At 33.0% G+C, this 144,179-nt stretch overlaps 4 protein-coding genes and 3 pseudogenes across 4 annotated transcripts; 5 read left to right on the top strand and 2 right to left on the bottom strand.

Moving 5' to 3' along the window:
- Nucleotides 1-274: 274 nt before the first annotated feature.
- LOC133202418 (beta-1,3-galactosyltransferase 5-like) lies at nucleotides 275-1,352 on the bottom strand. The gene has a single exon (XM_061338235.1). It carries the CDS (start codon nucleotides 1,326-1,328, stop codon nucleotides 348-350), a length of 981 nt encoding a protein of 326 aa, XP_061194219.1. The 5' UTR covers nucleotides 1,329-1,352; the 3' UTR covers nucleotides 275-347.
- Nucleotides 1,353-29,763: 28,411 nt separating this feature from the next.
- Nucleotides 29,764-80,594, top strand: LOC133202961 (tenascin-like; annotated as a pseudogene).
- A 2,296-nt stretch (nucleotides 80,595-82,890) lies between these two features.
- On the top strand, nucleotides 82,891-84,834 carry LOC133202960 (uncharacterized). Its single transcript, XM_061338813.1, has 3 exons — nucleotides 82,891-83,068; nucleotides 83,477-84,252; nucleotides 84,355-84,834. Exons 1-3 carry the CDS (start codon nucleotides 82,891-82,893, stop codon nucleotides 84,832-84,834), a joined length of 1,434 nt encoding a protein of 477 aa, XP_061194797.1.
- Nucleotides 84,835-85,561: 727 nt separating this feature from the next.
- Nucleotides 85,562-88,283, bottom strand: LOC133202959 (uncharacterized). The gene is made up of 3 exons (XM_061338812.1): nucleotides 87,865-88,283; nucleotides 87,208-87,334; nucleotides 85,562-86,938 (listed from the first exon to the last, which is right to left on the bottom strand). The coding sequence occupies exons 1-3, from the start codon at nucleotides 88,281-88,283 to the stop codon at nucleotides 85,724-85,726; spliced, it is 1,761 nt and encodes a 586-aa protein (XP_061194796.1). The 3' UTR covers nucleotides 85,562-85,723.
- A 2,954-nt stretch (nucleotides 88,284-91,237) lies between these two features.
- Nucleotides 91,238-93,414, top strand: LOC133202958 (ficolin-2-like; annotated as a pseudogene).
- A 3,021-nt stretch (nucleotides 93,415-96,435) lies between these two features.
- LOC133202957 (uncharacterized) lies at nucleotides 96,436-97,873 on the top strand. Its single transcript, XM_061338810.1, has one exon. The coding sequence runs from the start codon at nucleotides 96,446-96,448 to the stop codon at nucleotides 97,871-97,873; it is 1,428 nt and encodes a 475-aa protein (XP_061194794.1). The 5' UTR covers nucleotides 96,436-96,445.
- Nucleotides 97,874-107,249: 9,376 nt separating this feature from the next.
- LOC133202956 (ficolin-1-like) lies at nucleotides 107,250-119,577 on the top strand (annotated as a pseudogene).
- Nucleotides 119,578-144,179: the final 24,602 nt, after the last annotated feature.

The raw sequence follows: 144,179 nt of genomic DNA, 5'->3' as shown, positions 1-144,179 counted from the left end.
CGACATCGGATTTTAAGAAATGTACACCGGTGTTTCTTTACAAGCGAGTAAACTGTTTTGTAAGATAATTAGGCTGTAAATGCCGAATTAAAGAAAAATGCGTTACCTTTAGAGTACTTATTTATGGAACATGGCAAATTTTGTAATAAGTTTTTGTAATGCTATGCCGAAAATCATTTAAAATATCTATAATTTTCTAAAATACCAAATTTAATGTGAAATTCTTCTCTCAATTCACATAATGTTTAGAAATCAATTAAACGATAGTTTCATTCAAATAAAAAATTTAAAGTTCAAATAAAAACGCGCATTTTATCATATTTTCCTCCTCTGAAAGTCCATAAAGTTTATTGATCATTTTTGGATGATCTAGGCGTAGCTTTCATAAGTTCATTCCACATCAGTTTAATATCGTTTGGAGAAAAATGATGCCCAGTTATCCTATCCTGAAAGTTTGCTCCATTTATTTTCCCGCTACTCCTACCTGAATCAAACCCGGAGACGTGAACAGCTTTAGCACCGACTGCTTCTCTACAAATCCCCGTTATATAAACATCCTCTATAAATAATGATGGCAGGTACTTTGTCGTGTTAAATAATGCTGACATGATATCACCTGTGATAATGTATGCGGTGCCACTAATATAAGACGGATACTTGTCTTTTGGATATTGTTTCTTGGAGACGTACCACTTTGACCCTGGGTCTCGGAATGGCACAGAATACGAATTCTTGACTCCCAGTATGGAGTTTTTCGGTTTCGTTCTTCGTAACAAATTGACTAAATTTTGAATATTTATGAACATGTCGTCATCTGTTTTTAAGACGTATTTAGCAGCTGGACAATTTAAGTTTGCCCATTTAAGCAATGCCACGGACTTGTTGGTTAAATTGTCATAAGTTTCCTGGAAGTTTTCTTGCACCAAATCTTTATGAAGTCTTCCTTCTTTATCCAGCTTTCTTTTAATTGTGTCATTAAGAGTCCTTCCCGTCAGAAACACCAGCTTCATCTTGGCATCAGTACTGTTTATATTTCCCCACGTTGTCCTAACAGCATCTCTTTGCTCAAAATTCCAAGCTGAACTCGGAATCAATATGAGTAATTCTACTTCTTCTTCACACTTGTCTGGAATAACTTGCCTCTTTTCTAAGTAAGATGAAAAAAATTTGATACCTGTCATATCCCGTGCGTTTATAACTGAGTTGGAGAGAGTTTCTATCAAATTTGGCCGCCGAGAGTAGAACGCAGAATATAGAAGTAATGTGAAGAAAATAAAAGTGTTTGTCGTCACTAAAAATAAACCAAATTTACGATGTCTCTTAAACATGTCTTCTGTCGCATAATCCACCACCACTTTGTTGTCACTTTTGCCTGCTTTCTTTCAATTTAGCCTGTAAATATGACTGCAGTTTAAGTCAATATCAGTTTTTTTTTTAACAAAACGGAAGTTCATTCAAAAGCGCATGTATGTCATAGCAGTGTGCATCACCGCAAGGAAAACCATACTGAACGTTAATAAATTATCTGTGAAATATCTTGTAAAAATATTTTTGGAATAGTTTATTTACGTTCTATTTCTACAAAATGTTAACGGAGGAAAACTGTAACATATTCTCTGCCATAAAGCTTTAAAAAGAACAAGTTAACATTTGAATGAGTTCGGAACAATGAAAAATTAGTTATCATCAAACACCTGTTATTGTATGCGTTTAAAACTAGTATTGATTTTAAGTGATAGCATACGTAATTTAAATAATAAAAAAAAGGTCTCGATTTTTAAAAAAAAAAATTAAATTCTCATTTTTTTTTATTGTTGTATCATATCGCTGAAAAAATGATTGTTTTATCTATACATCTTATTAGATATTGGTCATTTTCTAGAGCTCCAACAGCATAGTATGACGACAGAGTACGGTAAAACACGCTTATAGCGAACATGTTTATAATGAATTGACGCTTACAACAGTGATTTTCATTCTCCTTGACTAAATATATTGTAAACTTAACGGATACAACGAATTACGCTTATAATGAAGCAAAATTATCGGTCCCTGGCACTTCGTTATAATCGTGTTTTACTGTATTATAATAAAAGATAGAGGACATTTTAACAGTGTCATTGAGATTCTATTTTGTCCTTGGGGTTCTTTCCTACATACTCACTTTGGAAAAGGGGTCCTACTCAAAATTTAGGCATAAGGGAAAATAATTATAAAAAAAACTTTTAACTGGCAAACAAATATACAGATAAATGAAATCATATTATGCATATTTTGTGGTCCCAAATTTCGTCTGTATGCGAATTATCCCGCGTTTCCAATTATCGTTGATGTCCTGGCATACCCAACAAACTAGACAGTGATTTCTTAATGAAATGTAAAGATAGCAAACAGTAATCAAGCTCAAAAGTCCATTGAAACAATATAATACAAATTTGGAGCTGAGCAAATATGAACTTCTAAACACATCAGAGGTCGGATCAGGTGCCATAGAGGAGTTAGCATCCCCTGTCGACCGGTCGCCCCACCGGGTGCTCCTTGTCATGATCGGGAAAACAGAAAAAATCGTAGACAATCCGAAATATAATGACCTAACAATTTATTTGAAAAACGTCAGCCAATATTCGACTTAAGGATTATTTTGTTGCGAAGTTATCTCTCTTCTTAGAGGGTCGTTACACCTTAAAATGCATCTGCATAAAAAGAAAAGATTTGCTCTCTTGTCTTCAAATTGTTTGAAACATTTTAAAAAAGTGAAATAGAAAAAAAGAAATCAAAAAAAAAATAGTTGTAATCTATTACTTCCTTGTGACCAGTGTGTATGTTGTAAATCAAAATCGATGTGTATCCTGGTTTCAACCTGGCTTCTTTAAAAATTTATCATAACAATCTATTCATAAATTTTATCTTATTGATTTTTTCTTATGCCTGATAAGGGCCCACATTTGGCTCTTACTGTACAATTTTCCTTGAATTTTTAATCTCCCAAATATGATAACGATAGTTTTTGTCAATCGCAACTTCTCGGGCTTTTCCGGCATGCGGAAAAACCTCGAATGTTTCGAAGGCATCCATAACAACCCCCTTTTCATAAACATTGAAATAAATGTGGGGCGACCCTCATATGTAGAAACTTGAGCAAAAGTTCATTGAATGCAACGATATCACATGAAATATACCTCCTAGGGGACAATCAACTCTGTATTAGCCATACGTAAATTAATAGAAAGTGACTCCATTTTGTATGAAATTTTAACATCCGGTGATGTAAATACATTCGAGGTATTTTTCCGAGCTTGTCGGAAAGGCCCGAGAAGATGCGATTGCAGTTTGTGTAAAACAATAACAGAATTCGAGCGTCATCATGGTAGTCACTAGTGCAAAGATATATTTAGAATCAAAAGCTGCAAGTTACAGTGTTGATCATATATATATTTCCTTCAAACGAACGATATTAACGTCCTTGATTGGCCCGCTATGTCGCTAGACTTAATGAGGTTCGCTCCTGAGCTTTTGAGCAGATTCATATCTTAACCTATAATTCAAAAATAAAGTTTTAATTCTTACAATAAATTTCGATTCTACAATGCTAATTAAACTATATTCAGTTAAAACCTCATGATTAAATTCCATACCAAAAGCATTAATTAAGGAACTATATTTTGTGGTGGAAGGTTTTTTTTAGAAGAAAATGATCATTTTTTCTCTTTTGAAGTATTTTAGGTATGTTAAGTTTGGATTCCTATTTCTACACGCAGTCTGCACACAGACTTATTTTGTGCAGTAAACTGTTTCATACTGGTCCTAAATTATATATCAAATAGACTTTCATGAATTCCATCATCATATTTGATAAATATAGCAAATATACTGTGAAAATCAAGAAAAAATATCCCTATTTTAAGCTTAAAATTAGCACTATTTTAGTAATATCTAAAAATTAACATCACAAACCCCCACTTTTTATTTTCTTTTCTGAATATATCAGATACTTTTAACCATTATTCTTAAATTTAGTAATATGGCATTACTTTCAATTGATTTTTTTTGCTTCTTAAAGTTTTCATGCCAGAAAAATGAAATTGTTTGAGTGCAAAAAGGTCAATTAATTGAACATGCGGAGTAATTTGAAAAATTTTTCGTTGTCAGAAATTTTAATGTCTCTATTCAAGATGAAATAGGACTGTGTTTGTTCCCATAATTTATTTGAATAAAAAATATTGGAGGAAAACCTTTAAAAATTGATTTATGTGCAAGACGTATTTACAGTGCAAAAAGGTCAAACTAAATGCTCTGTAGCGCCAAAAGAAGCGCATTGACCCCCATTTTTTGTTTTGATTTTTAGTTAAGCTATGTGTATTAATTCTAAAAATATACTTGATAAAAAATTCTCATTACTTTTGATGGCAGGATCCAACCTCCTTAAATCCAATCGAGCATTTGTGGGACGAGGTGGGAAGACGTGTGCGCAGCCGCCAGCCTCAGCCCCAGAACCCGGAGGAACTTGGGAGAGCCTTGTTGGCAGAGTGTGTCTGCCAGTCAATGACACGTCACCTTCGCGCCGTTATCAGGGCCAATGGAGGCCACACTCGGTATTCGAGACCAAAACCACAATTTTGACCCACCCCTCTTTGACATTCTTTTCAAATGTAGCCTTTTTGTGAATAAAATGATGTTAAAAATCAAAGAACATTTGGGATTTAACATGGTAGATTATATACCAGAAATAATTTATTTGTTAAATCTATGAATAAATTTACAATGCAGAAAATTATCAAGCATTGCGTTTCTAAAGCCCGTCAGTAAAAAAAAAAAAAAAAAAAAAAAAAAAAAAAAAAAAAAAAAAAAAAAAATATATATATATATATATATATATATATATATATATATATATATATATATATATATATATATATTTTTTTTTCCCGGAGGTCGTAATACCCCCCCTCCCCAAGGAAAAACGCTGTACGGCCGGACCTGATATGGGATATTCATGGGTGATGTATGGGATTATAGCCAGCATTCACCAAATACGATATAAGAGCAAACACAACTACTGAGATAAGCTAAATAATGTTTTAGCTAAATAAATTACAATCATAATGCGTAATACTAGCAATGCTTTTATGCCTGTACTAAGAAATGTAGCAAAAGACCCATGACCACAACGCTCACCCTCATAAGCTTGGCCGGGTGTTTTGAAGAATATTTTTATAGGATGTTCCTATTTATTCCTATAGTCAAACTTTGATGTCCTATTGCATAGTCGTTGGAAGCAAATTGAGAAGAGGTGGGGGGGGGGGGGGGCTAAACCAACAACAACAAAAAAAAATGTTTGGGAGGCCAAGCCCTAATTTTCAATGTCTATCTTTGCAAAAAAGTGGAGGGGGGGGCTAAACCCCCTTAGCCCCCCCCCCCCCCGGTTTCGACGCTTATGTATTGTGACTGCATAACTTACTCCTGCATGGTGCAATGACTTATACGCTTTTGAGGGGATTGTATAAATGATGATTGTATAAATGTGGTCCTGCTGTTCATCATCAGAATTTTAAAGAATTTCGATATACATATGTATATCCCTATTCGACTCCAAATGTGAAGCCACCCTAGCACCAGAAGATTTTTACCTGTATAGTTTTACCCCTTCGTGTGGCCTCATCCTATTTTCCCGCTGCATTTCATTTCCGGAATTTTGCATAGCATTTCCGATATTTTTTTAAATTTCATTTCTGACAATTTTTATTTTCATTTCCGACATTTATTTTTTTTTTCATTTCCGGAATTTTTGCAGGGTACCAAAGTTAACCAAGTTGGTGGAAATGGAATTCTAAAAGACTTTATTTCGAACCACATTTTCAAAATATGCCTTATGATTTCCATCCAAACATATCTGATTTCAAACTTAAACTGAACATTTGAAAAGGAGATGAGCGAAATTCCACAATACTTACAAGTGCCTAAGGGAAAGAAAATAATCTTTTATTTTCGCTTCGTTGATAGGTAGGCAAAACTCTTTATTTAGATTTCAAAGATTTATTTATGATTTATTCTTTAAATTTTTATAAGTGAAGTCTTCAATCTTGCTTTCATTGCCTAAAAGTACCACCTGAAAAATGTCGGAGATGAAAAGTTGAAAATGTCGGAAATGAAAACTTTAAAATGTCGAAAATGAAATATTGAAAATTTAAAAAAAAAAAATCCGGATATGAAATGCAGCCTATTTTCCCTATTCCTAAAAATACCCCCTTCACATCTGCCTAGGCCCTTCATTTCATTTGGACAGACTCTCAAGAACGCCTCGTGCCAAGTTTGGTTGAAAAATGGCCCACTGATCGATCTTACGGTACTTTTGAGACGCTGTGAAAAGTAGACTGAAATTGATTATCAAGCAAGACATTAATTTTAAGTCAGTGTCAAATTATATAAATAATAAAAATGCAGAAACTATGCATAACAGCATCAATGTCAATATGACAACTATTGCAGGACAAATACTTACAGAACTGTGTTCGATGTTTGGTATTATTAAACATGTATAAAAAAGTCTATGCCAAAACGCTATAAAATGTCGTTTTCATGTAACGAATGCGTAGTTTGATGTTCGTCTTACATAGAATAAATAGCTATTATGACGATATACAATTTTTGCTTTATTCAGTTTAAAAAAATATTCACAACAAAAGTATCGTTGTTTATTAAAATCACGTGTGTAGGCTACGATTCAATCTCGGGCCTTTCCGACTAGCGGAAAAACAACCTCGAATGTATTACGTAGACGCCATGACAACCCCCCTTTTCACAAACTTTGAAATAAATGTGGGAAGACCTCTTATCTGTGGAGTATAGAGTTTAACTTTATTGAATGTAAAGATATTACCTAAAATATATTATAGAAGAGACTTTTAACTCCGTCTATCCTATATTTAAATAAATAGGAAGTTGTATAAAATTTTAACATCCGGTGATGTTAATACATTCGAGGTTGTTTTCCGACCTCTTACGGAAAGACCCGAGATGATGCGATTGGGCTACGATTAGCACTTGAAATGAAAATCATTACATCCGGTAAGACTAATTTTAAAACCTGTCAACCAACCCGGAAAATTCCGGATTCTTGAAAACTCGAACTAAGTTTCTCTCGATCCTGCAGACTTCGACCGTTACTGTGAAACCACCTTAGCACCAGAAGATTTTTTACCTATATAGTTTACCCCTTATTATTGTCCCCTCCTATTTTCTCTATTCCTAAAATGTCCTCTTGACATCTGCCTAGGCCCTTTATTTCATTTGAATACTTAGCCTTTATGCCAAGTTCTGTTGAAAATGGCCTTCTGGTTCGGGAAATGTCAGCAGTTAGCAGACAACAAACTACATATTGACGACGGGAAAACTTTGAAAGAAAAGCTCATTTGCGGTTTTTCTTATTTAATTATAAGTTAATAAAAACTTTCGCATCATTTTTCTCAGTAGATATTTTATAATAAACATTTACGTATGTACTTTTTTTTTTTACATGTTTGATACTCAATACAGGAAATTTGTCATTAAAACATATAATTATGCATTTCCTTTATATAGGACAAAACTTGTACACATTCATTACTGCGAGCTGAAAGTTTGCCAAAAAGAAGGAAGAAAATAATAAAGCAGTTAACCATGAAAAAATAAAAGAACGAGGAAGACATAACATTCTGTATTATCATTATGAGTACGTACACCGCGATCACAATGATTCAAGCCAGAGTAACTCCAGTAGGGGTATACCACTACCGAGATATACCAGTGACTATTTTTTTGTGGGGATCTAGCACTGCTTACAATCAATTTCAATACAATTTAAAATGTAAATATATTTATTAAGAAATTCGTTTAAAAAATCTGGTATTTATTTGAAAAAAAAGTAGCGTATAAGGGAAATATGAAAAAGAAACTTATAACGTTTAGTGTTATGAGCATATTTTTCATTGTCAAAGATTTAAACTGTATCACTATTAACCAATCAGATAAAGCGAGACGGATGTGCAAACTCCAAAACCTCCTTCAATGCTGTCAATGGAGAAAACTTTATGTGTCGATTAATAAATCGTCCGATTACGACATATAAAACACTATTGATGGGGTTTAGGTTCAAGAGACTAGTAGAGGAACATCTCCCTGACAGAGTGCTTGCAAAATTATGATAGGTAACACTGTTATTACCTTGGAAATATGTCTCGAAGCAGGGAACCCCCCGTTTGTTTACAAATTTTGTTTCTTACCTTGTGTATTTTTATTATACCATACAAGGCCATTCTCTAAACGTAAGAAAAGGTACAATCTGCTTGCATAGAACGACATATTGATGTGATTGATGGGGAAATTTTATATTTTTGAGAAATTATAAGCTCTTACATTTTTTTAATTAAAAATGGGGGGGGGGGGAGAGGCTATCGATCCACAGTTCATCAAACCCTTGGAGAAAGTAGCGGATCAGAAACAATTGGCTAAAGAAGTTGTTAAACAATATGCTCTTTCACTCTCAATAAAGATCTTTCTAGGTATTAATGAACACATTCATTTACTCACCACAAGGAGGGAAAAAAATGAATTTAAAACTTCACAACATGTCAATTCTTAAGTATTCCGCATTTCACCGGAAACGAGTCCAATACAAGTTGATACTTTAATAGTGGGTATACCGGTGCAAAGGTAATTTAGAGAACTTCATGCATAATATTACCTTCCTTGAAAAGAAATGTTTCCCTATGTACCTAAGAGAAAGCGATTCGCCTACAGATTTCAATTTAACAAACTATTTTTATATGCAAAGTAAAACCAAAAAAAAAAAAAAAAAAAAAGAAAAAAAGAAAAAGAAAAAAAGGCTGGTAAAAGGTTCGGTTTAGGTTATAGAATAAGACGAAAGTAGATATAACGATTTAGCGTATTTATATTTAAAAACAAGAGGATGTAAATTAATTCATTATATATGACATGTTTAAATACTGACACACAGTATTGACATAAATTACATCAGCAATTGTAGATGATTATTAATGTAATGCATAGATAATAATCTTACTCTTCTTATAATGAAACTCAGATAAGTAACTATGCAGCAAAACAAACAACAAATTCAATGATCGGCAGGTAGGCTGGTGGACGGGTAAACTTCTTTATCAAAATTTTCCCGAACTTTTTCGTATTCCTCTGGCTTTTCCCTCACTCGGAACTCGAGAGTTAGCCGCTAGGTGTCGTTTCTGCATCACTTCCGTAATTTCTACTTTCTTGTAGCATTTTTCACGTGCACGTTTGCCGATGAATACTCGTATAATTGCAGAATGCATGGGCAATTAAATAGCTCGATTAACGAGAAAAATAACTATCGAAACAAGATATCATGACATATTTGGGTGGCATAAAGTAGATAAATGATATTTTAGGCCTGATAACCAAGAGGGGTCCAATGTTAACAAATGGAAGTAACTTACCTTCTCTATTTTAAAAAACCGCGGGTATAATTTTTCAATAAAACGTTAATTCTACGTTATTATTTTTTTTTATTCTTCCTATGGAAGACATTGTACATGTGTGCTAGAAAATTCATTTATAAAAGAAGACAAATAAAAAAAATAAAATAAAAATAGTCTTTGACCCAGGGTGTATATTCGGAAGGGGGGGGGGGGTCCTGTCCACAAGCACCTGTGATTATATGGTAATAAAAAACCTTTATCATTATTTTTTCTAGCAAGATAAGTATGTTAAACATTTATGTACTTTTCTTTTTCCATGTTTGATACTCGATACAGAAAGTTTGTCATTTAAACATATTTGCACTTGCTTTATATAGGACAAAACTAATGCGAGCTGAAACTTTGCCAAAAGGAAGGAAGAAATAATAAAAAAAAAGTTAACCACGAACAAAATAAAAGAACGAGGTAGATATATCATTCTGTATTATTATTATGAGTACGTACACCGCGATCAAAATGATTTTCAAGCCAGAGTAACACCTGTAGGGGTATACGACTATCCGAGAACGTCTAGATAAATTAGTGACTATTTTTTGTTGGGATCTAGCACTGCTTACAATAATTTCACTACAATTTGAAATATAATTTTTTTTTATTAAGAAATTCATTCAAAAAATCTGGTATTTATTTGAAAACTGTAGCGTATGAGGGAAATTTGAAAAAAAAACTTAGATGTTTAATGTTATAAGCATATTTTGTTTGCTATCGTACTACCGTATTCAAATATATGAATAGGGATGATAGGCAAAAGAAAACCAAACACAAGATGAACAAAAACTATGTACTCCCTAACTTAAAAGTAGTGAAAGTAATGGAAACTATCATGGGCGGATCTGGAGAGGGTGGGGGTTTGGGGGTAAGGAACCACTGGAATTTTCAGATTTATTAAATTTAATTAGTAAAATAGCTTAAAAAATGACCTTGAATCCGCCGAAGAAAACTTAGACCTCTGTAAAATGTTAAGAAAAGTCATATATAAGTAGAAATGTGAATTGTCCCTCCCTCCCCCTTTCTCGAAAGGTTTTACGGGTTTGGAGAAGTTATTTAGGTTTTCTTTTGTTTTGTATTTTCTTTGCTTCTTACAAACCCTTGGAGAAGAGTAGCGGATAAGAAACCCTTGGCTAGCGGAGTTGTAAACATTATGCTCTTTCAATCTCAAAAAAGATCTTTCTAGGTGTTAATAAAGACATTCATTTACTCACCACAAGAGGGAAAATATGACTTCAAAACTCCACAGGCAACATGTTCCGCGTTTCTCTCGGAAGTTTAAAAAAAAGCATGCTGGTAAAAGGATCGGCTCAGTTATAGAATAAGACGAAAGTAGTTCTAACAATTTAGCGTATTTATATTTAAAAACAAAAGGCCCATGGGCCACAACGCTCACTTGAGTCAATATGGCCCTGTTGTTCTTCGTCAGCAGATTTTTTCTCCTATATATTCATATGTAAAGCTTTGATTGCCTGTCATGATTTAAACAAACTTGAATCTACACTATCTGAGGATGTTCCACATCAATATGACTCATCATGGCTTTGTTGTTTTTGAGAAGAAGATTTTTAAAGATATTTCCTATATATGTTCTTTTGTAAAGCTTTGATCCCCCATTATGGCCCCACCCTACTATTGGAGGATGCTTTGAAGAGACTTGAATCTACAATACCTGGGAATGCTTCCATATCAATATGACTAATTATGGCTTTCCTGTTCTTGAAAAGATTTTTAAAGATTTTTTCTATATATTCCTATGTTAAACTTTGATCCCCCATAGTGGCCCCACCCTACCCCCGGGGGTCATGATTTGTACAAACTTGAATCTAAACTACACTGTAGCTGAGAATGATTCCACATCAATATGACTAATCGTGGCTCTGTTGTTCTTGAGAAGAAGATTTTTAAAGATTTCTTTCTATGTATTCCTATGTAAAACTTTGATCTCCCATTGTGGCACCATCCTACCCCAGGGGGTCATGATTTGGACAAATTTGAATCTACACTACCTGAGGATGATTCCATATCAATATGACTAATTGTAGCTTTGCTGTTCTTGAGAAGAAGAGTTTTAAAGATTTTTCCTATATATTCCTATGTAAAACTTTGATCCCCCATTGTGGCCCCACCCTGCACCCGGGGATCACGATTTGAACAAATTTGAATCTACACTATGTAATGAAGGTTTCACATAAGTTTCAACTTTTCTGGCCCAATGGTTCTTGAGAAGAAGATTTTTAAAAGAAGCAAAATGGAAAAGAAATATCTATAAAAAAGATTCTTTTAGAAAAAGAACAGGTTATTTTTCTTTATATTGCCTTTTTTCCCCATTTATCATCTAATATTTATGTTTGATGACTTGATGACGATTGAGATCTAGGTAAAACAAGAAATATGGCACTATGTTGACATGTAAATACATGTACTTTCATAAAATTCCATTCTGGTAATTTAACCCGATGAATTACAAATTCTATTAAATTTGGGTTTCAATAAGCTACATGTATTAAAAAAAGAAATACTGTGTATTCATATGTTTGAGGACACCCTGCTCAAGGCACCGATTTCAGCACAGAGAAACATACCCAATCACAGAGAAACATAACCCAGTCACAGAGAAACATAACCCAGTCATTGAACAACATAACCCAGTCACAGAGAAACGTTAGATGAGATCTAGATGTGATGTCGTAGAACAATCCTGTGAAATTTCGAAGAGCTGTAATTAACACTTTTCACCCATAACTAATATTTATGAGATATTAACGATGCGTGAAATATGGAGATAACGAAGAGTAATCAAGCTAAAAGTCCATTAAAACAAAATAAATCAGGAGCGTAGGAAACACGGACCTCCTAAAGCAACAGAGGTGGGATCAGGTACCATGAAGGATTGATTGATTGATTGTATGCTGTTTTACGTCCCATTCGAGAATTTTTCACTTATATAGAAACGTCACCATATACCGGTGAATGGCTTCAAATTTAGACCTTTACTCGGCTTTTAGGGTGTTTGGGCAGTGAGGGATCTTTATCGTGCCAACACCTGCCGTGACACGAGGCCTCGGTATTGGAGGAGTAAGCATCCCTCTTCAACCGGTCACATCCGCCGTGTGTTCCGTGGCAAACGGAAAAAATCTGTAGACAATTCAGTATGTAAAAAATGGCTTAACAATTAGAATGAAAAAAGTCAGTCAGCATTCGACTTAAGGACGTACAACACACCCACCACCAAAAAATTCCTGTCGTTGAATTTTCGCTATTTTTGTATATTTTATACATGACTATATATTCAATGCGTATGCACATTTTGGACAAAATCGTTCGTATCGTATTTGGACAGGAAGTTCCAAAAGTTACACCCCTTCGATTGTTCACGCTGAGAATAAATTTTCAATCGGCTAGCTATAAAATCCTTGATTTTCAAAAAAGTCCAGCTAGTCTGTCTGTCAAATTTCATTGACTCATTCATTCATTCATTTAACCATTAACCACATAAATAAAGTATTTTTGTAGAAGTACACATCGCAAAAATATTTTTGAAGAACTTAATCTGAAAAACTATGGTTCATTTAAGCCTTGAAAAATGCGTATCTTTCAATTTTAATATTTTTTACGAAAAAACCCATCGTTTAAATTTGGAAAAAATTTATTTATTCATATAACTGGTTACAAAAGTAATCTTGATAATTTTTTGTAATTTTTTTTACACGAGCCGTTTTGAATTTATAGCGAAAAATCACCTTTTCTCCTTAAGTCACGTTTCTCAATCGTCTTTCAGACGTGGGACGAAAACATTGTTAGATCTAAATACACATGAAAAATTCCAAGCTAGAAAATATCTTTTGCTTTAAAAAAATTATTTATATTATATATCAGTGTTCTTAAAACTTTTCAGTTCATTGACATGCAGATGTAAAGGCAATTTTTGACGACCCCCCCCCCCTTTTTTTTGGACGCAGTCATTAGAGCTTGATGAAACATAGGTTACCCTCGAGATATATATTTAATCTTTTAAATCCCTAAAGTACCAATTAATTAATTCATTCATGCAGATTTAAATTCTGACAACTAGAATAAGAGTTAAACTATCAACTACTAGAATAAAAGTAAAACTTATTCTTAAAGGATTTTATGTCCACGTGTCCAATATGTGGTCCATACACATGGCTGACATGCCTTTAATTTTATACCTGCGTATGAATTCAGCTTACATTGAATTTTAATCCTAATTTTCATTAAAAGTGAACGCACAATGTTGAAAATTCAACTCTTCTATTATGTAAACAGGCTGGTAAATGGAATATATTGTTTCTTATTTATTTCAAACAAGAGAGGGGTCTAAACTAAAAGTGCCCCCCCCCCCCCCCCGTTGTATGCATCCTTCTGTTGCTTCTATAGATAAAATGGAAATTTCGTATTCGTCTACATTAACTTCAGTCTATCAAACTGTAAATTCTCCATCTATGTTTAAATTATTCATGTGTCAAAATATTCATGTACAGTGATACATGTATAAAACGTTTTTTTTTTTGGTTTTTGGTTTTGTTTTGTTTTTTGATTCGAGGAAATGCGCACTGAAATTGTTGACAGTGGTATATCTAGATGGTCGGATAGGGCCAGTTTGTCGCATATAAGATATTCGTGAATTCGAACCATTTCAGTAAACAATTCTGTTACATTTTCGGTACTTACATAGTATATATTATAGTTTTCAGTTCCTGAGTTCATCAGAATTCATTATGTCTTCATAACTGTTCTACAAACAGGAGGAAATAAATCAACTAGGGGAGGGAGAAAATCTCCCACATCTTTACAGTTGTTTCCTCTTTGATCAGTGAACTTTTGGAGACGGGTTGTAAAGCATTTGTTTTTCTTAAAAGGAGAACAAAACAGTATTTATATGGCTAATTCTTAATTTGAAGATAGGCCCGTGATCTAATAATGCGAATGTTACATAGCCAACTGTAACAAAAGAAAGCAAAGTATCATAAAAAAATAAAGAATGTTGTTGTGCTAATATTGATCACGGATACGAGTTTCATATAAAATTAAAGAAATTTAAGACATAATCTTTCTTTTCTTCCCTTTTTATGGACGAGGGGCGGGTTTTAAATCAAAAGCGCAAATAATCAAGGATACGATTTGGTATTTCTAAAGAAACCACATCAAGCCCCTTAGGCCATCATTAAAAATATCTTTGTTTCCCCTAACCCGACCCTAAAATCTCAAGTCGGGTAGGTAGGTAGGTAAATTATTTTTTTTATGACAGCAGTTTTGAAAATTCATTTTGAAAAATTAAATAATATCTTTATAAATAAGAAAGAACAAAAAAAAAAAAAACGATTCTTAAACCGAATATCATACAAATGAAGAAACATGTATGGCCAATTTACAAATATTATTCATTTGAACTTGTGAAATATCTCAGGCCAGCGTAATTTTTGGAAATCGAATATTTACAAAAAGACAAGATTCGCAAATACTCAACCATCGGACATCCGAGTATATTTATCAAACTTACTATCATCTTAGAGTACTTACACAGACAAAATGTCAATAGCCTTGCGTGGCGCAGTGATTCTAGAGTTTCGTTTTGAAGTCACGACGTAATTCAGGAGCATACTCTAAGTCACAGGTTCCGACGAGGGACATGGAGACTGGTCAATCGAATGAGACCGTAAAAAACGCAGGTCCAGTGTCGCAGTATACATGTAGATGTTAGCACGAAAAAGATCCCTTACTGATGCTTAATGATCAGTAGCCATAAGTGCCGAGTAAAAGTCTAAATTAGGAGCCCTTGTGACGGTACATATTGTCGTTTTGTACATATTGTCGTCGGCGACAAAATGTACCTACCCTCACTGCACATATTGTCGTCCATCGGTACATATTGTCGTCGGCGACAAAATGTACCTACCCTCACTGCACATATTGTCGTCCATCGGTACATATTGTCGCCGGCGACAAAATGTACCGAGACGAGCTTTATTTTCCTCCTGCATAATGGACGACAAAATGTGCAGTCAAGCACCAGCACATATTGTCGTCGGCGACAATATGTACAGTCAAGGTCGGCATATATTGTCGTCGATATATTGTTTCGACGAATATTTACTTGAGAAAAGAAAGAGAGATTGACAAACACACACAAGCACGGAGGGACACAGACAGTATCACTTGCAATTCTGTATTGAGAATACTTTTCGGTCAGTAAATTGTGTCCAGGATTGATGTACATTACTCTGTATTCCGAAATATCTGACGTTTTCCAGGCTTTTTTTTTTAACGATATTGATATTTTACGTACCAGGAAAACGTAAAAATATCAAAAAAAAAAGAAAAAAAAAAAAAAAAAAAAGAAAAAAAAAAACCAAACAAAAAAACAAAAAAACTAATCACTATGATATGTCAAGATACCGTTATTCTTGAGATATCTGATAAATCAGCCATTTCTTTTTTTCTTGTAATATATACTTTGAGATTAAATACATGTATAAGATTGTTTTTTTTTTTTGTTCAGGAGAAATGATTATTTGGAAATTATTTTTTGCGTTATTTTTATATACAATCATGTGCCGATAAAATTGGTTTTGGGGTTGACATTTTCAGATCAACTTAACTGGAAGTTGAAGTGAGTTTTTCTGATCACATTTTGTCTGTAAACTTTTCACAATTTCAGCTTCTTCTCAAGAAAATTTTCTCAGGAACCACTGTGTCAGAAAAGTTGAAACTTATGTGAAAGCTAGCTTTATTATGAAGTGTAGATTCAGTTTTATTCAGATCATGTCCTTTGGGGGAAAGGTGTGGCTACAATATGTGATCAAAGTTTTCAAAGAATATTTAGAAAAATTCTTTCATTTTTTTTTTCAAGAACTGCTGGGTCAGAAGAAATGATACTTATACAAAAGCTTCATTACATAGCAGCGTTTAATTTTGAGGTGCTGGCACAAAAAAAATCCCTCACTGCTCAATGGGCCTGAGTCTAAATGTGTAGCCCTGCGTCGGGAACTTGTGACATCTACATACGATTGAAAAATTCTCGAGAAGAACATTATAACAACAAACAAACAAACAAAAACAAAATCGATTTTGTTCAAATCATGACCCCAGGGGTAGAGCGGGGCCATAATGGGTAATCAAAGTTTTACATAGGAATGTATACAGAAAATCTTCAAAAAATCTCAAAAACCAGATTAGATGTGGCATCGGCGGAACCCTCCCCCCGGCTTTTTTTTTTTTTTTTTTGCTTTGGTAAATTCTGTTTGTTTAATTTGTATATACTCACAATTTATTCCACAGATAAAATTTCATAATAAAATAATTTACTTAAAATACAACTTTACATACAAATAACTTTTTTTTGTTTGTCAAAAAAATTCTGAACAGCATCCCTCCCCTCCTCCGTTCTGAAATTTCTAGATCCACCCAGGCCCGTAGGAGGCAATTCCAGTTGGGGAGGGGGGGGCACGGCTACACATCTTCAGTTGGGGGCACTATCAACTACCTATTCTTTGACAAGCAAAAAAAAAAAAAAAAAAAAAAAGGTCATCAGACGTTTTTATTGAGGAGGCACAAGCATACAGTAGCTATGTGTTCTATAGTAATTTATATATCGGCAAAATTTTTGGGGGGCACGGCCCCCCGTGCCCCCCCCCCGTTCCTACGGCCATGCCACCACAGAGGAACAGCAGAACTGTAGGCCCATCAGTAATGATGTTTATATGGAAGCATCCTCAGGTAGCGCAGATTTCAGTGTTTTTTTTTAATCAAACCGGGCCTAGAATGGAGCCACAATGGGCGATCAAAGTTTTACATAGAAATATGTCGGAAAATTCTTTAAAAATTATCTTCTCAGAAATAGCAAAGCAATGATTAGTCATATTTATATGGAGCATTGCCGTTCATTGCCATACAACATATTCTGATGGACGACAATATACGCAGTCAGGGTATGTACACATTGTCGCCGGCGACAATACGAACAGGACGACAAAATGTACCATCACAATCACACTGCATGAAATAGCACATGAGACACGTCAGTGTGATTCACACACCAATTACATTTACAAAACTACCAAACACAACGAAAGAAATCTTTAAGCAACAATATCTGTGGGGCGACAATATGTACCGTGAGGGTGAGGCACATAATGTCGCCAGCGACAATATGTACATGTGTAACTTTTCAGCCGGCGACAATATGTACCGATGGACGACAATATGTGCAGTGAGGGTAGGTACATATTGTCGCCGACGACAATATGTACAAAACGACAATATGTACCGTCACAGCCCTCCACCGGCCCAACAATTTTTAAAGGTATTTTAAAGCAAAGAAACAATCTATTTCAAGGGCCTAACTAAAGAAAAATGCACTGGGAGTCTCAGGAAGCCGTACCATAAGCCAATTTTAAAGATTTCAACACTATTAGGAAAGAGCGTACATGTATAAACAATACTCAATTAAATTAAACCATATCTAAAATTATGAAAGTTTCATATATCTATTGTTATAGTCACGAAGTTAATACCCCATAGATAAAAGGAATGAAGAAAAGACATCTGAATTATATTTATCAAGATGAAATAATTATTCAAAGACAAATTTACAACCATGGTCCTATATAGTAAAATTAGGATCATACAATAACATGAACTGTTTATTAGATCGAAACAAAAGCTGCTGTTCTGATAAAAAAAGGAATTCGATAAAATTGTATTTTATAAAGTTGATAAACAATAAAAGAAATTTAAATAATCTTATTAAAAAACTTTTCAGTCGGCACGATTTAAGTGGGTGGGTCGCGTTAGGGGAAACAAAGGTATTTTTTTATTTTGGTCTAATCCTATTTTCTTATAGATTCGGTCGTCATTTTGACGCTTTATTATAAACGTCAAATTTGACGTCAAGTTAAACGTTTAATTGAAATCGCAAGAGTTATCTCCCCCAGTGTGTTGTACGTCTTTAATGATAGATTGCATTTTGTAACTACTACTAGAAATGTTGACTTCAAACGAGACTGTTGATATCCTTGTTTCATCAACTTGTTTGTCAAAAGCTTGCCTTGATTTAGAAATTGTTCGTACGTAGAGCATGCTCTTGCGTATCGAATCAACTGGTAGACATAAAAGACATAAACTCTATATGCAGCTGAAAGGGGTACATGTATATTGCTACATAAATAAGGGAAGTTGACGATAGAAAAATTGAAGTCACCACGTTTATCAAAAAGTTTTGTTGTTAGGTGACCAATAACGTCATTTTCTAGTGAAATATCCAAATATGAAATAGATGTGTCGGACTCTTTAGTACCTTTAATTTCAAGATCACTGGGATATATCAAGTTGACAAATGAATGTAAGTAACTAGTGTTAATTGATAATGCGTCGTCGATATATCTAAATGTCGAGTGTTTTCTTCTTCTCATGTAGAAGTTTTTGAATAAATTCTGCTTCATATGAATATAAAAATAGGTCTGCTAATAAAGGGGCGCAATTATTACCCATGGGAATTCCGACAAATTGTTGGAGGACTTGATCTCCAAATGTTACATAGATATTGTCGATCAGAACCTCAAGCATCTTTATAATATCAACTTGGTAGTATTCGTGTGTGCAATCAGAATGTTTTTAACAAAATAATTTTGCACATTAACAATGACAAAGTAGGTACATTTACGAGTTCCATTTTTATTGAAAAAGCAGCTATTTTTGACGTAAAAAAGCCTGGACTTAAATTTAATATTTATCATTGTGATTGGTTATATAAAGTAGTGAACAGTCGTACGTTTTGATGTGTTTGACTTTGGTAAAATTTTTTGATTTCAAATTTTCTGAAAGGTCCTTGGCGTTTTTAATTATCCACATCTGATTTGCACCACTTCTTGAATATATCATACAGTACTCCTGAAGTTTCTCCTTCACTGCTGTTAACATTTTAGTGTGGAGTCAGGAAAGAGGCTTGGTGGAACATTTACTGGAACCTGCTTTTACCTGTCATTTTCCACACTTCATACGTCCGGGCTTTTCTCAAAGCCCTTTGCCAGCGTATGAATATACGCACTCCTTGGACTACTTTTTAAAAGTTCTTCTAAATGTAAACAAATGTATTTTGACGGTGCTTATTGACATGTCAATCGAAATCTTAACAAATTATGAAGAATAAATCTTCGTTTTGTTTTCTGTTTTGTTTTTGTTTCTTTTTATTTCTTACATGTCTGCAAATGTAATGTATTTTTCAATGCTATGGCAAGTCCTCTGCCTCAGAGTTAGAGCAAGCAACAGTTTGGTCACTCTGATTTAGTAGTAGAAATGGAATTTGATGATTTCCTTTTTGAGTATGAAGACAATTTCAATTTCGAGACGATTCAGATTGATTTTGAACATTTAGATATATTATGCAGTAGTAAACTTGAAAATATGTCAGAAAACCTTACCATACCTGCTTTCACTGACCTTGCTAAACCCTCTCGACACTAGCAGATTCAAAGAAACTACAGACGAAGAAATGAACAAGTTGTCTGAGGCTCGCCAAACCCCAGGAACCAAGAAAAACACTTGTCAAACTGTGGATGTAAAATGTTTCAAGTTAAATATAAGTTAAATATGAGATAAATACTGACAACTACAAAAAGCAATTAATGCAAAAAAGTGTAAACACATAAAAACATATATCATAAAAGAGAGAGAGAGAGAGAGAGAGAGAGAGAGGACTCATGGTCCCGGATATAAAAGTAATTTTCATTGGCTGACTTAACATTGCCATACCACCTACGCTTAGTCCGTAGGACTGTCCGTTGAACCCCAGCATGGCACCACCCTCCAATCCAGGTATACCTTCATTAATAATATTTATGGACTCAGTCCCCATCTCTGCACCACAGGAGTTCTAGCCCTAGGCTCTTTCACTTATCTGCCTCAAAGTTCCCTATTTTATTACTCTTGGTCAAGAATCTTACATGTAATAGTAACTTTACATTTCCGTTCAAATTTCATTACTTAGTATCGATGGGCTTGATTGGTCTATTCTGATCAATTCCATTATAAATGAGTTTACAAAATTATAGTTCATTGTATCAATTAAAACATCCAGTTTGATCTAACAATATAATTATAGTTCATGCTGTTAAAGTCTCTTTTCCAATTATAAAATCACTGCATGTGGTACACAAATAATGTATATCGCCGTTTAAAAAACTTTTATTTTATTTTACTGTCACTATTAATAACTAGAATGATTAGGTTATGAATATAGTCCTGGTTTAAAATGTTCAGATAAAATGTCCATTCTAAACCCTATAGGTTTATAATAGCCTAGTAATTTGTTTTCCGTTGATGGGATAAAACATCTTGTATTATTGATGTACATGTAAGGTATAGTAATAATCTTTTGTTGTTTAAACTTTAAAGCTTTTAGGCTGCGTGATTTTACCCCTATGTGTTTGCCTAACAAGAATATTCCTACCACCAGTTTTTTGCATAAAAGAAATACAAGGGGTCATTATTCTACGGGGGCATTTTTCTACAACCCACACGGAGAAAAATGACCCCCAGGCCATATTTTCTACAAAAAAATGGGTCATTTTTCTACGTAGAATATTGACCCCCGGTCAATATTCTACGGGGGTCACTTTTCGTCGTTACACCGGCAAGTGGTGGCGTCTCCATATGAGTGAAAAATTCTCGAGAGGGACGTTAAACAACAAACAAACAAACAGAGATGCTGTGGGATTGTAGCCCTCTCCATAAAATATCAGATTAAAAAAAATAGGAGAGGGCTACTTTATTGCAGCTAAGTTATGAGCAGCTCTCGCTTCTAGGTTTCTACTTGCCTAACGTCATTGCAATTATGCATGTAAATGGAAAATTCAAGTGCCAACCCTTATTTGCTAAATTTCAAATTTAAACGACTTAGCCATAATTCTTAGTATCAATAAAGTATCAATAAATATGTAAAATAAAAGTGTGCATATAGTTGTTACTTGGCATTTTTAAAATGACATATGAAACTTTATTTCGCAAAAGTAATTATGAACTACTTAAATTCAGAAGGAGGAGGCTCAAGCGTTTTTTTACTTTTAAATTCCTTATACAAATATTTCTTGTCATCGTAAAAGTGAAAAATAAATCACAGAAAAATATCATAATCATATATTACTATAATTATACTTCGTATAATTAAGAAATTTTCGTGTGATGATATCTTTCACGGTTTTCAAATCGGGATCGAGATCATTCCGATTCAGATTCGTTTCAAATTCATTTTCAGCTTCTAATCCGATTCATATTCAGAAACACTTCTATTAACATGTACACTGTATTTTAAAAATAAACTTATGTTTAATGATTTTGAACTTAGATGAAAATTCTAAATATATCATGATAACGGTATTCAATACGAAAAACCTGTGCACAGTGTGTCAGTGCTCATTATTTTTTTTAAAGTAGTCCTCTCCGATTTTAGAGCTGTTTAATGCACATCTGCCATTGTTCTGCCCATGCGCGAATCACGTGATCCAGGCGGTCACGTGACATGCTTTGTAGCGGTCTGTTCACAGAAACTAAGAGATTTTTCCGAGTCTTATATTTCTTACCATGCAAGTATTTTTTTTTTATAACAAGAACAAACCTTCTGTCAGAAAATGGCCAAATCTCGGCAATAGGATGGGTGGATAAGGATATCCCTTCCCAGAATTAGCACATGGTGACCATCACAAACCTCTCCTCTAGCTGTCTCGGGAGATTGTTGAAAAATTATGGGCGCCTTCTTTTTTTCACATCTCATATGTTTAAAGTCTAAAGTAAACGATATTTTAGGGATTTATTAATTATATTATTGCTCAGATATTCAACTATTTTTTTCACTGTAACTTGGCGATCTTTTAAAACAAATTGCTCAACTAAGGACACATCTTTTCCCCGGCTTGCTTTCGCTGGGAACAGAACAAACATCATTTTTAACCATCTCCCTGCCTTCACTAAAACATTCAATCCAATTAATGATTAAATTTCTGGTAAGTCTTTTGTCTTCATGTGAATAAACCTTGTACAAATTATCATATTCTACAGCAAAGAAATTTCCGAGATATAAGTTAAACTTTACAGCCGTTCGTTGCTCGAGTACGACTGACTCAACCATTTTTTGTCACAAGTGTCCTACATACTGACGTAATTTTCAGACTGTGACGTCACAAACACGGAGCAAAACATTATTTAACATCTGCTATTTATAGAACATGTGTATGGCTAAATTTCATTCTGATCTGAATTGTGTTTTTTTTTTTTAAATAAAGAGATAGTTCGCGAACTTTTTGATCACCCCTCGTACGTTTTACGGGGTGTATTCAATTTGCTGGAACTTTACACATCACTGAACACAAACAGATAACACTGGTATACTGGTTTTGCTTTCTTATGTTTCTATTCTGATTTTTGTTGATTATACTATTAGCATTCTTTATTGACATATCACACACTTATTAATCAAGAATAAATTTTTAGAACATGAAAGTGCACGAATGAATGACAATCATATCATAAAATCAAAAATATGATAATTTTATTTTTAATTAATGTTCAAATACTATAGTAAAAGAATTTCTGAACTTGTTTTTATAATTTCATGTATCAGACTGTAACGCTATGGGAAAATGTGAGTCATGAAATTTACCCCATGGGATATGAAATTCAATACCATTTTTATGCCCCTTTGTTTGTCTTTCCAGTTTTGTCAAAAGTTCAACTTCACATACTTGTGATTAGCAGATAATATTTTTACGTTTCTTAAAATAATCAATATATACAAAAGTCCAATAAGTCCAAATAGCAAAATATTTCTTAAACCTATAAAAAGAAAGAAAGGAAGAAACGAAAAAATAACGAACTACATGTAGTATTAATTTCTTTTTCCATCTTCCCTAGATATAATTCTTAGGAATCTATAAGAGCTAGCTCTGTGTATAAATCGCAAGGAATAAGGGGGAAAATGGTGGACGAGTTTTACGACCAAATTTAGACTATACATGTAACTATACATATGCTGGAAAAATTTTAAAATTTGATGAATTTTTTACGCATGAAAAATATCGCTGATATTCCTCTCTTTTATGTGCAACACCGAGAGCTAAAAATTTCTAGAGATAAATTTTAATAATAAATTCATTCCGTGCTCACGAGTGTGGAACAGAGTATAATTCGTATTTCAAATTCATGATTGGCTGTTGGTGACCGTGATTTTATTTGTTATCGACCGCAGGAGCGGCCGATCTATTGTGGTATCAGCAATAAAGAAGTTAAGGGTAAGAGCAAAATAAAAGCATGAAAGTTATAAGCACAAGTGGAAAGTATCCTAGGGATGTTAAGTTGTTTGTGTAGTAAATCTGAAGAAGATTGAGACACCTGGTTCTTATCTTTCAATAGGAACCTAGGGGAGAAACACGGTGCAAGTAGTACCTTATATACCCAATCCCCGTTCTAGATAAGAGAAAAACTTTAGTACTGTGTGATTTACCCTCAGACAGTGCGGTCTTAATAATCATTCCAATCATTAACTCAGACAGAGTAAAAGGAAAACCTTATATCCCTTGTGAGAACCTGATCATACACGTTACATAGGAATTATCTTTAAAAATCTTCTCAAGAACAACTAAGTCATTATTAGTCATATTTATACAGAAGCAATAGGTATTGTAGAATCAAGTTTGTTCAAATTATAACCCTCAGGGGATGGGGGCACAACAGAGGGTCAAAGTTTTGCATAAGAATGTATAGGAATCATATGGAAAAAAAATTCTGCTCAAGAACAGCAAAGCATGATTAGTCATAGTATTTTTAAGCGTCCTCATGTAGGGTAGATTAAAATTTAGGGTGGGTAGGGTAAGGCCACAATGAGCGATCAGTTTTACCTAGGAATACATAAGAGCAAAGCCATTATTAGTAACATTGATATGGAAGCATCCTGAGGTAGTGTAAATTTAAGCCCCCCCCCCCCCTTCCCGTTCAATACTGAACTGATATCTGCTTCTTCCTAGCCAGTGTGCTCAGGTGAGCGATGTGGCCCTTGCGCCTCTTGTTTGTTTTTTCCCCCGCCATCTCTGGGGCACTCCACATACAAAGCACTATATTTGTCATCAGTATTTCCAATAAATTAGTTTTTCCCTCTGAGTGGATTGGTTGAAAACACAGCCACTACGTGCCGTACCTACAGCCAAAATCACGAATTATTTTCATCATCTTTTTTAAAATCCATATTACAAGTATAGATTACAACACAAGTATAGACTGTCCATTAATGCGTTTCAATCTGTTATCATTGAAACTGAGATGCGAAATCGATATCATTGATAGCTCTCTGCATGATGCAAGGGTGATAACAGAAACTAAGTCTTTTTTGTCGTTACATTGTCTGAAATAAGGGTCCAGTGGAGGATATATTAGTTAATTAGGATATAAAAAATATAGAGCGTAAGTAAATAAATATTTAAACAAAATTTTCTACTGAATAATTTAATTCCCATTTGAGTTTCAAATACTCATTAATCCCATCCGAGTTTTAAATACGTACTCGTACATGTACTTATTAAATCACTCTATTGCATTACGTTTAATGAAACGTTTTAAAGGTATTTGTATCAGTAAAGATGGTTATTTAATTCTTCGGATTATCACTGAATTGTTTGCTATTTGTTACACAATTGATGTGTGCCGACAAATGATTAATCTATATCTTAAAAATTGACATCTATTATTAGAACTGTGAGTTACTCCGACTTACAATAAAACAGCCGAAAGAGAGTCGGGAATTTCCAGTTGCATATTTTTCGAAGACTCAGAAAAGTTATCTAAATTGCTGAGTGGCGCTGGATCGCGGACGGAAGTAATTGTACACTGCCTCTAGGAGCATAGCTTAAAAAATCATCAAGTTGGTTTTGGAATTGTGGAAATGAACACTTATATATGCTACTGATGCAGATACATGCCCTGTAAATATGCTTCAATTACTCATTGATAAAAAAAAAGATGTATCAACCTCCTCTCTATTCAATAGGCACAGATCGGAGTCCGTTTCTCTACCAAGCAGCACTTCAAATTTGTAGGTGGATGCCTACACCTTCCAAACGAACATTTTCATACTTTATGAAGTTTAAAGACATCAGCAAGGCAGCTGGCCTTTCTCGTATAATATATACAGGACATTGTCTCAGGTTTACTGCCATTCAACAGTCACATGTCGGATCATAATTGTAAAATGAAGTTTTCTTAAGGTCTTACAATAGAAAGATTTCACGACACAGAAAAAAATCTTAGCTGCAATTTGTCAAAAATAATGAACCCCAAAATAAATAAACAAATCGGTACCTCAGAATTCGAATTTCCTCAGCCTTATGATCAGTAACGGACGGAGCTATAGTACCTGCTTCCACAACTGCTATCCCGGAACCCTCATCTCAGTCTTTAAAAACCCGCAGCTCTAAAGTTGTCCAGAATTCGTCCTGTGAGATTCATTTCCGCTACCATCACGCTGTACAGGAGCCAAACCACATAAGCTGAAAAAACACTCCGCGACCCATGGAGCAAATTAAAACGTTGCAAAAAAACTTTTGAATGAACTCTTAAAATTTTGTTCAAAACTGTTTATTAAATCGTGTTTACAATCAAAATATGATGACGTACTTTATTCTTTGAGCTTTAATTTCGTGGCCTTTTTGATGACCGTTTTAGTTTAATGACGTCCAAATTCCATATATGGAAGTCATCTTCAATGGGCTCTTTCATAGTTGAAACTTACAACATAAGAAATGCATAATGCTATATTTCATATATGTTACAGCCAGATATAAATATAAAAAACAAAATGTCTTTGTAAGTTCGGTAATTAACGTTCGCAGCTATTGCAGAGAAAATTTACACAATTTACACAATCCGCTTTCGCGGATTATATATATTTTTTAATGTATTTTTTAGCTTCGACCGTGAATTCCCGAACTAACAAAGAAAGAAAGCATTTTATTGTGTAAATGACCCAGCTGAAAGATCGGGGTACCATAAATGTTCGCCCTTTTAAAAAAAGGTGAATTAAGGCCCTCATATTAATTATATTTGCATATATTATTTATACATGTATGTTGCATTCAAAATTAGTCAAATCACATATCTATTCCTTTTGAACATACATAAAACTATTTAAAAGTCTCGGAATTTGATTTCTACGGAAGTCCATTTAGGACCTATTAAAAATATTTTTGACTCTGATATAACGAGTTACCAAATGTGTTAAAACGAATTTAATTCGCTATAACAATCTTTAAATTCGTTATAACGAATTAAATTTGTTATAACAGATTTGTTGAATTCGTTATAACGATTTTTTATAACGAATTAAATTCGTTTAATCGAATTCTAAAATGTGTTATATCGAAATTACATTCATTTAAACGAACTCGACAATTCGTTATATAAAATAAAGTTTGTTTAAACCAATTCGATAAATTGAATTTTTCTATAGACCCTAAATGACGAATTTAAATAATTTAATCTGTTATGATTTTTTTTTTTGAATTTATTATAACAAACAGATTAAATTCGCTATAACAAATGAAAAAAATGCGATAACAGATTAAATTTGTTTAAATAAATTTTTAAATTTGTTATAACGAATTCAAAAATATTTTTTTGATATTTCCTAAATGGGTTTCCGTAGATTTCAATGTGATGTCTATTTAAACCATATATGTAAAAATGGGTACTGATTCACAGTGAAGGAAAATCAAAAAGGATTTGGGAACAAATTACAAAACTTTAACTAATCCGTGTACTTAATATTTAATTGAATACGTATATACTCATACCCAGGGTGGAGGTGGGGTGTATAAAAATAAGGACAAAACTGATAATGTTAATCTTTTGTTAGCTATTATACATGTATACATTGTATTTCTAGACAAATTTAAAAATTGCAATATGTTCTGCTCATGGAAGATTAAGATTCAGAGTTGAGGTTTGTCGAAGTGTAAGCATAATTTATTTTGTGTTTTTATGTCGCCGAATCGAAGATTCGGGGATATATAGTTTTTGCCCTGTCCGTCCGTCTGTCTGTCTAGCTGTTTGTCTGTTTGTCCGTGAAAACTTTTACATTGTCCATAACTTTTGACTGGTTGGAGCTATGGCTTTCATAATTCACATGTGTGTTTCTTGTGACAAGACCTTTCTTTGGGTATCACCATATTTGACCTTTTGACCTTGACCTTGGAGTTTGACCCAATTTTGCAAAATTTTACCCAACTTTAACCTTGGCTTTAACTTTCGAACAGTTGGAGTTAGGGCTTTCATACTTCACATGTGTATTCCTTGTGACAAGACCTTGCTTTGGATACCAACAACTTTGTCCTTTGACCTTGACCTTGGAGTTTAACCTTCTTTCGAAAAACTTTAACATTGCCCATAACTTTTGAACAGTTGGTGCTAAGGCTTTCATACTTCTTATATGTAATCCTTGGGGCAAGACCTTCCTTTGGATAACAAAAACTTTGTCCCTTTGACCTTGGAGTTTGACCTACTTTCGAAAAACTTTAACCTTGGCAATAACTTTTGAACCGTTCGAGCTAGGGCTTTCATACTTCACATGTGTAATCCTTGTGTCAAGTCCTTCCTTTGGATACCAACAACTTTGACCCTTTGAACTTGACCTTGGAGTTTGACCTACATTTGAAAAACTTTAACCTTGGCCATAACTTTTTAATCGTTGGTGCTAGGGCTTTCATACTTCACATATGTAATCCTTGTGACAAGACCTTCCTTTGGATACCAACAACTTTGACCCTTTTAACCTTGGAGTTTGACCTACTTTTGGAAAAATTAACCTTGGTCATAATTTTTGAACGGTTGGTGCCAGGGCTTTCATACTTCACATGTGTAATCCTTGTGACAAGAACGTCCTTTGGATACCAACAGTTGTAATCCATTGATCTTGACCTTGGAGTTTGACCTACTTTTGAAAAACTTTAACCTTGGTCAATGGTCATAACTTTTGAACGATTGGTGCTAAGGCTTTCATATTTCACCTGTGTATTTCTTGCGAAAAGGCCTTTCCTTAGGCACCATTAATTTAGACCATTTGACCTTGACTTTGATGTTTGACTTACTTTTGAAAAACTTTAACCTTTTCCATATCTTATTAATGTTTGCTGATAGGGCTTTCATATTTCACAGGTATATTTCTCTAGACAAGACCTTACTTTGGGTAACAACATTTTTTATTTGCATTTATTTTATGACCTTTGCTATAAGTTGCCATACGGGGGCATCAGTGTTTCACAAACACATCTTGTTTTTCTCAACAATGCCATTGTCATCTGCTTAGGTGGAAGACAGGTTTTGAAGATGTCAAGAAGGTCTAACCGCTTTCCAAACTATATATCCAAAGTATTTCATTACATGTGTTCCATTTCGACTTTATTTAGAAATGCTATTTAGAGAAATGCGATGTTGATAAATTGCCTGTCTTTTAGATGTAACACAAAACTATTAATAAAAGAAACAGAAACTCTTTGGACAACCTTCAAACTACCCATGGATATCATTGGTGGATCAAAAAATTAACTGAAAAAACTCGCTGTGTGTTTGAGGGTCATTTCAAATCTCAGACAAGCAGACTGAGTAAGGAATTAAATAAAATAAATATGCTGAAACGGGAAATATAGCAAAAATTTAAAATACTATAAAACGTAAGCTAATCATGCGATTTGACAGGTTTGTTAAACATTAATAGAAGGAACTTAAAAGACACTTTCATTTAATCAATGAAACTTAAATAATATAGTATAGTTACCAATAAATACCAACTACAACCTTCAATCATACCTATTCGTAGCATAGATTGAAAACAATATTTTCTCTGATGTATATGCTGTTATAAGAAAGTGATTATTTTCTTTTTGAAAAGTAAAGGGGAATTCACAAATTTTTAAATTCAGTTAGAAATACATGTATAACAGCATTCAGATAAGAAAGAATTCTTTCTGCTATATTGATCGAAGTCTTTTTCTGTTGTGTATTTAAGGGATTTTTTTTCTTATGTGGTATTCCTTACTAGAACACAGACTTTCAAATATTTGGCACCGCCTTTACCGTACTTTATATCTAAAACATGCAATTATTGACACATGTTGACACGAAACCAAAATATCGTGTTACATTTTAATTATAACAAAAAAGTATAAAGTTTTTCTCCTCATTAATCGTATATTCAGGCACAGACAAAAATATGGTTCTTATTAAAAATATTTTCGTGGTATTGTGTTTCTTTTTGCATTTAACAACCATTGATTGTATTGCTCCGCATTCTCAACTGAAAGGTATTTCAAAATTGGTGTAATTATAATTATCTTTTTTTCTTTTCTTTTTTTATTCATGTAAGTGAAATGGATTGAACAGCAGGTATAAATGCCTATGATCGATCTCTCCGTTATCTTTTTTAAGTGATAAACTTGAGTGCAAAGTTCAAAAATTTCAAAATTTACCAAAATGTAAAACATTACTTTTCTACATAGAAAAATTATACATTATTGTTTTATATCATTATCATTTTAGGAAATATTGAGGCTTTGCTGAAGTTAACTCCCTGGACATGGAACCACGTGAACACATCACTCAAAGTGGACACTCCACTATCTGTAGACATTTCTCTTCTATCCCATTACAGACTTATTGGGAAACATTTTAACAAGTATCAGGGTTAGTATACAAAGTTTCAGCATTGTACAGGGGGTCAGAAAATAAACTTTTATTCGGTGAATTGCTTATAGAAACCTGTAAACAATAACCAGATACCGATAATGTCATGTAATACGTCTACAAATGCTTAACTGAAATAAATGAACTTAATTATATAAAGTGGATGTTTTATTCATAGAATACAAAAAAAATGATTCTGCATGTGATATTTAAACAGAAATTCCAATGCAAAGGGACTGCTCATCAATTCTAAAATTCATACCCGACACAAAAGGGAAAGATGGGGTCTACACTATTTACCCTGATATGAAAACAAAGAAGCTTGTGTTCTGTGACATGACTACGGATGGAGGAGGCTGGACGGTAGGAAGTTTCATGATTTTAACTAGACTTGTGATCAAATTTTATTCATTTATTTTTTTTTTTTTTACTTTTTACATGTTCTCCGGGGGTAAGATAGTTTTTGCTGTAAATACACAGTAAATAACGATTATATCAATTTTGAATAGAGATTTTTTTTGTGTACAGATTTCTAGTTACTCTAATAATTTTAGTATGCTTATTGAAACCCTTTTTCAATATAGGTTATTCAGAGGAGGATTAACGGATCGGTAGATTTTTATAGATCTTGGGATTCGTACAAGAAAGGATTTGGGAATGTGGAGGGGGAATACTATTTAGGTAAGATTGAAAAAGTGTGATTTATATATTGAATAAAATTTATAAATATGTCATAGTGTGAAAGGATATAAAAGTGATATTCTGTCACAGTGTGAAAGGATATAAAAGTAAGTAAAAAATAATTCCTTGCCTGTCATAAGATAAGGATAGTAACTAAACCATCTTGATAGAGATTAAAACTGCCAACTTCTTCCCATTTATGTTGCTAAAATCCAAGTAACAATGTTTTCAATCTCAATTGCTAAGCTATGACGTCTCAACCGCTCAACTATGACGTCAGAGCCTATGACACTGTTTGAATGAAAGGCAGAGGCAAAGGGAATTCAATGAAAATGTATTAAACAGAAAATTCAATGTTTTGTAGTTTGATTTGAAATTTTTTTAACTTGTCAGACAGGATTGCTTTGCACTAATGAAAATGTCAAAAAAAACCTGTCCCACTCGTGAAATAAACTCAATATCTAACAAAACATTGATTATCCTCAATATACTTCAAATGAATTAAGTAGATATCCCAATAAATAAAGTTTAGATAAATTTGATTGTCTCCTATTAGATCCTTTAGTTACATGTATTCCAATATTGAGCCACCACAAAACGGGCATCGAGAAGTATTTACATGTATACTGAACTCAAACTCAGATAAATGTTGTGGCCCATGGACATCAATGGAAATCAAAATGTTCTAGATTATTATTCAGGCAATTGTTAATTTAATTTCCTAAAAAAGCTATGGTTTACTATAGTTAACTATAGTATCAAACATAAGACCATATTATATTATAGTGAATCAAGTTTTTTTAATATAGTAAATCAAATAATTTTTATTATTTCAAATAATCAGCTGGCATACATCACTAAATATCTACGTTTTCCGATGTAGATTCACAGTCCGATTCTTTCATTCCTTACTCCATGGTATCCTTTTTTATGGCATCGACGGACAACTATGTGCATTTTCAGTGACCTTTTATATGCCGTTAAACTTTTTTTCACAGTTTAAGAAAATAAAGAAAAATCCTTTCCTTAATTATTAGTATTGATAAATTCATCTTAAATTTCCCTGCTGTTATTTTTCACCAGTCTTGAAAGTTGGTCTTAGTTGCGCATGGTAAACTCAGTTTTTCTTCGAAACCTATTGTCTACGTTGTCAAAATCTTCAATTTTATTCATATTACTGTTTTTAATTGTCCTTGATATTCCAATCAATTTACCAAATTTTTATTTATTCATTTCGGTTTTATAAACTTCTTTTCTGTTGTTAAAAATGGCAACCAGAATTTCCTCCGTTTTCCATCGTTGCCATTTTGTCTATCTTACTGATCAAATTGTAGAAAAAAAACCACACGAAATTGTACACACCGACGTCACCAAAAAATTGTGACGTTTAAATTCTATCCAAAAAACATGACTAATAATGGCTTAGTTGTTTTAGAGAAGAAGATTTTAAAGATATTTCCTATGTAACGTGTTTGATTAGGTTCTTATAAGGGATATATAGGTTTTTCTTTTACTCTGTCTGAGTTAATGATTGGAATGATTATTAAGACAGCTCTGTCTGAGGGTATATCACACAATACTTAAATTTTCTCTTATCTAGGAACGGGGACTAGGAAAGGTACGACTTGTTCCGTGTTTCTCCCCTAGGTTCCCGTTGATAGATAAGAATCGGGTGTCTCAATATCCTTCAGATTTACTACACCCAGAACTTAACATTAATTCTCTACGATACTTGCCACTGGTGTTTATAACTTTTATACTATTATTTTGCTCATACCCTTTAAGTTTCCATCCCTCATAGGACCAAATTCTCTATCCTTTAATGTCCATCACGTACATAATACTCTGATATTAATTTAAAGCATTTTACAGTAGAGAAGGATTTACCAAGAGAAAGTTTGAAAAATGTAATTAACTAAGCAATAAATGATTAACAAAGATTGCATTGAAATATATCTAGCTTCTGAATGCCTGACTTTCCCAAAGCTTCACCTTACATATTCTTTGGCTAGTCCATTCCAAGGGTTGTCAGGTCATTCCACTACTTGAAGTCTTCAATGCGTTTTGCTCAAATGCCCCTTAACATTTTATCTATATGTTCCTATGTAAACCTTGACCGACTCTTGTGGCCCCACCCTAACCCCAGGTTTCATGATTTGAAAAAAAAACAAACTTGAATCTACACTACCTAAGGATACTTCTATATGAAGATGACTGATTATAGCCTAGTGTTCTTGAGAATTTTTTTAAAAAAGATATTTCCTAAATTGTCCTATGGTAAACTTTGAACCCCTGTTGTGACCCTGTCATATTCCCAGTGGTCATGAATGGAACAAATTTGAATCTACACTACCTGAGAATACTTCTATTATAATATGACTAATCATGGCTTTACTGTTTTTGAGAAAAAAGATTTTTGAAGACATTTCCTATACATTTCTATGTAAAATTTGGACACCCCTTGTGGCCCCGCTCTACCACCGGGGGTTATGATATGAACCTGAATCTAGAATATGTAATAAACTTTCACTTAAGTTTCATCTTTCCTTGCCCAGTGGTTCTTGAAAAATATTTAAAAAGATGTTACCGAATTTTCACGAATTCTTAATAATCTCCCCTTGAAAGAGGGTATGGCACTTCTTTATGAACGTATTTAAATTCCCTTCACCCAATGATGATTTGTGGCAAGTTTGGTTGAAATTGGCCATTGATTCTTGAGAAGAAGTCGAAAATGAGAAAAGTCTACATGCGACGGACGACAGACGGACGCCGGACACTCTTTGATCTGAAAAGCTCACTTGAGCCTTCGGCTCAGGTGAGGTAAAATTAATATTTCAACGAAAAGTTATAATTCTAAGCACATTCAACAGAAGGGATTCTTCCTCATAAATGTTAATGGACCGAAAAAGTGGAGTTCTCTTCAAATATTTTATTTATAGTGTTACTCTTTTCCCCCTCAATCAGACATTTTTTCTCTCTCCAAAACTTTATTTGATAGTTTTACTTTTTTCTCTTTCATTGAAACAATTTCTTTATTCAGATAAACATTAAACAATTTTTTCCATCTTGTTCCTGTATTGTCATTGTTTCACCACTATATGTATATGTACTCATCCGTGTGCCCATTTTTGTCATTTGTATCAAATAGTGCATTGAAGAATTTCTGCATTTAATGTATGGTTAAATTTTTTCTCGATATAATTGTTGAACTAAATCGATACTTTCAATTAGCATGGAGAATGTTTTTACTCGAAATTAATATTAAATTTTGATCTTTGAGAATTTTTTTTAAAATTTCTGAATTTGTGAACATTTTAAATCATATGACTGCGCCAAATAGACATTTAGCTGAGTTTTTGAATTGGATCGATCTCTACATATATTATTCCATAAAAGCTTAGTTTGTTATACTTTTATAAGAGTTATAAATGTAAAGTTTCTTGTTTAGGTAATGAACCTATTCATTTACTCACTAAAAGGAAAAATGAACTGAGAGTGGACCTTCAGAAATTTTCGGGCAAAAAGGGTTTTGCAAAGTACTCAACGTTTTCTGTCGGAAGCGATTCCCAAAAGTTCAAATTAACAGCCACTGGGTACAGTGGTACTGCAGGTGATTTATTAACAACAAAAAATCAATTTTCTTTCTTAATATGACAATGATTGTTTCACACTTCGAATTTTTATACACTTTAATATTCATATGAATAGATACGTTTGATAATGGAAACTACCACAAGAATAGTTAAATATCTAATAGGCCTGGGTAGAAGCAGATAAAACGTAAACATCATAATAATTATACCGTTAATGCAATTTTTGCTCGAAACATGTCAAAAGTTGTTTGGAAAGAATATATATATATATATATATATATATATATATATATATATATATATATATATATATATATATATATATATATATATATATATATATATATATATATATATATATTAAGGGAATAGTTTAGCATATCACAGTGGGAGACCTTTCTCCACGAAGGATGCTGACAATGACTCCTGGAAGAATTCCTGTGCTGCTGATAGAAGATCTGGATGGTGGTACGGAGCTTGCGATCATTGTGATCTGAACGGACAATATCACAAATCTGCAGTCGAAACGAATCGTAGTGTTAACTGGGAGCACTTTGGGAATGGAGCTATTTCTTTAAAGACTGCAAAAATGATGATCAGACCTAAAAATTAAAACAGATTGTAATTTAAAAGTATCAATAAAAGAAGACTAAGCATGTTCCTTTTTTGTGAATTTGAACAATTGTTTAACTTTAATCAATATTTTGACCTTCATTTTGTGCACATACAGAACAACGTTTGGTGCCATGATTCGAATAACCAGGGATATTTTATACATAGAAGATACCTGATGCTTTTAAAGTTAGATATGAATTTCTTTTGAGTGAGACACTCATAGGAATTTTAAATAAACAATAAAGTTGACTATATAAAAGGAATTTGATATATTTTGATCGAAAGTTCAAATTTACTAATTAAAATAATACGCATGAATTTTAAGATCTCATTGCCTTATGATCACCAGGTTTGAGATATCACAATCCCATTGAATCAAAATTAGGGCACACTTTTCATCTGAAGAAGAAAGTTCAAATCATTGCAACAAAGGTTCGAGAATTATTTTCTTATAGCCAAGTAACCTGGACAGTATTGGAGATGGGACTAAAAGTAGCAACATTACCCAAGTTTAAATCTATTGTAAGAAAAGATTTTGATTTTTTTTTTCAAGATAATGTATTTAAATTATCAGGCCATGAGGAACTACATACTTAAGGAAGAAAAAGATAATATTGCATAATTTCTTAAATGCTATTTTCCCTTTTTTGCAAATATTGTCTGTGGTATACTAGTAGCAGATTACTCCACTTATCAAGACAAAGGGATAACGGCAGATGTGACTGGTGGACAAGGAATGCCTACTCACTTGTGACACTTTATTCCACATCTGGATGAAATAAAATAAAAATAATGACCACCAAATTGAATTTTAATGAAAAAATTTAACTACCCGTAACATATTTTTCACTTAAATCATCATATTGTACATGCATTCTAGTTCATATTCCTGATATTGCAATAGAATAGACAATTGGGGAAAAAAGTTTCAGAATTTTTATTAGTAAAACTTTATTTGAAAAAAGAAAATATCACTTCATCCTAAAACTTGAGGCTAAAAGACTTTTTTAAGTACATAATCAAAGAAATTATAGTTTTTTATGCTTTAAAATGGTATTAGGGATATAAATGATTAGATTTAAACCTTGATTACATTTCTTCTCTTGGATATGTTGAAAAAATGGCTTTTTGATTGTTATTTTACATTATTTTTTTAAAACTCTGGTTTGAAAAGTTTTAATAAGAAAGAAATATGAAACAATAAAATTCCCCCCAAATCACTTTTTTGTTTACTTAATAAGACAATTCTTTAAATCTAAGCCAAAAAAGAATTTTGATATTCAAGTTTTCTTACAAAAAATACTAGATTTTGAAGTGACCCTATTTTACCTTACTATGTTGCACTCCTGCTATCTGATAGGTATTTTATTTAGCATTGGTTGAAGAATCATTACATACAATAACCCATTCTTAGTTTGTAAATCAGTTCGTCATTTTGATATTTTTTTTTATCATTTATGGCAGGTTTTGCATATTTTTAAGACTTGAAAACATGATTATTTGCAATGTGTAATATATATACATTGTATTTAAAAGAATGTGTTAAGTGATGAAAACTATTCTCTGAATAGACTGTAAAATGTCTATAATTAGTTGATAGATATAAAGTTTTGAACATCAAATAGTATCAAACATTTTTTCCTATTGTTTAGTAAAGATAGATTAAGATCATTGATAATTACGAGGGTTTTTTCGGAAAGTTCGCGGACCATGTTAATCATCGTTATACTATCTTCAAAAAATTAAAATGAGCACATTATTATATGCTAAAATATTTGTTTTATTGATGTGTGAAGTTTCATTCCATGTGATTTAATAGAAGTCATACATGTATTATTCAATTTTAATATCAACATGTTTGGTAACCACTGAGCGAACTCAACACGTTGTAACGTCAAAAACATAGCGTCATGAGGTTCTCAAAAATACTCTCCCTATATATTTCACACAGTATGGCCCAATACCAGTGCACTTACTAAAAATGTTTCTTTATCACTTGAAATTTATTTTGCTAACATTTGTTCCAGTAGCATAATTTTGTTTGTCAATGTTATATTTTTTTATTGCGTAACTGTGCTTGCACAAGATTAGCAAATGTGAAGCGCCTATCTCTCACCACGACCTTACTTAGTTTTTAAAGTTTTTGAACAGATTTTACAGATAATCCCTTTTCTCACATATCGTCCTCGTCTGATGCATAGTCTCTATTATTCAAATACCGCCTGTCCCATGTACACACACATGCATGGCTCGCTTTTGACATATTTCATACTTCCTGCATTTTCAGAGTTTTTTCCTGAAGTTTTCCAGAGTAAAACACAAAATTGTATCGTTAACTGCTGCTCCGTGACGTTCTACGACGTCATCTTTCTTTGCCTTTTTCAATGAGAACTGTCGATCTTCTGAAATTGATTTCTTTTCAACGAAGCAAAATATTAAGTCATAATTTGGAATATGAAACAAGGTAACAGTTCTTAATTTGAACGTCTTAAATTTTTCTGTTTTTGTGCCATTTTACAGAGGATATGACTACAGACATTATTTAGTGTACTGATTGTAAATTACGAAAATCTGACCTGCGCCGCAATCCGATTTTCGCATTTTTTAAAAAATCTGAATAAGTTTGAACCAAATCACGATATTTAAAATTTTTTTATACACGTCATTTGAAACTTTTGTTGAAACATTTCTAACAAATTTTGTCATAATTGACGTTAAGTAAAAAAAGTAATGACAGTAGTCTGCGAACTTTCCGAACAACCCTCGTATAAACAGTTTTGTTGCACTCCTGACTGCAGTAAATTAAAATTAAAATCATAGAACACAAAAATTCATAAAGTGTTGGCAATATCAATTGGTAACGAAATTGTGCAATATTTATAGTCCAATACTTCGTAATTAAAACACGTGAAAGTATTTAAACTTGGCTTTATATCTTGAGTTATTCACTATTTATGTCAAAAAATAGCTAAAATATATATTAAGAAGATAAAATATATTTTATAGTATATTTTCCTTCACAGGAAAAACACTGTAAAAACACTGTAAGCAACTGAGATCAACCAGAAACAATCTACTCATCAATTTTTTCTTTATATTTATTCATATTTGATCAGCAATAATTCTAACATACGAGGGCTGTTCGGAAATTATTGAGACAATGTGTGTATTCTTTTTTCTAATGAACGTCTTTCGGTGAAAATTCGCATATACGTTTGACAATAATAAATATTAATAAAAGCAAAAAATATTTTACAAATATTTCATTTCTTCTTCTCAGTGGTATATTTATGTGTCAATGGTAGGAGTACCCGGCGCAGTCACGAAATCAGATGTTGAAAATATGTTACACCAACGTTCAGACTCCCGGTGGACTCATAGTAAGAGCGAAAATAGTTCAATTTATGTATATAATTTTTCAATTTAATGTTGACTTCATTTTGTGCAAGTTTGTTAGAATTTCGATCAGAAATACGGAGATCATAAATAAATTTAAGCGCGGCATAGAAATCTGAGAACGACGATAAAATGGAATTTTACGTCAAGGCGGCGCAGCGAGCGTACCTTTAATTTTGTGTAGCGCTATGGAGAACTCTTTTCCAGACTAAACGACTGCTAAAACAATAAGAATGCAAAAAAAGTGTTTAAGGGTTTTATTTTTTCACTGGTATATATTTCATTCTTACAAAATATTCAACAAGAGTAAAAACAAGAGCTCCAGACGAACATCAATTATTACGGAATAAATAACGTTGACCCGCTGTGCAAAAATGATGCTAATTCGCCTGTATATGACAGTTCGTGTATTTTTTACACTGAGGTAGCAACAGCACACATTTTTTTAATTTTATTTTTCAAAGAATTGTTTAAAAAAAAGAGACAGTTTGATTTTTGGAATGTTATATCTGATAAGAGAGAAAGAAGAGTAAACACTTTCCCACCGTTTCACTTGCAAAAAATATCTCTGGCTGACGTGACGTAAAAATGACGTAGCGATGCTGCTCCAGGTCGATAGACATATGCATGTTTATAATTTCACCGGAACTTGTCTAATTATCCTATAAATTAGAAATTTTGCACATTTCTTTTATTCGTTATTTATAAAAAGTTGTCGAAGTTTCATGAATGTATCTCTGGCCTTATGGAGTAAAAGTAAATGTCTCAATAATTTCCGAACAGCCCTCGTATTTGTTGCATTCCTGACCAAGAGGATGAGGGTCTTTAAAAAAGAATTGTGAAGCAAAAATTACATCAGAACTAATTCTGTTGTTTCAGTCAAGTTGAGGTGGAATTACTTGAATTTTATAAATTTTGCAGTGTGTTTATTTTTTTTTTACATTCATAAAAAATCAAAGAAAAGATAAAAACATCTGAATTGATAAAATTGAAACAAGAGAAGAGAATGAAACTGTCAATAATTTAGTACTTCATTATTCGAATGCAGTAAAAGTCTTGGGGACCTTTGAATTTACTTCGCTATATCCATTTAACGAATTCGTAAATTTATATATAGCGAATTCGAAATACACATGTTTTCCTTTATGTATGACTGCTGAGTATGTTCAGGGAAATATTAAATACAAAAAATATCTTGGAGGACTAAAAATTTTAGATAAATTGAATTTCAAACATAAAAACTTATGCAAACTTATGGAAAATAATGTCAGTTCAATACTTTAAATTTTGTGATCTTAAAACTCGTTATAAAAGATGTATATTGCGTAATTTTTAATCTATACAGGATACAAAATCAATTCATTAATTCGTTATATCCGTGTTCGTTATAACCGTAAAATTTTACAAGGATGTGTTAAGCATTTGGCCTGGGGTCTCAAAAAACTTCGTTATATCCGTAAATTTGCTGTATCCGTGTTCGTTCTAAACGAGTTTAACTGTAGATTATTATTACTTAAAGAATATTTCTTAGCATGAGTAGAAATTTTTTCATCATATAACTTGAATCTTTAAAAAAATATGTTGCGCTTCTGACCATAGAAATATAAATCTGGAACACAGACAGACACTGTAATTGATAAATCTTTTTTGGTAAAAATGTTCTCCCTGTCTTTATTTTCCAAAATGGAAATCAGAGAATCATATACTGATAAAAATTTTTTCATGCTGGGGAGCAAAACATCAAATGTTGCACTCCTGACACTATTGGGTATGCACAGATACTTGACTCTCATTAATGCTGCTTGTGATTTATATAACATTTTTTAAGTTTTAATTTGTATATCAGTTATTGTTTTACACTTTGAAAATTCTTTTTTTTACTTTATTGTCTTTCAGATTTTTAAAATCGATGTTTTTTTTTGGGCTACACTACATATTTTCTGTTGCACTTTTGACATGGTATAACATATTTTTTCAACATCAGCCATGACCACAACTTGGTCAAACAAAAGTTGCTACAGTCTACATTTAAAGCTCAATACTTTGAATATTATCAGGAAAGTCTTTATTTCCAACATAAACCATCATTATTTATTTCACAGATCTTCAAAAAAAAAAAAAAAATATATATATATATAAAATTTTCAAAATGTCACAAAAAGGTGTTGCACTTCTGACATTTTTAGCATCATTTTTGGCATAACTTTTTATGCACTGAGATATCAATAAGCTATTTGGCAGGTATTTAAACACTATCTAAAGACATACAATATATGCCGAGATATAGTAATTTATTCCAATTGCCTGTATTTTTAGTGCAGGTAGATAAATATGTGTTTGGTCATTTTTTTTAAATTCACCCATCTAATGTTTTTATAGGTCCTCGTGCCCGATTTTCGACCTTTCAATTTCTTCACATTTCGTAAGAAGAAAACCGAACAGAAGTCTGAAGGGATAAGCTGAGAAATTGTTTTTTTTTTTTAATTATGGGGGGGGGGTATTTAGCATAAAAAAATGACGTGAAACAAATTTAATGAAATTAAATCGTGCTAATTCTTATTTCACAGTGCATTTTTCCAGATTATAGTATGATAACAACAAATTAAATAAAACAAAATAAATTGAAATATTGATAGAAATTTTCTATCCGAAAAACACAGACGGACAAACTTCCGGAACTCGAATACCTTCCAAAGAGGTTCCATTAAATTGATCTGTTATGATCGAATGCACACAGCCACAAAAAATATGTACATTAGAGTTTTAATAATTATGATATCTGTATAAAAAATTAATTAAAAATGTACACAAAATTCCGCAAGTATGATTTTATACACATGTACATACACATGTATATTCTAAATGTTTGGAATTCAATGTCTTTATGCTACAGCATTTCACGTTTAAAATATTGAGTCCACTTTAAATTTTCAATTTAATCCAAGTCATGGTGATATTTTGTCAGTTTAAAAAAATTGTGAAAAAGAAGGAAAAAAAATAGTTCTAATTTGTAAGTGTTCTAATCAGATAATATTTACATTTGTTTTAGTTTTTTTTTTTTAATTTCCTATGAAACCGATTGAGGTTTATGAATCGATTAACACAATGAACTTGTAAACTAGCTGTTTCTAAATGTTTTTTTCTTATAAAGCCTTTAATTGTGTGAAAGATTTCTTCAGTGTCAAAAATCAACTATTTCATTGCTCTTCCATCAATTCAATATACGTATTTTACGTAAATACATCCATTTTATACGAATAATTTATACAGATTAAAATATAATTCATAAACAGACCTTATAATAGCACTTTCTAAAGTTCGGGTAGATTGTTGTTATCCTGTTCCGTCCGTTTGTCACACTACATTACCAACCAGACCGAAGCTGAAAGAAAAAAGTCCCAGAGCAGTCTCAAAGCGGCCCCAGAGCAGTTCCATAGCGGTCCCAGCGGTCCCAGAAAGCAGTCCCAGCAGTCCCAGTAGGCAGGGTTAATAATTTAATGGGCGGAGCTTAGTCATAACTGAGATTACATACAACATACAATGTCAGTAATATAAAGGCAGTTGAAATTAATGATACATTTCTTTTGGAGGGAGAAAAAGTGTTAGACATTATACATGTACAGCATATTTACAATTCTAACGTAACAATTATTTCTGAATAATTAACAAAATTACATTATATATAAGAAAAAAAAAATAATAGAAGAAGAAGAAAAGAGACTTTCACACTAGACAATTACATCTGTACATGTAGTATATTAATTTGACACCAAATTAAACCAATTGTTTATTATATTTGATTTATTGATAATGGTTACCGTATTAATTTTTTTTATAGAAAATTAATCATGTGCTTAATAAAATGAATGGCTTACTTTTAGACTAGAATTTAATGATTTTGAAATAGAAGAATAGATCCATCAAAATTGGTACCGTATAAAATTTACATCCTACAATTATAGAGCAAGGCCGATTCCCATATTACTCCGTATACTTTTTTCATTGACGTTGAAGCCTGAGAAAATATATCATGAATCTGATGACAGTGAATTCTTTAGGCCAAAGTTTTTTTTTGTTTGGTTTACGATTCCGCCGACCCTAATTTTCACAAATCATAAAAATAAAAATAATGTCTTTTTCCGACATATTTTTCCGGATTTTTCTCAGCTGAACTGGTGGGTTTTAAATTTTAGAATGCATCTTAGTCAAATAAGTGCTTATAAATATATGAGACCTTTACAAACATTTAGGTGACCGTAGATAAACACATGTGCTAACCAAAAATGGCGGCTCTGTCATGTAACAAGGTAATTCCTCACTGAAAGCAATGACACACACTTAAATAACTTTTTCTGCATGGAAAAGTGAATAAAATCTTGGATAAATGATCCCTTTCTCCAATTGCAATGTCTCAAATGGCTAAATTCATACCGTAATATTGGAGAGTGTATGCCCAACCCTGATCGACCTAGCAGACACTGATACACCTTTAGATAATAAGGATTTATCAGTGCCTTCTCAAAGTTCGGCCCATTCCCGATTGAAAATGAGTTCAGTTTTTCCCAATTTGGCAGTATTTTTTCTCAATTGGTGAACAATGCTTTTATTTTTAATTATCTTGGAAAAACACTAAGTAAAATTGTCAGATTGTCTGTAATTTTTAACTAATTTAGCAAAGCTACAGTCATAACACATGTTTAAAAACACTGTAAAAACATCGCCAACTTTTAATCCGAATTTCCTCTGTTTTTCTAAAAATGATGATATTGTGTAATTATATAGATTTATTAAGTTATTTCCACTTACTCATTTGATCTGCGAGTTAATGGTAAGGACTTTAGGCATTATTTCAGATAGAAAAATATATTTTCAATGCATTAATACATATTAAAAGAGGACTTTTAGAAAATGTGTACTTAGTATAATTTTTTGCAGGAGGTTTATTATCTCCAGAAACAGATACTATAATGACCTAAATTGAAATCTCATACACTCATGTACATGTACTACCCTAAGTTGTATAAATGCTTTATACTCATTGAAGTCCATTTTACTTTTATTAGTCTATTATTCATAATTGATTTTGTACGAATAAGATGGATCATATTTAATTGTCATTTGGTTGCCCAAATTAGAGTTCGTGCTGAAATGTTAAATGAATTACCCCTGAGTACATGATTTAAGCAACATTTTAAAAAAAAATTGCAATTTCATCAAATAGCCGATAATTTTTTCCCAATTCCCCAAAAATGGTGTTTCCCAAAATAGGCTGATAAATCCATGGATAATAGTTAGGCCAATTTAGTGTTGAGAGATACATTTTAATTGAAGCAACGTTGACTGGTATTTCACTGGATAAATTCAAATGTGTATAAAACATCTGTTAGTTTATAGAAGTAAATTCAATATACAAATCTTTGCAAATTTCATACTCAATTGAGATTAAAGCCCTTTGAATTACTAATAAATAATGAGCATTGCCTACTGTGCAGGTACATAACAAACATTTAAAGAAGGACTTGATTGAGAAATTATTAGGCTTTTTTGCCGCAGGTTGAACATTAAATTTGATAGCTGCATGATCAAATTATTATAACTTTTATTTCAACGTCAATTACTTTTAATATTGTTAAACACTTAAATTGTATTTTTCTTCAATCTAAATCTAACTTGAATTTGAATCCTTATTTTTAGTTTGTGGGGATACCAAGGTTTATAACACATCACATATCACTGAAGAGCACAAAATGTTGAAAATCATGAACCAAGCACTGATTGACAAACAAAAATCGGAACTATATGTAAATGAAAATGACATTCAGTCTAAAGTTAGAAATGAATTAAAATTAAATAAAAAGAGTTATGTGATCTAGACAATAAAACTTAAAAGTACTATTGACGTGTATTACTTTTATTAAAATAAACATTGCTGTTATTTTAAAATGAAAAAAAAAATATTTTTATTTTTCGACCACCCAATGCATTTTTTTGAGACAGAAAATCGTAAACCAAAAAAAAAAAATAAAAACTTTGGCCTTATCAAATTTTGCCTACTGCTATCATTTTCATTGACTTGTCGATATAATTATTGTAAGAATCTTTACGCTTCCTCAAACATACACAAAAAGAAATAAGAAATAAAACACATATTTCGAAATTTTCAATTTAATTAAAAATATAATTTTATATATTTTGTAAAACTTATTCATAAGTTGAAAATTAATCCGGAAAAAAAATCAACGAATAATTGCTCACGTTGTTTGAATGACGGGAGAATGCCAGATGAATTTATTTTAATTTATTATTAGGTTTTATTTTGAAGCGATAAAAAACGTAAAGGCAATCAATGTTTTTTTCCTCATTTTTTTCCCTTAACAGTTTAAAAATAATCACTTTCCAGTGCAGCATAAGCTTTGAAAATTTTTCAAAACCTTAATGACGTGATTGTCACAGAATAATGTTAGCATTGAGTTCATAATTTAACAGCTTTAACTAATTAAATAAATTGTTTAGTTTCAATAAAACACCTGCATTTACGTTATACGGAAGTCCTTTGAGGCCAGTTCAGAGAAAGAAATATTTTTTATTGCGTTAAAACGCAATAATTATTGCGTTTAAGCGCAAAACATTGCGTTTAATCGCAATAATCATTGCGTTTAAACACAAAAGATTGCGTTTAATAGCAATGTATATTGCGTTTAAACGCAAAACACTTTGCGTTTAATCGCAAAAGATTGCGATTAATCGCAATCTTTTGCGTTTAAACGCAATAACTTTGCGATTAAACGCAATTGTTTTTGCGTTTAAACGCAATTTTTTTGCGTTTAAACGCAATAATATTTTTGCGATTAAACGCAATGATTTTTGCGATTAAACGCAATAATTTTTGCGTTTAAACGCAATAATATTGCGAAAAAAGCAATAATGTTGCGATTAAACGCAATACTTTTGCGATTAAACGCAATAATTGTGTCTTAATTAAGCTTATTATTCTCTACATTCTAAATGAAGTTTTGGTCAGTTGCTCTGTTAAAAAAAAACTGTCCCCTACGTTGCAGTCACAAGTTTAACCCATGTATAAAGGGATTTTTGGAAAGGACTGAGGAAATGTTCGAATTACGTACAACATGATGAAGTATTTAGACTTAAATGTACATTCATAGTCCTTCCTATGGTTTGCATACAGTAAACACAAGAACATACGTGATGGATTTATATGAGATCAAAATCAAAATCAAATGAAAACGGATTGATCGATATGTACTACACGTATCAGATTGACAAGTGCTATTAATACAACTGAAACATTCTCTAAGTTGTGATATACGTAAGCAATTGATCAGAGACTTCATTAAGAGTTTTGGGTTCTAATTCTTTAAGACATTTAGGTTGTTAGGATGACATTGTTTTACTACAATTTTCAAAAACTGGAAAATTTTGCAAAAAGACACAGAACAAATCGGATCTTCTTAAAGTTGAAGTGTCGGATCCTGGTACATGAACGTGTAATTATAAGCTTTGACTAATTCATGTTTGATTTTGAAACTACAGTATCATTGTGTTTAAATGCAAAACAAATCCTTATAAGGAAGGAATATTGCGTTAAATCGCAAATATTATTGCGTTTAAACGCAAAAAGTATTGCGTTTAATGGCAAAAGTATTGCGTTTAAACACAATGATTATTGCAATTAAACGCAATGTTTTGCGTTTAAACGCAATAAAAAATATTTCTTTCTCTGAACTGGCCTCAACGGGCTTCCGTAACGTTTAATACAAGGATTAAAAAAAAAAAAATCATTTTCTGACTTCTCAACTGGTAGAGCAACTTTTTCATTATTACCAACATTCAATTAATTTTTTTAATTGATTTTACACTGCAACGGTGCGAAATCAGCGGTTGAGTTATATTAATATCCCATTTTTCTTCAGTAACTAATCGTACTTGTTAAATTTTTACAACTTCTCTGTGAAAGTAAACAAAACTACTGTACAAATGAAACCTGCAAATTCGGAATACACAAGGGGCGGGGCTTTCTTGTCACTTAAAATCATTTTCGCCTGGGTGAACAAAGCAGTCTCAGAAAGCAGTCCCAGGGACTGCTGGGTTTGCTTTTTAGAGCAGTCCCGCAGCGGTCATAGAGCAGTATCACAGCGGTACCAGAGCACTCTCACAGCAGTCCGAGAGCAGTCCCGGGGACTGCTTTCTGGGACTACTTGGGTGTCAGATTGGGTCTGGTTGGCACTGTATTTTTTACTTCAAACTACTACATTTTAAGCAGAGCCAACTCATCTTTTGAAATTTGATTGTTGGTGCGTTGTGCAAAAAAGATTCTAAAATTTGCATTTCAACCTAGGGGCTAAATGGGGATAAAAATTAAAAACCGATGTTTTCCTACAAAAGCATGGTTACTTGAATACTTCTTACATGTTTTTGCTGCTTCCAATTTATATTTTGGAGTGGGAGTGTCCTGTATAGATGTGCAATAAGATTTGGGAATTTTCATTTTCACACTTAGGTTCGATTCAAGGCTAAAAAATACCTACTTTTTTTTCTACTTTATTTTTCTTTTTTATCTATTTTATTTTTCTCTTCTATTTTTCTACCAAAACCTGGTTGTCTGAACTCCTCTTACATTTTTCACAGTAGTATCCTTCGGATTACGATTGAGATTATTCTGTAGGTGTACAATAAGTTTGTGGAAATTCAAATTTCATCGGGGGGGGGGGGGGTTAATTGGGTGGCAAAAATCGACGTTTTTCTACAAAAATTCTGGTTGCCAAAAATAAACCTCTATTCTCAACACAAAATCTTTTTTTGGTAATCTCAATTTCAGGCCCATGATAACATATTAAACTATTGTAAATGTTTTATTATAAAGGATACCAGAGATCTCGATCTGTGCACATGTTTTCTTTGTGTGTGCAAATTAATACCTGTGCACTTTGTAACTTATCTGTCATGCATCCCGATTTATCAACAGGTGTGTCCCATATCTCGTCAAAACAGATTAAAAAGAATTAAAACCAGACATTATACTTTAATTGTAACATGAACGATGACAAAAAAATATTATACAGTTTGTATTGATATGGAAATAAGTTGGATTTCCATTTTCGAAAGATGTAGGACAAAATATTTCCTGATTTAACACAGACAAATTCAATTATTCTACCTGCATCAACGTTGGTTCTCTGTCGTGATAACTTCAAAATGATTATATACATGTAGCTCTTACCTGATCTGGTCTTGTCTGTAAACAGATAATTAAGGACAAACGCCAAAGAGAAAGCTGATTTTGAATAGGCTTTAAAGCTCACTATAAAAGAACCTAGAAAATACATAGCAGAAGCTAAATTGGAGGAAAACTATCTTCGAGAACAGAAATTGGAAAAAAAATCTGACAATGAAATTATCAATAACGCTTAGGACTGGAATGAGCTTGGGAGGGTTAGGTATCATAGGTGTTGTGAAGGCCTTGAATCTGAGAAAATCAAATAGTGAAAAAAGAGAGCAATGTTATCACTGGTACAGAAAAAGCTTTGGAGATAACCACTATGAAAATGGTAAAATTTTGAGAGCCGTGAATTGCTGGCAGGAAACTATTTGTTGTTTTACGGAGGCATTCCTTGGATTAAATCAATATGCTACAGTAAATGGGAATGACTACGGGGCTCAGAGAAGTTTGCTAAGATTAAAGGATGTTACTTCGTCAATCTGCTCATGGAAAGATGTCGGCAAATTACGGAAAATGATTTTGGAAAACAGAGGACAGGGATATTCAACAAGGAGAAAGGGGTGTTCAAAGAGGGGAAAGGGAGGTTCATCATCTTTATCCCCCCTCAAAAGTTCTAAAACATCTGACGTATCTCTAATAAGAGGAGGAGGAGGAGCGTCGATCGTTATTTTTCTTTTTGAAGCTTTAGTGCAAGAAATTGAAAACGCCTGGTTTAAAAGAAGAGGAGAGTTAAAAGGTGGAGGCGGAAGTAAAGATCTAGCTAGAAATGAAAGTGGAAGTGATGGTAAGACAGTATTAGTTTTAGAGGTAAAAATCAGATTAGCTGGAAATGTTAACAGGTAAAATGAACCTGAACATCTGTTTTCGAAAACTGTATTTTGCAACGGTGTGCTATTTTTCTATCAGAAAATTATTAAATGTTAACATTTGCGTAAATCAATTTGAAGCTCTTTTGCAATCCGACAGATGAAAAGTCAAAATAAGCAACGAAAACAATATTTAAATTTTTACCATTCGGTACGAAAAAAAATTGATTTTTAGGCGCTATTAATATGCACGTGCTTCATCAAACATATGTTGAATCCCTTTATCTATGTTGTACACAATTTCCAAGAAATTCTTTTGAAAATGATATAAATTGATAACCTGCATAAACCTTTATTCTTTTTCGATGACCATTTTTTGTATTCATAGATGGTCACGGAGACCCTTGGTACGAAAGATGGAAAAAAATGAAAAAGGAAGCACCAATGGTATTGCAATATAAAGGCAATTATTACTATCAATCTAAATGTGGGAATTACTGGTACGTCAGAGACAAAGCTGGTCATGGGGGAGCTATCCTAAAAAAGTACAAAGATACGCGGAGTTATCTGGAGTTCACAGTCTCGGTGGATAAAAAATTTAAAGAGATGATAGGAAAACATGAATCTAATACCGAACTGAGAATCCAGAAAAGTAAAATGAGAAGAATAAGATAATAAGTTAAGCTAAATTGAGAGTAGAACTTTGTTAAATCCATTCTCCGTTTGGTATAGAAAAGAATTAATTGTTCGTTAGTAAACTATACAGATAGATATGTATACAGTATTGCATGGTTAACATTTATTGTCAAAGAAGCATTGTTAAATCAATTTAAACAAGTCTGGCACGTAGAAAAACATTTAAATGTTTAAATTACAGGGCCGGGTTTCACAAAACTATCGTAAGATTTGCCTTAAGACAGATCTTAAGATCATCTTAAGATCTGACTTATGATAGTCATAAGATATACCACTGCCGTTTCACGAAACTATCTTAAATATAAGAAATCCTAAGACAAGTCGTAAGACAAATCTTATGCTTCGATATTTAAATTAAAAATCAAAAGCCTGAAAGGCTTCAATGACGTCGAAGAAGAAAAACAATTTCAAAAGATCATTTTGAATTTGAAGATAGCAATAAGTCAAGTGAGTGACTCAGGAGAAATAATAAAAAAAAATAGTTTTAAACAAAATATCACAATTACAGTCTGGGGCCTTATGTCATGGTCCGAATGGAGCAGGGTTCGAATTGACCAGACACCGTCGAACATGTTTCATGCTAAATTCTTTTCAGTCAGTTGAAGAACTATGAAGGATTTCATAAATTTATATAATATTTTTTCTAATTGCCAATGTCAAAGCGTTGTATTAGTGATTGCATCTAAACTACAACCAAGACTGTTCTGTTACAATTACGATCGAGTTACGATCGGGCGTGGTATACGGTATACTGGGAAATGGAGGAAATAGAGAAATACAGTAATACTGGTCAACATCATCGGTTTTTAGGATAAAGTTGGTCAGAAGATTGTAAAAGTAAAGCTAAGATTTACAAATTCAATCTTTTCAGTCTTATAGTATTCGTGTTTATGTAATTTTGTAAATTATTTTACCGCCTGTTGGGTTGTTTGTGTTCCAAGGTTATCGTTCCAAAATGTTATTCATGTCATTCGACGCACCTTTCTGTAGAAATTCATCCGCAACAACCATCACGTTTTTATTGTGTGAAAATAAAACATAATATCGTTGTTTTGTAAAAGAATTAATTGTAGATACAATTGATGCAATTTCATTTTCAAGCTATAATTATTCATTGTGAGCGTTTTAAAAGAAATTGGTTTATAGCTATTGCTATTTTCTATTGCGGATGCATCCACTGACACATTCGGTCGCGTACATCCCTTGGCGATTTCACTTGGCCGATCGCTAGATGACGTTCGAGCTCCAAGAGCTCGACGTCATAAAAACATGTTTGCTCAAAGTTTAGTGTTATTTCTTAAATTTCCTTTTAAATATTGAAATAATGGGTTGTCTCAAATATTTCTTCTGCAGTTACAGTAATACTTTCGGAAAAAGCAACATTTTACTGCATCATCAACTTCATTTTATTTGGGAGGGAGGGGACAGAATACCTTGATTTGAATGTAAATTTGAAGAAATTTCGGTACAACAGATTTATTGAATAAAATTTGCTGAAATGTCTTTTTGCTCAGAAAATAGTAGTTGCTAACAAAATGTATTTGATACTACTTTTAGTTACATCCATGCACTTTTGCATTTGTACCTATGCAAATAATGAATGATATTCCACTGAATTCATGCTCTGTTCACACGGAGAGTTTAGTTCGCAGTAAACTAATGCGAATGAAACTAATGCTAATTAAATTGCGTTTACAGGACAATTTAAGCGAAGTAAATTAATTCAAATTATGATTCTATTTCTAAAGTAGGGCTATTCAGTATAACTATTATGACGCCATTTGCAAATCAACAGACACTATGACAGTATGTCAAATGGATCTGCTCCACATGAGGTGACGTGATTTGATAATGACGTCATAATAGCCTTACTGAATAGCCTTATTGATGCCCTGTTCACACGGAGAGTTTAATTCGAATTAAACGTAAGTTACTGCCAATTAAATTTGGTCCGCGTTCAGACGGAGAATTTAATGCGAATTAGTTTAATTCGAATTAGTTTACTGCGCAATATTTACATTCAACATGTATTTTGCTTATAAAGTATGAGGAAAGCATTCAAAACACCATAACACGAACAGGGGGTCAATAGGTTAAAGTATGCATATTTTTTTTGACGTCACAAACGTTTAACGCCGCGGAAGTGCAACGTCATAAGCGAAAATCAAAATTCACGCTCACATTGAACAGAAGCTGTTGCAATGGCTCTTCCATTAAATGTAACTTACCCGAAGGATAATACAGGGATCTTGAAATAAAAAACACCTTTGCAGTCAAGGCAATGAGTTAAAAAATGTAAACGCGCGTTACTCAATTTGTTTGCACACACCGTTGCAGTTATGAGACTATATCTTTCAAAAAATAATAATTCAATGCTTAATTAAATTACTTCGCAGTAGCTTCGTGTGAACGCTAAGCGAAGATAATTCGAATTAAATTTCGACGCATGCGTAAGGGCAGAATTTAGTCAGAGACAACATGTCGATGGTCAAATATAGGTACTTGTGCTATTTTTGGGTGGAAAACAAAGGAAAATTATGTTAATCACTTAAACGTGCACAGACACTATGACATTTTGTCAAATGTGTATCTGCTCTGCACAATATGATGTGATTTGTAAATGACGTCATAATAGCCTCACTGAATAGCCTTGTTGTAGAAATAAAATTATAATTCGCATTAGTTTACTTCGCATTAGCTGTCGTGTGAACGCAATTTAATTCGCATTAGTTTACTTCGCATTAGTTGTCGTATGAACGCAATTTAATTCGCATTATTTTACTTCGCATTAATTTACTGCGAATTAAACTCTCCGTGTGAACAGGACATAACAGTTTCAGATAATATGAAGAAACATTTACCATCAAATATTACAGCAGTGTTTAATTTTGTAAGACTGAAAAACGTTTAGTTTCAAGAGGAAAAAAATGGCCACAGTGTAACAAAAACGTCAACATAAAACGTCTTAAAAATGTAGAGTGGCTACACTAAAACACCGAAGTTCGATTTGTTTTTACTTCTGTGGATGGGACTGGTCCAAACCATAAAAAAGTTCATATAGTTTTATTTTTATTTATTTAATATGTATTTATTTATCATACCAATAAATCAACTACGTGTGTCTCGAATTGTGTTAGCTATTTTCAAAACATCGTCGGATACCCACAGGTGATCTCGTCTTTTACTGAGTGAAAGACGAGATCACCGTGGATATCCGACGATGTTTTCAAAACTGCATAAGTTAGCATTGCTTGGTCATAGATAATATGTAATATATATGGAATTGAATTCAAAATTAGATAAATTTGATTAAATTTTAAATAATATTTGGATCTTGCACACATGTCCGTAAGAAGCACTTTCTGGGGGGGGGGGGATAATTTCAGTTGGGGGCACAACTAAACAAAAAATCACCGAAAAGAATAATCGGTCACAACCATAAAGTATAGCTATATCTTATGTTTTTCATTGTATAGTATTTCCTGGCAAAATTATTACATATAGATGGAGTGGGGGTTGGGGAGGGGGCATTGTTCCGATTGGCCTGATCTAGTCCAAAGGTGTCTATCTCTAAAAACTGTTCTCTTTAAAAAAAAAACCTTCGGTTTTTAGCCAAAATATATACTGTCGCATTCTTCACTCTAGTCTTAAGACAGGTATCTAGCTGTCTTAAGATAAAGAAAGATCTTTAGATTATCATAAGATATGAGAGTTCTGTGAAATATGGTGCAATCTTACAATAATTATCGGAATAAGACAGATCTTAGTCATAAGATTGTTTTGTGAGACGAACCCCCTACACTACAGGAACAGTTTTGACCGAGAAATGTACCTCAGAAAACTCCCAAAAGATTTAAGAATTGTGTTAACAAAATTCAGATTTTGTAACCAGAGACTTCCAATCAAAACTGGTAGATGAATTCATAAAGACAGACATAAGAACATCTCCATGTTAAAATATTTTGGTGAGGAATTCCACTATGTAATGGATGGTTCATTTCTATCTTCATTACTTAGGAGAAATATTTTTTTTTTTAGATTATTATGTTTACCACTAATGTTGTTTCATTTAAACACTTATTTGTCCTTATTTGTTAAGAAAATATTTGCCTGTTTTCATTAATATCCTATTCTATTGTTGTCATACTCTTTTTTACTAGATCTTGTATGATATTTTGTATATATGTAAAAATGTACATGTAACTCATATACAATTGTTTGAACTGGGAGTAATAAATAAACAACCCCTTACTTCTCTTAGTGAAAACAACAATTTACATAATTAATATTTTCATTTCAACATCTCATTTTAAAGAATTGTTGCAAGCATTTATCCATCTCAGAAACATAACTTTTTGTATGTTACTTGAATAAAACTTCTTATAAAAGATATCTAATATTAAATTAGAGAAATCAAGAAATCACATGCGGAGCTTCTAGACAAAATTCATTTCTGTAAGCAATAATTCCGCCATTACATTCAGCTACTAAATTGAAATGGGCGCATTAAATGAATTGATACGAAGATCGATTTAAAGGTGCTTAGACACAGATCTGAACTTAATTTTTTCTCAAATTCTCTGTATAATATCACGATTTATATATTGCAATAGCATTTCAAACGAAAATGTAGTTAAAAACTTATTTTATCAGGAAATTATTGGAACTACGAATTCCGGGACGCGTTTGATTAACACATCTTTGCACATACACATATTTTAACTTTATCCTTAATATTTAAGAAAAGAAGCGATTTTATTATGTATTAATGAAAAATATTACATCTATAATCCAGAAAATTCAGAGTAGAAATGTTCGAAAGCAAAACCAACTCACCAGTATTGTCAGACCGTGCTCTGTGATGTGTACAGAGTTTAACAAATTAAACACACCCGTGAAACGTTAACTGTTTTTGTAAACAGGGCACGAGCTCTGGTATTGTTAATGTTTACGATTCACCGGGTGTGTTCAATTGTTAAACTCTGCACACACCACTGAGCACGGACTTACAGTACTGTGAGTGGTTTTTGCTTTCGAACATTTCTATTCTGAATTATCTGGGTTATAGTTTTAATATTTTTCATTAATACACAACAAAATTGCCACTTTTCTTAAGTATTAAGAATAAAATCAAAATATGTGAAAGCGCAAGGATGTGTCAATCCAACGCGTCCAGAAATTCGAAGTTTTAATAACTTCGAGATGAAAATATATTTTTATTATATTTTAGTATGAAATGCTATAGCAACATATAAGTCATGAAAATATACAGAAAATTTGAGAAAATATTAACTTCAAATCTGTGTCCAAGCACCTTTAATTTAAAACCATTTATTGTGCGCAATAAGTGAACCGATGCGCAGACAGTGTACTTTTACTTCTAGTAATAAGGATGTGGTAATTTTGATCACAAATTTCCTCTAAGCTTTGAAATGTGTTAAATTTCTCTTAAGTAACATTTGTAGCAATTCATTTACATTACTTTTAGTAATAATGGTTTATCTTAACGAATGAAGAAATAATGAAATACCAAGAAATGATAAAAATATCTTCATAAGGATTGTTGTCAGATTTACTTCTAAGTAAACATCGAATCAAGTTGTATTCTTGAAAGTTCGATTTTCAGGTAAATTCTGATAATTGGGCAACGTAAATGTACAATTTAAATAAAAATATTAATGATATATTATTAGTTTCTAAACTCAAAACTGGACGAGTCGCCCGCGTGGAGCAGTGGTAAGAGCGTCTGCTCTAAAGTCTAAAGCGGAGTAGGTATTTGATCCTTACGTCGCGGCTTCGAATCCCACTGTGGGACGTGGAGACCGGTCCTTCGGATGAGACCATATAAACCGAGGTCCCGTGTCACAGTTGATGCTGGCACGAAAAAGATCCCTCACTGCTTATTGGCCGAGTGCCGAACCTAGGTCAAAATTTGAGACTCTCCACCGACAAGTGGTGGCGTCTCCATATGAGTGAAAAATTCTTGACAGAGACGTTAAACAACAAACAAAACAAAAATGGACGATTTTTTTTAATCAATGAGATGTTACATGTACGTTAGTAAGAAATGTTTTTGAAAACATTTCAGCTTTTACGTTGTATGTACACAGATACATATATATCTAATAGTTCTGATAATCTTTACGAAATCTAAGTATTTGAGAGATAGATTTTATGTTTTCAAATGTAAGAAATCATTTCGTAAAGCTACTGGAACCTCGTACAAATAAGTAAATAATATGTTCGCAAAATCAAAAAAACTTAAGCCAAACTTGGGGCATTAGCAGCGGAATGGATTTTCCTTTTACTCTGAACGGAACCTAACGAGCTCCATGCAGTACGCTACAACTACAAAGCATTATTCCGAAGAATTCACAGAACTCAGAAGCAGGGACGTAGTAATGAAATGTTGAGAAGATAAGCCTCACAAATTTTTAAGACAGGGGCCATTATGGAGAAAATGTAAATTTATCACCTAAAAACGGAGTTTTACTTCGGAACCCCCCCCCCCAAAAAAAAGGGAAGCGATTGTGTGTTGAGGTGTCATCTCAAATATCTCAGATCTTGGAACGAGATGAATTCTCTCTCTCTCTCTCTATATATATATATATATATTTATAGAGAGAGAGAGAGAGAGAGAGAGAGAGAGAGAGAGAGAGAGAGAGATAGAGGTGTACAATTTTTATATGTTTATTTTTTCATTGAAAGGATGTATGTGTGTGTGTGAAAGACTTAATAGCTTTTTATACATTATAGATTTAATGAAAATTATTCCCTTCCGAGATTCGGCTATAAACAATCTCCATTTATGTCAGCAAAAATTCTATTTGTATATGTAGCCTTTTTAATTCTGAAGTGATTTACGCAGCGCCGAATGGTAATAATTGTTGTATCTGTCTCTTAATACCCAAATTTATTTGTAGGAAGGTATTTGATAAAATTCTTAAATTATTTTTCTGCGGAAATTTAATTAGATCAAATATTTACATGTTAAAAATACTAACTCCGATAAACAGAGCTACATTTTGAATATTTCAGAAACACTTTTATGTAGCTATAAAGAAGAATGTATTTCTCTTTGAAAATTAAAAGGGAGTAGACTGTAGTTTTTTTTAATTAAGTTGGAAAAAATAATGCTAATAAGCATTTCCTAAACCGAAAACTCCGGGTTTTTTTTTCAAAAGGGGTAGGGGAGAAGTGTTCTGTTACAATAATTATTTCTTAGAGCCAAGGATGATTTGTAGTCAGTTACAAATGATTTTTTAAAATTTTCTTTTCTAGTATGGATAAGCGCATTCATAATTAACAACAAACATAAGCAAATGAAAACGCTGGAGATTCTTGAAAAATTCTGAATTATGTTTGAAAGAAATGCTTATGTCTAGACCCCGTGACATATTTTGCTTAAAACAATTTGAAAATTTCATATTAAAAACAAAATTAATATTTTGATCTAGAATATGCAAGTATTCATAAAAAATAAAGGCACTTATGGCATCAGACAATTTCATCTCTATTCAGAAAAGTTGCACTGTTTCAGTTACATTAAGATCAGTAATGTATATTCAGTGTAATGTACACTCTTTACTATTGTGTATTTGCGGGATGATTTCATGTGATTATCTTTACCAGAGCACAGACTATCAAATGTTTGGCGTCGCCCTTATCTGTCTTTATAAATGAAACATGCAATTATTGACAAAACTTGTTACGAAATCTGAATATCGCGTTTCATTTTAATTGTGACAAAATAAAGTATATCTAGTACATGTATTTCTTCTCAGAAAATGTACATTTATATATAAAAAAGTAACATGGTTCCTGTTCAGATTATTTTCTGTGTATAGTGTTTCTTTTTCCACATTAGAACCATTGTTTGTATTACACCACAGTCTGAAAGGTATTTTTAATATTGTTATTTTATTGTATTTTAAAAAGCAAATAACATTAAAATAATAAGAAAAAATCTTAAATTCTTTCGAAATTCAAAATCAACACACATGCAATAAATGATACTTTATTTGTGTAATTTTTATTATGTATTATTATTAGGTATTTTGAGTTTTATCCTCTCATTGTGTTGTAAATGAAATGAAATAAAACTAAACAATTTTTTAAAGATTCAAAATAAATGGCTATGCGATGTAATTGATTATTTTTTGGTATAAGATATCGTCTACCATTGTTTTGTGTAATATTTATTTCAGAAAATGTTGAGTCTCTACTGATGTTGACTCCCTGGAAATGGAAACACCTGAACACATCAGTCAAAGTGGATACTCCAGTCTCTGTGGACATTTCTCTTCTGTCCCACTATAGACTTACAGGGAAACACTTCAACAAGTATCAGAGTTAGCATATAAAATGCTGTATTTGAAATGCAGAGAAGGAGAGAAAAAAACTCTCTGGAGATTTTTTGTCATGTTTTAATTTTTTTTTTGAAAAACCTGTTTATAAGGCCTTCCTCGAATCTTTTCTTCGATTCTTGTATTATATGATACCAATACTTACATGTGATATATGTCTTCAAAAACATTGTGAAAACGTATGCTGTAAATTTGATTTCAGGTTAGAATAATTTATTCTTGTAATTCAATATAATTATGTTTGTAATATGTAACAGAGCTTCAAAAGCAAAGGGACTGTGCATCGATGTTACGATTCTTTCCCAACACAAAAGGGAAAGATGGCGTCTACACTATTTACCCTGATGTGAAGACAAAGAAAGTGGTGTACTGTGACATGACTTCAGACTGAGGAGGTTGGACTGTAGGACTTTTCTGAGTTTAATAATTACTTAACCTAGTTCAGGCCCGTAGGAAGCAATTTCACTTTGAGAGGGCACAGTCATACAATTTCAGTTGGGGGGTAGTATCAACTACCAAAATTTCTTGACAAGCAAAAAAAAAAAAAAAAAAAAAAAAAAAGAAGGTCATCAGACATTATTATTGTATTATCGAGGGGGCACAAGCATATAGCAGCTATGTTTTCTATAGTATTCTATATATCGGCAAAATTATTTGGGGGGATGCCCCCCCCCCCGGCCATGTACATTGTAGTTGTACTATTAGATTTGATGAAAATGTATGTAATTTATCTGAAGCCTTTTTATGTATTTTTCAGAAAATTATATTTTCATTATTTTTTTTATATGTAACTAAACCATGTCCGTAGGAACCGGGAGAAGGGGGGGGGGGGCGATATACAGATAACTATAGAAAAAATTCTTACTTTATCCTTGTGCCCCCTCAATAATAACATCTGATGATCCTTTTTTTTTTTTGCTTGTCAAGGGTGCCCCAACTGAAAATGTACGGTTGTGCCCCCTCAAAGTGAAATTGCTACCTACGGGCCTGAAATTAATGGATAATATTTTAGATGCATGCAGAATTAAATTGTTTTCCTTGATTTTGTGATCTAAAACTAACAAGCATTCTGAGAGTATTGCATTAGCAATACTAGTCCCCTACCGGCAAGTGTAATCTGGTTCCCGCTAAAAATTGAAAATGCCATAATTCCGTCAAAAATCAATGAAAGGCAACGAAATGCAAACTTAATCTATAACTCATCTAGGTTAAGTCACATGCCAAAAGTCAGCTCAATACCTGCAAGCGTTTAGAAAAAATGTGCGGAAAACCAAGTGGGACAGACTAACAGACAGACAGACGGACAGACAGACGGACGGACGGACAGACTCAGAGGAAACCTATAGTCCCCTCCGGTTTCACCGGTAGGGGACTAATTATCACAATATTAAAGTCTTTTGCTATTTATCCAGTCATTGTATTTGGTACACAAGTAATGCCCATCTTGGTTTAATGAACTTTCATTTTATTTTACTGTCACTAAGTTCACTATTTATAACTAAAATGATTATGATTTGAATAAAAATTTCAAGTTTAAAATGTTCAAATGAAATGTCCGTTCTAATCCCTAAGGGCTAACATCGATTAGATTACTCAGATCTAGGGGAGTTTCTTTCGTGTTCGTATTATCCATAATAATCCACAGTAGAAAATATGAATAGGGAAAAGTGTATTAATCCCATATTTAGAATGAAAACAAGATGTGTTTGTGAAACACCATGCCCCCGATGGTAACACAATTCTGGAGTGGGACGTAGACTACAGTGCAATAGGTATGGCCAATGTTAAAGTTTTTCAAATGTTGGTCAAAGGTCACAGTTGAGGTCACATGATCAAAAATTTCTGTACCAATGGAAAGGTCTTGTCATAATGAACACTCATGTCAAATATTAAAGCCTTACCCTTGACAGCGCAATAGTTATGGGCTAGGTTAAAGTTGACAACAGACAGACAGACAAACAGACAGACACATAGGCAGACAGGACAAAAACAGTATACCCCCGGGATCTTTCGATCCAGGGGCATAAAAATACAGAAAGAGGGGGGGGGGGGGCGCTATGCCTCTACGAATTACAGGTGAGCATTGACTTGCATTTACATTTAAATTTACACACGACAAATTCTGTAGGAAAGTTACAATTATTTAACAAATAATGATATATCAATTGACAAGCTTTAAAAATATGATTTACAATTTACAAATTAAAATGTTTTACATGAGTACAATTTAAGAATTATGAAATTGGAATTTTGATCTCGTTGGCTTTCCATCTGACTGAGAGGCAACATGAGTAAACTGAAAATTATCTTATTCATATCATTGTGAAACTATTCACTAATACACGTAAAGTAAAATAATGCACCAGATAGTGTTTTTAGCGTCAGTTTAATATATATTTTCTTTTTCTAAATAGAAAAATATTTAAAATGAACATCAATATTATGAATTAAAATACAAACACTATTTATCTGAAAAAAATTAGGTAAAACCATAGTTCATGATTTTTTTTTATCTGACAAGTATGTGTCAATATATTTTGTTGAAAGTGATTTATTTCTCTAAATCAAGTTAAAAATTTCTTTTAAAAACATTTCTTTTAATTTGATAGAGCCATAGAAGAAATGAATGCAATTTATTTTTAGCTGCTTTAATCGGTTCACCTTGCCATATTGATAAAAGATGATGAAAGTAACTTCTATCCTTTATCAGTAAGTTCATTTTAAATACTACTGAAGAGAATACAGAATAATTTGTTCAGTCAGATAGGAGAAAAACAAAAATCAGACTATATGTACCACCATGACTCGATTGCACCACAGTTCAGATATCGATATCTTTATTAATAAACATATTTACACACGAAAATATATTAAATATTGAATAAATTAATAATAATAAAACACACACACACCCCCTCCCCCCCCCTCCCCCCCACACACCCACACACCCTCTCACACACACACATATCAGGCCACATGCAAGACCACAAACTGAGAATAAACTTTGATTTTTAATATATTGAGTCAATTTAAAGTGTTTGCTTAAAAATGTGCAATTTTGTTTAACATTTAAATTTAAACACATGATGAAAATTTTGTATCATTATTAAAATTATTTCAAAAGTTATATTTGTTTGCTATTAATTAAAGGTCTAAGCATATCTAAGGCAGATCAAATGCATTGTTTAATGTCATTTTTCTGTATTGTGGAAAGTAACAATTTCCATTTATAATTAATTTATATTAATTAATATTACTGGATTTAAATGATTGGGAAAGAGGGGGGAAACTCCTACTTATCTTTTTTTTTTAATTTTTAAATGGATAGATCTGTCTGAAAGTAAATTGCTGGAAGAGGAAAAAAATATTCTTTTAAACATATTTTTAAACTATAGCTGGATGCTGTCAAAAGACAGTAATACCCGAACATAAGTGTTTGCCGCTAAACTCTCCCCTCTACCTGGGAACACAAAATAGTTATTCTATAACCTACATAAAATATATTTAGGCATTAAATTCAGCAAAAAATGCACAGGTGATCATGTAACCAATAGGCCTCTTGTGTTAGTATTTCATTTTATTATTAATTAATTCATTAAAATGTTCCAGTCTGAAAGAATGATTGCACTTAGTGTACAAAACGTGGCCCCCGGTAAATTGCGCAAAAATAAAGTATAGAAAATAGCCCCTTGAGATGAATAATGCGATTCTTCTATGTCTAAATCGCAACTTTGCGAAATTACGGAAATTAATTAAAAGTCCATAAAAACGAAGAACGAAACTGTGTTTTGTAAGAGGGGTCACTTCAATTAACGAATCTCCATTGATATTCAAAGTTATTCCGATTTTTAAAGCCGTAATACAAGGATGAGCGCATTGTTGCCCAAATTTCTCAAAAGGACAGAAGGTGTATAACTTTTGGAAATTCATCATATTTAAAGGAGAATTTTGGGCAAGCCTGCGCTCGGGGTAAACTTTTTGAAAAAAAGGTACAAAACACCGACCGTTTCCTTCACTATTCACGGGTATTTACATGTCATTGACCTCATTATGACCTGTTAAATATTCCAATTTATCACGTGATTTGTAGACTCGGGTAACTTTGTGAATACTAAAAAAAAATCTATAAATCACGTGGCTTTAGCTCCGTTTAGCAATTTTCAATTGAACAACATCGAATTATTTTTTTCTGCCCAGTATTTTTAGTAGTGCTAAATATTGCTAAAATATTCATTATTTTGTAAGTAAATTTAACAATTTTTGAAAATTTCCATACCGGTATATATATATTGTAATTTTGCTTATTTTTCTCTGTAATTTTGCTTACTAGTATTTTTTGAAAAAAAATTCACTCCCCACCCCTTCTTTTTTGGTACATTTTCTACAATTTTGACTTGTTTATTTTCTATCAATTACATATTTACGTTGATCTTGATGTAGGGAGAGGGCTAAAATAGGCTGATCCTTCTATTAAATTCTGTTTACTTTCCTTCACAAAATATTCTTTTAATTAAAACTTACATCTATTTTGATTTCAATAGAGTTCAATATGTACTTTTCAAAGGAGTTCTTAAGGTATGTATAAAATTCCTCTTTTGGTAAAACCCAGGCACGTAGAAAGCAATTTCAGTTTTTGGGGCACAGCCATACATTTTCAGTTGGGGACACGATCAACTACCAATATTCCTTGACAAGCAGAAAAAAAAAGAGTGGTGGGGGGGGGGGCAGACGTTATTAGTCCCCTACCGGTGAAACCGGAGGGGACTATAGGTTTTTATTGAAGGAGCGCAAGTGTATGGTTGCAATGTTTTCTATAGTGTTCTATATATATCGGCAAAATTGGGGGGGGGGGGGGCTCCGTGCCCCCCCCCCCCCCGGTTTCTACGGCCATGAAACCGATGATAATAGTGGCATACGATAAATATTAATATTGTTCAGGTATTAGGTCCACATTTGAAGACAGAAAAAATATAATGATGCTACCATTCATAAGAAATATTTGACTGATGAGGGTTATAGAATTTTAAATCGGGTAAAATGTAATGATATTTTAGTTTTAGTCGTTGGATTTAGGGGTTCGCTCGGGGGCTCAATGAGTTTCAAAGGCATAGTCTACATCTTAGCAATAGCATCATTCCTCAAAATGTGTTTGACTGTAAAAATATAGGTACACGGGGTAGAAGTACTTCTAGATTGTTTAACACTGTGAAGTGTGTGTTTACATGTACTAGTAGGCCTGGTTTATTTAGTGTTCATTTTCCATGTACACGCGCCAAGTACGTTTCTTGAATTGTGATCGCAACTTACCCTATTTAAAATAAGAAATATTTTCGAAACAAAAGTAACCTGTCATTCACCTGTTGTTTTTTAAGTATGCTGCTAGATTTTGTTTATTTACTATATGACTTCAAAGATCTACCAGAACCTACCAAAATTGGGAAAAAAATCTGGATTTAGGGAAGGAGTACATGTACATCTTCAAGATCCTCCCCCGCACCCCTCTTTCCAAAGAAAAAAAATGGCTTAATCCTTGAGAAGTTTAAACTTTTTTATTACATCATGCTGAGTCACTCGGCACACCTCGGCCGATTCGTACTTGATAAAGGTGACGGAATCAGCCGAGGTTTGTCGAATGCATGCCGAGGAGTTCCCAGAAGCCTTTATATAACTGGCTATTACAGGTTTTCAATCTATCGATGAAATTCCCCGCCTACTCCATGGCCGTAGGAACCGGGGGGGGGGGACACGGGGGAGGGCCGTGCCCCCCCCCCCCAATAATTTTGCCGATGTATAGAAAAGTTGGGTAATATATGCTTGTATCATAACAAAAATTGCATTAAAATAAGAATGTAACATATTTTGGTGTATTTGCACTATTCGGCTGAGAGAGATAACAGATGCGAAGCTCTAAAGATAAAAATAAACATAGATGCTGGCCACTAGGATTTGACCTTTTCACCTGGACGGTTTCAAGAAAATGATTCATTTGCAGGCGGTTGTTTACTTGTTTATCAAAAGATATATTTGGTTAGGAGGAAGGAGCAACCAATAATATTGAAGTGACCAGAGGTCAGTTGTTGGAATATATTAGCTACAACAATTAATATTTAAAGATTATGCAAAAGATAGGAAAGGATTTTTAAAGTGCATTAGGAAATTAAAGAGTGTTGAAGGGCAGAAAAATAGTAATTAAAATTCAAATTCAAATTCAAAAGTAGTTATTGCAAATTTCGAAGGATTAACAAATATGGGGATGTACGACTTCAGATATTAAAACAGGCGGCCGGGACAGACACGAATTCAGTGGAAAGCTGAATTGTGACTGTCTTGGTTGCATGTTATACAGGTTGGGTAACATCTCCACTCCCCAACACCTGTGAGCCGGTCTGGTCAGGAAAGGTCCTCATTTATGGAAGGTGGAATTTGACTAGCCAAGCGTCCTTTAGCAAATATTAAAAGTTGACTTGGGTCACACCGACCAAGCTCAAGGATATAAAGAGTTGTTATGTTTGATGTGTCCTCTCACTTGCATAGCAAAAGATCCCGGGTTATACAAACAAAATGCATGATCGGCCCAATGTCATTCGGGACTCTGCCTCCTCAAACTTCAATGGTTGAGGTATAGAAGGGTTATTGTAGGCTGGAGTCCGGAATGAAGTTGACCCGGTTATGATACTTGTGCCCCCTCAATAAAAACGTCTGATGACCTTTTTTTTTTCCCTTGTCAAAGAATTTTGGTAGTTAATAGTGCCCCCCCCCCAACTGAAAATTTTTGGCTGTGCCCCCCCCCCCAACTGAAATTGCTTCCTACGGGCCTGTACTCCGAATATTAATGAGACACAATTAAAACCCAGCTCGGACAAACGCAACATTCCGAAATTAACATCCACTAGTAGGCATTTTTGACTACCTTCAATAAAACTAAAGCGCCGTTTTCAATGTTAATTTTTGCAAGTAATGTACTACATAGATAGCAAAATATGGGTTAGGTGTAAAATAATTAAGATTTGAGTTAATTAGATGATGTTAGAGGGGTCCGAAAAAGGGGCCACGGCAATATGCTTAAGTGGAAACATTCTTTAATAAATTGAATCATTAAACACAAACCGTTGAGTAGTAGGTTGCACTTGATGAATAAGGATCATTCCACGTCGATCCATAAAGAATATAAACATGTGTTTCTTACACGATCTTGCACACTTTGCATTTTTAGGGGGTGGGATTCAGGTGTTTTCCACACAGAAGACTGTTTCTTTGATTCCGGATCGTAGTGGTAGAGCCATGTTTCATCCAATGTTACGATTCGATCTAGGAACATCTCGCCCTCACGTTCACAGTTTTACAAATTCTAAAGAACACTATACCCTCTTCTCCATTTCTGCCTTTGAAAGAAACCTGGGATTCCATCTCACATTTACTTTGTTCATAGTAAGATCATTTTTCAAAATACGTTCCGTTGTTCCATATGATGATCCGATTTCAGCGGCAATGTCACGCATGGTGAGTCGGTGGTCCACCTCCATTAACGCCCGCACTTTGTCCCCGAGGAAAAAACGACCTTCCACCGGGCGGCCAAACCTTTCATCATCTTCCATAGAAGTTCTACTCTCCTTAAATCTCTTATGCCACTTGAAAACTAGTTGTTCGCTAAACTTTCGTCCTGCCTGTATCATTAATTTATGCGTCTGAGTCGGAGTTTTCCCAAATTTTCACAGAACTGAATAACTGAACGAATTTCGACTTTGTCTAACGATATCATGATTAACAACAATTCATCAGTAGAATGGGTAAATATCCAGGAAAATCGATAAAACTTTCTCACTACGGTTTATAAGAGTTCAAGCAATATTAATTATGACGTCATTTTTGTTGCATATGACATTTAGCGCTTTTTTTCCGGTGAAAATTGAAATGATAATGAACAAATACATGTAATTGTCTCCCTAGATAGAATGTTCTATCGTTAAAATGATAAATGTCCTACGGACCCGGTTTAACGACAGAATGCGTTCCGTGTATTGTCTATGTAGCAAAGAAAATACGGGAGATAACTCTAACTCAGTGCATTTACTACGAAAAATCCCGAGAGTCAACATGGTGTGTAAATTTGAAAAGAGAAAAAAACGTTGGTGAAAAAGTGTTGAATTCTTCCATTATATGGATAAATTTTTAGATGAAAGGTATTTACAGTCTCAAAAAGGTTTGTTATGATTAATTTGACTGTTATTTTCAATGCAACTTCATCAATTTTCTCCAAAATCGTTTCGGAGCGATTCTGCAATTTTCTGGGTATATGGGAGGCATTTGAACTGTGGTGAGGGCCTGTCCCGAGACACAGTTAGATTATTCTAACTATTGTCTCCCCAGCATTTTCAAACATCCGTTTCTATGGCAACTACCAAAGTGTTATTTTCACTGTTTTTTGAAATATTTTTTATTAAGAAAATTCAAGTGTATATATTTTCACCTGAAATTTTCAATTACTTCCATTAAGAAATAAAATAAATATGAAGAAATTCCACGAACTTTTGGATCAACCCTCGTAAATATTATATGATATTTGTGATAAAGCGGAAATCTGCTGATGTATATGGATATACTGAGTGTTGTCTAGTTTCATCCCGGAGACTACATGCATGTATGCAAATTTTCAATAAAGTTTAAATAACAGATATCAATGTTTACGTATATTTATGTATATTTATTAGAAATTAGAAAAAAAATATGAAAATAAATTTTGAAATAGCCTCCACCCTCTTTAAACCGAGTAAATTTGAACAAAAAAGTCTTTTATGATTTATGATTTTTGAGTCCATAATAAAATGGCATCATCAAGAAATTTAATTAACGCAAATAAAATAAGATGGTAAATTATTAACTGACTTGTATGTCATCGTAGAATTAAAAATTAAAAACGTGGTTGCATTAAAAGAAAGTGAAGTTGTGCATTTTACACAGCGTGATTTCTGATATACTTTATGGATTCAATCACTTGAAAAACCGCTGTTTAATCGATCGAATACATGGGTACCGGTAATCAGAAAAATTCGTTATTTAATGTGGCGGATCTTGGGGTGCGTCCTCGAGAGAGTTCGAACTACTACTTGAAAAAATAATCAGCATATAAATATTTTATTTTATAGTCTGAATTTCTTTTTTGTACTTCACATGCACTGAAACAGATATGCCATTGGTTTATAATTTAAGCCTTTCGACATTTTGTGTTTGCTGTCACTTGAAACACAATAAGGGTATGAAACTAAATTGACGATCGACGCAGACAACGGTTCTACAGACAGACAAAAATGAACAACCCACGGTAGAACTATAGAAATTATCAACGAGAAGTCAAACGCACTACACGTAAAGCAAATACGACTGTACAACAACAACACCCCCCCCCCCCTCCAAAAAAAAAAATACTCTGAAAGTGAATTTCATTGTCATCATTATACGTTTATTAGCATTTATTTCTCAAGCTCTGTATACTTTGCATACCTTGCATAACATCCGATATATATATATATATATATATATATATATATATATATATATATATATATATATATATATATATATAGAAAGCACAGAGAAATTCACTTGTATAAAGATACCCATTTCAGCCCCAACCTGGGGTTGAACTTTCGAGTAAAGTGCTATTATTGTAAAATAAATCATACATATTTTTTATACCCATAGTCGTGTTTTTATCAAAATTTTGATTTTGTAAGATATTTTTTTTTACTTCAAGAAGCAACATCAAACTAAGCAATCATTTATTTTTCAATCAATTAATTAAATTATTAAATTAAGAGTATCATTTACGTGAAAGAAGAATGGGCACTCAGACGTGAGATACATTTGTTGAAATATAATAAATAACAAATTGTATAAAAAAAAATACACGGGGAAAAATTATCAATACCGCTCTTTTGTTCTGAACGAAATGTGATTGTGACGTCATAGCTATTTGACGTACTTGACGTCATAATCATCACCATAAACAAAGAAACTAAGCAGAAAGAAAGGCAAGTCTGTGAATTACAGCTTGGTAATATTTTCTTAATTGTCTTAATTTTTTGAGTTACAACTGTCGGTGATAAGAGAAAACTATTTTACAATTTCTTTTACAGAAATATGGACTACAGTGAAATACTGGATTTCAGTGACAAGGGAGTAAGTACATACCAAAAGAGTTTAGTTTATGTTTGCTATCGATATTTACGTAATCTTTTGCTGTCACATTTTCCTGAAAAAATAAAAACGTGCTTTGTGCATAAATTATGGTCTATGTTTTTTTGTGTCTTATTTCAGGAGACCAAACTGGAAATTTTAAAGTTTTCATATAATTGGGCTGAGGAAGTAGAGAGACAAGAAAGACTGGAGGTATACTTAACATATTTATTGGGGACAATGTCTGACCATTATGTAGCCTTTACTATTTATGATATATTGCTCATGGGATGTAATGATATATAATAAAAAAAATATAAAACATAGTTCACTTGACATGTTATGTTTATTCTGCTTCAAAAAACACCTGAACAGGTATATAAGCATAATAATACAGGAATACTGAATACATGATATTTTTAATGACAACATTGCATTCATTAGCTACCCTAGGCCTATAACAAAATACAAATGTATGCATTATATTTCCGAAAGTTTTGATTGGACATGACCGAGTTTTATTATTTCACCAATGGAAAATGCAAGTAAACAAATACTGTAGTTTGGAAGTAATATATCTGAGATTTATTATGCTCACACGTGATTTGTATAATTTATGACATACATATTAATTTTGTTTCAAACATCTTTATTTCGGATTAACAAGGAAGCAAAAAATGTATTTAATGATAGGTTAGACAATTAATTCGCAATATACATGTAATCGCTTCTCCCATTTTTTAAAAAAAAAAATTGTATATAATTATTTGTTCAAGGCAATTGAGTTAGAAGAAAAAGAAAGAAAGAAGATTTTGAGAGGCATTATGAGCAAAGTTCACCATGAAATGATTGTAAGTATATAAAAAAAAAAAAAAAAAAAAAAAAAAAAAAAAAAAAAAAACAAGGAATAGCATTATTATACCTCTCATGCCTCAACACTGGATGAAAGAAATGAGTTATTTAATGTTGAGGACTCATGCATGTAGCGTATATATAATTCGTGTATATTGATAAGCCCCTCTCATTTCCAGCTGAATTCGTCCAAACAGTTATAACATGGGCTATTCCTTGAATTAACTGAATTATTAATTGTTCAGAATTATGAATAACTAATTATATGCAAATTTCATGTACAAAAAATGTAACAAATATACTTCTCTACTTATTCTAGAAGACAATAAAGAAAAAGTCAAAGGAGATGCGAAAGAGACATGCCGACATGATGCGAAAGAGTGAAATAATGGAAGCTGTCCATAGAGAGCTTAAGGTACGTTGTGCTTAATAATTTATGAACTCTTAATCAACATTAAATTGAAAACGTAATTTTAAAATTTAAAAAAAAATATATACTTATTTTAGGACACAGTCACCAGAAAGTTAACCGAGATGCGACAAAGTCAGTCCGACATGATGCGAAAGAGTGAGATAATGGACGCTATCCATAGAGAGCTAAAGGTACGTAGTACTCAATAATAAATGTACAATTAATAAAGCATATAACTTTAAAATGCAAGCAAATATTTAACGACGTTGGATCCTGATATTTAAAGTCTTAAACTTTTTTGGTTAAGTATATTTTTAGCTTGTACACACATAGCTTAATTAAAAATCAAAACAAAAAATGGGGGTCAAAATGCTTCTTTTGGCGCTACAGTACATTTAAAATGACCTTTTTGCACTGAATTTGTGTCTTAATCAAAAATAACATCTTCGACGTTTTCCCTCCAATATTTTTTTTTCCAAATAAATCATGGGACAAAGTATGCTATTATTCTCTTTTAAAAAAGACACATTAATATTGTGACAAAGAAAAATTTTCAAATTGCTTCGCATAATCAATTATTTGACCTTTCTGCACTCACAAAATGTCATTTTTCGGGCATTAAAAATTTAACAAGCAAGAAAAATATTTTAAAGTCTTAAACTTTTGCTGAATTTAAGTAGATTGATCAGAGTTATCTTATATATTCAGAAAAGAAAATCAAAAGTGGAGGTCTATGATGTTATTTTTTAGATATTACTAAAAAACTGTTAATTTTGTGATAAAATTGGCTCAATTTTTTCCTGGAGTTTCAGAATATATTTTCTATATTTGTCACAATATGATGATAGAATTCACCAAAACTGATTTAAATTAATAATTTAGAACCAGCATTAAACATATCAATGCACAAAATAGCTCTGTGTGCAACCAGCATGGAAAAATAGGAATCTAAACTTAACAGTACTGTATATATTTCAAAAGGGAAAAAAATGATCATTTTCTTCTAAAAAAATCTTCCGCCACAAAATATAGTTCCTGGCTTAATCCTAATTGAATGGAATTTAATCGCGTTTTTTATTGGATATAGTATAATTTGCATTGTAAAATCCAGATTTAATGTTAGAACTTAAAAATAATGCAGAATTTTAGAAATAAAGCTCCAGACCAAAATCTGCTCAAAAGCTCAGGATCGAACGTCCTTAATTATTTTAGGATGCAGCCACCAGAAAGTCAAGCGAATTGCGACAAATTCAGTCCGTCATGACGCGAAAGAAAGAGATAATGAAAGCCGTCCATAAAGAGCTTAAGGTACTTAGAGCTCAATATTTAATTTACCTTTATTAAGTAGTGAATTAAAAGCATGTAATTTTAAATATAAAATATATATATACGTATTTTAGGTTATAGTCATCAGAAAGTTAACCGAGATACGACAAATTCAGTCCGACATGATGCGAAAGAGTGAGATAATGGAAGCTGTACATAGGGAGCTCAAGGTAGGTAGTGACCAATAATTGATATACATTTAAGAATCAGTAATTAAAGCATGTGATTTTAAATGTAAAAAAAAATTCTACTGATTTTAGGACACAGGCACAAGAAAGTTGACCGAGATGCGACAAATACAGTGTAACATGATGCGAAAGAAATATACAATGGAAGCTGTCCATAGAGAGCTCAAGGTACGTCGTACTCAGTAATCAATTTACATTTGATAAGCATTAAATTTAATGCATGTTACTTTAAAAATGCAACAATTATATACTTATTTAAGGACACAGTCTCCAGAAAGTCAAGCGAACTGCGACAAATTCAATCCGACATGATGCGAAAGAGTGAGATAATGGACGCTATCCATAGAGAGTTAAAGGTACGTAGTGCTCAATAATAAATGTTCAATTAATAAACATTAAATTAAATGCGTGGGATTTTAAAATGCAAACAAATATTAATTATTTTAGGATGCAGCAATCAGAAAGTCAAGCGAATTGCGACAAATTCAGTCCGCCATGATGCAAAAGAGTGAGATAATGGAAGTTGTCCATAGAGAGCTTAAGGTACATAGTGCTAAATCATAAATGTGCATTATTAATATAATTAATTATCAAGATAATTAAAATTTACCTTTATTATAAGTAGTAAATTAAAAGCATTTAATTCTACATGTAAAATATACATATATACTTATTTTAGGACATAGTCACCAGAAAGTTAACCGAGATGCGACAAAGTCAGTCCGACATGATGCGAAAGAAAAAGATTATAGAAGCTGTCCATAGAGAGCTCAAGGTACGCAGTGCTCAATAATTAATGTACACTTTCGGAAAAAAGTGCGAAGCAATGCTAAGATATTTCTACGATGTCAAAAAGATCTGGTTTTCAACTTAAGGTGAATATCACCTTGTTTGATAATGTAGAACTGAACTATTAATTTAAGACTATAAATAGAAAGCAATAAACATGTTTCAAAGGAAAGAAATATCACGTCTGTTTTAAATCCTTCCTCTATGCAAATTGTTCTTCTATAATAGAAAACAGTAGCCGAAAGGACCAATTATATGACCCAAATTCGAGGAGATATGATCAGAAAAGTAGAAATGATGGAAGCACTCCACAGAGAACTTGCGGTAAGTACACAAGACTTACTTATGCATAAAAGTGTTTTTTTTTTCTCATGTGATATACACATGTTGTGTACGAATATTTCACTTAACATGTTAACATTTATTTCATTTTACTTTTATTTATTTTTTCCAGGTAGTGGAGAAGAAGAAACAGCATCGCCTCATAAAGGTATGGTTAGATATAGATGTTTTGTAATTTGAAAGGTTAAATGCTCGGTGTCTTCACTGAAACCGATTAAATAGCAGTAAATTTATTTTAGACTATGGTAATATTAAGGGAAATATTTCTAAAAAGTTGTTAAAGAAATAAGAGTTTGAAGATTTTGTAAATTATCCACATGAATCAGGCGAATTCCTTATCTTTCTCTAGAAGTATGTCGAAGAAATCATGATTTCTGCAAATGAAAAGCTGCGAAAGGAAATAGCAAGAGTAAGTAGATATTATACACTTAACGCATTATGTCCTTGACTACTGACACCGAAAATAATAATCAAAAAAATTCGTTGTGGAGATAATGCTTCACACACACAAAACACACACATGCATCCTCTCTCTCTCTCTCTCTCTCACTGAGAAAAATTCACAGAGAGAGAGAGAGAGAGAGAGAGAGAGAGAGAGAGAGAGAGAGATTACAAATTTAACCAGATGTATTGTGAAATATGATTTTGTGAATCTCAATTTTTGTGAATTTATTTCATGGATATTACACGCACATTTATGACCTTAACTACTATTGAAATATTGTTAAATGTAATATCCTTCATACCGTAATAATTCGCCCACGAAATAACGTCCCAAAGAACTAGACTAGTACATTTGCAGCAAATCTACAAACAAGTAATTGGACGCTAGGAATTTAAATTATTCTACTGTAGTTTGAATTTTTTTTTATCTAGGAATACATCAATAAGATGATTAAAATGGCGAAAGAAAAGCTGCAGAAAGAATTCGAGAAAAATTCAAAAGTAAGTTTGATATCAACTCTTGCAAATATTTAGAGTTTATTGTCTAGTTTTACCTGACCACTTGAGGAAAATATTTCTTTCTTTAGGCCAAAAGTTTCGAATTGAAACCAGACCAGGGACAAAAAGAAACCCAGGAGAAATCAAAGGTAAATTGTAGGAATACTTTAAAGATACATGTATTCGAATAAGCTTTCATGTGTTTTCCTCTTTGTTTTCAACCTCCTCTTTAAATTCATATTTAAAGAATTTCAAGTTTGAAGGACGGATGACAGCTACAAATCATGATTGTGATGAAACGTTTGTTCCCCGGAAGTTGTTCTTATTTAATGTCGATTCCTTCAGAGACAGTCCACAGGTAAACACCATTATTATTTTTTAATACATCCCCTGAGAGAGACGACACACAAAATATATTTGTTTTACTTTTTTCTCAGGATTTTAAAAAAAAAATGCTATTTCATCTTTTTCAGAGTGACGTGCCAAATGAAATTGTGTCTATTCCGAACCTTTGCTCGAGCATGCGCAGTTTGCAGGATAATCATGATTATGTTACAGATCAGGCTCGTTTTGCAGAAAAGGTATCTTTATAATTTTCATTGATGAAAGAATTATAACTTTGTTTTCAAAAAGCTTTAATTAGATATAACCGTCTTTTCATAAACATATTCATATTTTTCTTTTTTCAAAAAACAGTTTTGATTTTTTTCTTCTTCAGGAATTCAGGAATACAAAGAGAAGAGGCCTAAAAACTCGCATTTTAAAGTTCTTTGGACTTAAATGAAATGTTATGAATATGAGAGACTGTTAGTAATTTTTTGGTTTGTTTTAGAGTCGTTGATCTGTGAAATTTTTGATATATTTAGAATTGAAAATATCACAAATAGATTACATATCGAAAATGTTGTTTGTTGTTGTTTTTTTTTTTCGTAACAAAATCGGTCACTGAAGTCTGTTGGAGATTGAGTTTCTAGATCTATTTAATTATAATGTGCTATAGGTATGCAAGTAAAAACGCAAAGATACATAATGATGTTTTGAACATATTTTATTATGTAATAAATACATAACTGGATTGGGCAGCAGGCATAGCCTATATAAGCCCTCTCCACAGGTACAAGGTTAATTAAAATATACATATTACTACATATAAATACAGGTTCATATCACCAATAAGTGTAGTTAAGTAACACAAAATTGAATGGAATTTAGGAGAAAAAAATAAGCGTGGGAAAAAAATCAAGTGAATACCGTATATGTAAAAATGAGAGAAAAACTGAAAAATGGGAATTACGGCAATTTATATAAAATACAATGAATGTGTATTTGATTTAAACAAGAAACAAGTATTTCATAATTTTACATCATTTATGAAACCTCTTAGTTTGTGAAATATATTTATGAACACAATCAAGCAATTTCATATTTTTTGCATAAGGAATATTACTATCTCCAAATAACAATAGATTTAGAGATACAGGATGTTGCAGGTCTATACTAGATACACAATTAAAAAGAGCATTTCTTTGCTCGACATAACATGGACACTCTAAGAAAAAATGATATGCATTTTCAGTATGAAAACCATAGTTTTCACATTTGGAACTTTCACTTATATAATCTTTCTGTAAAACAGCATTTAAACTACTAGCATTATTTCTTAATTGACAATATACAATATTTTGACTACGATTTCCATGATTAAAAACCTTATTGGAAGTTCTGTAATGTGCCTTTTTAATGGCATTAGTGAGGAAGATAGAGTTGGTAAATTTATGATATGGTAATAAAATTATTCCATAGTTTAATTGTAGATGGGAAATAACTATTCATATATGATGTGGTCCTAGTTTGAGAAATAAGAAAAGTACGACCATCATTGTTTCTTAAGGAATAAGGGGTGTGAGGTGGAATACAAGGTTTTAGTTGATCTTGAAGGTATTGTGGTGCTATCCCATACACTATCTTGTAAAATAATATTAATTTATGTACTTTCCTTCTGTGAGATAATGTATTCCACACCAGGTCATCATATAAAAGTGTTCTTGGTGAGTTCAGTCTCATTCCTGTAATAATTCTTGCAGCAGTAATTTGACCTTCTTCCAATAAAGATGTTTCCCTTTCATTATAATTATCCCAAACAACATCCCCATATTCTAAGACTGGTCTAATAAATGACATATATATTTCTATTAACGCATCTCGACAAAGATACTGTTTTAACATTCGTAGAACATTTCAGCGTTTACATGCTTTTTCATATGTAATTTGTATGTGAGATTTCCAGTTGACATCACACTGAAAATTTAGTCGTAAATGTATGTGATTGTTAAATGATTCAATCATTGGGCCATTTACGCCAAATTTAACATTGGGATGATAAATATTTTTTTTCTGGAAAAATTTACATTCACTGTTTTCTTGGGGTTAAAGTCAACTATCCATTGTTTTGACCACTGATCCAACTTCTCTAAGTCATTTGTCAATGAGTTTGCAGCACTGACTATATCATTGTCAAAAATAATGTTGAGTGAAGTATCATCAGCAAATAGTCGAACATTATTTGTTTAATTTTAAGAAAAATCATCAATACATAATAAGAATAAGAAAGGTCCTAGAACAGATCCTTGAGGGACACCTGAACTAGTTGATCCAAAAGCTGATACATAACCATCAAGGACCACCCTTTGTTTTCTGTTCACTAGGTAATTTTTAACCCAGTTTAAAATTTGATCTGATATTCCAATTTCCCGCAATTTAAATATGATTCCTTAATGCCAGACCCTATCAAAGGCTTTAGAAATATCACAAAACACAAATCTTACATCCCGGCCTTTATCAAGATTGGATATAATAGTATTGTAGATTTCCACCAACTGGTTAGTGGTTGAGTCACCTGTTTGAAAAGCAAACTGGAATTTAGATAGTATATTATTTTCAAATATATAGTTGTGTAGATGCTTGACAATATCTTTTTTCTAATAATTTGCAAACAACAGATGTTACTGATATTGGTCTATAGTTATTGACATCATCTGCATTTCCTTTATTTTAAACAGGTGTAACCTGGGTAATTTTCCAAATGTTAGAAAGTGTACCATTGTTAAGTGATATGTTAAATAATTTTGTCAGAGGCTTGTAGATTGATTGTGCAGTATGTTTTAAAATTCGAGGTGAAACACCATCAGGATCTGATGGCTTACATATATTAATGATTTGTAACTGGACTAGTACTTCGTTATCTTTAATTCTAAATGTTTCCTTATGGTGAAAGGGGGGGGGGGGCTGGTCCCTGGGGTGGTAAATCAAGTTCATTACTAATGCAAGAGATATCTGAAAAGAATTTGTTTATGGTATTAGCCTTGTCAATAGATACTTAATGATGTTTGAATTCCCAATATTATGAATGTAGTGATAAAAGATAAACATATAATCTACCTACTTGTCCAGCAAAAAAAAATCTCCTTGAACAAAATCAATTATATCAATATTTTAAAAGAAAAGGATTATTTTGTAAAGAACAGATACAGCTCATCCAAATGATCTAGATCTATAATAAAAATTCGGGACCAATCACATTTTCTTTTTACAATCACATATATTTAGGACTAAATTTTCAGTGTGATGCCAACTGGAAATCTCACATACAAATTACGTATGAAAAAGCATGTAAACGTTTAAATGTTCTACGAATGTTAAAACAGTTTCTTTGTCGAGATGCATTAATAAAAAAATATAAATATCATTTATTAGACCAGTCTTAGAATATGGGGATGTTGTTTGGGATAATTATAATGAAAGGGAATTGTTCGATATCTTCATATTTCATAAATACTTTCAGAATCTCAGGGAAAAAGAAACAATTGCACTGAAATGGACACAACACATAACCTTTATCTGTTTTCTTGCCCATGTGTTTGATGATACAGCGACTAGCCGGACATATTCAATTTAAATCTTATCTTGAGATACTAGTATTACTGATCCATTCAAAATTACCAAAATCATATATTTTTTTCTTATTGTACATATTCAGTACGTTTTATATCCTTCGAATTTCATTTTTATGTTAAATTTTTTGAAGTGTAAGAAAACTGAACATTTGTTTCGTGTTTTCATTTATCTCCACAATACTATTGTCATCTGATCAAGTGAAGGAGACGTTCATCAGGTCCAAGCGCGCTTTAGAATCCTTTGAACTACTTGAGCTATGTGTTCCATTTTTTTCCCGACTCAATTAAGGAAATTTATCAACAGCATATAAGGTTTCTCTGTCTTTATAGATGTAGCCAGACTTATAGCACTACATGTAAGTATTAAAGAAACTGTTTACACAACCCTCAGGTGCTTTTACTATGGATATCGGAAGTGGATGAAAGAATTTTTAGAAAAAGGGAGGGGCATATGAAAAAAGTATGGATTTTCGCATTTATATATATATATATATATATATATATATATATATATATATATATATATATATATATATATATATATATATAAGAATAATTTTTAGCAAATAACAAAGTCAGAGATCCATTAAAAGACTGACTTATGTTTTTGGAGAATGTGTGAATTTGTAGACTTCAGCTTAGACTACAGATTGACTAGCTCCAAACACTCTGAAAAATCCACACTCTGTAAAAAACAATACTTTGAATTAAAACATTCAAGTGTTGAAAGGTATGTTTAAGAGACTCTAACTGCAAAAGATGGGTTAATCTCAAATCGGTAAAGTATTTTAATCATATAATAGTAAAATATGCTTATTCAATGTAAAGTACACTTTTGCTACGGTGTATTCAAAATTTCTTCTGTGATTATTCTTACCAGACCATAGACTTTCAAATATTTGGAACCACTCTAACTGGTATCTTATATAACTTTGAAACATGCAATTATCACACTGTACCACACACGTTGTCACGAAATCAAAGTACTAAGTTACATTTTAATTGTGATAAAGAAAGTATATATATAAAATATCTTTTAAATAAACGATGAAATACGTTCAGACAAGTAACATGGTTCACATGCAAAATATTTACGTTGTATTATGTTTCTTTCTACACATTACAACTATTGGTTGTATTGCACCGCATTCCTACCCGAAAAGGTTGGTATTCTGAAATCGTTCTTACCATTGTAAGCTTTAAAATGTTACATAAAACCTCTCAACCGGATACAAAAAAAAACACACCCTATAATGCATATTTTAATATAAAGATTTCATCTATCATTTTTTTGTGTGATATTTATATCAAGAAATGTTGAGTCTCTACTTCTGTTGACTCCCTGGAACTGGAAACACCTGAACACATCCGTCAAAGTGGACACTCCAGTCTCTGTGGACATTTCTCTTCTGTCTCACTACAGACTTACAGGGAGACACTTCAACAAGTATCAGAGTTAGTGCAAATTTCCAATAGCAAAAAGGCTCAGATAAGCTTCTATCGTGAAAATTGTTGTAATTTTTTAGAGAACTGTTAATACATATCCTCCATGAAAATTTACTTTGATGCATTACTAAAAGGATTTTAATCTCATTTAGTATTAATATATTTTTAGAATCAATATGTTTTAATATAGAATTAAAATATAACTATGCATGTAATATGTAATCTTCAAAACAGAACTTCAAAAGCAAAGAGATTGTGCATCAGATTTAAAATTCACACCCAACGCAAAAGGAAAAAATGGTGTCTACACCATTTATCCGGATATGAAGACAAAGAAATTTGTGTACTGTGACATGACGACTGACGGAGGTGGATGGATAGTAAGAAATTTCTGAGTTTTGTTTTTATTTTGTAACTAAATTTACAAAATAGATTTATGGTAGATGTATTTATTAATATTTCATTTTGTTAAATATTCTCCGAAAATTTTTTTATTGTAAATATGTAGGTAACACTCAGTCTGATAACCACCAGCAGAAACATGTAAATCAATGAATTTCATTGATTGTGTCTCTTAGTTGACTGTGTAGTTATACGTGTATATCTGTCTTGCGTAAAAAAATACCAAGTTATCCCATTACATTCCATAATTTTATTTTATCCATTCACATCCATTATTTCACACCACACAGCGCGTATTAAGAATGGAATTTATTGACCCCAAACGTTTAGAACACTTCATTTCATTTTAAGATCTATGTCAAGAAGTTGTCTATGTAAATGATATGTATTGGCAAAGAATTTCATTCCAAAACTTCGACCCAATTTAACATTTTCAGTAAAATAATTTGAGACAGATGTTTGCAGTGACGTTAAAACATGTCGAAATTTGAAATCATACAGATTTATGTCTGAAAAAAGTTTTTTTTAAAATATATGATTACATGATTACCTTTAATCTTTTCTCGGAAATTTTATAAAAAAGGTTTTGAACATGAATTTGTTGCTTCATGTACATTATGATGAGAAAATCACCCACTTGACACGAAGGGAATCGTTTAATAATTGATGTATGTTTGTGTGCGTGATTTATTGTGGAACTTACTGTTAAATAAAGGAATGTATATCTATATATGAAATAACATACAAAGAAAAGCAGAAAAATTATGCTACTTTAAGATGGATAAATTACTAAACAGATCACATTTAAACAGGATTTTTGTCAACAAACCTGTAATTATGAAAAAAAAAGAAAGTATGTGTATGAAATATTTGCCTTTCCTCCATGAAGATAAATATTAACAAAATATACAATATAGCTCATTCAACAGAAAATGGACAGATTAGTAGATTTTTATAGATTTGGAAATCTTACATAGACATTTTTGGGAAAGTGGAAAGAGATAACTGGTTAGGTAGGAAATAAAAAAAGTTACCTGTTATGTAAATTATATAGAAATCTCCACAAAATGTAGCCTAAAAAAATAAATAAATAACTATCTTTTCGGCAGTCATTCGGTAGTCTGTCTGTCTGTTCTAGAAAGTTTGTCAGGCTTTTTCTTCACATTCATAAATCATTTTTTCGTTTATTCCGATTTTTAGCCACCATAACTCATACACCGAGAAGGAAAATTTCCATGTTTACTGAATTTAAGCTCTTGGATCATTTCTTAAAGAAAACATTTGTTGAAACCTACCCACGTAAACTACCTGTAAGGATAAAATGACAAAAGTCTTTTATACTAGAAATTAAACAATGAATTTCTTAAAAGATTGACGTCTGCTGTTGCACATTAACATACATGTAAGCAAACATTCTTTTTCATTATTGCATTTTCATGTTAAATACTAAATTCGTTTAGACGCATTTAACAATTCGTAATGTTACCTTAAGTATTAGCAACATACTTGACAATGGGTAACACAACTATTATGTCACAAGCGTGTAAATTATGCGCATACGGTTCGCCTTAGATCTCTCAAAACTTCAGTCGTGCGTTTAAAAGAAGCCGAAATTTTGACGTTAATCAAAGCTTACGTCCGATATAGAGGTTGATTGAAAACAATCTGAGTATCAAACAAACAATACTTATTTATTAATGCATTCTTTTTTTTATTATACTTATATCTTATTGGACAAATGATGTCAGTAAAAAAAAGTTTACGTTTTGAACAGCTTTCAAACTTTCCGCTTCTGTTTTTTTCAATAAGAAAGCTTCAAAAAGAGATTCGACGACCTTTTTTCGAAGTTTTCGTACTGAGAAAAACAGAAGCTGAAAACAATGGTTTTCCTTGTGGTGTCAATTTCAACTGTTACCCTAAAAAACATGCACTATTCATATGATGTAAAATTGCACAAGAAACAAATATCTTAACATACTGAGGTAAGAGGAAGAAGGATATAAAAGTAATTATTAATACTTATTGAAATTGCAACAAGAGCAAAACATGTAAAGAACGATATAAATTGATTTTATTTTAGGAAATAGCTTAGCCTATCATAATGGGAGACCATTCTCTACGAAGGATTCAGACAACGATTCTTGAAAGAATGCATTTGCTATTGATAGAAAAGCTGCATGGTGGTTTGGAGAATGTGATTACTGTGACCTGAACGGACCATATCTCAAATCTCCAACCAAAACAGATCGGAGTGTTCACTGAGAGCACTTTGGAAACGAAAACGCTTCCTTGAAGTATGCAAAAATGATGATCAGACCCAAAATTTGAACTTGTATCAAGTATTATTAAGAGAAGGACAAAAATACATCTATTTTGCCTGTTTATACGTGAATTTGATTTTAAACAAAATACTAATTTTCAATGGGGCAAATTCCGACTTTTAAACTACAATTCAATAACCTTGAAATAATCTATAAAATAGTTTCATGTTTTGTAATATCGTAGCCAAATGACAAAAACGGTTTTAAAGTTATGAATTTATTGTAAGTCCAAAAATATTAATTTCACAAATACAATTTAGAACACACTGAATTTAACAAAGAATTTTCGTACAATCTCACACACATCTAATCTTTGACAACTCCGCCCACTTTCGTACTGTCCAGCCAATTAACTTAAGGATAAGAAAGTTGCATGAACAGGGGGGATCTGTATGACATTAATTTACAATACTGAAATTAGGTAGAGCTAAGCATAACAAATTCAAAGAACACAATCCTAAGATCTAACCATAAAGTTGAAAATATGTATGAGTAAATGACATTGATATCGTGAGACAGGAAAGAAATGTCAAGGATTAGATATTGCTACTATGTGCAAAAATGCCCTTTCTAAACATCAAATAGAAACAATTAACCTTCAACTACAGATGTCAAACAAGACCGAAAATCAATAGAACAAATACATAGAAATTAGATTGATATTTAATAATTTGTCATTTATAAACCCTCATAATACATAATCATAACAGTTTTTCAAAAAGAGATCAAACGGTTAATTGAATGATTATTGCAATGTTATTTCAATTCCTTTAGTAATATGAGAGAGAGAGAGAGAGAGAGAGAGAGGTTTAAAGGCTCAATCACTATAATTTCAATAGTCAAGGATCCTTGTAAGAAAAATAATGAGCTGTGACATGTTTTTACCATATTTTGAAGAAAAATTAGAGAATCCTATATATTTATCATTCGGAAGCCTACATTTTTGGATCGTGTTTATGCCATCAACATGCCATATGACTGTCTGTTATTAAATGGAAAGTAATTTTTGGATCGCGTTTATGCCATCAACATGCCATATGACTGTCTGTTATTAAATGGAAAGTAATTTTTGATCCATTTTTAGAAGACACCTGATATTTGGAAATATTTATAAGGAGTCTCCATTCTTTTTTTTCAATAAAGGTTAAGGTCATAGTAAGAGGTCAAAGGTCAAATATAGTGACGTCATCTACTGAATCTTTACATTTTTTTATTTGATTTATTTAAAATCGCCAAAATATCTGAAACCGCCGATTCAAATTTCCTCATTTTGACATATTTTAATCTGAGTTCCATTCCATTATTCTGATGATTTTTTGTAAAAATTGAATTATACATTTTCTTTAAAGAGGTTTTAACGTTTGCCATATTTACATGTAAATTTTCAACTCCTGGGCTATATATGTTCTATTTTACATAATATTTTACTCAAATATACCGGTATCAAATATTTAACTAAATTTTAGTACAAAAGATTGACTTTATAAACAGCCTCACACAAGTTTGCAATAGATCAATTGGTTATTTTTAAATAATGCACAAACTCAGGTCGGCTGTCTAATTTCAGAATCTTCTTACAGGGGTCTGTTAGGCCATATTTCAAACAATATGGGTAAAAATGTACGGTTGAATTTCTTTCATTCACGTGACCCTGTGACGTCAAAGGCGACAATGGCTGATCAGCTCTTCATTAATCTTACTAAAATATAAGCGATACAACCTGAATTTTCTGCGTTGTGGACAACCAAATCACTTATTTTATCGATATAAAATTGAATATTCAACCTTATATGTTTGAATTAAATCTGAAAAATCTGTTAACATTGTAAAAATAGCAGCGACGATAGTGAGGAAGACGCAGCGAAGAAGAAGAAACTCGCCATAACAATGCAATTTGATTTGTCATCTTATCACATGTATTCACCTTATTAGGCGCCCTTTCTATTTTTAAAAAAGTATCCCATAATGCCTTGCGCGTGGGCATGCGCACTACAGCGTAGGGCAAGGTCGCTTACCTTTCAACAATAGCGTTTACCTGTAAAACCGCCATATTGATTGTTTACGTACATGACAGTGATTTTTGAACAAGTGATGGTGTTTTATGCTTGAATCCCAGTGCAATGCCGGCTCATTGTTGTGCATTTGGTTGTAAAAGTAGACAAACGGCTGGTGTAAATTTGAAGTTCTTTCGTATACCAAAGGATGAACACCTGAGAGTTAAGTGGGTTTCGGCCATTAAGCGGGAAGATTGGGAGCCCTCCGACCATTCCCGAATTTGCTCCAAGCATTTCATAAGCGGTATGTAAAGTGAGATACGATGACATTAAAAAGAAAATTATAATTTGTAAGATTTATCTTCACTATTCAACCATTACAATATTCATTGATAAAAAGTAACTGCGCCCATAAATGACTGCTTAAACGACTACAGAAGTCTTTAAGAGAGATACTTCTGACCAGTTGTGAAAAGGAACAAAAGTGCCATTTAGTTCAACAAGAGTAAATTTATAAGAGAACGATGCTGGCTTGTGTATTTCGATGCTATTAACAGATTATTCAATTCTGTAATATTCTTTCCAGGCCGAGTATTGTTATTTCAGATATTTGTGCATGACATAGGCCCAAAAAAATCTTTTTAAAATTGTAAGTTATGTCCTGATAAAGCTTTTTTATTATTTTTACTTCATGTGTTTAAATAATTTGTAGGACAGCCTTCCAGAGAGCCAACAAACCCAGATTATGTGCCCTCCATATTTTGCCATCGACCCATCCATGAGGGCGTACTCCAGGAGAAAGTTCAGCGACACCAAAGGCTTGTGGAGAGGAAGGAGAATAAAGCCAGGAATGAGTCTGCCCAGGCCCTCCTTACTCTGAGCAAGGAAGATCCTCCTGTGTGTGTGATGGGGACCTCAACACAGACACCTGTGGTACATCTGAGTGATTCAGAAGTGCAGACTGATATAACACTTCCAGTGATGACAAGCCTCATAATTACAAACCAGTATTTGAAAAGTGTGTGTGACGATAATGCAAAGACAATCAAGGAACTGAAACAAGACCAGGAAAAACTTCAAGACATCTGTTGTGAACAGGAAGAAGAGCTAAAAGCCCTGAAAGCCAAACTTCAGCACCAAGAGGAAGAGAATAGACTGTTAATGGAAGAGATAAACAAAAAGACCATAAGTTTCAAGAACATTAAGTGTGATGACAGGAAAACAAAGTTTTATACAGGATTTCCAAACTTCAGTACCCTAAATGCAGTGTTCCATGAAACCTCATCAAAAGTGAACAGAAAGAGAACTAAACTTCCAAAAGAGGATGAACTTCTCCTGACTCTTGTTAAATTACGAAGGAACCTTGCCATGGCGGACTTAGCCTACCGGTTCAACATAAGCCAGTCATCAGTGACCAACATATTTCATGCATGGTTAGATGCCCTTTATTCTACTTTGGGAGGTCTTGTGCGTTGGCCAGAAACGGATGTGTGTCAGTTACCCGAAATCTTTCAGAATGAAGTATTCAGGAGGGTCAAGTGTGTGATTGATTGTACGGAGATATTTATTGACAGGCCGTGAAATTTAAAGGCAAGAGCACAGACCTACTCTAACTACAAGAGGCACAACACCATTAAGATTCTCGTGGGTGTGAGTCCTACAGGTTGTGTGACTTTCCTGTCTACATGTTGGGGAGGACGAGTAAGTGACAGACAAATCACATGTGAATCCGGGCTTCTTGACAAACTCTTACCAGGAGATGTTGTACTAGCTGATAGAGGCTTTAACATGACAGAGGATTTTGCCCTTAAAGGAGCCCAGCTCATAGTGCCTGTTTACACTAAAGGGAAAAGCCAGCTACCAAAGGAGGATGTCGAGAAGTCTCGCATGATGTCGAGAGCTCGGATCCACATTGAGCGTGTCATTGGGAGGATGAAGGACTTCGAGATCATCAAAGGCCCATTACCTATAAATCTAGTCAAGAGGAAGTCAGACTCTCGCATTACAGCCGGGGACAAGATAGTGCGTGTTGTAGCTGCCATTGTCAACACCAATGATGCCATTTTGTGAATTGTGACTTATTTATTTCTAGGTCTATGAATCTTGAGATTATAATGTCAAAAGTACTGTAAAATTCATTTAAAATGTCAAGGTTGTTTCAGGTGTATTAGATCCCCATGAACTAACCATCTGAGCATGATATATCAGTAAAATTCAATGGCAAGTTTTTATGTTATATATTTCCATTGAAGTTGTATTGTGATTGCACCAATTTAATGAATGTACCTATTAAAATAATATCAATAAAATCATGTCAAAATTTTAGATCTGAAACATTTTTTAGCAATCTATGGGACTGGTTCAAAGGATCTGGGGCCTGTTTTACAAAAGAACTTAGGACTAAGACCAAAAACTTTCGTTAATTGTAAAATTTTGCAAAATCAATGATTCTCTTTAAAATTTCTAGCATAAAAATATCATGTTAAATTCATTTTTAAAAGATTAAAACCATTGTCACATCAATTTAAATTAGAAAGTAATAAGCAGAATTAAATTTTGGTCTTAGTCGTTAGTTCTTTTTTAAAATGGACCCCTGATTTTAATGAAAATGTAAGAGTATAATTCAAAAAATCACTTGAACAGATTGGATTTCCTCTTCTTCTTTTTTTTTTTTAACAAGAATTATATCATGAACAAGAAATAAATTAAAATCTATGTTTTTTTAAAGTTCTTTAATGCAAGTTTTATGGTAGCATAGTAAACAAGATAACAATGGAAACAAAAGCATTGTCACAACTTTTAGCAAAAAAAATGACATATCAATATATCATCATATTGAATGTTCATGAGTAAAGTTTGGTGGATAATGGAAACAAAAGCATTGTCACAACTTCATAAGAACTGAACAAGTTATCATCATATTGAATGTTCATGTTCATGTTCATTAAGTAAAGTTTGGTCACTGTCTGTTTTTCTTGGTTGGGGGCATCTTTCTGCAAGGTAGGCAACTCCACAAACCCTGTGGGGTAGATTTAAGTCCCACACACTTGAAATGGTACCATTCCACTTTACAATGTCCTGAATCACATGCAATCATATCATCGAAAGTCTCTGGCTTTCCACAGATACAAACGGTATTGTCTTGAGGCACATTGTTGTTCACTTCTCTGATTTTGCGAGTTAATAGTTCAGGTAAGACAGCAAACAAAAAGAAATCCTTTAACAATGGAAGCACATTCTCACTAAAGAAATGTTCATCTCGCTTAATACGCTCAACATGAATTCCACTTGTGGTCCAACAAACAAAATCACAAAAGTCTACGTTGCACACTGCCATTTGCCCTTGAACTTGATAAAAATGTTTCGAGGTTATGGCAAGTTGGTTGTTGCACTGCTTTCCTGTAGCTCTTGGAGCATGCGGTTTAAGGTAGAACCCTGGGTCTTTAACAGAACAAGGATGAGTGTTCTTGTATTTGAATGGGCATTTAATTTCAACCAGTCCTTTCCCATAACATGGACAGTCTGTCACAGCATCTGGACTGGCTCCAAGTGTGGGATAATCAGGGTTGAGTACTAGGCCACTCTGTCTTGTCGAGAATGCTTCGTTGTGTTGTAGCATCAATTCTGTATATTCTTTTAGTGCCGTTTCCTCATTTGATTTCCCCCACTTAATTGCTGGAGTGTCAATGTTTGGAAAATACTGCATGATTCTTTTTATCAAAGAAACACTCGGTCTCTGTACATTAGTGTGGCAAATGTCATAAAAGTTTGATGCTGTGAGGCGGCCTTCCCGGTATTTATACCACTTTGTAGACAAGCTCTGATTTCGGGTTAGTTCCTCAACGTTGATGGACTCCTCTTGGTTGATGGTAATGTTTTGGAGAATGTCATCACACTTGGTAGCTAGTTCTGTATCTGAGAGTTTGGTATACTCTGGGTTGTAGAGAGATGTAAGTACAACTGGCAGGGATGGTTTTGGTGTAGGGGGATTTGGACGGGGTTCAGTCACAGTAAAGATCACAGCTGTTGGGTTGGTCTCTCTCAACTTCTGCAGAAATGAGGCTGTGTTTTCAAATGCAATGCCTGCACGTTGTGGTGCTGGAGAGGATGGAAGGTGAAAGTTGGTTTTCTTTGGTTTCTCAAAGCTTATCTCATACAGTGGGACAGCCTCCACCTAAAAATTTACAAAAAATGTATCAACTGAAATTTTTATAATGTTCTTACTAATAGTAGTTTTCTTTTTATTTATATAAGAGTTTCATTATTATTTAATATACATATATCTGATAATATACTGGTAAACAGAAAAAATACCTACTATTCTTTTTACTTATCTAGCAAATTTGTAAAATATTCAAACCAGTATCCATGATTAAAACAAAATTTTGTTCTAATAATAATTCGAAATGCTAAACTCATTTTACAACTTCTTGTTTAAGGTACCTTTTTGGTAAAGTTTTGGTTCCATGTACATGGCATTGAAGTGCAGGCAACTTTATTGTATCCCAATCGTACACTTGCCTCGACTTTGAAAAGGATGGCAGCAACATGGGAACATACCTCTCCCAATCTAAAAAAAATATTCTTGATAAGACTTGTAAACCACATGTGGGTCTATAGATCTATACATGTATATTATGTAAACAAAACCAAATCAAGAAAATGAATCTTTCGTTTAACACACACGCTATACATTAGTAGCTAATTTATGAATAATATTCAGTAAAAAACACATGATGAAAATATTTTTCTCATTTAAAATGAATTCTAATTTGACTTAAGTCTGTTTTCATTTGAGGCATTTTGACAGTCTATGGTGATCTGTTTACATTCTGACTGCAGCTCAAATCCTGTACAGAAGCAGTTCCTTGTATTTAATTTGAATCTATCTTTTCTTCAACAAGGTGTAAATAATAATGATATGTGTGTAAATTTAAAATCTGATATTTTCAGGGTGAATTTGTGCCTCGAAATAAAAACATGGAAAAGTCAGTTTTGAGAATCACACATTAGGTATCAATGCCCTGCTCACCAGCTAAAATCGTTCACTTATTAACATGTGCTTAATTCCCTAGGCTCTAACAATAAAAACATTCTTACCCGGCCATACATGTGCAGTGGGCATTTAGAATGGTGCAGTCTTTCTCCACACACACCCATGCTTCGTGTGGCTTGTCGGTCACAGCTTGTGATCTGTTGACTTTCGCCTTGAGGAAGGACTTATTACTGCCCAGAGTAGAATAAAACACTGTATGCACCCAGCCACTATGAAAGTAATTATAGGCTTCCAATGATCTGTATGCTTTTAAAGTCTCACGTGTAAACTGTCCTGGGCTGTCTATAAGATAACAGTAAATTTCCCCAAACTGAACGTCCGGCCATTTTGTAACATCGTCAACCCAATTTTCACATTCGTCAATGAACGGATCAAATGACAGTTTTTTGATCCCAAGTTTGGAAAGTTTTTCCTTGTAGTGTTGTTGAGGCGCCCCCGGCAACGACTTGTAATATAAACTCATGGCTAAATTTGTTTACATAATCCGATTACTTCACGCTGTGATTCGCTTCGCTTCTCTGTTGTAGGTCTGCCCTACGCAGTGTGCGCATGCGCGGGGTCAAAGGTCAAATTTCAAAAACAAAGGGCGCTTAATATTAGCTATTTACTTATTTGATTCACAAATTAAACATTATATAACTTTGTTATTCTTTGTTTTGTATATAATATTAATTTATGCAAGTCTTCGTATGTTTTTTTAAAGGATAGTGATCTTGAAAAATAATTTCCCGATCACGAGACATTGCCGTAATGGTAGAGCTACAAGTTCTAAATGTTTTGACTAAAAAAACGAAAATATCTTAAAAACTTTATACCTTAGAATTAATTAATGGTTCTATAGTAATTGAAAATCATATAAGGAATTAATTTTTCGGCATTTTTAGCTGCATTTGTCATTGATAACTCCGTTAATAGTGTGCATATTCTCATCTCTCTATCACCGAATTTTCGCCTATGACGTCAGAGCAGTATTTCGCCGAAATCCGACTGAAATATGCATATAGCCGTATGTGAATTTCCACTCTCAATATCTCTTAAAATATGCTTTCAACAACGTTTATTGTATTCAGTATTTTAATAAATAAGGCTATAGATAATATTTTTCATAAAATTACGGTTTTTGAAAGATCATGCGATAAGTCTTTGAAGCATAATCTTCCGTAATGAGCCTGGGTATATCAAAATCGTTGTAAAAAGATAAGGATACCAGATTTGTGAATTATTCTTTCTTCAAATTATGAGATTTTTCACTGTTCGTGATCGTTACGTTTTACATTAAAATGCACTGATATGTCCTTTAAAAGAATTTATATCCTTTAAAAGAATTATGTTGGTTGATTGACTGGTTAAAAGTATTATTTTTCATATTATATACCCTATATTTTGGCGTTTTACCGAGAATGATTGATGCGTTTAAAAAAGTACGCAATAATGTTTCTAGAATTATTGTTAACTCCAAAATGAAGTGGTAAACGCTTGAAATCACTTAACCATTTATTTATTATTTTTTTTAATTTATATTTTTTTGTGGATGATGGCAACTGTAAATAGACTAACGAGATGTAATCGAAAATATTTGAAATTTGACCTTTTTTAAAATTTACATTGCCCAATATTTTACCTCTTTTGCCTAATCTTGCAATCTTGTTTTCAGTTGTTTTTAAATTTACCGTGTGGTTTGTCTAGAAACTATTAAAAAATATTTGATATTTTATTTACTTAATTAATAAAAACTGAAAAGATAACAATTATGAAAATCAAGTTAAATCAAATAAACACCATTTATTAGAATTCTTTCATCCTTTTGAGAGAATAAAGGTATTTCAGAAACTAAATCGTTTGTTCGAGTGCAAGTTTTGAGAAAACTTTAAGTATCTAGGTAGAGTGTATGTACAGTTATATACATTTTATAGGCTCAGCTTGTTTAGAGCATAATTAAATTTGAATCGAATAGTGCAGATTTAATTCTTTCTTTGCACTTTATTCTTCTTTGTTTATGTATGCCTTACTTTCATATATACATACATCACAAGATTAAAACTGTAGCAGTGAGTAATGTTAAACTGCTATAAATCAGTGTGACTAAGATGTGATCCTTACACGCAAGGAATATCTTCGTACACTTTTAATTGTCTCGATATACATGTAGATTCGGACATTTTTGTGTTTTGTAGAAATCATTATTACTTGTCAGCCAATGTATTCCTTTTAAACTGGAATTATCAAAAAAAAAAAAATTACTGGATTTTGAAAAGTAGTCAACAAACGTATAGAATCCACACTCAAATATCTTAAGTCTAGGACAGGGCACGAAAAAGATCGGAATCCATACGTAGGAAATATGCTTTGTTTTTAGTAAGATCAACAAGGACACATTTTGTTAAGAAACATACAGACAACAATACAGGTAAGCTTTCTTTCCCTACACATGCATAAATGGAGAAACTGGTTAAATGATTCCCCAATTACTTGCCTATGAAGCTTAAATGAGACTTGATGATAAAGAGAAACTAATAATTGAAATATGGATTTCTTTGAAGCGTATAATAGCTGTTTAAAAGAACTTTCCACTAAGTCTTATTTGACTTTAAAAATGGATAAAATATATTTTAAAATGTTTGAGAACGAGAAATACATGTAAAGAACAAATTATATAATATGTTTAGTATCACTTACTAAGGACCTATCATAATATAAGATTTGAAACTGGAAGGTTTTTGTTTGTTTGATTGTTGTTTAACGTCCCTCTCGAGAATTTTTCACTCATATGGAGACGCCATTACTTGCCGGTGGAGAGCTACAAATTTTGACCTATGCTAGGCACTAAGGGCCATTGAGCAGTGAGGGATCTTTTCGTGCCAGCACCTACTGCGACACGGGATCTCGGATTATACAGTCTCATCCGAAGGACCAGTCTCCACGTCCAACAGTGGGATTCGAACTCGCGACGTAAGGATCAACTCCTTACTCTAGAGCAGACGCTCTACCACTGCACGACTGAAATTGGAAGAAGTACACTTTTAAAATCACTATTAAATGGTCGGTTATTTGTATTAACATGTAGTCTTATCAGCTTTTTTTTCATGTGATATCCCATGCTAGACAGTCATATATTTTACCAGCCTTTAAATATGAGACATGCAATTATCGACATACATTGTCACGAAACAAAAATATCGTGTTACATTGAATTTTAATAAAATAACGTATATATACGACTAGTTTCTTTCATAAATATACGGCCATTGTTTGTATTGCTCCGTATTCCCAATTCAAAGGTAGGTACATTGGACCTGTATTGTGAAACCCTTATTACCATTAAAAATTGTCAAAATTCCTCACTTCTCGCATTATTCAAAATCAACAGCTATGCAATAAATTGCATTCGTTAAATATCGAGATACCATTTATTTACTGATGATAATTATTTCAGGAAATGTTGAATCTCTACTGAATTTAAATCCCTGGAACTGGAAACACCTGAACACATCAGTCAAAGTGGACATTCCAGTCTCTGTGGACATTTCTCTTCTGTCTCACTACAGACTTACAGGGAGACACTTCAACAAGTATCAGAGTTAGTATACGTACTTATAATATTTGCCAAATTATTCAGTAATTAATACCGGTATATAGTAGGGGTGTTTTAGGAAGTTTTTAGATACATATACAACTGCTAGTGCCTGCGAAATATAAAAACTGTCCTCTTATGTGATTGTTTGTCTCTATTTAATAGAGAGGACTATCCCTTTATTGATTTTACACTGATGTTTATGTCTTTCAGCTGAGATATTTCAAACAGTCTCTAACTTGTGTACCAAATCGGATTGGATCGATATAAAGATAATTTCCACAAACATCACAAGAACAAATGTAGAAAGCTTTTGGATTGTCTATATAAAATTTTTTTTAATGCAATTTCTTATGAAATATGTTGTTTTTATTAATAGAGCTAGGAATTCGAAACCAGAGAGACTGTGCATCAATTCTGAAATTCATACCAAGTACAAGGGGAAAAGATGGCGTCTATTCGATTTATCCTGATATGAAGACAAAGACTTCGACCTTCTGTGACATGACAACGGATGGCGGGGGATGGACAGTATAATTTTTTGAGATCATTTGTCACTGTACATGTGTTATTATGAGCATGACTCTCTAAATAGATTTCGTATTCAAAATTTTATTTCATCATTGAATTCGCAGTTAAATTTTATCATACATTGTATTTCAGCAACAAAACAAATGTTAACCAAAGAAATTGCATTCGCTTTGAGCCTTTTTACAGTTTAGTTTTCTGTAAATATGTTGTTCAAAGAGGATTGATGAATCAGTCGATTTTTTACAGACCTTGGAAGTCCTACAAAGAAGGATTTGGAAAAATTGAAGGAGAATATTGGTAAGGTATTTATGATAAAATACAGAGAGATCATCTCGAAAACCTTAAGAGCAGGAGATAAAGGATAACAAATTTTATGTACGAGTGCAAGTAGACATTGTTAAGAAATGGCCATATCTAATGAAAAATTCTCAATATGAGATTATAACCATCCACCCACCCCGCTCCAATATCATAATTTTCCGAAATCAATATAGATTTGCAGATAAAAGTGTATTTTATATGTCTATAAATATACGTTGACTTTAAGTATACATGTATACCTTGCGCAACCCAAAGAATTCTATTCAGACATGTGTGAGAATGTATAAAAATTATTTTGAAGACGATAGAGTGGAGTGCAGTAAAAAAAAAAATATTATGTTGGTCATACCTTCTTCCTCTTTAAGTCACCATACTTTAAGTAAACCAATTCTAATTTCTATACAAAAGATATTGAAATGTTTTTGACATGAAATAAACTAAAACTTTATTGAATATATTTTTAGGTTTGATTATTGGTTTACACTGTCGTTAATATCCTCCGTCTGTACAAAATATACTAGTTTATGACTCTTTTCTATTCCATAACATGTCCCTTTTATGGATGAAGCCATTCATTTAATCACCACGAGAGAACAACAAGAACTAAGAGTGGACCTTCAAAATTTCTCAGGCAAAAAGGCATTCGCCAAGTATTCAACGTTTTCTGTGGAAAGCAAATCCAAGAAATACAAGTTGAGAATAAGTGGCTACTACATTGGTTCTGCAGGTAAGTAATTTTCTTTAGTACCAAAAACAAAGTAAAAATGTTGTTTAAATTTGCAATATAATGTTGGAAATTCCACTGAAGCTGTGTAAAAGGGTACAATATCAAGCAAAAACAATAATGAGGTCAAGACAAGGAAATAAAACTTTATCACAGTTATACAGGGGATGGTGAAATAACAAGTAAAGTTTATTGAAGGAGATAGTCTGAGACCTCATAATGGGCGGAGATTTTCCACAAAAGATCAAGACAACGACATATGAGGGAAATCCTGAGCCGTAGAAAGGAAATCAGGGTGGTGGTTTGCAGACTGTCAAACCAGTAACCTGAATGGTCCTTATCACAATTCTTCTGTTAGAACATGGGCCTCTGTTGCTTGGTACAAATTTGGACAATGATTATCGTTCCTTAAAGTAATCAAGGATGATGATCAGACCAAAAAGTTGAAAATGTGTATGATGTAAGCAAAAAGGTTTTCTGCCTTATGTTTCTGTGATGAATCATTAAAGCATTGATAGCAAAAACTGCATTTCTTGTCATTATTTATAACTTTTCGTGTTTTAAATATATAATATCTTTTGATTATAGTTATTAAAGTAATATACATCAGAATGGGGACACATTTAAACATATAAATCATGATAAAGGTATAATGACATATTTTTATTTTATATGTTTCGTAGATATAAAGTAAACATAAAATGTTAGTGTTTATAGGCTTAACGTACAGTGATATCGCTGCACAAAAGAGTTTTAAGAAACTTACAATTAGCTAGCGGAGTGTTAAAGGTAGAGACAACCTTAAGCTTTGAATGGAATTTTACTTAGAAGAAGGAATAAAAGTCCCCTTAATGTATTATATCCTTTGGAGAAGTAAGGTATGATTGAAACGGTACAATTTTACAAATTTATGGACTACTTTAAAAATAATCTCCTCTAAAATCGGTCAATCCTTGTTAAAAAATGATTTAAATGTAGGAATGTAGAAAAATATATAAAAAGATATATATTTCAAAAAGGTATATTTCCAGTAAATTTCTCTTAAAAATCAACTTGATAAATTTTGGACGTCAACTTAACACTTTACCACCTCCCTGGTGTATGAAAAATCGTAATGTCGGAGACAATGACTAATTTGTTTCATAAAGATTTAGTCTTTGAAAATAAAAGCAGAGCTATTACCATAGACCAAATATTCATAAAGAAATCAAAATTCTAGCTTTTAAAGCTATTTGATTTCAAAAAGACATTAAAAAAAAACAAAAACTCAAAAAATCGACAAAGAATGCATATCTGTGAATAGGGCAAAAACACCGACCCTCGGAAATACAAGAGGTGAAATCAGGTGCCTAGGAGGAGTAAGCATCCCCGTTTACATGTCACACCAACTGTGAGCCCTATGTATAATATTTATCAAGAAGACGGAACATCCCGTAGTCAAATTTAGTGTAAAACATAGGCCTAATAATTTGTATGAAATTAGTCTGCCAAAATACGACCCAATGATAGGTTATTTTGCTAACAAGGTCATTACAACAGCCATAAATTTATGAATACTGAATTTTAATGAGGTTGTTGAAATCTTTGAGACATCAACTTATCTGTGATTAGACTGCCTAAGATTAAAAATTGTAAAACATCAAAATATGAAACAGATGTGACAGACTCTGTTGTGTCTTTTAATTCAAGTTCACTTGGATATATCGGGTCGACATATGAATAGATGTGAAGTTTTTGAATATTAATCTGCTTGATAGGAATATAAAAACAGTCTGCTAATAAAGGCGCACAATTAGTGCCCATCAAAATTCCAAAAGTTTTTTTTTTTGGGAGACTTGATTTTGAACACTACATAAATGTTGTCAACGAGGAACTCCAGCATCCTTTTAATATCAACTTGTGTGTAGAATTCTAAGTGACTTTAACAAGGTAATTTTGCTGATGACCAATGTCTCCTAGCAGTACAGGAACAGCACGCTAGACCGCTCGGCCATCTATGCAAGTCAAAAACTTTGCTTCCGCTGCCGATAGAATTCTCGCGGCGCTGTCCTACACTAAACGGTCATTGCGAATGGGAGTAAGATACAGTTATTTGGATATTAGTTTTATCAGAGGATCTTTACCGATACACATTGTAATGAATTGATTTTAACTATAAAGCACAACTCTTAAACTAATATAACTGTCCTAAGTGAAGAAATATTAATTTAGAAAGCACAAAGAAATTCACTTTTCTAAGGATACCCACTTTCATACAGATTCCTGCCGAATGCCAATCCAAAGCGCCCTCGTTCTTTTATGTTTACTAACCTTGTGGGTCTTTTCTCCGCTCCAGGGGACCGTATTACAAAAGAACTTACGACTAAGATCAAAAACTTCAGTTGATTGTAAAATTTTGCAAAATTAATTATTCTGTTTAAAATTACTAGCGTAAAAGTGTCTTTCTACACATCTTTTAAAAATATTAACACCGTTTTCTATTTAATGTAAATTAAAAAGTTATTAGCAGAATTAATTTTTGGTCTTAGTCGTAAGTTCTTTTGTAAAACGGGTCCCAGGGCCGCCATGTCACGCCTGATCGCCACTCCGAATGTAGCGTTCTAGCCGGCGATATACTGGGTATTATCCAGTCAAGTACGTGTTCTTTTTTTATCATATTAAATAATAGCACTTGAATCACAGTGCAGTGTTCGTTGAGTGATGATTTAAGTGGCAAAATGTACACTTAAAATGACTGAAAATTCGAATATTACTTATTTATATCCAACAGCTGTCCAAAGAAGCAGCGATACCATTGTCACTTTCTGACATCCAATAATGAGTCATGGCTGAGAGGAAGCCCGATTATGCACATTTTTATAAAAATATAGAAAGAAATAAATATAATTTAGCTTCATTAGCAACTACAAGCTAACTCTGTAAAATATATTGAAAGATGAAAATACAACTTTATCCTTGGCTTTTCAAGTGACAAATGTGGGCCGCCATACAGAACCAAAATGAAAGAGGTAGTATAAAAGTGTAAAAAAAAAAAAAAAAAAAAAAAATAGGGTGTGACTTCCTCTCACGTTTTAGAGTAATGGGTATGTACTCGCTTCTTTGTTGAGTTAAACAGTGATGGCCTGAAGCTTTTTCATACATGTAGATTTAAGATTTGTGTGTGTATGTACATATGTATGTGCGAGAGAGAGAGAGAGAGAGAGAGAGAGAGAGAGAGAGAGAGAGAGAGTTTGTGTGTGTGTGTGTGTGTTATAATTCAAAAACAGAATAATTATCGAAACATCTTCACTTCTGACGATGGAAAAATGAATGAATGAACACTTTTGTGTCACATTAGCCTAATGATTTATACTGACTTTTTTTTAAAAAAAAAAAAAAAAACCTTTACCCAGTGTCCTGTTCATATTCACACCAAATAATTGGCTTTCTTTTTTATATTCATTACATTTAACTCATACCTTTAGATCAAAACGACGCTATGCAACGTGCCTTTCTTAAACATCTGTACAAGTCCAGATGTAAGCTACAAGAAGAAGACAATACTATGAAATTCATAGAATCAGGTGTGAGGGATTTTGTCGCTAAAACATGTAAACTGGTCGGAGAAGCAAAGCCAATTTTCCAAATTTCGCAAATCATTCCCTCAGGAAGCTTTTATGAAGGGACAAAAATTGGAAGAGCGGACGAGTTTGACTTCATGGTCATTTTAAAGGGACTATCTGAAGCCGACAAATTAATACTGCATAACGGGTGTAATCCTTGGTATACAAGGCTTCAACTAAAAAGGGGTATTCACTTTGGCCAGAGATATATGTGTAATTGCCACATGAACAGGGAAACGTATGGAAACTATTTAGGGAATCCACAAATACTTGTGGCCGATTTTTGGAGTAATATTTCATCTGTATCCAAATCGGATCTATTTTGTAGAGAAAATTCAGATGGAAAGTTGTGCTCAAAAGTTAATGAAAAACAAAAATTACTGTTTAAATATACCGAAAAGCCTTTAATGTCGCAATCGGAGTCTACAGAGGCTGGCCTAGTTCCTTTGAATGATGTAACCATTGGAGTGGACATGATGATGGCTATAAAACACCCATCTCCAGAAACCATAGCCTCTCAGCCTTCTTTTCCTTCACAATTCAAAGAATTGCTTCTCACACATGGCTGTCACATCATCACGAAATCCTGCCATATCGAACATTTTCCACAGCCAACTTGTTGGTTTATTACTTTCTCAGCACTAGAACTGGAATTAATGAAAAATATGGACACACATCACAAAGAATGCTACAAAATTTTGAAATCTTTGATGATTGGGGAGATTAATTTTCCAGGAAAATGCATGAATTTGTCATCATATGTTCTTAAAACGGCTTTTTTATTCCATGTCTACGGGACAAACAAATGCACACATTCAAGATTTGACGCAAAGTGCATAATTGAAGTTCTGAACTACCTTGCTAACTGCTTGTTTCATTTTGATATGCCTTGCTTCTTTGCGAGAGATATGAACACATGGGGTTACTTGTTCGAAGTTCCTTGTTTTATATGGCCTGAGTTTAGTACTGGCAAATATCCAAATGAAATTGTTACCTTTGCTCTTTGCTGGATGAAAATGTGGTATAAAATTGTCCTATTCATAAAAGAGGCGATTTCAAAGGAAAATATTAATAAAAAAGCAAAATGGATGGTGGTTACAGACAAATGTGATTATATTAAAGGGGTAATATTTTATGTGCTTGAGAGATATTCCACTAGTTCACTTACAGAGGTGTATAAAGGACATTTGCCAGAAACAGACATCGCTGATCTTACTCTTGCTTCCTGCTCTGAAGAAAAATTCACGGATTACATTCAAAACATGAAAAAACATCACAATATACAGCTAGAGATGCTGTTGTAAAAAGACAAAAACGTTATTATCACATTTAAATAAGAAAGATACAGTCCACGTGAGGATAATATGTGGTTCGGTTCTTGAATCAGGTTGAAAACTTCGGAATTCTCAGAACTGTGCAAGGAATACAGTTTGTACAGCGAAAAGTATATCTGGAGACTGCTAAAACGCCTTTAGTTCTGAGCCAGTCCCAAGCATAGTTTAAAAATATCTTCTTGTGTGTGTGTGTGTGTGTCTGTGTGTGAGGGTGTGTTTTCGCGAGAGAGAGAGAGAAGGGGTGTATAAGTTAAATTCAAATCTATGCAATTAAAATATTAAAATTTACGTTGAGGTAGTGTTGTTTTTATTTTTAGTTGAATTGCGAATCGAGAAAATACTAATACTGGTTTCGGACTATAGTTGAAATTCATTTTTGTCATATATTGAAGCAATACAAAATGTTCCAACACTTCTTTTAACAGTTATTGCTTTAAGTTTTAATTATTTTTTCATGACATTTTTATGATTAACTGACTAGCACTATTATTATTGCTGTATTTATTATAATTATGTATAATCTAATGGATGATTTAAGAACTTAACAAAAAAAAAGTCAAATCAATATTGACAACGTGAACCTACTAAATCAAAGTTAACAGCTGCTATAAACATTTCTTCTATTTATAACTGTATCAGAAATCAATTTAAAAGTTGGCAAAGAAAAGCTGTTACATGTAGTTTCAATTTTAGAATTTAATCTAATATATATATATATATATATATATATATATATATATATATATATATATATAATTCTTGGCCAGACTATTCGAGTATAACCTGGTTTGGGTCAGTTTACGCTTTATAATCCGCTTCGCGGACCCAAACCAGGTTATACTCGAATAATATGGCCAAGAATTAGAGTCATTCCTTATAATTTAATTTTAAAATCATTAAATAACTACGGGTGTAAAATTTCGTTGCTTTTTATTAGTTCAAATTTGCCGCTCAGTAATACCACCGTAGTAACGGAGGTGATGGGAAGCGAGGGGAAGTAAAAACTGATACATAGGCCTAGCAGCCTTATTGTTTGTTTACATGTGGTAAGATCGAATTATTTTTTAAAGTTAAAGGTACATTTATTTATTTTCCATGAATCCCGAGGACTCGAAATGGGAGGATTGTATGGATACAAATGATTCAGCTGGTTGTCAGGGGGTGTGTCCCCATACCAAACCAGGTTATACAGAAATAATTTGTGTTCCTTTTTGGATATTAACCATCAGAGGCTAGAATACAAACAAAATTAAAATATTGTAAGATAACCAGCGCGAACACTTGTCGTCCGTACCCGTGACAAGAAAGCAGTCAGGTGTAACGAATCCGGAGGGTTTACTCCAGTGGTGATATCGGAGCTAATAAAACTAATATTGCGTATGCCTATTTTCTAGTCGTGTTCAGCTTTAAATCCTTCGTGACACTTGTGAATTCGGGAAATTAACTCTTGCTCTGTATAATTATGTAAGAAAACCCAATGTCCCATTTAAAATATATAATTAAAAAGTAAAGAATTGGTACTTTATTTTCCTATAAAAAGTTTCTGCTGAGAGTCAATATGTATAAAAAAAAAGTGATATGTATCAAAAACAGGCTTTGTGAAATTGTTCCTGAATTTAAAGAAAATGGATGTATTTGAGTGCCTTCAGGCAAGAAATAAAATATCAGTCCAACCTTCGATCCCTAAAATAAAACATGGACTATAATCATCTTGCGTTTTGGATCAGAAGTTAGGCTAAAAGGTTTTTAACTTTTTAGCACTTAAGGATAATAAGGCAATTCATGGTATCATAATACATGGACTAGCGAGAAAATTTCGTCATTTTATAAAGATGTTGCCAAGTGTCCAAGTGAAATTTAATGCATTTTAAAGTAAAACTGAGCAATTTTGGTTTTTCAGAAATTCACAGGGTAAAAAAATCCAAAGTGAACCTTGGTCTTAGCCCTGTTTACAGATTTATATTATTTGTAAATTTTTTTGCATCGATTGCTGTTTTAAGGAATGTTTTTAAGTTTTGTGTGAGTTATTGGTTTGTAAATCACACAGACTTGTCACGTAGGCATAGCGCTTCATGAAAAATATGCCTACGTGCAAGTCTGTGTGATTTACACACCAATAATTCAAACTAAACTTAAAAACATTTCTTATATTTACACTTTACAAGTTTGAAAGCACCAATAATACACTCAATGTTTGAATTTCTCGCTACCTTATATCGTCATCTTTTATTAACGTCTATATAGGCTCAGTGTGACATCACTTTAGCACGAGTTTCTGCGTGTATATTTCTACGAGTGAGTATACACAAAATGGCTTTCAAATTAATTGCACAGTTGGCTTTGTAGAAAAACACAGCAAATTTAAATATAAAAGTATATACAACAAGACAATTAAAAGTTGAATAAGTGTGTTTTAGAAAAAAAAAAATGGTATGATATAAAAACATGCATAACAGTGTCGTTGAAAGGTGGCAGTTCCTACCGATTCGGTCAGTGAGTGATGTCTGAGGTTAGGACTTTGACGACTGACTGCAAATTGAAGCTAAAAGTCGAAAACAAAATTAACAAGAATGTGTACTATAGGGATTATGATTTTTGATTATTGGAAATCATTTAATTCATTAACACAGGTACGATTCACACGCATCTCGGTAAAGAGGGAATTTATGGGGAGATTCAAGATGGGAAGACTATGGAAGGTTTTTCAGTTCCATAGTTTACAACAGAATTCCATATATTTCATATACATACATTGCCTAAGGGACATCTTTGCTTTCTATAAATGGTCCGAATGTTTTGATACCTCCAATTCCTTGAAATCTAACTTTACACCGGCCAGATACTTGGGTATATTTATATATGTTTACAAGTAAATGTCTTACATAAAGTCTAAATATAAGGATATTTTAATGAAATGTTATCGATTTCATCATTAAAAGCTTGTAAATCGACACTCAATGCAATGTTTTAACTTTAAAATCATGTTTTCATTCAAACTTTGGGTTGCCAAGTATTCATTTTTTTCTGTCGAAAACAAATCCCAACATGCAAGGTGTCAGTGAACGGGTACAATGATACTTCAGGTAATATTATATTAATAATAATTCTTTATTGCATAATACACCCATATGGGTCAAGCAAAACAATTCATAATAAGAAAAAACAACAAAGAACAATGAATGTATTTATACAATAGGCGCAATTTAAGTAATTTACTCCTTATATGTTACACTGATGTGGACCTTTTATTTCTTAATTCTAATGATTGTTTTATAAAAGTGGAAACAGCCGGTATAACTTCAATAGTTGGGCTAAGTATATATTCAAGTTTCTGTATGGGTGATTTGAGATAGAATGAGGAACAATTATCTAACATGATTTTTATATTCCTTGCTTGTATACTTCAAATTACATTGTAAAAAGAAATGAAATTCATCATCAATAGCATTACATGAAGTGCATAATCTTTGTTGTCGAGGTATTTTCTTATGTCTACCAGTTTCAATCAGTAGGCAGTGGTCACTTGTTCGAAACTTAGTAATTGTCTATTCTTGAAACTATTTTCAAGCATAAGATATTCTTCCATATTAAGATTGTGTTTTATTTTACTGTACAAATTAATATAGTTTGGAGTTTTCTGTGAATTTGGATACTTTTTCCATAGTTTTGCCTTTAGAATTATCTAGTACTATTTTCTTCAACTTCTTTTTAACCAAATTTCGAATGTTGTCAAATTTTTCAATTTTTAGCATACATGTACTTGACTTCTCTCTTATTATATAAAATGTTTAATTTCCTGCCTTATCCACATTTTATTTTTTCCTATGAATGAAAATACTATTAACCAAAATACAAATAATAATAATAATACTAAAATAAAATTAGAATAAGGTATGACAAATTCGTCGATAATAGGTAAAAAATACATTAATTCTGTTTTATTAAAAATTACAAACAAAGAATGCGAAAGAACATGATTTTTTGAAGGGGTTAGCCTAAGTGACCATAACAGGTATTACATAATATTTTCAACGAAAGATTAAAACAATGACACTTGGGGTAAATCCTGTGACATTGTTTATAAAGGTGGATGGTCGTTCGTAAGCTATCTAAATTGTGACCTAAACGGACCTTATCATAATTCTGCTTATGGTGGTTCGTAAGCTATCGAAATTGCGACCTAAACAGACCTTATCATAATTCTGCTGTCAAAACATATGCCTTTGTTTTTCGGTACCATTTTGAAAATGATACTCGTTTTTTAAAATGCTCATTGTTTTAAACTAAATATTTCAAATTAAAATTTTTATGTTCAACTTAATATTCAGAAGCTAATACATTATGTACCTAAAGACGATTTTATCTCAAATTATAAAAAATACAAATTATATCATGGTTAGGACTGTGTATCCAATGTGATCGGCACTTTTATTGCTATGTATTAATTTGAACTTTTCATGTGATTTTCCATATTTAAAAAGCTTTGAGTGTGTCAAAATTTGGCAACGCCCTCACAATTTTTCTAATAAATATATCATTATATACATACATTGTCACGGACTGTTATTTTTAGACACCAAGGCGCCCCTTACAAATCATTATTGACTTTACCATTGAATGACAAATAAATAGAATTTATAAGAAATTTGATAATTATCCTAAAGACCTTACTGACCTTACCTAATTAAGACATAACTAATAATTAATGTTTGGCGTGCTTGTCATGGCCATTTATTCACATCTATTAACAAAACAACAAAATATGCGCCGATCTTCAAATCGATGTGGCAGCATATACACAAACAACTCAAAGCAGTAGAAATACCACCTTGACCCAAGGGACCTGGAGAAAACAGTGCCCCATGGAAGTGGCATTCTATGCAAAATTCTGCCATTAATATTGTCTTTATAGTGACACAAAACATAATTTTTTACAGTCACTGGCGCATAATCATCGGTTCCAGCTTCGGTCTTTGTTGATATGCATATGATCAATCAATGTAATGGTCCATGACGCTGAAAATATAAATTTGAAAAAAACCAAAATTTCTGTTCTACAAATATTGCAAACATGTAAAACTTGAACAATGCTTAACTAGCTTATCAGTACATACATTTTATAAGGTTAAACAAACACCAAATTTTAAGGCCAAGCTTTTCCGCACAAGTTATAACTTGGAGAGGGTGGGAGGGTTCTTTGAGTTAAATTTCTGGCACCTAGCAGCTTTCTTGTTCAGCAGGAAAAGGAAGTTACCCTTGAGCATGCCCAGTTGCATAATTGTGAAAAGTACGAGTTATCGTTCTTACTATAGTGAGTAATTATGTGCTCAAAATAACCTAGTTTATCCAGAGAAAATAAACTTTATTATTTTTAGACACCAAGGCGCCCCTTACAAATCATTATTGACTTTACCATTGAATGACAAATAAATAGAATTTATAAGAAATTTGATAATTATCCTAAAGACCTTACTGACCTTACCTAATTAAGACATAACTAATAATTAATGTTTGGCGTGCTTGTCATGGCCATTTATTCACATCTATTAACAAAACAACAAAATATTGATCCAAATGATCCATATGTAATCTGAAACAATTTTTTTTTTACAATTCTTTATCAAACTTTTAAACAATTGGCCTTATGTATGACTTATAGGCAGCGGAACTCCATCTGCCAATGATTTTGATTTCGGCTTCACTCATACCATTTAAATAAAGATGTGTGGCCCCACCAGTCCTAAAGGAATGAGATTTAAAAACAGAGGTGTTTATATTTAAAAATGATAAACATTTATTGAGCATTGTTGAAAACTGATAATGAGTCAAAGGTTTGGAGTTGAAATGAACAAAGAATTTAGTTGATAAAATTGTCTGCCGCATTGCAAGAAATTTTTGCAGTAATGTAAACAAAATTAATGACTGGGCATGCTTTGGGACTTTTACTGATGAACCCCTGTGCATTTGATCAGTTTTGGAACATTTAATCATGAGACTAACCTAGTCTTCTAACAATTGAACACTATCATATTGAAGGTCAACCACTTCATTGACTCTAAGCAATGCAAAAAATGCTACTGAGTAGGCACATTGAAATAATGTCGCCTCATATAAAGAACGTGCCACATATGGCAAGGTATCTATGATACGAAGTAATAGGTGCAAGGTTATAGGCCTTCTAATATCACTAGACACTGTCAACCTTTTGTAACCAGTTAGCAATTTCTTAATTAAAAATGACTCCACAGCATTTGGCCAGCCATGAACGTTTATAAGAAAACTTAAACCTGACAGATAACACTTGACAGTCGAAAAGGCACATTTCCTCTCTGACATGTATGCAACAAAATTCATGACATGGTCAATAGGAGGAGGCCATAATTGTGGAAAAGAATTATCTACCCTAAATTTAATAAAGGCTTGAATGCCTTGCTTATAAACTTTGTTTGTATTGCCCGAAATACTAGCGTCTACAAGGTTCTCTACAATTGATGAATAATTTGCCAAAATTGCATAGGAACTGGACAGGGATAATGCCGAGCCCCAGGATCCAGCTGATGAAACCTCGAAAACTGAAAACGAGATATAGCATCTGCTTTATCATTCTTAATACCTTGAATATGTTGACATTTGATCTGATTGTTATTCTGCAGGGTGTTGAGGACCAAAGCTCTTAACAGAACCATAGCTCTCTTATTTTTTGATGTTTTGTTGTTAATTATGTGAACAAGTGCTAAATTATCTACATGCAATAACAATTTGTTGGAAGCTAGTTTGTCTACCCAAATAATAATACCCAACACTATTGGAACAAGTTCTAACAAAGTAATATCCCTCCTTATCTCCTGGGACCAACTTTCCGGCCAAGCTAACACACTCCATTCATCACCAAAAACAACACCACACCCAAACGATCCAGAACTGTCTGTATAAAATTGCAGCGAATCACTATCTGACCAATCTACAGAAGGAAACCAAGTTAGTCCATTAAAATTTTGCAGAAATTCAACCCACATCTGAAGGTCCAACTTAATTTCATTAGATATTCTAATCAAATGAAAAGATCTATCAACACCTTGTAGTGCCCCGTAAATTCTCCTACAAAATACCCTACCAGCCGGTAATGCTTTTACAACAAATGCAAGTGATGCAAGTTTTCTAATTCTTTCTTTGTTACTTTTTTACTACACTGAACATACTTAATCTTTTCAAGCAATTCATCAACTTTTTCTTTTGGAACGAATATTGTCTCTTGCATGGAATCAATTCCTAACCCTAAAAATGTCATTTTTGTACAAGGACCTTGCTTTTTTTCTGGTGCAATAGGAACTCCTAAAAATTGACTCAATTCTTGAAAATGATGCATTAATTCTGTGCATTCACTAGAGTTAGCTGATCCAACAAATAAGAAATCATCTAAGTAATGAACAATACCATCTTTTTGCGACCTCTGTTCTAATTCCCAATGTAAAAAAGATGTAAATTTTTCAAACAGTGAACAAGAAACTGAACACCCCATTGGCAAACACTTGTCAATATAGTATGAATTGTTAAACTTGAAACCTAGCAGACAAAATTCCTGAGGATTTATTGGTAAAAGCCTAAATGCACTGGAAATGTCCATCTTTGCCATAAGGGCCCCTTTTCCTTTGGTTTGGATTATGTTAATTGCATCATCAAATGAAGCATAGCTGACAGTACATGCTTGCTGGTCTATGTTATCATTAACACTATCACCATAAGGATCCGACAGGTTGGTAATCATGCGCCATCCACCATGTTTTTTAGGTAATAAACCTACTGGGTTACATCTTAAATTTGATATTTGGGGGGGGGGGCTGAAAAAGGACCTAAAACCCTACCCAATCCAAGTTCCTTTTTAACCTTTTCTTCTAAATCATTAAAATGTTGAACTGCAGACTTCATGTTCCTATATTCAACCCTTATTCTAGGGCCCTGATAATTTAACAAAAACCCTTTCTGAAAACCCTGCGCTAATATGTTGGCAACTTTTCTGTCAGGATAATTTATTAATAATTTGTGAAGATTGTTAGTTTTAATTGGAGTATGGCCCATCTCTAATAATTTATTGTGTAGGTCGTATTGCTCACTGTGGGAATCTCGGGCGGAACTGCTGTAGTGCGGGCCTAAACTGGGGGAATTGTTTGACATTGTTATTCTGGGAAGATCTGCAATTTAAAGAAGGATGCGATCCATTACATTTCACACAAATGTGCAAAAATCTACAATTGTGTTTTTCACATGCACCCTGAAAGTTGTAAGAGTAACATTCAAATTGTTTTGGGGGATTCTGATTATAGTTTTGTATAGTAGGCTGCATATAAAACAACCACAATTCAGCATCAACAGAACCCCAACTTAGATAAGAATCAATTGATTTTTTCAGCCTAAACTGGATGTCATAATCCCTCCAACCATAAGAGTTGGGTGACCGCTCTGCACCTTTTCTAATTGTTGCCATGTAACGAAATAAATTCATAGCTTGTGCAGAGTGCTTGGCACAGTAAATGGAGGCAAAAATTAAAAAAGCATCAGTCCATTGTGAAATGGACACAATTTTCTCATCTTTGTACTTAGGTTTAACTTGAATTAATCCATCATGATAAACAATGTGATGCTGAACATCTGAAACTGGTTCTTTGATTAGCAATTTGTTCAGAGCAACATACTCATTATTCCAGATTTTTTCTTTCAATGCCTAAGAGACATGAGCACCAAGCATTGATACTACACTCTGAAAAGGTGTAGGCCTATCGATATCAAGTTGACAATTTATACCTGCTGTAGTGCCAGCTGTTGGTATATGCAACTGTGGCTCCACTGTCGGCTGGGTGGGTAAAGTCTGTGCAACAGGAGTCTGGGTGTCTCCCGTCTCATAAACAGGCTGCAAGGGTACTGATTGGGCTAACGATCTATGGCTGACCACGTAACTTCTTGGTGGCACTGAAATAGCAGCCTCTGAATGGAGACCTGTGACTGTCGGAATGATGGGTTCAGTGGATGATACTGGGGATGCCTGGGTGGTCACCGTGGTGGCTACTATACTACGCTCAACAGAAGTCCTTGGTGGTGGCCGGGCATATGGCTCTTTGCCTTCGATGCTCTTGCTATATTGGCTCTCAACATGGCTCATAAAACAAAAGCAACATATTTTATTCTATTTTATTTTATGTTATTTTTTTTTATTCATTGTTTATTTATTTATTTATTACTCAAGCATAAAATAATTCATTGAAATTATATTTGTTTCTGTAAAATTTATTGAAATATTTTCAAGTTTTTTTTTTTTTTTTTTTTTTTTTTTTTTTTTTTTTTTTTTTACAACATGGCTGACCTACCAGGTTGAGCAGCTTTTCCTTAGAATAAATTTAAGAAAACTTAACTAAAAAGACTCAATTTCATATTAAACAATTCAAATAATTGTTGTTAATTAACATCCGATTGATTAAACAAACTTTCTCTTCGTGATGCTTTGGATCTACTAAGAAGTTTTCTTTGAGTTAAATTTATGGCACCTAGCAGCTTTCTTGTTCAGCAGGAAAAGAAAGTTACCCTTGAGCATGCCCAGTTGCATAATTGTGAAAAGTACGAGTTATCGTTCTTACTATAGTGAGTAATTATGTGCTCAAAATAACCTAGTTTATTCAGAGAATATAAACTTTATTATATCACATTACATTTTAATTGAGTTAAACTAAAGTATATGTGGAATATTTCAGTGAATGTACATGCATATGCAGACATAACTAAAAATATGTATATTGTGTGTTGCTTCTTTATCCATTTTGTTAGTGTTTTTTGTATTGGACCACATTCCCAATTGAAAGGTATTTTGAGTTATTTTATCATTGTGGTTTAAATAAAATAAAATAAAACTAAACAATTTTTTAAACATTCAAAATTAATGGATATGCGATGTGATTGATTACTTTTTAGCTCACCTGAGCCGAAGGCTCAAGTGAGCTTTTCTGATCAAAATCTGTCCGTTGTCTGTTGTTGTTGTTGTCGTCGTCGTTGTAAACTTTTCACATTTTTATCTTCTTGTACAGAACTACTGGGCCAATTTCAACCAAACTTGGCACAGAGTATCCTTGGGTAAAGGGGATTCAAGTTTGTTCAAATGAAGCTTCATGTCCTCTTCCAAGGGGAGATAATTACGAAAAAGCAAAAAATTAATGGCATCATTAAAAAATCTTCTTCTCTAGAACCAATGGGCCAGGAAAGATGAAACTCATGTGGAATCATTGTTAGCTATAGGTAGTGTAGATTCAAGTTTGTTCAAATCATGACCCCTGGGGCAAGGGTGGGGCCACAGTGACGATCAAAGTTTAACATAGGAATATATAGGAAAAATCTTTAAAAATCTTCTTCTGAAGAACAGCAAAGCTATGATTGGTCATATTTATATGGAAGCATCGTCAGTTGGTGTAGAATCAATATGTTCAAATCATGACCCCCGGGGGTAGGGTGGGGCCACATGGACGATCAAAGTTTAACACAGGAGTGTATAGGAAAAATCTTAAAAATTCTTCTTCTCAAGAACAACAAAGCCATAATTGGTCATATTTATGTGAAAGAATCCTCAGGTGGTTTAGATTCAAATTTATTTAAATCATGACCCCCGGGGATAGGGTGGGGCCACAATTGACGATCAAAGTTTTTCATAGGAATACATAGTAAAAATCTTCAAAAATCTTCTCAAGAACAGCAAAGCAGTGATTGGTCATATTTATATGGAAGCATCCTCAGGTCGTGTAAAATCAAATTTGTTCAAATCATGACCCAAGGGGGTAGGGTGGGGCCACAATAGACGATATAAGTTAACATAGGAATATATAGGAAAAATTTTTAAAAATCTTCTTCTCAAGAACAGCAAAGCCATGATTGGTCATATATATGTGAAAGTATCCTCAGGTGGTATAGATTCAAGTTTGTTCAAATCATGACCCCCTGGGGGTAGGGTGGAGCCACAATGGACAATCAAAGTTTAACATAGGAGTATGTAGGAAAAAGCTTTTCATTACTAAACTGATTTCGCGGGTATGTTAAGGAAGCATATAGGTCAATTCTCTGGAAATTTAGACTTTTTAAAGAAAATTAAGTTTGATAATTTACCAAAACCGCTGATAAATGTAAACTATTATTATCTATTGCATAAAGATAAAAGAGTGTCTAACGCAAAGACGTGCACCACCACCATGGCATCACGTGACTTCTATTAATAGCGAATTTTTCCTTAGTAAAAAAGCTAACAGAACAACAATACCCCGAAGTGTAATAATTTCTTTGAGTAAATAATATAGTTGGAAAACATCTATTTTGCCTAAAAAGTGCTGCTAGAATCCCACTGTCCCGTCAGTAAAATAATAATTCCACACATTCGCACGAAACCTTACCCGATGTTTTGAATTTTATACATATAAACTGAGATTTTTCGTAAAACCATGCTTAACTCGGGATTCTAGCAGCACTTTCCAAGTATTTTAGGAGGCAAACTTTCCATCTGTACAAATCTTATGTTTTGAAATATACAGCTTATTGTTGTTCTGCTGCATTATTTTTGTCACAAATGACAGAGGAAAGGCCGACCGGGATACGTATATAGCTGACTGTCTTCGAAGAGAATACAATCGATGAAAATAAATTAGCATACCTGTTTTAGTAACTGAACTCCATATGAATTTCACAAAATATTCAGGATATTTGCTTTTAAACTCCATTTTACGTATCTTTGTACATGCCATCTTAGCCAAATTCTCTTTACACGACATGATCAATTCCCAAGTTACTTGAAGTACACATATGACGTCATCGGTGGTAGATTTTAATCAAAATTACAGATACAGCATAACAAAATAAAAACATTTTATTTTTGTTAATGTTTACACGTTTCTATTCATTTTCTAGAGTTAAATTACATCTCTAAATACGAATATTACGAAAACTTGTATTCTAAAATTGACGTCATCTCGCCTACTATGACGTCATAATGTAGATCTGATTAAGTCAAGGTAGAATATTTTGTATGCTTCCTTATTACCCCTGCGTTTTGCTTTTTTCTTAGCCACAGCGCTCAGGTGAGCGATATGGCCCCTGGGCCTCTTGTTTGTATAAGGTATCGTCTACCATTGGTTTGTGTAATACTAGTATTTATTTCAGGAAATGTTGAGTCTCTACTGAAATTAACTCCCTGGAACTGGAAACACCTGAACACATTCGTCAAAGTGGACACTCCAGTCTCTGTGGACATTTCTCTTCTGTCCCACTACAGACTTACAGTGAAAAACTTCAGCAAGTATCAGAGTTAGTATTCAGAAATTTGTGTGACACAGTCTACAGAAATAGTCAGTAAATAGGTGATTTATTATACGAAGCCGACTTAACTTTTGTTACGTCACAAACCGGATACGTCACTATACCACAAACCAGATAGTTTGAGATGAAAAACGAGGGAAACAGAACGCTACCGGTGAATAGTTAAATGACTTTTTCACATGCGGGTATGTTAAGGCTATACCCAGATACCCTACATGCCTACATGCCTATACAATATAATGTCACAGTAAGCTGTATGACGTGAACTTTAGAGATAAGGATTTCTTTATACAGTCCCTGAAACGTTCTACTTTCCCATTTTTCCGTTCGCTCACCGTTCGTTCACCGTTCGTTCAGCGTGCGTTCACCGTTCGTTCACCGTGCGTTCACCGTTCGCTCTCCGTTCACAGTTTTGCGTTCACCGTTCACCGTGCGCTCGCGTTCACCGTTCACAAAGCGTTCAGCGTTCGCTCTTCGTTCCGTTCACTTTGCGTTCACCTTGCGTTCACCGTTCACCTATCGTTCAGTTTTCATTGTCATTCGGAACTCCGAAGTGAAAGGACTTATCTTTTTGTAGTTAAGGAGTTACAGTTTTTTTTAAATTTATTAACTAACATATCGTGTTTGAAGAATCATTATTTTATGAGGAAAAATATCTACGATATATATTTTTATTATTCTAACTTAGCTGTTAGGTTATTTATTAAATTACTCTGGAAAATAAATGTTGTTACAAGCACATTCTGTACCTATGTAGAACGATGCTGAAATATTAAATTTAACTAATTTATCTAACAATGTGCAAATACTTCAAGCACTGCAACATTTTGTTGTTTTGTTAAAGACGACAAATCGTTAATGGAGATATAATTATTCAAGTCAAATAATTACGCAGCAAAATTACGAAAATATTTATTTCTATTACTTTTTTTTTTTCAATTACTACAGAAAATATTATAGAACTATACATAGTACTGCGGATATCCTGTTAATTTATTATCTTTAGAACGAATTAAAATGATAGTGTGGTTAAAGGGAATATTTATTTAAAATGTAATGCACTGCAGAATTTCTCTACTGTAATATGTAAAGTCTATTTTTATAGACAAAAAAAAAATCTTTCTTCACCGTAACTTTACATGTTTGCCATTCGATATGATTAATACCCCCCCCCCCTTTTCCCCCTAAATCGGTGACTTAGTCAGTACCGTATTTCCAGAATATTTGAATTAACATTTAAAAAAAGCTACGGTCTTTTTTAGAACAAAAATTTCAGACTCAAAACAAACATGCATCTAAAAAAGTCACAAAACAATAATATATCAAAATGTACACGTGTCGGCGGTGGTATTTGAAATTGGCAGAGAGTATGTTTCACATTCAAGTGTTAATGCCCAATGTATTTTACTAATTTATTATTCAAATGTTGGAATCAAATCTAGAAATGATAAAAATAAATGTTATAACTTCAGTGACAAACTAAGTAATATCATAATTGATGAACAAGAGGTAGTCGATATAATTTCTATACTTCCTGTTAATAAAGCTATAGGTCCCGACTGTATCAGTCACAAAATGCTAAAAAACACTGTTTCTACTGTTTCAAAACCATTAGCTATGTTATTTAATAAATCATTGTCAGAGAATGTTTTCCCAGCCATGTGGAAAGTAGCTCATGTATTACCTCTCTTTAAAAAAGATGATCCTTCGTTAGTGTCTAATTATAGACCTGTATCATTGTTAAGCTGTGTTAGCAAAATTATGGAGAGAATTATTTTCAAACATGTGTATAATCATTTTCATTGTAACAGTTTATTTTATCGATATCAAGCGGGCTTTTTACCTGGTCACTCTACTGTGTACCAACTTCTAGAAACATTTCATAGTATTGTACAAAGCATAGATGAAGGAAAATCGTGTTGTATGGTTTTTTGTGATCTCTCTAAAGCATTCGACAGAGTATGGCACAAGGGTCTTCTTTTCAAATTACAAACGTATGGAATATCTGGCGATCTTTTACAATGGTTTACTAGTTACTTGAGAAATAGATCACAAAAAGTTATGTATAAAGATCTTCTATCATCGAACCTCAATATATATGCAGGTGTGCCTCAAGGCTCAGTTCTAGGTCCTCTTTTATTTTTGATATATATTAATGATGTTGCTGAAAATATGCTTTCAATGTGCAGATTATTTGCTGATGACAATTCACTACAACATTAAACGTTAAACCATGATCTTGATGTTTTAGATAAATGGTCGAGTAAATGGCTTTTAAGATTTAATCCATCAAAAACAAAGGTTGTATTTTTTTCCTTAAAAAATAGATCAGTTTTACCAAATTTGTATTTCCAAGGCAATACACTGGAGTATGTATCGGTGCATCGCCACTTGGGTATTTTATTGTCACAAAATCTTAGCTGGTCTGAGTATATTGATAGTATTGTAAATAATGCATATAGAAAATTGGGGCTATTAAAGAAATTAAAATTTTCAATAGGTAGGAAAAATCTTTCCCTACTGTATACAACATTTATAAGACCAACACTTGAATACGCCTCAATTGTCCGGGATGGCTGCTCTTTATCTGATGTAGAAAAACTTGAAAAAGTACAACTAATGGCCGCTAGGATAGTTACTGGTCTTCCGATACTAGCCTCAAGAGAATCACTTTATTTTGAAACAGGATGGGTACCTTTGAAAAACCGTCGTTACCAAGCAAAAATGATTACAATGTTTAAAATTAACAATTGTGATGTACCGGAATATATTCGTGATATAGTCCCAAAGAAAAGAGAACAAATATCAAGATACAATACACGAAACAAAGATCAATTAAATATTCCAAGAGGCAGGTTAGAAATATTTAACAAATCATTTGTACCTGATGCTGTTAAAAGATGGAATTTATTGGATACAGATACAAGAGAAGCCAACTCAGTTAATTCTTTTCCTAAGATTATAAGTGATAATGCTCCAAAAGCACCTTCCTATTTTTTATTTGGTAAACGCACTACAAACATAATCCATACTAAATTAAGGCACAACTGTGTATTGAACCAAGATTTATATAAACGTAATATTATTGACAATCCTTATTGTTCTTGTGGTAAACAAGAAGATGCCTATCATTTTTTCTTTGTTTGTAAAAAATATCTTAATGCTCGAAATAATCTTTTTGACCTTCTTTTTCGACTTGATTTAGATATCATAGATGTACATCTACTACTCTGGGGCAACGAAAACTTTTCATTAGAGTTAAACATTGGCATTTTTGCCGCTGTTCACAGATTCATAAATGAATCCTGTAGGTTTAGCTAGATATACTATACTATTTGCATTTATTTGTATATGTTTTCATTATTATTTTGCATGACAAATATGTGTTTTATTAAGGAGAAGAACTCGTAAGTTGTTAGAACTTGTTTCTTATCCTTTTGCTTGGCAATAAAATATGTTCAAAACAATAACTTGTTGGAAATACTCGCACTTCGTCTTCGATGTGACGAAACTTTCACACCTGCACAGTGTCGAATGATTTTGATTGACAGGACAAGCACGTGGACTTCGTGTGAACTTGAAGCAGGAAAATAAAAACGAGTATGACTGTCAAACAAATGGATACGATTTGTTGATAAAAAAAAAAGTTTCTTTCACTGTCTGATATATTTAGAAAAAAATTCAGAGTTTTTTGTTTGATATAGATACAAACATTTGGTGAAGCCTGAAAGGGGGGGCTAAAACTGAATAGTACTCTCTCTCTCTCTCTCTCTCTCTCATTTGTCTGTTTAATAAAAACTATAACACCATATTACTTAAATATCATGTTCTGAAAATTGAATTTATAACAAATAATATGAATATGTATCTTTGTATCATCTTGTCCGAGTATAATCACGGCCATCTAGAGATACATGTAGACGTCTGCTCAATAAATCATAATGAAAAATAGAAATGACACATAATATATTATTGTATTAAAAATCTAAAATACGAGCGTATAAATGTAATTATTTTTTTTTTCATTACTTTACACGAAATCGCCTTGACACGATGATATATATATGAATATAAGTTACAACCGCTTTAATTCATTCTATAAATCATAAACAGTTTTCTCTGATTTGTTATCAAATAAGAATAAACATTTTTATTTTCCAACTAAAAACAATATCTTTTATACTTCAGGGTTCGGCAACAATTGCAATGTTTAATGCGATAAAAATCGTGTGATTAAAAACTTAATGTGCATGCATCGTCTTTCTTAGGACAATTTTGGAGAATTTATTTTATTGACTTATCTATTCATTCATTAATTTGTTTACTTATTTATTATTTGTTTCTTTTTTGTTTTGTTTTGTTTTGTTTTGTTTTGTTTTGTTTTTTTTTTGCACCTGACAGTATAATACAATAATATAGTTTCAATGCAAGGAAAAGATCAGAGGCATTCCGAATATATCGTTCATCTTGCGTTCACCGTTCGTTCACCGTTCACTTTGCGTTCGCGTTTGCGCTCCGTTCGCGTTCTGCGTTCGCTCACCGTTCACCGTTCACACATCGTTCACCAAGTTGCGTTCAGCGTTCACACATCGTTCACTCACCGTTCGCTCTGCGTTCGTTCAGCGTTCGTTCACCGTTCGTTCAGCGTTCGCTCACCGTTCAAGTGGGAAAGTAGAACGTTTCAGGGACTGTATCTGTATTTAAAGTTTAATTTCAGGTCCAAGGAATAATTGAAATCATTCAAAAATATAATATAAACTAAATCTTGTCGTTTTGGGTGGTATAAATAGCTAAGTATTTATCGCAGGGGTTAAATACCAAACCCATGACGTCATAAGTATTGATCAAATATTTGCCGAGTTAAACATAACGTGTCGAGAATTCATGTAATCAAATATATGAAATGGTAGTTTTAAAGCATATACCGTGAATGTCATATGTGCTTCACAAGGAATTAAAGATTAAGAATCAGGTACGCTAATTTATTCTTATCATGTTTCCTTAAAATGAAGACGGGCAGTGTTTTGAAGTCCCGATCAGCCTTTTCCCTGTCGTTCTCTAACAACAAAAATGCAAAAGTTCAACACTACGCCGCATACTTTGAAACATAATTTTTGTTTGTATCAAAAGCCTGTATTCTATAATACTTGGAAAGTGCTGCTAGAATCGTGTGGTTAACATGAATTGATGACAATTTCTTGATCGTATGAACAAAATGTAAAAATTTTGGTAAGGTTTCATGCGAAATTTTGGAATATTCTTTTCTGTGTCGGGAGAGTAGGATTCTAGCAGCACTATTCATGACACACTGATGTTTTTACATAATTATTTTCACAAAAAGAAATGAATTATCCCCGGGGTAGTGTTGAACTTTTCACTTTTTCGTTAAGGCAATTTTTCTATTTATAGATGTCACGTGATGACGTCGTAATGGAGTGCTTCTTTTAGCCTAAGACTCAATGACGTCTATACAATGTTTTATAATGGTAAATGTTTTATCTATGGTTTTTCCGATTTATCAATGTTAAATTTTACGAAAAAAGTCTAAATTCGCCGAAAAATGATTTGGGCACTGCCTTAACATACCTGCGCAATAGGCAAATAGCATAAAAACTATTCCAGAGTAGGAGTTGTTTAGGAAAAAGAGCAGGTTTTTTCGTCATATTTTTATATAGAAAAAATTCACAGAGGTATAATAATCTTTCATGTACCGTATTTCTCAGAAAATTATATTTTTATCACTTTTATTTGTAGCTAAACGTGGATTATACCAACCAAGAGTACAGATCTTGACATGTACATATTTACCGTTTTCATAGATATTTCGCATCTTTACTTAAGCTAATTTAAAAAAAAGGTTATTCAGAGAAGGATTAACGGATCAGTCGATTTTTATAGACCGTGGGATTCGAACAAAGACGGTTTTGGGAACGTCAATGAAGAATACTGACTAGGTACGCAATTATATTATTTATTCATTTCAATAAGGTCGACATGTCCACAAACACAGATTACCGTACATACTCGCCTATAAGTCGGTCCGCCTATAAGTCGGTTGTATTTTTCAAGTTTAAATTAGAGGGATTAACTTGCTTAAATACCAATCTTTTTATAACTCGCGTATATGTCAGATAAAAAGTTTTGGACCAAAGTTTAATTCCCCAAAAACCGACTTATAGGCGAGTATATACGGTAGATTTTCATTGATTGCGTCGTTATATTTATGTATGTCTTGCGTTTGGAAAATGTCCAGTTATCTGATAACATTTACTAGTTTTGAAGTAATTTTTTACTTTAATTCCAATCATGAGATATCATTAACAGGTTAAAGAAGGGAATATTTATTGGTCCCAAATATTACAATGTTCAAGTCTTTTCAAAGACCTATGTCAAGAAGATCTCCAGGTAAAAGATTAATTTGCATTTTATACTTTTGTTTTGAGTTTTAAGATATTATTTTAATGAGATCGTTTGGGATTACATGCAAAAGTTGTAAGAAAAGTTAGCGGACAAATTCTGTTTTGGGTGCTTTTTGTATGAAACCAATAAAACTTTGCAGATAAAAATATACATATTTTCCAAAAAAAAAAAAAATCAATAAAAGTACATTGTATACAGTTATATGATTAAGAGTGTTCCAAGGAACGCATGTGTTGTAGCTTCATAAAGATGTAAATAAATCTTAGTGTAGTTACATGTATCTATTTATTTACTACTAGCATGATAGTTCATGAATGCATAAAAAAGGCATCAATGCATAGTATTAGACTGCGATAGAGTCTGACAATCAAAGAAAATATGATTCCCAACCCTCAAATGAATAGTTAAGTTGAAATTATTATAAATAATAATTTATCATTTTACATGTTTTAATACCTGTTTCAAAGTCTTTACACCAATTGTCACTCTACACAATCTGTTGTGGGATACCGATCCCGATGTATTCTCATTATATTTAAATTTCAGTTTGTGTGGTAACTGAATATCATAGAGTTTCAAAGTACAGTATTATGAGCTCATAAACATGTATTAATGCAATTATCAACACCCCCTCCCCTCTCAAAATTCAAAAGTCTTAAGTTAAATTAAACTCTCTGGGGTATTTTTTTCAAAGTAGGTCATAGGTCAAGGTCAAGTGAATTGTAACGCTGGTAGTTTTCATATTTTTATGACAATCAGTGCACATGCCAAATAGCATAGACTTACCCCTTAAATGTCAAAAATGTGCTGTATATTGGCACTTATAACTTTTTTGTAAAGTAGGTCAAAGGTCAAGGGTCATGAGATCGGTAACCATGGCAATGCACAAATGCCATAGTGCCAAGCAATGTATGTGCAAAATATCAAGTCCATATCTATTACAGTTCTTGAGATACAAGGTGTGACAGACGGGCAGACAGCTTGACAGACAGACAGACAGACAGACGCCGGGTAAAGTGATCCCTAAGTGCCGCTCTGCTCTGCAGGCGACACAATAAAATATGTTTCACAGAGAATGTTACTATTTTTGTGAATTCATGAATTGAACTCTTTTATCGCATAAAAAAATACGATATTTTACCTATTGCTAAAATATTTATATGTCCTTTTGGAAAAAATTGAATTGTATCACAGAAGTGCTGACTGGTTTATTATTATATATTATAGATGATCAGGTCCTAAAAACAAAGTCAAGAATTTCAACGTCATAGAATGTCTCAGAGCACCGAGCTGTTAAAATTTGTGCGTGAAGGCAAGAAATGCCCTAATTTACGAATGTTTTAATTGCTTCTGTAGATTGTCTACACGAGTCACAGACATAAGTGCGATAAGGAGAGTCACAAGAAATCAACATCTAAAATAACAATCCTCCGTCCTTGAAAAGCTACCATTATTTGAATAAGTAATCCCTCACTGATTAAGCTTAAACAGTATAAATTGGCGTAAATCTTATTCTAAGACCTAGATAACCTTTCCTTAACCCCAAAAAGATTGCACAAATGACACCAAACATAAGCTGCTATTACAGTTTTATAAACTGCCTTCGAAATATATATAGTATTTTATAATTACATAATTTCTTAACTTATTTTGTGTAATTTTTTTTGTCTTGATCATTTAAATTGTCCAAAACTTTGGATGTCTTTATCTTACTTATAATAGTTCTAAAATCTGATTACTAAAGATGTAATTTATATTTTTATTAAATTTTCCGCAATGTTATCATTTTATCATGTAAATCGACACACAAAGTATTGTTACACTTTATATAATAATTATGTTGAAAAAAATGACATATTTTTCTAGGTAACAAAGCCATTCACATCCTTACGACAAATGAAAAACAGGAACTGAGGGTGGACCTTCAAAACTTCTCAGGCACAAAAGCATTTGCCAAGTACTCATTATTTTCAGTGGGAAACGAATCCCAAAAATTCAAGTTGACAGTTAATAGGTACAGTGGAACTGCAGGTAATAAGACTTGATTTAAAAGAAACAAACTAATTCAGAGAATTTGTGTCCCCTGCTTAGGGAAAAAGAAGAGCATGCGCAGTTCGAGGGGGGGGGGGTCACACTGCCCCCTATATTTGTAGAATTATTAATTGTATACATGTATATTGAAGCAAATTAAATCAAATCCTTCTTAGGCCACAGGGAGTTGTTGTGTAAAATTTCATTGCAAAAGCTGAAAGGATTCTCGAGATATCGCGCGGAAACGAAAGCGTTGCAGACAGACAAACCTCAAAATCAATAGAGTTCTTTTTTAGACCATAGCGTGTTGCGGTGCAAAATTTCATTGCGAAAGCTCAAAGGGTTCTCGATATCGCGCGGAAACGAAAGCGTTACAGACAGACAGAAATACAGACGGACGGACGGACAAACCCAAATTTATATCCCCCACTTTCATTGAAAGCGGGGTACAACAACAGAATAAAACGATATATGTACGTCTTCCTTTTTTAAAAATCGCCTAATCTTTATGTTTTACCATTAATGAATATGCTTATCAAATAAAAGAAATGATGTCAAAGTAATTGAAAGTCGGAAATAGTATTTATTTTATTTAAAAATATGAACAATAAATATTGACAGAACATAAATTCGTTTCAGGGGATAGTCTAGTAATTCAAAATGAGGGACTGTTTTCCACGACAGATCAAGACAACGCCACATGGAGTAGTTCATGTGCTGTGGTTAATAAAGGTGGATGGTGGTTCAAAGGCTGTCTAAATTGCTATCTAATCGGACCTTATCACAAAACTGCTGTCGAAACATGGACCTCTGTTGTTCGGCACAAATTTGGAAATGCTATTCGTTCTTTGAAGTATGCAAGAATGATGATCAGGCACAGGAGTTGAAAATGTATTAAATATGAATGAAAAAGAGGAAAATAATTCTGTATGCAGTTTTGGTATGAATTAGGTAGTGAAAATGATATATTTTTTATTAACAGTTACTAAATAGTCTAGCCTAAGGATCTTTAGCACAGAAACCTCCAAAAAAATTCCCGATTTCATATATATCAATACGGGTTTGATTCTTTAGCTTATCAGGGATTAAGCACATTATTGCTTTTATTAGAGACAGGAAGAAAAAATTAATATTCGAAATATCCCTTCATTTGATTGATATGGATTGATTGACTGTATGTAGTCTTACGTCCCATTCGATAAATTTTCACTCATATAGAGACGTCACCATATACCGGTGAAGGGCTTCAAATTTAGACATTTACTCGGCATAAGAGAGTAAGCATCCCATGTCGAGAGGATAATTACAACCATATACTAGTTATTGTAAATAAGACAAGCATAGTATAAATGTATATGTCCGAACATCAACCGCTTTGCGCAGTGTTTATATTAATAAGAGTAATGGGTAGATTAAATTATTTAATGTATATAATATATGTGTGTAACGAAAACAAACGAAAAATCATTGATATCTTTTTATCGTTTTTCTTCACAGTGTAAATATTTTTCTGATTTATTATCTGTAGGTACATGTATTAACCACCCAAACACCATGCATGATAAATTTAGATGGATTATATACCAGACATTATTTTTATGCCCTCAGATAGTGTTCCCTTTAAAAATCCACCTATAATGAAAAAGTATAACATTTCTAATGTTTAACTGAGCGGTAAGAAAATATGATCTTGGGCCGCTTGATGAAATATTGGACTGGCCGATTACATATTGGCCCGCTTTGACGTTTTTTATCGTCATTATATATTCTTCAGCGTAGGCAGGTTATCTATAGATGGTCGACGGTAATGGAATTCACAAAGTTTAACACTGCAGTGCGAATTAACAGAATTTACATCAAAGTTTTGTCATCTTATCAAAAACGTAAGCCAGAGCAAGATACGTCATAATATACAAGGGTTGTCCGGTAAAATCATGGACAAGTTGTCTGAAGTGAAAAATAATCATCACTTCGTTTTAAAATTTTCACTACTTTCGGACATTTTTCATCAATATACCTTGCAAATTTCAAATAAAAATATGCTCAAATAAACAAAATATGATATTTTTTATAATGTATGGTATCGCCTTACGGCGCACGGATGATAACGTCAAAGTGTCTAAAGGAGGTCAAGTTTCTTCTTTGTTAAAAAAGCTGGATAAGCCCCACTCAAATTTCATCAATGCACATACTCGAATTTCCCTTTATTCTTCTATAAACAGTCGAGGAAGTAATTTCGCAAACACAAGATTTATTACTAAGTTATGGACAGGTACTCTCACTATCATTCAACTAAATAGTCAATCTTATATCGACGGTCTACAGTGACAGCGTCTTTCGTTATTGCCAGTAACTGTTTGTCCGTATGTTTTGTTCTTTCCGAAACTCAATCAAGAGCTTCCACTTCCATTTCACTTGTATACTATTTTTTTTAAAATATTTTTTTTCTTCTGTAGTCATTTAAAGTCTCTTATGGCATCATTACTACCTCTAAATCAAACTGAACTGCATGCTCTCCAATGCGCCGTAACGTCGTCAAACGTCGCCATTTTTCGTGTGTTTTGACCACTTTCCCATTTCAAATGCTGGAAACTGCCAAAAATTAATCAAATGCCTGGAAATTTTCCAAATGACGACATAATAGATAGTGAATTGAAAATATGACGAGTTTATCATAATAAGACAAATTTAAATTCATATTTTATAATTAAATCGAAAACATGGCGATTTTTGTCAGTCTAAAGAAAAAGCAATGAAAAAAGGAATATAACAGTAATTTGTGTCCTAATGAGATAATATTAACATCTACTATGATATAGAGATATTCTTCTTTATTTCTTAAGAATCTGATTGTGGTTAAAGATCGAATCGATTAAATCAATGAACTTGTAAACTAGTTGTATCCATTTTTTTTTTTAAACGCCATCAGTATGAAAGATAAAAAAAAATCAGCTATTTCATTGCTCTTCCATATGAGCATTGAACGCATTATACGTACCTTCATCCATTTCATACGAATAATTTAAACAGATTATTGACTTTAAACTTGCTTTTTTTTTAAGAAAGCTCGAGTATATTGTTGTAATCCTGTTCCGTCCGCTACACTCTTTCATACATTTTTAGCGGCAATCAAACCATCTTGTAGGATATGGTTGGAAGTGCCATATGCGTGTGCAAAAATATTAAAAATTTTCATTTTCACTCTGGGGGCCAAATGGGCTAAAAAAAAATCAACGTTTTTCCACACAACGTTGGTTGCATGAACACCTATTGCATTTTTTTTTGTTTCCCATTCATATTTTGGAACATGATTAAGAAAATCCTGTAGATGAGTGCAATAAAGTTTCTAATCCATGAATTTCACCATGTGGTAGATTGGGGTCAAAACGAAATCTTTTTACAAACCCTGGTTTCCTGAACTCTTATATTTTTTTTTCAGAGGCCTACACATGGTTTCGGAATTTCGAATTTCACCACGGGGGGCTATAAGTAAGAAAAACGACGTTTTACTTAAAAAAATCTGACTGCCTGAACAAAAACTTAAATTCACAAAACTTAATGGCATTTTTTTTATAATCTCAATTTCAGGCCAATGGTAACTACTTTACAAATCTGTTGGAATTTTTTTGCTGTAAAAGTTATAACAGAATGTGCGGGAAACATACTGATCATCGAGATGAAAAATGTAAAGATAACGAACAGTGATTAATTTTTAAAAAATCTATTGAGATGATAGTTCTAAATATGCAAAGTACTAGTTACTCTCAAACTGTGCGCAGGTTCTCTGTGTGTATAAATTAAGATTGTACACAATAAGCCAAGTTCTTACATAAAGTTTTTACCGTAATAAATTCCAGTAGCACATGTATTACATAATATAAATAAAGAAAGCAAGCGATCACCATTTCGTAGACAAACATCATGATGATCATGATATTGATAAGACTTTAAGCTTGTGAACTTAAAATTGAAAAAAAACCTATGCAGCCCATGTGAAGCAATTTCACTTGATTTAGTCAAAAACGATTATTTTCCAATAAACAATCATTTTTAGTCCAATGTATGCGTTACATATATACATACTAGCGTCCAGGGTAAAAAATTAACTTTTACTACCACGAGCAAACTTCAACTAGTGGGAAAAACATTTACTAGAAAAATTTAAAATTCACTAGCAATTTTCAGAAATTATTAAAAAATGGTAAATTCAAGCTCGAGGCCAGTGTAAAAATTACTCTATTTTAGGGCAGTACTTTGGGTATGGGGCTGGGGCCCATAGAATTAAGAATTTCGAGGTCAATTATGCCAGATTGGGATTTCAACCCCCTGTCATATGATTGGTTGATTGATTGTACCGGGGTATGTTGTTTTACGTCCTGTTCGAGAATTTTTCACTCATATGGAGACGTCACCATATACCGGTGAAGGGCTTCAAATTTAAACCTTTACTCGGCACTCAGGGCGATTGATTAGTGACGATTCTTTATCGTGCCAACGCCTACCGTGACACGGGCCTCGGTTTTTAAGGTGTCATCCGAAGGACCCGCAACATTTACTTCAAAGTGCCGAGCGCTTGGCGAAGGAACAGTTGCTACCTATTTTTATCAACTTAGGTCAGTCGCGACCGTGATTCGAACACACGAACTTCCGATCACGGGCTGTCATATGAGAACCAACTTCAAATAGACATTATGGTATGGATTATCTTATAACTTACACCAAGAACAATAGTTGTATGAATTATCTAATTAAAAATAAAATGGCGCTTGATTCTCTTGAGAAACATCGAATTAAAAAAGAAGATTAATTTTGGTCACAAATTTAGGCAGTTTTTTTTTTTTGGAAAAACTTCCAATATATTTTGAGAAAATACATAAGTAAACTTCCAAAAGATGAAAGAATTAGGTTAACAAAATTTAGATACTGTAACCAGAGACTTCCGATCAAAACTGGTAGAAAAAGTAATAAAGAGACATTAGAATTTTTCCTTTTGTGTCCATTTCAATCTTCATTACTTAAGGGGAAATGAAGTACTCATGTAAATGCTCATTCTTTTGAAACTATTGTTTACCATGATTTAAAAACCATTGAAAACCTGTCTTTATTTGTTAAGAAAATACACATGTATTTGCCTGTTTTCAGTAATATTTTATTCTATTATTGACCTATATTCTGTTTTACTATTACTTATATATTATTTTGTATATATGAAGATACATGTATGTTTATGTAACTTATGTGCCATTATATGATCTGAGAGTAACACATAATTAACCCTTTATTTCTTTTAGAGAAAACAACCATTTATATAATAATTTTTAAAAAAAATTCAGTCAGCGCCTCCATACTCTTTAATTGATTATTGCAGAGGTGGGATCAGCTGCCTAGGAGGAGTAAACATCCCTTGCTGACCGGTCAGACCTGCCGTTAACCCTATGTATTGATCAGGTAGACGATTGAATGGACGCGCATATTAGTAATGAGGATGTGGCTCACCTGATCACAAATTTCCTCTAAGCTTTCAAAAACATTCAAACTCTCCTCAAAAAATAAATAGATGACCTTTTTTTTCTAGAATTGGGCATAAATATGCTGCTAAATTTGACAACTCTCTACCCACGTACCTCAACAGATGCCAGAGGGGTCGCTTTCCATATCTTTTGCTGGTAAAAGCTTTACTGTCTATGTCTAACTCAAAATCTACAGGCTTAGATGAAATGTCTGTTAAGGACATTGGCAAGGTTCCTTGTTACCGTATAGAATTTTTTAAGAACTCTTGAGTAGGTTTAATTGTACTAAACAGGCTATATTCTTGATTGTTTAACCTACCAAGTCATCCTTCTTTTTTACTTTTTTAGTTTTTGTCAAATCAGTGTTTTTGCAATTTTCAATGCATTTCCTATGTAAAATGTTGATAAAAGGGACCTACATAATTTTTCACCGTAATATTTCTCCAAAACTCACATATTTCACATAGTTTTTTTTATTATATACATTATTGTATCTTAATTTCCTGTGACTTCTAGATATTTTGGCTGAAAATGTTTATATAGAAACAAGACAAGGACATACCGGCACCAATCTTTATTTTTGAGTTACTTCCCTGTATTAAACCTTTCTTTCTCCGGAAAACCCTGACTTTCCAATGTCCTTAAAATCCGAAAACAAAGTATTCATGTTATAGGAGATATTTTATTGCATATCTTGAATTGTTCAATTAAGTCGGGTGTATTTGTTAATGAGTGGAAGAGTGCAAGGGTTACCCCGTTGTAAAAAGCAGGTAAAAATTTTATGCTTAACAATTATCGCCCAGTTTTGGTCTTACTTATAATTAGCAAAGTCTTGAAAAGACAACTGTTTACAAATCTTTTTATGTAAACCTCACGCTTATCAATGAAAAACAGTCTGGTTTTAGACCCAAACATTTATGCGAAACAGCACTTCATAGTATAATTGAAAAATGATTACAAAACATTGACAGTGGAAAACTTATTGGTGGTTTATTTGTAAATCTTAGCAAAGCATTTGATACGGTAAATCATAATGTACTTCTCCAGAAATTACCATCTTTTAGAATATGCAAGACCCGTTTAACTGGTTATATCGCATTTATCAAATAGAACACAATGTGTTAGATGGAACGGTATTCAGTCAGAAAAATTAGATAAAACTAAGGATCAATACTTGGGCAATTGTTTTTTTATTCTGTTTGTTAATGACTATCCAGATTGCTTAAAATACTCAGATCACATGTGTGCTGATGATACAACTCAAGATGTCTCAGACAAAAGTATAAATTTTATTGAAATTAAATCACATAGCGAACTTATCAAAACGTTACATTGGATGGAGAAAAATAAGCTAACAATCAATTTCAAAAAAAAAAAAAAAAAAAAAAAAAAAAAAGAAGTAACAGTCTAACCCTCTCAAGCGCCCCTCCAGAATATTCATAAATTAACTGTTGTATTGTCTCATAATACCCATGCATATGTTACGGTTCCCTATTTATTTCCATTACTATGGGAAACACTTTCTGTGGAAATACACAGTACAAGTTAAACAATACTCCCTGTAAAATATTGGACTATAAAACGACAAATTATATGTTTTATTAATTGTATATTTTCCATGTTCATCATTGGGACGAGGTCGGTAATTAGCGTTACCCCGAAATTCCTCGACATCTTACATTCCCAAGTCACGTTTTAACTGTTTACGATTGCTTTTGTTTATGTTTACGAAGTTCATCAGCAATAAGTCCCAAATATATCCATCAGTAATTATCCGCGCCCTAGGGTGCGTGATTCCTTTCGTCGGTCCGATCGGCATGGCAGCATATCAAAGCTTCTTTGCTATGACAAAGATGGCGGGTATTTTCACTTTGTCGTGACGTCACGACAATCGAGCCCGATGCCTATATAAGCCAGCGCAGATCGATCGACTAGTCAGTTTGCAAGCTTGTAAGTTTGTAAACTGTTCGGCTTTACAACTCGTATCGCCAGCATGTCTGGGAGCGAGAGCCGCTGGGTAATTACTATTGAACATTAATTAATTAGTGGGAGCTGATGAATTTTGGAATAATATTTATTTTTACTTTTAATGATTATATTGAATTGTTCTGTGGAAAAAAAATTAGTGGGAGGTGAAATAACTCTCCCATAACTATCAATTGTATTGTGAAGGTATTTTTGGGAAATACTTTTATACTTTTGTAAATTTATTTATAATTCCCTAAAACTTAATTCTCCCATTTGAGAATATTTTATTCCCATTTCTAATTGGGAGAGAAATAATATTTCTACGGGAGTAAGAAATAGGGATAATCATTCAAAGAGATTATGCAAATTAAATACAACAAGAAATAATAAATTTTTTATACATTTTAATCCTGACTCAGAGATCTTTTGTCCAATATACAGACTTGGGAGACCCACAAGTTGCATAAGGGAGAAAACCCCTGAACGGCAACACATATTTGTAGGAAAATCATTATTTACATGTTAATTAATATCCATTCTCTGTAAGCATTTAAACTCTTATATAAGGAGTGTTGCACGCCAGGTCTTATATTTTTATGAAACTTGGCACACATTCCTATATTGATGTATGAAACTAAAATTCATAATAAAATGGTTGCTATGGTCAATGGTTATCATGGCAACGAACATACATTTTTCATGGCCTAAAAATGCTTAATTTTGATGAAAAATGACCCTTTTTGACTGATTAAAAGTCTTTAATACAACAAGATATTTACATGACTTCATCTTTTTGCCGATATACATCATTTTTATAGTTCTTTAACTAATTTCTAGTATTTGAGTAACTTTACCTAATAGAAAAAATATCGCCCGTTTTTAGGTAGGATTTTTCTGGGGAAAAATTGTAGATTTTAGGCTCTTTTGAAAACCCTGGTATAAAATTTTGCGGACATTTGGGAAAAAATAAATACATTGGTTTGAAAGTCCATATATAGTTCTAATATAAACTGCAAAGAAACACTTGGTATTCATATTAATATTTTGTTTTCATGTTACCATGGTTACAAACTTATGCTTTTTAAAGAATTCCAGACAAGGGCAATAGGTATCTACATGTACAATCAGTTTCATATAAATACCTGAGTATTTTAAAATGGATTAAAACCAAATTTAGTTATGTGGTACACAATAGCAAAAACAAAGAGAAAAATCAATTGGAAACCTATACAATTACCATATTGAGTGACTTGTACGTAGAGAATTGTGCCACATGCATTTAAAAACACTCTCTTGTTGTTTTTGTAGTCTAAGTCCTTGTTCTAAAATGTACATTTTTGATCCTATTCAACAGCCCGCACTTTTCCAGTGACAGTCAAATTATGTTTTCCTGTGAAGTTGACAGAAAAAGCCTAAATCCATTTTACTTTGCAATTTTATTCTTAAAACTAACAAATTTAGAGACATTGATGATAAATATTTCAGCCAAAATATGCATGGGTTTACACATAATAGATCTGCTATTTCCCAAAATTTTATCAATAATAATCTGTTGTAAAAATCTGCTGGACCTGTTCGGATAATCTGTTTTTGTGCTTTCTTGAATTTATGTCGGTTGCTAAATTTGAGTTGGTTGGTAAGCTTGATGGAATCGCACATCTTATGGTGTGTAATGTAAACATAATTTCTAAAGTTTAGTCCTTGAAAATGTTGAAAATAAATAATCTGTCCCTGCCTTTTTCCTACGGTTTTCATTTCTTTTAAAAATGAATATAGTAAAGTAACCAATGACCAGGACTTACTCCTCCCCTTCCAGGAACCATGTAAAAGCATTTACCCCACATAAATTGGTAACAGGCATTTGTAAAAAAAAAAAAAAAAAAAAAAAAAAAAAAAAAAAAAAAAAAAATAATAAAATAAAACAAAAAACAAAAACCAAAAAAAACAACAAAAAAAACAAAAAAAAAAAAAAAACAAAACAAAAAACAAAAAAAACAAAAAAAAAACAAAAAACAAAAAAAAAAAAAAACAAAACAAAACAAAACAAAAAATAATAATAATAATAATAATAAAACACGGATCCCTTGTAAACGTTAAGAAGAATGAAATATATGGAGATAACGAACAGTATTCAAGCTCAAAAGTCCATTAATCAATACAAAATAGGAGCAGAGCAAACACGGACCTCCAAACATCAGAGGTGGGATCAGGTGCCATGTAGGAGTGAGCATCCCCTGCCGACCGGTCACACCCGCCGTGTGCTGCTTGTCATGATCGGGAAATAACGGAAAAATCCGTCGACAATTCAGTGTGTAAATAATGGCCTAACAATTAGTGTGAAAAACGTCAGTCAGCATTTGACTCAATGATAAATTGTATTTGCTGACAAGGTCATTGTATCGACCATAGAACTTACAAAATGATGACTTTAAACGAGACAGCTGATATTCTTGTTTCATCAACTTATTTGTCAATAATTTACCTCGTTTTAGAAATTGTACATACGTAGAGCATGCTCTTGCGTATCGAATCAACTGAGAGATATATACCCCGTATGCAGGTGATGAAGGTATATTGCTGCATAAGTAAGGGAAGTTGACGATTGAAAAGTTAAGGTCATCACGTTTATCATAAAACTTGGTTGTTAGATTACCATTAACGTCTTTTTCAAGTAAAATATCCAAATATGAAACAGATGTGTCAGACTCTGTGGTATCTTTTATCTCAAGTTCACCAGGATATATCGTATCGTCATAAGAATGAAAATAGCCATTGTTAATTGACAATACGTCGTCGATATATCTAAATGTCGAGTTGAAGGCCACAGCAAGAGTTTTCTTCTTTTCACGTACAAGATTTTGGACAAATTCTGCTTCATATGAATACAAAAAAAGGTCTGCTAATAACGGGGCGCAATTGGTACCCATGGGAATTCCAATAGATTGTTGGAAGACCTGGTCTCCAAAAACCACATAGATATTGTCAATCAGAAACTCAAGCATCTTTTTAATGTCAACTTCAGAGTACTTGTGTGTACAATCAGAATGTTTTTTAACAAAATAATTTTGCAAATGACCAATGACAAGGTAAGTATTTTTTTTTTATTGAAAAAGCAGCTGTCAATGATATCAAAAAGCCTGGACTTTAATTTATCGTGGGTAATGGTTGTGTATGTGTGATAAATTTAAAATAACAAGAATTAACAATTAAGTCATAGGAAGTAAGTCAAAACTCCTAAGAAGTAAGTAAATGTCCCTCCAGGGCTTCCGTACTTCAAAGATTTTTGGGCACCTCCCCGTCAGGCTAACTTTGCCTTTGTCATATGTGACATAAAATCGATTTAATAAGCCTTCTTCATCAATTGAGATTTAAATGCACAAACGACTTTAATTTGGAGCTTCCTTTTTATAAGGACGTGATCAAGTGCACTCCTAAAAAATCCCTACAATTCATAATAAAATATTTATTGATCCAGTGTAGGACGTAATCATTTATACAAACAGATCCGATTTTAAAGAATTGAACATGCTATGGAAAATAAAACAGAACATGCATTTTATGATTTTATAGCTGGTATTTCCTTTTTCATACGTTGTAAATTTCACTCAGTCTCAAACGAATGTAAAAATATACAATACTTTGATTGAAAATCATAAAAAAATATTTATGGTAATGGCTTCAAGACTTTCGCATTTCGTTCAACACAAAGAAAGAGGAATTTAATTTTTTATGATAGCCAATACTTATACGAGGGTTGTCCGGTAAAATCATGGACAAAGCGTTTTTCTCAAAAAATAATGGGCGCACTAAGCTGAGATTTTCAGCAAATGTTTATTCATCATATTTAAGTGCATCTTACTTTTTTTTGATAAAATATAGACAAAAATAAAGATTTTATTATGCTTGAATGTGCACAGGGTACGGGCCTACAGCGCATGATCAAAGAATCGGGGTTTCATTAGCGAATACACGAGTATTATTTCGAAATAAAAGTAATAAATAGATAAGGTTGGGGTAAAAATTGTCCTATTTTTATTCCACTATCTATTATTTCGTCTTTTGTAAAATATCAAGGCATTTGCTTAATTTTTGGCAGTTTCCTGAGCATTTGAAATGGGAAAATGGTAAACGCAACACACGAAAAATGGCGACGTTTGGTGACGTTACGGCGCACCGGAGAGCAGTTCAGTTTGATTTAGATGTAGTAATGACGCCCTAAGAAACTTTAAATGACTACAGAAGACAAAAAAAAAATTAAAAATACCACTAGATCTTTAGATTATAAGTTAAATGGGAGTTTTCTAAGCGGAAGCGTTTTGATCGGGTCCCCGGGTAGAACAAAACATACGGACAAACAGCTACTGGCAATAGCAAAAGACGCTGTTACTGTAGACCGTCGATATAAGAAAGCCTGTTTAGTTGAATGATAGTGAGAGTACTGTCCATAACTTAACTAAAAAATCTTCAGAAGGTCCCAGGTGTGTGCAAGATTGGTTCCTCGACTGTTTATAGAGGAATAAAGGGAAAATCAAGTATGTGCATCAATGAAATCCACAAATTTAAGTGGGGATTATCCAACTTTTATTTAGCAAAGAGGAAACGTGACGCTGCTTTAGAGACTTTGACGTTATCATCCGTGCGCCGTAAGGCGATACCATACATAACAGAAAGTCTCATATTTTGTTTATTTGAGCAGATATCTATTTGAAATTTGCTATGTATATTGATGAAAAAAGTACTAAAAAGTAGTGAAAGTTTCAGAACGCAGTGATGATTATTTTTCAATAGAGACAACTTGTCCACGATTTTAACGGACAACCCTCGTATGAGATTAAATACCCAGACTTCGAAAAAGAAATTTTTATGAACGTAGGATTCGAACCCGCAAGGATCAACTCCTTACACCGCCTCTAGAACAAACCCTCTAACCACTGCGCCACGCGGGCGCCTAAATAAATAAAAATACTTATATTGAGACATAGACCATAGAGTCATCATCATCTACCAACTTATTGAAAAAATCTGCTTTCTCTTTCAATGATCTAGGAATTCAAGCGATATCTAAAAATAAATTCTTGTTTACAAACACAAATAAAATGTAAATAGAGCAATTTCTTGCAATTTTAATTTTAGCTCACCTGAGGTGAATGCTCAATTGAGCTTTTCTGATCTACCGTTGTCCGACAACCGTCCGTCTGTCTTTCTATCCGTCTGTAAACTTTTCACATTTTCAATTTCTTCTCAAGAACCATTAAGCCAATTTAAACCAAAATTGTAACAAAGCATACTTGGGTAACGGGGATTCTTAATTGGTTAAATGAAAGGTAAATCCGGTTCTAAAGGGAGAAATTACGAAAAGACAAAAAAAAGGGGGGGCATTAAAAAAACTTCTCAAGAACCATTGGGCCAGAAAAGATGAATCTTGTGTGAAAGGTTTCTCAAAGGAAATGTTAATTGTTCAAATCATGCACCCTAGGGGCCGGGTGGAGCAAAAATAAAGGGATCAAAGTTTTACATTGAAATATATAAGGAAAATCCTTAAAAATCTTCTTCTCAAAAAACACTGGATCTTACGTGGAAGCTTCTAGACATAATATAGACTCTAAGTTTTTCAAATCATGGACCCATGGTTAGGGTCGATATATAATCGATCAATATTGGATAAACTTTTTACATTATAATAAAATAGAAAAAAACATCTATAAAAACCTTCTCAAGTACCACTTGACTAGAAAAGATGAAACTTATGCGAAGGCTTCCTGAGGTAGTGTAAATTCAACTTGGGGTAGCTTGGGGCCACGATAGGGAGTTAAAGTTTCGCTGGAACTGTATAAGGATATTTTTAATCAGAAGGAAAGCATTAATTTGCAAATATTTCAATGTTGTGCAAATATATATATATATATATATATATATATATATATATATATATATATATATATATATATATATATATATATATATATATATATATATACATGTATATATATATATATTAGCGCTTCGGATGTCAAACACTCCCGCAAATGCTAGGAATAAAAACCAAGTCGCTAAATGAAGTTTATAATTTATTGGGGTAGTCCAACAAAATAAATACGAATAAATAGATGGGACAAATCTCAACACAAGGACGTACTCTGGTCAAAATCGGTACAACTACCGATAAATCTCGGGACTTGTCGGCGCAATATTTTCGACAATAATATTATATACTGTAAAAATCCCCCGTCCAAACTAAAACTTAAATGGTTCTTGATAAAAATTATTTAACCCGCAAAGATAGCCATTTCACTGCTAGTACAATTAACTAGCTCATGTGTGAAAATATTCCCTAACAATTGATCTATTAAATTTGTACTAGTACTTGACTAATAATAATGTACATGTACTTCAGTTACATTAACTGAACTAGTACCTTATTAAACAGCAAACTTCTCAACTCAAACAGCAGCTTACAGCTTCTATTACTCAATGAAAACAAAGAAGAGCAAAAGATACTCAGCGTCTATTAATTTATAGAACTTCCAAAACCTGCAATAATTAATAACCAATCATAATTAATAATTCCATCCCGTAATTAATTAGTCAATCATACATAATTATCATCTCGTAATGAAATCTCACTCTCGTACATCGTATGTAAAATCATTACAATATGTAAATAAATTAATAAAATATAAATTTACGCTTTTAAGGTATGTCACTCGTGAAATTTGTTATATCAAGGATTTTTTGAGAAGTATATTTTGGATAAGTACTCATATAGTATGACTCAAAATCGCAGAGAAAATGGGGGGTCAGTGTGCATCTAACTGAGCTACGGTACAATTAAGTTGACCTTTTTGCACTTAAATTGTAACACTTTTGTTGATCACTTTAACCGTTATCATATTTCATAAGATGTAACTATGGCAATAAACATAAACTTATTTTACGTAAAGTAGTTTGAATAATATTTATCATTGAACAAATCATGCAAATTAATGCGCGTAAATTATTGTGTGACCTTTTTGCACTAAAAAAGTCTCATATTTGGGGTATTAAAAATCTAAATAGGCAATAGCATATTTTCTTGTACCAAACTTTTTACGACTTAAGTGCTGATCGGTCAAAAGTATCGAGTAGTTTAAAATAATGAAAGAAAAAGTTGGGGTCAGTGATGTAAATTTTGAATTATTGGTCAAAATATACGATTTTCAGGCAAAAAAACTGTGTAAATTTTATCTCGACTTCCTTAATATATCTTCATTTCTTGGCAATGTTTGTTGAGCGAAGGTGTAAATTTTGTTATAAAAATATAAATTGAGACCTATATTTAATATTCCAGGCATATCATAACGGAAAATATTCTCCGAGTAAAAGTATGTGAGGCTAAGGTTCCAAGATATTAAATTTAATAAATGTGTAGATTTGCAGAATTTTCTGCTAAATATCCTTACGCCACAAGAAATAGTCCCTTATAAATCTTGCTTCTTTGTGAATTTTTGAGCAGTTTTTTAATTGAATGTTGAACATTTTACATTGTTTAATTTAAATATGTTATAAAGATTGAATTGTAATAAATAGTTTTTAAGTAAGAGGTTCTGACTGAAATTTTCTAAAAGGCTGACGAGTGACATACCTTAAGGTCAAGATCTAGTAAATGACATTAGACTGTCTTTTTGGTGCTAGATCCATTATGTCGTCATAATCAATTTCAATTTCTTTTTCCCCGTACTTTACAGCTCTAATAGAATTAGGTAGAAAATAAAGTATTTTCATGGAATTCAATTTGAATCTTTGTGAAAAGTAATCCCGATACCTATATTCAATTTAATATTATTTTAAAGAAGAGGCTTAGAACATACAAATTACCGTTTTCTGAGAGACTGTAGGCAGTCTGGATACATTTCCTTTGTCTGATATAGAAAAAACTCCTGTTTTCATGACTGATTTTCTTAATTTTTCATTGAAAATGACAGTTTAAAATGTTATTTTTCGTCTTGTTTACCTACTAATTATGCCCCGAAACACCTTATTTGACCAAGCTATAGTTATAAAGCATCATTAAAGGAATTTATTTCTCAAATGTAAGAAATCTGTAGGCACCTTTCATTTACTAGATCTTGACCTTGAAGCACATTTATCATTTATTTAAACAGAATCTACAGTCAAATCTCCCGCCAAAATAACTACGGTAAAAAAGATTATGAATAATACACCGTGAAGCATCATGGGAAAATACACAAGTAAACAATTAAAGTATGGTGGCGGCAGAAATTTCAGAAAAAACACGTGTGCTCGAAGACGCTAAAACATCGATCACACGACATTTAAGGTATACAATTACAGCGCAACTTTATAACTACTGTATTTATAAGTAAGTAGACAACAAATGTGTAATTAAGTAACTCAACAATGCTGGACATTCAACTAATTGCTACAAAAATAAGGGACGTTTACGGTAGAAAGGTTGAGGTCATCATGTTTATTATCAAGTTTTGTTGATAGGTTACCATTAAAGGTCATAGGAGACAATTACCTAAACATATTAAGTTACATACGGGAATAAGTTCATCTGAGCTGGTAAAATAAGACTGAAATTGTTTGTTTGTTTGTTTGTTTGTTTTTTTTTTTTTTGGAATTTTTACGCAAGATTGCTACAGCCACAGGAGTCGGCAGTTTTATCCATAAAGCAACGTAAACAACAACTAGTGAGCTTCGCGAGCGTAGCGAGCGAAGCGACAGGAATGCAACGCGTTTTTGGCAAATTCTGCTCTGGCGCATTATTAAGTAAAACTAACAACAACACGCGGTATAATTCATGTCAGTCGATGTTTCTAACCAGCTGATTTCTGGTCTGACTACCCTCTCAATTGCCGTACTAGACGCTTAAATCCAACGTTAACGACATCTCGAAAAGAACCAGTCGCCATGAGGGTCTGCGTGACGTCACACCATTCACTCCTGAAGCATTTCGTGTTGAATTTTATATGTAAATTATTTAAAAATATATATAACGTCTAATCTATTAAATTTTGCAATTTTGTTTAAAAAGTAAAATTATTGATTAGTGGGAAAAAGCTTTTAAATGACAGAAAAGTCCAACACGACATTAAACCTTGAAATTATCTCCCTTTATTTTTAAAAGGTGTTTTAAGTCAAATAAACTTTTACGTTCATTTAAACATCAATAATCACTAACGTATTACTTTAAAAAAAATAACAGACGTAAAATTTCATAGATTATACGTTAAATATATTTTTTAAATAACCTTCTTAAAAAATCAACTCGAAGTGCTTCAGGAACGAATGGTGTGACGTCACGCAGACCCTCAAGGCGACTGATTCTTTTGAAGATGTCGTTAACGTTAGATTTAAGCGTCTAGTACGGCAATTGAGAGGGTAGTCGAACCAGAAATCAGGTTAGAAACATCGTCTGACATGAATTATACCGCGTGTTATTGTTAGTTTTATCAAATAAGGCGCCAGAGCAGAATTCGCCAAAAACGCGTTGCATTCCTGTCGCTTCGCTCGCTACGTCCGCGAAGCTCACTGGTTGTTGTTTACGTTGTTTTTATGGATAAATCTGCCGACTCCTGTGCTACAGCACAGTCGATCAAAATTACTCAGTCGTGAAAATTCACTTTGACTAACGTTGCTTACCTCCCTTAGCATGTGACGTCAGTAAGGCCCAGTCGCTGTTCAAAGCTATGCAATGTTTACAAACTATCATGTCATTTTGCAGCTTAATTTTAAAGAATATCATAATCATGGCTAAAACCTTGTATAAATATACGATCTTCAAACAGGCTAGTATTTCTTTTTAAAAATTCCATTGCAATTTGCAAGATGTTTGCATGTTTTATTAGTCAAAATGTGATCATTTTCATCGTTTGACACTTCGATTTATTGAGAGAAATATAAAGCGATCGGAAGAGAGAAAGAAGGGAGAGGGAGAGTGAGAATGAATTCATTTTTCATAACCAGGGCAGTTGTTTCAATAAAATCATTTATTTACAACCTAGTTTTACTTTCACACAGATCGCCTGCCTGGCGCAGTGGTTAGAGCGTTCGCTCTAGAGTCGCGGAGTAAGGAGTTGATCCTTACGTCGCAGGTTCGAATCCCACTGTGGGACGTGGAGACCGGTCCTTCGGGTGAGACCGTATAAACCGAGGTCCTGTGTCGCAGTAGGTGCTGGCACGAAAAAGATCCCTCACTGCTCAATGGCCCTGAGTGCCGAGTTTAGGTCAAAATTTGTAGCTCTCCACCGGCAAGAGGTGGCGTCTCCATATGAGTGAAAAATTCTCGAGAGGGACGTTAAACAATAAACAAACAAACAAACAAAACTTTCACACAGTCCAACACTGTCAGTATGACACTTTTCTTGACAAACGATACGTACCTGCTGTGTAGTATCACATGGTTTAAAAAAAAAAGAAAAAAATTTCTTGTGTTACTGTTTTATACAATTTAATCAATTCTTATCATTTGACAATCTTTATATTCACTTACTCATGTACAACATCACCACCAATACCCGATCTCAGCCCCCCCCCCCCCTTGTTATTTCTTTCTTTTTGTAATTGAAAGTTCTTGAAATAATCGTGTCATTTTTAAACAAGCTGCAGATGGGTTAAAAACAACTCTGGAAAGAACTATAAACTTGTATATATGCGAGTTAGTACAAATGGCGTTTAAATATTAAGAAAAAAAAGGCAGCTCTAACATGTGGAAATATTTCTATGAAGAATAAGGATTCTACCAAATGTAGATATTGAATGAATTAAATTTTAAATTTAGTAAAATTTAATACGTAAAATACCAACCCCGCCCTCCTCCAAAAAAAGATAGGTATCTTTCCCGTCAATTTGTTAAAATATTTATCAAAGATCAGTACTTATCATCGTATACAGACCTATTTGTTTTTCCAGTGTGTATTATATTTACGGGGTTTTTTTTGTAAAGGATATAATTTCAAAAGTTTTATTACCTGTTAAAAAGAACATTAATATTAAAATTGTAGTCTCGCAAATGATGGATGGATTTGCAAACTGATCACGGACTTCACTGTTTACTACTACATACCGGGTATTTCAAAAATCGATATTGTCGAGTCAAACCGTGACTGCACAAAGTATCGGCAGCGTAACAATCTCATTTGTTCTGTGCTCAACATTTCTTCTTTATATATATATTTTTTTATAGAAGAATACGAACATGTCATAAATTCAGGGATTCTGTTGCTATATCGTTTTTACAGCAATATGTGTGTTTCGGATCGGGGAAAACGAAACTTCAAAGACGCTGACATTTTCAGTGGTTCGCGCTTATCATGGACTTCAATACCACTGGCCCCCGTGTTTATTTTGGGGATTCACGTTAGGGATATTCCCGAAATACGTGTCATATATCTTTCTTTAACAGAATATTATAGGCTTAATCAAAAATTTTATTCTAAGCAGAAAAGGTCACTTTTAACAAATTGCTCTATTCTATGTTGCATTATGCGATATTTCTTGGAATAAAAAACAACTTAATAACTTTTTTTAATGACGATGAAATCCTCTTGGTATTAAACACGGAAATATTTTTTTGTTTCTAAAGGATTGATGTAGAGTAATTAATCGAAGTTGTAGCGTAATTTTATATAGGATATTCGTCAGGGCCATCCTCCGATAAAAAAAACCCTCCAGTTTTGAGTTGCCGTGCCTTATTAACGACTCGCTCAAACTGAATTGACAGAACAACGAAATCAGATAACTCACCTGAAAACATACACACATTTATATTTATAAAAATAGCTTAATTTTACTAGATAAGATATGGTAGAAATACATTAGTTTAATGCTCTGTTTACATCAGTGGGCTCTTGTGACGTCATAAAACCACAAAATCAAGAACGATAAGCGGGTAAGAAAAGTAACAAGTGGAAAAGTTTTCACCTTTATTTTTCAGTAGAACAAGGGCCAAAAAATATTACTACTCGTAATTTAACATTCTTTCATATATAGCTTAAGGTTTAAAAATTGAAATCCTAGTGTTAAGAATCGTTTCCTATGACCTTTAACGGAAGATCTTCCTCGCGACATACAAAAAATAGGAGAGCGAATGGAAGATCTAATTTTAATTAGATTAGGAACTGACATTATTTTTCATAAGTACTCATATTTCAGATATATAATTCATCAGGAAACGTTTCAATTTAGTTCTCCAAAGTGTGTTTTATTACAGGCCGCCGCATCTGCCGATCTATTTGTGGTTGTGTTAGAAAGTGCACATGGGGAAATGAGACGTTATTTCTTTATTAGTTCAGTTATTACATTTTGCGTTGGAATTAACTCGAAATATTATAATACACTTTTTGGTTGTTACATTTTGCGTTACTTAATTTTTGCGTTGAGGACAACGCAAAATGTAATAAAACAAAATTTTATTATTTTTAGCTCACCTAAGCTGAAAGCTCAAGTGAGCTTTTCTGATCACCCGTTGTCCGTTCCGTCCAGCTGTCCGTCTCTCTATCTATCCGTCCGTCCGTTCGTCTGTAAACTTTTCACATTTTCAACTTCTTCTCAAGAACCACTGGGCCAATTTTAACCAAACTTGGTACAAAGTATCCTTGAGTGAAGGAGAGTGTAAATTGTTAAAATAAAGGGCCAAGTTCCCTTACATGGGGAGATAATCAAGAAAAGACAAAAATAGGGTGGGGTCATTAAAAAATCTTCTTCTCAAGAACCACTGGGCCAAAAAAAGCTGAAACTTATGTGGAAGCATGCTGGGATAGTGTAGATTCTAAATTGTTAAAATCATGACCCCCGGGGGTAGGCGGGGCCACAATATGGAATCCAAGTTTTACATTGAAATATATAGGAAAAATCTTTAAAAATCTTCTTCTCAAGAACCACTGGGCCAGAAAAGCTGAAACTTATGTGGAAGCATCCTGGGATAGTGTAGATTTTAAATTGTTAAAATCATGACCCCCGTTGTTGGGTGGGGCCACAATAGGGAATCCAAGTTTTACATTGAAATATATAGGAAAAATCTTTAAAAATCTTCTTCTCATGAACCACTGGGCCAGAAAAGCTGAAACTTATATGGAAGCATCCTGGGGTAGTGTAGATTCAGAATTTTTCAAATTAGGACCCCCGGGGTAGGGAGGGGCCACAATAGGTATTACAAGGGGGGACATCTAGTAAAGAACAGCATGGCCAAAGTTACTCAGGTGAGCGATGTGGCCCATGGACCTCTTGTTAGCTCACCTGAGCTGAAAGCTTTTCTGAGCTTTTCTGATCACGTTTTGTCTGTAGTCCGTCTGTCTGTCTAGCTGTCCGTCTGTAAACTTTTCACATTTCCAACTTCTTCTCCAGAACCACTGGGCCAATTTTAACCAAACTTGCCACAAAGCATCCTTGGGTGAAGTTCAAATGAAGGGCCACGCCCTCATTCAAGGGGAGATAATTCAGAAATAGTGAAAATTTTGTGGCATATTTTAAAAATCTTTTTCTCCAGAACCAATGGCCCAAAAAAGTTGAAACTTATAGGAAATCTTTGTTATATAGTGTAGATTCAAGTTTGTTCAAATCATGACCCCTGGGGGTAGGGTGGGGGCCACAATGGGGGATCAAAGTTTTCTATAGGAATATATAGGAAAAAACTTTAAAAATTTTCTTCTCAAGAACAGCAAAGCCATGATTTGTCATATTAATATGGAAGTATCCTCAGGTATTGTAGATTCAAGTTTGTTCAAATCATGACCCCTGGGGGTAGGGTGGGGCCAAAATGGGGAATCAAAGTTTTACATAGGAATATAAAGGGAAAAACTTAAAAATCTTCTTCTCAAGAACAGCAAAGCCTTGTTTAGTCATATTGATATGTAAGCATCCTCAGGTAGTATAGATTCAAATTTGTTCAAATCATGACCCCTGGGGGTAGGGTGGGGCCACAAGGGGGGATCAATGTTTTACATAGAAATATAGGAAAAAACTTTAAAAATCTTCTTCTTAAGAACAACAAAGCCATGTTTAGTCATATTGAAATGGAAGCATTCTCAGGTATTGTAGATTCAAGTTTGTTCAAATCATGACCCCGGGGGTAGGGTGGGGTCATAATGGGGGATCTAAGTTTTACATAGGAATAAAAAGGAAAAAAATCTTCGTCTCAAGAACAGCAAAGCCATGTTTAGTCATATTGATATGGAAGCATCATCGGGTAGTGTAGATTAAATTTTGTTCCACTGATTACCCCAGGGGGTAGGGAGGGGCCACAATGGAGTGTCAAATTTTTACAAAGGAATATATAGGAAAAAATCTTTAAAAATCTTCTACTCAAGAACAGCAAGGCCATTTGCTATATTGATATGGAAGCATCCACAGGTAGTTTAAAATTCAAGCCCCCCCCCCCCCCCCGGTAAACTTTTCAACGCTGAATTGATTTGTGCTTTTTCCTAGCCATTGTGTTCAGGTGAGCGATGTGGCCCATGGGCCTCTTGTTTTGTACTGTGTTCAAAATTGAATGAAACATATAACAATGGGGAAGCTCGCTTCACTAAATAGACATATCTATGACCAAAGTTAAACTTTACGGCTTTTACGGACATTACTAAATCTAATTATGTTCCCCAAACATCTCGTAAACTATACATGTACGTCCAATTGAGGTCAAACCTTTTTAGGGTCAACAGACAAGTTATGTAGATTTTACGCGTACGTGCATGCAAGTACGCGCACGTGCAACACGTGGAATGACCAATATACTTGATATAGCCATAACTTTTACATTTATTGATGTAATGCTTTGATATTCAGAATATATAGATATATTATAAATGTAGACAAGATCACATTGTCAATATGCACATGCATGCACATGCGCGCACGTGCAATGCATAAAATGACCTATGTATTCAGTATAGCCGTAGCTTTTGTATTTCTTGATGAGATGCTTTAATACTGAATATATGAAGAGATATTGTAGGTGCAGACAAGAAAACATTGTCTTCTTGAAATTGCTTGCATGTGCACGCGCGTGCAGTGCGTAAAATGACCATTATACTTGATATAGCCATAACTTTTATATCTTTTGATGTAATGCTTTGATACTCAGATTATAAAGACATGCACAGGTACTTGTGGACAGGAAACCACCACCCCCCACCACCCTCCAATATGCCCCACAGGTCAAAAAATATTTTTATGTATTTTTTTCATAAATTATTCTTCTAGTACACATTTACAATGTATTCCATAAGAAAAATCCAAAAAATAACGCAGAATTAATGTTTTACTAAAAAAATCATACCCGCGGTATTATAAAATAGAGAAAGTAAGTCACTTCCATTTGTTTACACTGGACCCCTCTTGGATATCAGGCCCGAAATATCATTAATTTACCTAATACATGTCACCGAAATGTGTCATGATATCTTGTTTCGGTAGATATTTTTGTCTTTAATCGTGCTATTTAATTGCCCAGGCATCCCATAATAATCCGAGTATTCATCGTCAAACGTGAAAAATGCTACAAGAGAGTAGAAATTACGGAAGTGATGCAAAAACGACACCTAGCGTGTAACTCTCGAGTTCCGAGTGTAATAGAACTAAGGGAAAAGTCAGAGGTCTACGAAAAAGTTCGGGAAAATTTTGATAAAGAAGTCGAAATTGATTCATTAGAATTAAATTCTGCTTAAGATTTTCGAGATGATCGAGCGAGGGTAGTCGTCAATATTCCCTTTAAAGGGTGTTATCATTGATACCAAGTAGCGGTTTAAAAATCGCTTGAACATTTATTTACAACTTACAAGATATTTAACCCCCCCCTTCCCCTTCTACATGGACATGCTTGCAATTAATTCCGATAATATTAAGCTTAATAATTATGTGTATTTTTTAATATTCTTATGCGATGATTATCATTTGCCAAGGAATTTAAATGTGGGTCTTTTCAAAATTAATTCTTAAGAATGAAAATTAGAATCCCATTTTTTTAAAAAAAATAATTTTCATGCTCTTCTTTACTTTTGCGTCGCACTGCTGAGTTTATTTCTGGCCTTGATTACATAAATATCAAGCTGCTATTATTTTAATTGAACAAACGGAAGCTTAACTTCTATAAAATAAAGACTTTTAAAAAAGTTCTTTAGGTACGTCTTTTCTAACAGTCATAGTTAGATAATTGCAACTTGTATTACGTAGCAATTGACGTTTAAATATTGCATGGGTTGTACAACCATTCATCAACCGGTCAATTTGTTTTTCTCCAAAACTGTAACTTGTAATGACGTTGCACAGCCCCCGTCCCCAAATTAATCAATATTGATTAAATACATGTAGCGAATTCATAACAAATGGGGAAACAAAGAGATTTTTTGTACAGTTTTAAATACATATGTAATCACATTTCTGTCTTTACTTATTTTTAAAACTAGTTTATCATTCTAAATATTATATTTACTACCACATTAATTAAACGGATATCCACCTTTCCGCAGACACAATTTAATGAAAATTCCATGTCCACGCAGATGGGGAAGGCGGCCGAGGTGGAGTGGGGGGGGGGGTTTACATGTCAAGTTTATAATGTTTAAGCGATTTTTAAACCGCTACTTGGTATCAATGATAACATCCTTTAAAGGGAAAATTGACGACTACCCTCGCCCATCTCGAAAATCTTAAGCAGAATTTAATTCTAATGAATCAATTTCGACTTCTTTATCAAAATTTTCCCGAACTTTTTCGTAGACCTCTGACTTTTCCCTTAGTTCTATTACACTCGGAACTCGAGAGTTACACGCTAGGTGTCGTTTTTGCATCACTTCCGTAATTTCTACTCTGACATTTCCAAATCTTGTAGCATTTTTCACGTTTGACGATGAATACTCGGATTATTATGGGATGCCTGGGCAATTAAATAGCACGATTAAAGACAAAAATATCTACCGAAACAAGATATCATGACACATTTCGGTGACATGTATTAGGTAAATGATATTTCGGGCCTGATATCCAAGAGGGGTCCAGTGTAAACAAATGGAAGTGACTTACCTTCTCTATTTTATAATACCGCGGGTATGATTTTTTAGTAAAACGTTAATTCTGCGTTATTTTTTGGATTTTTCTTATGGAATACATTGTAAATGTGTACTAGAAGAATAATTTATGAAAAAAATACATAAAAATATTTTTTGACCTGTGGGGCATATTGGAGGGGGGGGGGGGTCCTGTCCACAAGTACATGTACCTGTGGATAAGATGACATTGTGAACATCCACATGCATGCACGTGCGCGCACGTGCAATGCATAAAATGACCTATATATTGAATATAGCCGTATTTTTTTGTATTTTTTGATGAAATGTTTTGATATATGAAGATATAAGTTCAGACAAGATGACATAGTTTTCTTGCACGTGCGCGCGCGTGCAATGCGTAAAATAACTAATATACTTGATATAGCCATAACTTTCCTATTTTTTATGAAAAGCTTTGATACTAAGAATATCAAGAAATTTTAAGAAAGTAGAAGAGACGACATGGTCACCATGCACATGCATGCACGTGCACCCGCGTCCACCGCTTAAATGACCAATATACTTGATATAGCTTGTAACTTTTATACGTTTTGATGAAATGCTTAGATAAGACGACATGGTCATCATGGACATGCATGCAAGTGCGAGCGCGTGCAATGCGTAAAATGACCAACATACTTGATTGCCATAACTAATGAAGCTTACTGGGAATAGGACACCAAAAGGGAGTTGGGGAGCGTTTGGGAAACATCTGTAACGGTCCCCGTTACAATTAATAAAAGTTGTTTATTATTTTAACGCTGTTTCTAACATTTTTATTGAATACTTATAAAACATTAACTTAACTTTGATTGACATGTCTATTTATAAATCAGTCTATATATCCATCACTGACATTCTTAATTACCAAAGATTGACCATGTGTCCATTAAAAACTCTTGATATGCATGTGTACATTGGTTAGCAAATTAGAAGTGCATGTGTGTGTGTCGGGGTAGGGGTTAC

The sequence above is a fragment of the Saccostrea echinata genome, unplaced genomic scaffold, assembly GCF_033153115.1.
Source record: "Saccostrea echinata isolate AGI-Se365-2 ecotype Australia unplaced genomic scaffold, CSIRO_AGI_Sech_v1 ptg000047l, whole genome shotgun sequence".
Classification (NCBI taxonomy): domain Eukaryota; kingdom Metazoa; phylum Mollusca; class Bivalvia; order Ostreida; family Ostreidae; genus Saccostrea; species Saccostrea echinata.
The sequence above is the reverse complement of the archived record's forward strand: the minus strand, read 5'-3'. Positions and strand labels throughout refer to the sequence as shown.

Bases quoted from the DNA above. Each gene is read 5' to 3' on its own strand.
- LOC133202957 (XM_061338810.1), top strand. From the start codon at position 96,446: ATGCAACGTGCCTTTCTTAAACATCTGTACAAGTCCAGATGTAAGCTA.
- LOC133202959 (XM_061338812.1), bottom strand. From the start codon at position 88,283: ATGAGTTTATATTACAAGTCGTTGCCGGGGGCGCCTCAACAACACTAC. The intron at 87,335-87,864 runs GTAAGAATGTTT...TATTTTTTTTAG, and splicing joins CACTGCACATGTATGGCCGG to ATTGGGAGAGGTATGTTCCC. The intron at 86,939-87,207 runs GTACCTTAAACA...GTAAATTTTTAG, and splicing joins ACCAAAACTTTACCAAAAAG to GTGGAGGCTGTCCCACTGTA.
- LOC133202960 (XM_061338813.1), top strand. From the start codon at position 82,891: ATGCCGGCTCATTGTTGTGCATTTGGTTGTAAAAGTAGACAAACGGCT. The intron at 83,069-83,476 runs GTATGTAAAGTG...AATAATTTGTAG, and splicing joins CTCCAAGCATTTCATAAGCG to GACAGCCTTCCAGAGAGCCA. The intron at 84,253-84,354 runs GTGTGTCAGTTA...TGAAATTTAAAG, and splicing joins TGCGTTGGCCAGAAACGGAT to GCAAGAGCACAGACCTACTC.
- LOC133202418 (XM_061338235.1), bottom strand. From the start codon at position 1,328: ATGTTTAAGAGACATCGTAAATTTGGTTTATTTTTAGTGACGACAAAC.